Here is a 127,675-nt window from a genome sequence, read left to right on the forward strand (position 1 = left end):
ATTCAATCAAGCTATCGAACGGTCAAACGGTAAAACGATGTTTGCTCACGAATTAACTCAACGTCGCGTCGGCGTCGGCGTCGGCGTCGTCAATCTAAGGGTCGTTTTTTACGTTTTTTCCTTTATTTATTTTGGTTCACAAACAATAAACAATACATACGACATTGGTATAATAATCATAATTTATTACGTTTAGATATTTTTCATCAATTATATGTGAACGCGACATGTACAAAGCGTCGCGATCGTAGTATAACGACGACCATGCGACAAATGAGACATTGATTTTCTTTTATATTTGATCTCGAAAAGGTTTTATAAAGACTTTGTGACCCAGATTTAAAAAAAAAATATCTCATATATAACACCGAGTATGGTACTAAAATATACAAAACCTGCATCAGACCTTCTCTCGAATACGGGTTTCAGATATGGAATCTCCATTTTGTTAAGGACATCAACTCGTTGTAAAGAATCCAAAGACGAGCTACAAAGTTGTCGCCGAGCCTAAAACGGCTTCCATATGTGGAGAGACTGGAAACTCTCGGCCTCACAACGCTGCAGGAACGTCGAGAAAGGGGTGACCTGATAGAGACATACAAGATACTCAACAGTCACTATAGCTGCCCAAATTTGGATCCCATGTTCAAGCTTAAACAAGATGCTCGTTTTTGAGGCCACAGTCTCAGGCTGGAGAAAACGAGATTCAATCTAAATCCATTGAAGCATTTCCTGAGCAATAGGGTTGTTGATGGTTGGAATAAGCTGCCACAAGAGCTGATCCCAATGTGTAGTCTCAATGGGTTCAAAAATGGACTAGATTTGTTTCGGAAAAATCAATTATAAAAATAATCTATTACTAATCGAAGGATGTAATTTTGTACTTATCAAGTTGCGGAGATAAACTTTCAAAAAATATTTAAACCTTTCTCATGTCAAGTTAAAGAAAACTACATGCGTCCACGATCGTGATGAAATAAGTTTGAAATGTTTTAAATTGTTTTTTGAAATGGACAAACTTTATTAAATTCTATCAATATGATAAATGTATCTACTTATCAAAATAAATAAATTAACAAGTTTCTACAATTTTACCCAATTAACACAAGGGACCATAAAATAGTATAATTATTTTTTTCACCTCTATAATTCGTCGTTTCAGTACGTGTTTGTCCAACAGACTAAAACACAAATCTGCAGAAATATAACCTTAAAGGTTTTTTACGAAATAAACATAAATAATGACCACAACTTAATCCAAAATTCGTTAAAAAAAACCCCTCAGAGAATTTTAAAAAAATTGGCTTTCTCAGAACTCCGGTATTTCTTTTCTTTCTTTTTCTTCAGCCTTATTCTCTTCACTGCTGGATGGTGGCCTCTTCCAAGCGTCTCCATTCCTTCCTATCACCCGCTTTCATCATTTACGTTTCACCGGCAATAGAGGCAATGTCATCGGCCCATCTTTTCTGTGGCATTCTCTCCTTTCCTTTCATAAACAATCGTCTGTTGGATAAAAACGAACTTAAGCAACGAGTTATTACTTAAACTATCGTTAATAGCGTCAAAATCAGCACTGTTTTCTGCATAATAATACTATTTTAACATACGTAATAATATATTAAAGTCAGCCATATTATTATATTATTTAAATAAATAAAAAATAAGGATGGTAACGGTATTATAATTTTTTTTTAGTGCGATGTCTGAATTATTGTCTACAATTTAAAATGTTTTATAAAAGTGGTATTTTGCGCCTTTTGGGACAAATGACACGTATTTTGATTGATATGAGTATTAATACTCTGAAGGAGTTTTATTACAAGGTTCTCTTATTTTTTAACGTATTCTCAAAATATAATGTGTACCTACGTGTTTTTAAATATGTATAAATATATATTTATACCTTATTTTATTTTTATTATTTCTGTACGTGTGAATTAAGATGCTTTATTTTGTAATGGGCATTATATATATACAAATAAATAAATTGTCCACTCTTTCAATGTTCATCCTTTGGGAAAAATTTATATTATCACTCCTTAACACTATCTACATTTCTTTTATTTCAAAAACTAATAACTTATCTTTTATGTGTTTTTTTTTTATTTAACGTTTTAGAATTATGTTGAATTTACCGGTTTTCGCGAACCGGTTATGTTAACCTTGCGTCAATCTTCATCCCGCATAATCTCCAGGGAAGTTACATAATTAATCACACATTTTCTAGTGTTCGGTGAAGGCTTCATGGACGGGGTAGGGGGAGGGGGTGGGATAGGATGCCAGGAGTGGGAGGGAGGTACGAGAAGAGGAAGAAGAGGAGGGGTGTACATGTGTATTAAGAACTAATACAAAGCACGTTTGTCTTCAGGTTTATTAGGCAGAAAAACGGGATAATCGAGATCATTATTACTAAACTGACTGAAAGCGCGTCAATTATAAAAGCAAAACAAAAAATGTGCTTATTTCATAAATATAAACATTAACCCATCAGCATTTAGTTGTGCATAGAGCACTGAATTTTCACATCCTTTATAATGTATCGTTTTTATCACGTAATGAGCTTTTTGCTTTAAATGCAAATACGTTGAAACTTTGTTGATAATTGCAGTGAAAAACACAAATATATATTTTGTTAATGTTTTTTTTAAGCCAAACGTTATTTTTTTATGCTGATCAGCAAGCTTATAAAAGCTCTAATAGATTGACATTAATGATAAATAATACATCTAATTAACTATTCAAATGTACAATAGGTATGGTCATGGCATGATCTAGGCAGACAAAGCAAGTGTGTCATCGCGAGTCAGGGGTGATAACACCGCTTGCTTCTTGAATGCTTGCCTTTGCCGTAGAAACACTTTGACAGAACTGTTTAATTTTTCTGTTCTTTTCCTTTATGTTGTAATAATTAATAGATATTTAATGTTAAGGCCTGACAAAAAGTATGGAGATCATGTGATTTTGCCGTTTAAAACGTCGTCCTTACAAAACTGCGCGATTAAAAAATAATGTTAATTAACATTTGATAAAAACATTCATTGTCATGTACTCAAAAGTTTTATATAATTAATTACTTATCTACCGGCTGATACGGCTCCTTGTAATTAAGACTAAAATTGGGTACAATGGTACTCATATAAAAATAAAACTATTTATGTTTAATTTTTTTTTTTTGATTTGAAGATTATACGTTAAGTGATAAAACGATGAAAGAAAAATCTTATATTTTGGTTTAAAAAATAAATTAAAGCATTTTAAATCATGCAAACTTTTGTTTAGTTTTTTTAAATGCTAGATTAAATTTTACCTTCAATAAACATTTAAAAAACGAACATTTTAGTCTGTACCTTTTTAATGAAATTTCGTTTTATATGGTTTTTAAGCAAAAATTTTGGGTTGTAAATGTTTATTTTTACTTTATGTTTATTCACCCTTTTTTATGATTAGCATAACATACAATTTTTTTCCAGGCGTAAATAACTCTGCTAGATTCTGAAAATCTGTTTATTGTGGACTTTTCATGACTCTACCAAGGGACCACAATTTGGTTATTGTTTAGTGTCCAAGTAGAATTTACCTTGCAAAAAGTCATGCTGTTTTGAATATCTTCTAAGTACCTTAAGCGGGACTTATTTTTAGAATCTCTAAGAATTACACTGGCTACGTTTTCCACAGAGGGTGGACTACAAACTATGTTAGCTTCTGTATAAGTCAATGCACAACTCTGCTCCAGAATATCTAAGGAAACTCTGCATTCCAGATAAACTAGCTGACAGACGTTTTACGATAAGATCAGCTACACATACGTCGAAGGGAAAAGTTATTATACCTCTACGCAAACAGCGCACTAAATTCGGTGATCGCGCATTTGCGGTCGCAGGCCCTACGGCATGGAATGCGCTCTCAGCAGAGGTGCAAAACTGTGAGAGTGAAGTGATGTTTCGGAAAAAACTTAAAACCAACTTGTTCTTTAAATCATTTGAACAAATCCTTAGCATGTGGTTTCAAGGTAAATTGTTTTTCTTAAATTACAAATTTAAAGACAAAAACTAAATTTATATCATTTTATATTTAAATAATGTTCTTGGCAGTCCCGAACTTTTAAATTAGGTGAATTTTTATGTGGACGAGACAAAATACTTATTTTGCTGTTGTTTTGCATAGTTCAAACTATGCCAAATACTCACCTTTTCCACGGTTCCACGTGTTAGCAAACAAACATGGAAATTTAGATTTATTTCATTTATCTTTATACCAATTAAAATCGTCACTTTTTAATCTCTTCTTTTCTAAATTATAAAAATGTACTAAGTGTTATACTTGTTTTACTGTTTATGCTTTGATACGTCGCCTGTGTTACTTCAAAACTTTTTATTTATTAACATATTACAACAGAGATGAAGAACATTATAATTTTTTGTTAATTTGTTGCTCACCTATGTTATAATTTCTCATTTATTTTTTCTTTATTATTTCCTTATTTTCTGCTAATTTTATTTAATGTATCTATATTTTTCATACTGTCTTCAAGTATTTTGTTTTATTATATTTGTTTTTCAATATTATTTTATACTTTCTAAAGGCGTAAGCCGTCGAAAATAAATTATTTAAAAAATTTAATCACTTTGTAAAGCGCCCTTGAGGTATTATATTACAAAAATGGCACTTTATAAGTTATCCATAATTTTAATAAGGCCTTATTACAAATCGATCCAGTAAGGACGAATACTTGGGTAGCACTTTTTAAGATTTTTGCTCTATAACTCAAGACTTATGCGTTCAACAAAAAACATTTATTACTATTTTTCTAGAACACACATGTTTTGTTTGAACACACATGTTTTCACACATGTTTTGTAGAACACACAAGTCGTATACTTTATGATTTACAGAGATTTAATATTTATAAATTAAAAACCGTTCAGTGTTTAAGCGAAATTCCAATAAATCTAAGTTAACTCTTTAAAACTTTGTCAGAAAATAAAGGAATCAAGTGCAAGAACTCAAGTCTCCAGTCCTTCGTACACAGAGTGCAGCAATTGAAATGCAGTGACTGTACAAAATAAGATATTAGGAAGTGCAGTGAAGTTTAAGTCCTCAGCGATACTGTAAAATAAATTACTATCTTCAAGTCAGGAAAGCTACACTATATCATTCCCAGTAGGAATTCAACTTCTTTGTACCACCGCCTTCCGGACATGACTGCGACACGGTATCACATTTATTGATGTAGTTAGATGAAAAAAATACTGTATAGATTCAAATAAAACTTTAAAATTATTTCTTCAGAACGCGTGAGTTAAGGCGAGTTGCTTCGAAATAAAATTTGTAAAAAAACCTCTTTCGTTTTCGGAATGGACGAAAACGGTGGCAAGAAAAAGCATAAAAGTTAAAGCAACCTAAAATGTTTTACTACTACCATCACGCCATTTCCCCGTAGGGGTAGGCAGAGAGAATGGACCGTGACACACATCTATTCTTGCATATATTTCTAGCTTCTTCCACATTCATACATCTTGTCGTACATGCCCTTCGGTTTTGTCTGCTTTTGACATGACCAGACTTAAGATTTTGGTTTATCTGATCATGACACGTCTTCCTTGGTCATCCTCGTCTCACGTTATTGTTCATTTTCGCCACATATACTTGTTTTACCATTCTTTTGTCGTCCATTAATTCTACGTGACCAAACCATCTTAGAGACCCTTTCTTAATCTTATCAATTGTATTTGACTCCGAATTATACTCTCGCCTGATTTCATCATTCGTAACCCAGTCATACATTTATTTCCCACACATTCGTCTAAGAGATCGCTTTTTTCTTCTTCTTTTTTCTTCCTCTGCTAGTTCCTTGTTTCACTTCCAAACATAAGTGTTGGGACTAAAACTCCGTTGTACACTGCCAGTTTAGTGGGATTGACATATTTTTACTAGCAATTTTTATTTGCTCCGTTCATTTTGTTGCCCGCATTCACATTACTTTCAACATTTCTTTCTACTCTTCCATCTCTTGAAAACATGCTTCCCAGATACACAAATTCTTCTACTTTGTTTACATTTATTATGCTGTCAGTAACCTCACTTCCCCTTTCAAATACCATACCAATACCAATTTTTACTTACTTTAGTTCATCGCCAATTTGCTCTCCGGGCATACATCATACATTCTAGAGACTGCTGGTTGCTAACAGAACTGCATCATCAGCACACAACAAGCAGCTTACTAAAAAATTCCATTTCACCCATTTTTGCTCCAATACCCACACGTTCTATCTCTTCCATACAGTTGTCCACGTATAGATTAATGTTTTAACTACGTCCAAATGTTTGTAGACAGGCTGAACTTCCCTCCCTTGGTAGTTTTAAAGATTTCAATTTACTTTTTTTTATTTATATCCCTACAGAGATGAGGTAGAATTTTTTCAAATTCAGGGTTATGGATATTCGAGCGTTTACATAGCTTATGACCTGTCATTGGCTGGGTTAAGTGGCCACTTTAAGTACTACAACATTCCCCATTCCGCTTATTAGCGAATATCCACACAGGTAACATTTTTGATTTTTGTATTTATGTTACGAATTTGAGAAACCATCCACAAGCGAGTTGGAGCGCCATCTATGTATTGATATTGAAGTTAAGTATTTCAATTAAGCAGATTACTTTATTTTATGTAGTTAAGACTCTTCCGAGTTAAATTAAGTACTAGTAATCGCCTATACCTACTCCCCCTTGGGAGAAAATCCAGATTTGTACAAGTACGCGCACCAAAAATAATATTTCAATTTACTGCAACACCGTGAGGAAACAATTAAATGTATTTAATAATTCAGCCAGATGAATTTCACTCACATCTATAAATATTTTTTACACCACAACAGGTCAGAAGGCCCAATTACAGTGGTGAATTACAGCACAAAACACCCGGGATTGAGAAAAATCACTCTCATTGTTTGCATTTTCACCAACTCGGAGCCTTCTATGCGCGTTAGAGTCTTAGCCATTACGCCACGAAACCACCTTCACAAAGTCAAGAGATGGAAGGGTTGAGAAAAAGTCAATGGTTAAACATGGGCAGAATGTTGAGTGGTACAAAGCGTGTAAAGTGACCACTTAAACTAGCCAATGACAGATCGTAAGCCCGGTAAATGCCTAGACTTGCACGCTCCCTTCTCAAAAATGTTTCCCCCTCTGTTGCAATGAGTTTTGATCATCTAAACGTTGTTAATTAACTGTTATAAGAAGCAATATTTTGAGTTTGTCCAAATTTTTGTAGACAAGGACTGGATTCAACTCCCTGGGGAGCTGTTTATATTAACATATTACAACAGAGATGAAGAACATTTAAGAAAATGAATGGTGAATGTTACACAGTGTGTAAAGTGGCCACTTAAACCAGCCATTGACAGGTCATAAGCCCTGTAAATGCCTTGACTTCTATATTACCTTTTCTTCATTTCTGTTGTAATATGTTAATGTTATAAGAAGATTGAAAATATTATAAGGCCAGTTTTACTCAAATAAGATAAGATAAAATATTTTTTTCATGTTATCCATTATGAGAGAAAAAAATTTTTTTTTGCAAGGTCAAACATATTTTACAATAATAATAATCATAATAATAATAATAAGTGCTGAGACTAGTTTACTTGGGGCTAGTTGACCCAATTATTCAATATGGATTAAGAATATGGGGATTAAGTTTTAAATCTTATACGGATAGAGTCTTGAACTTACAGGTACAAATTGTAAAAATTATCGTACCTGTAAAAATAAAGAATGAGGCAAAAGACAACACAATATCAATATTATTTGATTTTGTTAACATTTTGCCAATTAACAAACAGTGTCAGTATAAGATAATGACAGATCATTTCCTCGATTGCAATTTTAAATCCAAAATAAACCACCAGATCATGACCCGACAAGTATCGGCACAGCAGCTGATGGTACCACGACAGAAAAACTACTATGGTGACAAAACAATGGGTAGTGTAGTGCCAAAACTGTACAATTTAATACCAGCTGAAAATCGTGAAGAAAAAAACCTAATTTCATTTTAAAAAATAGTCAAAAAATTATTAAACAGCAAGTGAAACTTAAGTGTATAAATATATTTTATTCTTTAATTATTATTAAACTATTTACTTAATTTACGAGTTTTAGGAAATGGTCTGAAAATTTAAATACACGAGTAAAAAGGACAAACTTAAGTGTTTCTCTTTGAAAAAAAATCTAAACTACTTTGTCCAAATGTTTATAGACAAAAGACTGGATTTCACCCCCAGGGAATTATTAAGAGAAACAAATTACAACAGTGACGGACACCATTTCAGAGAGGGAAATATCGAAGTCTAGGCATTAACAGGGCTTTTGACCTGTCGTTGGTTGATTAAAGTGGTCACTTTACCCACAGAGTAACATTCACAATTTTTTCTATATTTGAACATCCATATTTCTTCGACTCTTCCATTTGTTGATTTTAGTCAAGTTAACGAGCTGAGACTTTTATTTGTGTGATGATATTTATTCGATCGAATTATTTCATGAAATCAATATTGAAATAAAACTAACTGGTCCAAAAAGAAGTTTAAAATTTCGTAAATAGTTTTCAGGCGTTGCCTAGTATGTGAAATAATTCTATCAGATGCATCTCTTAGCAACAATAAAGGTTTCGGCCCTTTAACTATACTGAAATCAACAGATTGGAGAGTTTAAGAAATATGGATGTTCAAATATAGGCAAAATGGTGAATGCTGCACAGTGTGTAAAGTGGCTACTGAAACCAACCAATGACAGGTTATAAGCCCTGTAAATGCCAAGACTTCCATATTTCCTTTTTTGAAATGGTCTTCATCCCAGTTGTAATTTGTTCATACGAGTAAATGTACTCTTGAAACTTACATTTCGTCACAAAACTAAGGTGGTAATGACAGAGATTGCAGATGAGAAAATATTTACAATTTTAGAAAGAACCAGATGATTTATTAAAGGTAATTTAAATAAAAAACCGGAAAGGATTAATGATTTCGCGGTGCATTTGTGATTGATCTTCACCTGTTGTTGTGCTAAGAATAAAGTTAAAGATAAAAAAGGATAACTCAAATTGCCATCACTCTCCCCGTTTCTTTGAGTAGAGTTTGGGAATGTTCCCGCTCGGTCGTGAGTTTGTTGCCTGCCAAAGTTGGCTGGTACTTGATAACCAGAAAATTCTCGGCGAAAATTAACAAAGTTATAATTTCGGGCGAAATTCACATCGCCCGGCCCCCTGAACTTTGAACACGGAATCCGCAACCCAAAGAAGGACTTAAATCAATCTTTATTTCAACCGCAGAACATGCTTGAAATCTCATTTACAAATATAATAAAACAGACAGCTTTAGAGACGAAACGCACAAATACTAGTGGCACACGGCGGACGTATAACCGATGTGACGCACGGCTGTAAGCCGATTGACGAGACGTGCGACAAAAAATATGAATTACAGATAAATTCGCACACCAAAAATAATACTGGCATTAGCGAGTGTATGTGTAACTGCTTTGTCTGCGTGCTGTCAGTAAATTTACATTTATTCGCAAAAACAAAAGCACAATTTAAAGCTCACTTGTGCCATTTAATTTTTTAGGTTTTCAGAAATAAGAATGGAATTTTTTATTTTATTTAAACCAATTGACCGGTTTTTAAATAAACCCTTATGGATTGGTAAACGATTTTTCAGGGCCAGACTGCGAAATTTTAGAGGAAAATTCCTTACAACAAGCTTTAAAAAAAAATCGTAACAAAATTTTTCCTTAAGTCTTTTTTTTAAATATTTTAATTTATAATCTCAAAATGGAGTAAATCTTTGATTTCTTGGACATGCAACCCTTCCACAAACCCCTACTCCTCCTCAGCAAAAAAAATGGATAAAACGGTATTTAACCAACGAAACGATACGCACAGGATGCGGACAAGTGAAGCGGCTGGGTAGGAGAGGTAGGAGTTTGTGGAGGGACTGATTGTCTGAAAAATTAAAGATTTACTACATTTTCGAGATCATAATTATTATTTCATTCTTTTTATTACTTTAGTTTTTTTTATAGCTTACTATGAGGAATTTTCCTCTGAAGTTTTGCGGCCTGGCCTTGAAAAAGCGTGTTTAAATAGTTCATTGGATTAAGTATGATTAAAACAACAAAAGCTATGTATTGTAAACAAAATAATAAATGAAAAAAAAAACAAAGAAATAGTTATTATCTCAGAGAGGCAAAATATTATTGCCCTGTCTTCAAGTTTCATTTTTCAAAAAGTGAGCTAATTATTTATCTTTTGTTACATTTGAAACACAAATTTTATGGTTATTCATTCCAAAACAACTTTGTTTTTAACCATTTTTATTTTACCGACTGGTTTCAAAACTATACAAGCTTCTTTTTTTAGATTTACTGAACTAATTAATTCTATCTTTTTTATTCTATCAATATTGTGATTTACATGGAACTAATAAATCAAGTCTTACAAGAATGGTAAGCGTAATTTGAGATGGATACGCTCAAAACTAGACAGGAGTAGACTAAAGGAAATAGTGTTTATTTGGCTATGTATTATTTTTTCCTCATGTTTCCAAACTTCTGATCCAGTTTTACTTCAAATGCAGCGTATGTTGATCATCCGTCACACAAATAAATGTAAAGTGCTAAGTCTAGGTCTTCAGCTACCAGTCCAGATAAGTAAATTAAAAATAATTATTCCCGTCATGTAAAAGCCCTCTGGGCGTATATTGTGTTGATTCACACGCCTGATGTGACTGCTAAAATGTCGCTCGACCAAATTTCACTCGTGCGCGATATCTCTTTTAGTCTGAGAGTTTTCTGTTTGCGAAAACAGAGAGGGAGAAATTGATTAAATGTTGGTAAATATTTTCAATGCAAGACACGGAATTTATTGACGAACAAGCTCCATTTTACCTCACACTCCTCCGAGTAATCGTATTACAGATCGCTTCCCTCGTGAGCGGTGACGGTTCGGGAAGAGGGAAGGGATAACACAATCATTTCGGATCATTTATGATTATTTTTTAGATTTAATAAGGTTTTTTCGTTTATTTCTTCCGAACACGCAACGCGCTGATTTATTAATGAGACCAAGAAAATGAGCCAATTGAAAGAAGATAAATGAACAACGGAGTATCATTATCTTGAAGGACTGCCTATGAAGTGAAACTTTCCAAACTTTTTCATAAAACATGAATTTCTTCCTTTCAACTTATTTCTTTAAAGGTATCAAATTGATTTATTAATAATTTTATTTTTATATTTGAAGCAATAACTTTGTGAAATGGATAAAGAGCATAGTTTCAATTTTACCAAATAATAAAAACATATTTAATTTTTGTTTAACAATGTAGAGATAAGTTACAAAATAAGTATTGTATGTTAATAAAAATTTAAAAGATGAAAAATTCCTAAAAAATTTAAACCAAAGTACAGAACAAAAATTAATTTGAATAATCAACTTGTGGGGAAAGAAAGAAAAAAAAACAATAAAATAGCAATTGAATTATTTTTTGCAGAAATGAGAAAAAATATAATTAGTTTTATTTTATGTTTATTTTTTATAGTTGCAAATTTTTTGTACCTTGCTTTTGTTATATGCAAGGTTTTGTTAAATATATATATATTTTGAAGTTATATTCAGCTGAATTATTTTTTTCACCATAGATAACAATACTTAAAATAATAGCAGAATCAGAATAAACAAAATAACACTTGAAATATTATATTAACAAATATTTAAAAATTTATCCTTAAGGTTGGACACAAAAAAACAAAAGGAGCTGAATACCACCATTCAATACTTAGCCTGCTTGATTGTCCCTGTAATGAATCGAACAGTCTCTTTTCGTGTATCATTACAGTTCAGAAGCTCAGCTACGTTATTTATCGCAGCATTCTTAGTGTTTAGTTTGCATTCAAGCTCCCATCTCGGCCTATCGAATATTGGGCAGTATGTTAGAAGATGTTCTACAGTCTGCTCGGTGATGCCATCACATGGCGCTCAAACCAATGCAGATATTCCCTCATGCACCCATGCACCCATGCCCCGAGAGAGCCTTAGTTAGTTCATTAGTTATATTACGTCTCTACGGTGGTCTCAGCATTTCCAGCCATCGCTCGAACAGGGGTGAATGGATCCACCCTGCAGTGGCTTGGAAAAGCGTGTTATTGGAGCTTTTCAGGCCTTTCCATAGGCTTCAGGCTCTTCGAAGTAGGCGGGTGAAGGTATAACTCATAGCATCAATAACTCATAGCGTCTTCACCGTACGCTGCGCAAATATTGCGAGCAGCTTCTTCTTCTTCTTCGCGTGTCATGTCGGGTCCCCCCGACGTTGACGATCACTTCGTCAACCGACCGTAAAACAGAAATTAAACAACAAATCTCCTAGTTCGACGTGTAGACTGAGGACTAGGAGGGCTAACTCCAAGTAAATGGGGCATACAGCCAGGAGAACGAAAAAGAAGAAAAAAAAATAAACAACTTTTATTCATATTTAAAGCACCAACTTTGTAGTCAAACATTTTACTTAATGCTATTAAATATTCGTATTTAACCACTTACATACTGGTTACGCCACATTTACTATATGTGTACATAGCACATTTACTAGGAGGAGGCGTTCAAATTTATTTGCTACCTACTGGGCCCTGGTTGAGATGTTGCGACGCCTACCGTGGGTACCAATTATTGTCCCGGCCCTATTATAACACCTGAACTGATCGTATGTGCATGTGCTTTTGATATTGTCACCGCGATTGCAAATAAGTTACTTTTGCGATCAATGACTCATTTTATCCACTGTGTCGTGTAATTGTCAAGTGCCTGTCCGTCCTGACCAAAAGATCTAATGTGATCCTGACTGCCGCGACAGAAGTTCCAGACAATAAAGGTCCCAGAACCCAGTACAAGATGGGTTATTGCATTCATTGTATTTAGGGTTCGGTGGCAAAGTAAATAAGGATAACGCATCCCGCGAACCAGACCGTTTTGAGAGTTCATCTGTCAACAGGCAAGTGTCGCGATTAAAAACAAATAATAAAGGGTTAAAAAATGTTATTTTGATCGATAATCAAACAATCATTCAATATAGCCCGTTTTACGATGTTCCATCGATGGTCACCTTAAACCTATTAAACTCAAGCTCGTCCTTCCATTCCCTATCTTTTTTTTTCAACAATTTCGCAATCAACATAAAATATTTTTATAATCTAATCAGTGCATGTTTGTCCTAATCAGTTAATGTTCTTATTTAAATGCATGTCGTGTTGGTTTTATATTTTGTGCAACAACTATGGTAAAGGTGTGTAGTGGGTTTTGTATATTGGTTTGATCGGTGTCTTGACGAAGAGACGGGTAAGTCTCGAAACCGGTAGACGTAGAAAAGTCAGTAAGTGGTTAAATACAAATATTTAATCATATTGAGTACACATAACTTACCCAAATATCAAAGTATAAAGTTTTGTTCTAATCTAGTTGTAAGATAGTGTCGAAAAAAAATTAAGCCGCTTTCATGAAAAGCTGAATAAAATCACCGGCGTCGTTGTTCTACGATCATGACGACATATATATTATATTATACATTTTGTGAATGTGACAAGTGACAACAATCAAAGCTTTTATAAATATTGCCACAAAATACAATAATTTCAAAAATATATTCAAGGGTACACATGTTTAGAAAAAACAGACAAAAAATGCCTTTTTTAAAGCTTGGGGAAAATAAGAGATCTTAAATTTGTAGAAATAAAGTAAACAAATAAATTTGATTAATCTTCAAACACAAGAAGTGACTTTATGTTTTAGAATATCTTAACTTGACATATTCTGGAGAACGCGTTTTATAATAGATTTTTGTATCGTTTATTTATTCTTTTACAATATTCAGATGTTTTTTTAACAATAATCCTATGATTTTCTTGTTGATATTGTCTATAAAATGAATACTCTAGAATTGATTGATCGCATTTGTACCTTATACTCGCGCACAGGAATGTGGGTCTTATCATCGTGGTATCTACGCTAAATCAGGGTCATTTTTGTGTGTTGAAATTGTATGTCATCGCTGACTTATCGTTTTAAATTACATGTTATTCTCTTTTTATTTTTAATTGATTACTTACTAATATTTTAACGTACATATTAAATATTTCTGTAGATTTTGTGTAGTTTTGGTAGCATTATTTTGAGTAAGAGATTATTCTTTCTTACATTTGGATTACTCTGAACGAAAAATAAACGAGACCGAAAGAAACAACACTTGTTGAATTTTTTTTAAACTCTTTATTTATACAAATAGTGGTACAAATTTGGGCCGTCAAGGAATTGCTATTTAAAAAGATGATATATTTCCAAAACGATGTATTTATAAAAATTAATAAAAAAACCCGCATTATAATTAAACCACAAATATTTGAAAAATAAAAAACTTAGGTACCATCATAATTTAATACATTGAGGTTTGTAAAGGAGTAGTAATTTTAAACAATCAAACGGGTGTCAGTTCTATGCAAAACTCATTCTTATGAGTAATTTTTTGGAAACAATTACCTGAAAATAGCCTAAACTACATAAAATGTCTAAATATTTACCGTCAATAATTAATTATACCAAATGCATTCTCATATTAAATATATTTGAGTTATTTTACACCAGGGGTGGTATTCTGAGCAATTGAAGAAATGTGAATTTATGGATGTCCAAACACATTGATAGAATGTCGAAGGTTACATAATATGTCTATTGACTACATAAACCAGCCAATAATAGGTCATAAGCCCTAAAATGCTTGGAATTCCATATTTTCGTCTCAAACATACGACAATATTGCTAGGTATAAATCCTGAAAACAGAAATCAAGTGAAGATTGGTCGGTCTTGAAGTGTACGGATTAATGCATTTTTTGGCATACCTGAGGTTTTGGGGAGAAAACATATTTTAATACGCCAAAAATTACAATAACAATGTTATTATTTTTCGTGCGATTTCTGATAAATTTTCTACAAATGTTTAAAAAAAAACTTGTTTTGAATTACCAAAAAAGGAGACGTTTCACGTCCTGTGAATCAAACGGTACTTTTTTTTTTCTTTCTTTTTTTTTTTTTATTTGAAAATTTATTTACAAACTCTTACGGATTATTACATTCATTTTACATAGAATAATATATACATTTTTCATTCACACTCTGTTGTTCGAAATAATGTTTTTTGCGGCTTTTGAAAAGTTTGTCTGAGTCTTTTTTTTAGTTTTGTCTGGTAGTTTATTGTATAATTTCAGTCCCTGGTTCATTAGTCTTGATTGTCCTTGTCTTGTTTTAGAAAGTTGTATATGGTATTTGTCTGATATTCTCGTATTATGTCCATGTTGACTACAATTTTTTACAAGTTTTAGTTCTTCGTCTACAATTACATTAGTGGCTAATTTATGGATAAATTTTAATGATTCTAGTTAAAAGAGTTCAGTTATATTTAAGCTTAGTCTGTTTAAAAAGTTCTCTAGTTGCAGTTTAATAGAGAAGGTCATATATTAACTTTAATATTTTATTTTGTTGTCTTTGTAGTCTGTTTATGTCATTTTGATATCCTGCTCTCCATAGTAGTTGCGTACAACATATTTTAGTTTTTACATAGGCTTCATACATTAGAATTTTTTTCCGTTTTTGGAACAAAATTTTTGATTTATAAAAAAAGACTCGATAATGTCGCCACTTTGCTAATTAAATTGTTGATATGAATTGTCCATGTTAATTGTCTGTCTATTGCTAGTCCTAAGTATTTAACATGTTCAATTTCAGTAAGTCGTTCATTCTACTTTATGACATTTTTTTCTAGTTTCAAAATGGATAATATTGCATTTTTTTTCATTAAGTGTAAGTAAGTTTGTGTTTGTCCATTTAGTCAACATAGTTAGGTCTTTGTCATTGTTTGTTAATACGTCTGTTTGATTTTTATAAAATGGTCCAATGTCGTCGGCATACATAATAATTTTTCCCTTGAAATTGTACAAGGACAAATCATTAATATATAATATTGGACCCAAAATAGATCCTTAGGGTACTCCAAAATGTACTGTTTGCAAAAGGCTTTTTTTTTCATTTACATGTGTATACTGCTTCCGATTTGCTAAATATGATTTTAATAGTTTACTTTCTTGAAATTTTACTCCTATGTCGTTTAATTTTTTTATCATGGTCTCAACATGAACCGTATCGAAAGCTTTTTTAAAATCTAAGATTACTCCCGTGATTGGGATCATAAGTTCGATCGGTAAGTTACCGCATCATAATTGTACACATTGTTTGTTGGAATCGCTTTGGGCAGGCATGACGTGTGACGTCAAAGCGACACGACGTAACGCGAACAGCGAACCGCTTTATATGTGCTCGTTTTTAAACACGAAAACTATGATTTAAAATATTTTTTTTTACATTGACAGCTATATAATTAGATTCGTAAAAATCAGCTCTACATACAAAATATATTTTTAACGTTATTCCCGATTTTAAAACAAGGTTTTAATTATTTTTTTTAATATTTCTATTTCATGTTAGAAAACGTATAGAAAATTTGTGGTTGAGCGAGATTTGTACCTTGAACCCCTTATTTGTGAGTCCGCGACATTACCACAAGACCGTGACTCGGCTTAAAATTTATTTGATATCTGGTTTTTACTGGAGTATTTTCTGTCCCTGGCATCTGTACCATAAGACTAATGATCGTAACTTTATTTAACAAATGATCGAAATACGCTTCAAATTCAAACAAAAGCACTTCCGTCTTTGACGACTAATTATTTATTTAATTACCGGGCTGTTTCGGAGCTACACGTGCTATTTAATCGAGGCATGATTTTCCCTTACACCTTACCTCCACAAACACAAAATACTACTTAACAAGCCTTTATTTATTACTTACCTCCATATGTGTATAGGAATTGAGACACTGTTGAAATTAAATAAAATTCAATTGAATTCAATTCAATTCAATTTATTTATTTTAAATATAACATATACATTAAAAAAATACATTCTTTACGTACATTTTGTAAAAAAAAAAAAGAAATACACAAAAGAGACTCATGTCAAAGAAGTAGAAGAATCCTGCTCCGGAAAACCCCTTCGGATACATGGAACAGATCAATATCCAGAGCGATGTTGTTCAGCATAGCGGTAACCCTTCCAACAGGCATGACCAAAGGCAGATTGGTCCTGAATATCGGAATATGAAACAATCTTTGCTGACGCTGTCTTAGATAATTATCAGGAACATGCGAACCAATGCTTAGCATAATTTCAGAACTATCGATCATACCGTGCAACAATCGATAAAAATGTGTAGTCAAATACACATTCCTTCTAGTCTCTAAACTGTTGTAGCCAAGCATACCCTGGAGAAACTCGGTCGAGTAGAGCCAAGGATAATACCCGCACTCTCTCATGTAGAGATATCTCAGAAACTTCTTTTGGATTTTCTCTATCATAAGAGAGTACTTCAGTTCATGTGGCCCCCAAATCATCGAGCCACTCTCGAGTCTACTTCGCACCAAGGAGTTGTAAAGAGTTCTCAGTACGCGGGTATTTTCGAAAACCCTGGCAGTACGCAGAACAAATCCTAACATCTCATACATATTTCAACAACAAACCGTCACGCCGTTTCCCCGTAGGAGTAGGCAGAGAAGATAGAACGCCAAATCACTCTGTCCACATACAAACCTCGCTTCCTCTACATTCATACATCTTCTCATGCACGCACGCCGATTATTCCTACTCTTGACATGTCCATCTTCAAGTATTTGATGGACTTGATCGTACCATGTCTTTTTAGGTCTTCCTCGTTTTCTGCATCTATCAACGTTCGCATCGCTTTCGCTGTCCATCCGCTCTACATGTCCAATCCAACGCAGCATTCCTTTCTTGATTATGTCAATAATGCATGTCTCAGCCTTACACAGTTCACGGATCTCGACATTTGCGCACCTATCATACATCGTTTTACCACACATTCGGCTGAGGGATCGCATTTGGACAGCATTCAGCCGACTTTTATCATTATTTTTGTAATTCTATACTTCGCTCCAATACATTAGACTTTGCACTAGAGCTTCATTGTAAACTGCTAGTTTTCCCTGCTGCGATAAACATTTGTTTGCCAAAGTAGACAAATTAGTAAACATATTTAATTATCATTATACCTCGATAAAGGCGCACGTGTAGTTCCGATAGTGTTTAATTTTAATTTTAGTTGTGTAATTAATAATCAGACTACAATTTCTCGCTGAAATGGTCGCATGATATGGGTCTTATAATAAATGCAAAAAAGACTAAAATCATGCATGTCAGATGTACTAGCATTAAATCAAATTAATAAATTATCTCATTGTTTCAACTGTCTTGATAATAATATTGTCATATTATGTAACTGTGAAAAAAATGGTGTAGTTAATGAATATGTATATTTGCCATTTGGGCATTACTATTGGTAATTTTTTTGAATGGGATAAACATATTACCAAATTATAAAAAAAAATATTAAGGACAGTTACAGGCAGCATGTTAAGAATAAAATATTTTGTAGCAATAAAAACTTTTAGATTTATTTATCAATCATTAGCGGAATCAATTATTAGGTATGGTATTATCAGTTGGGGCTTTTCTTGTGAAACAAACATTTAAAAATTCAATCTTTACAAAACTCGGCTCTTAAATTAATTAACAGATCAGCTAGAATTAATAAGGAAGAGGTACCCAAACTTTTTAAAAAGCAAGGGTGCCTGTCCGTAAATGCTATTCTATGGCTCAATAAAGTTAATGCTTCAAATATGAATTTTGTGAAAATTCTTGATTTGGTGTAGCGATGCAGAACCCTATGCACCATAGGATGCGAAGAAAATCACTACAATTTTTTTATATATTTTTTTAAGGAATAACCCGCTAAGCCTCTATTTTGAGGCTTATCAGCAGGTGGGATAGAGGGGATATGGAAGGAGGTAATGAAAAATACAACACAACACCCAGACCAATTGAGAAATAAATATTTCTTGGATATTTTTCTTGCAACTGGCGGGAATCGAACCCGCGACGCCAGTTTCACAGTCGGCCGTCAAACCAACTGCGCCACGGCGCCATTATACGGGTATGTTTCTGAAACATTATTTTTAAACTGTGGAACTCACGTTAAATTTAAAACCCCTGTTAGTTATTAAAAATGAGAATACAGAATAAGCTAGATGTTTTGTACCAATTTGGAGGTAAATTGTAACGTCTTTTATGAAGATATTCGCATGCAAAAACAAAAGATATTTTGTGTTTCTGAATTCAAATGTATTCAAATAAAAACCTGTTTTACAAATTTCATCAGAATTCGGAATCGAATCAATCTTCATCAAAGGAAACTCAACCATATTTTGACGTCATTTTACGTTCAACAATTGGGGATATTTGAGTATTAATAATATCATTATTATGTTAATATTTCAACAGAGACGAACGCCGATAAGAAACCTACTTCCGCTGTCCATAACGACAATAATTAGTAAGTTCTCTCATAAAATTGTCATAATTCAAAAATGGATAATGAAGGTAGGTTGCATACGGATTGATGAGTGGATCGGGCCAAAGAGGTAAAACAACCTTGTTTTTAATCACTTTTTTTTTTCTACCGACCGGTTTCAAAGCTATACAAGCTTCTTTATCAAGGCATACTTAACTAATAAATTCTTTCCTTTTTTGTTCCAACAATATTATACTCGTATGGAACTAATAAATCAAGTTTCTTAGTCGTATTAGGAAGGGAAGCGTAATTTTAGATGGATGCGCTTAAAACCAGACAGGAGTGGACTAAAAGAAAGATTGTTTGTTTGGTTATTCATTTATTTTTTCGCGCTAGGAATCGCTTTTTTAATTTTAAAAATTCCAAGACGTCTAATTTGAATATTTTATTTTCAGCATGAAGAACTTTTATTTCAGTGTCTTTATTAAAATTATTATTCTTTTATATACGATGGTTTACGAATTCAGAAAAAGAAATATTATTTAGGCACCTTAAATGTTCTATTACTCTAATATTAAAGTTTCTCTTAGTTTTTCTGAAGTATATTAAGTCGCAATCATTACAATTTAGTTGGTATATGACAGATTTATTATATTTAGGGATTTTGTCTTTGTGGTTTTTTAACAATGTTCCTATATTATTAGTTGTGTAGAATGCAAGTTTAATATTTAATTGTAGGGAATAAGATAATTGTTCAGAAAAAATATCATTTATAAAAAGAATCCGCCTCCATTGTAGTTTTATTTATCATGGAAGTAAAATATAAATATTTTATATTTTATCAATTTAGTTCTCATCATATCCATTTTTATCCCTATGTATATGCGTTTATTTATTAATTTGAACTAATATCTTAAATGACCGCGTGCGAAATTAATCGCTAAGCGTGTCGAACCGCTACAGTATGGAATGGCTGAACGCATTTTAACAACATATCATGCGTATTCCTTCGAGTCAAGGTCACAATGTTCATCGGGTTGTTAGACTTTTGATTTATTACTCGGAAACTACCACCAGAATCTGATGACGCAGAGTAACGCAGTTCATCTCCATATTGTTTTGTGAGGAAAGTTTCGGTCTTGCGTTTTCAAGTAATGACATGGAAAAATATCATAAAAAACACGAGGTATTATGCGCAATTAGTGAAATCATTCTTCAGCCCATGATTGTCACGAGGAATCCACTTTCGTCCCTATAAATCAAGATGCAAGTTTTCTCACTAGGTATTGGCCCATCGCCAGTGCAAAATTCGATGCTTTATAAATGAATCTAAAAACTCGTATCATCGTAATTTAACACTGGTATTTTTAAAAATATACTATTCTTTCTAATGATTTTTTGTATAGTGAATTGAGAAAGTGCTGTATAAGATTTTTACTCTTATTGTAAAAATCTAAAAATATTTCAAATAGTATTGTAAATTAAACTGAGGAATCACTGTATAAGATTTTTACAATGTTTGTAAAAAAAATGACACAAATAATCTTGTAAATTGAATTAATTAATGTTTTTGTTAAAACCACCATATTTATATTCTACGTAAATTATTCGAATTATAAACATCTATTATATTAAAATGTCTGATTTGGTATCAAGGAAAATTTTGTTCCAGGGATATATATTCAAATGTTAGATCAAAGTATTTATCAAGAATATAAATTTATGTACTTTTGAATTTCATAAAACAATAAGCTCTATTTATTTATTTATTAATGAAATTATACAATCTTTATATTAAACAAGGTACAAAAGAACAATTAAAAAAAGTAATATCAATTACAGATTTCACACTTATTTATTATGAACGCAGGAAGAGAGGAGAAAAATAATTGAATTCTAAAAAAGTAAAAATATAAATATTAAATAAAAAGTACATAAAAAGGAGAAGACATTGTATAGCTACTCTACTTTCCTCCCTCTCTCTCTGCTTCCATGAGCATTTAAATCATGTAAAGCGCCCTTGAGGTATTTTATTACGAAAATGGCGCTATATAAGTATATACATAATAAATAAATAAAGTATAAATTAAGAGTTGAAATCAAAAGTTAAAATTAAAATCAAAAGTCAAAGTGAAAATTAAAATGAAAAGTTTGAATTAAAATTAAGTTAAATTAAAAGTTGAAATTAAGAATTAAAATTAAAAAGTTAAAATTTAAAGATAAATAAAATTTATCTGCTGTATCTATATTGTGACTCTTCATTAGAAGGCAGACATGGTTATGTAGTGTTCCTACGAGTATTATTCAAATAAAAAATGTATTAAGGCTTTTCAAATTTGGATAAAGCATTAAGTTATGTTGGTCTCGATCGGGATCTATATTTTGTGAATATTAGAATAAACAAGTTTGTATTTGAAAAATGTATTTCGATTCGAGGATTCGGGTGGTGCATAAGTCACTTGGAATGGAAGGAATTTGCCCTGGTAAAATGTGTTATTTGGCTCTGCTGGTCAGTGGATGAAGAAATTCAGGTGGGTGCTTCGCCCCCCGGAACTTATTCATCACAAGCTTTGAAACCGGTCAGTAAAAAAAATAAAAATTAAGTGGTTAAAAACAAATTGGTTTTATTTATTTTATTATTATGAATAACCACAAAGTCAATGTTTCAAATGTAACATTCATATATTATCAATTTACGACACTAGACAAAGACAAAAGACAGTAACTTTTAATTTGATTCTTAATTTTGTCTTTCAATTTTAACTTTTTAATTTTAATTCTTAATTTTAACTTTTAATTTAAACTTTTAACTTAATTTTATTTTAAACTTTTCATTTTAATTTTAACTTTTACTTTTAATTTTAATCATTTGATTTAAACTCTTAATTTATACTTACCTACATCTACTACCTGCATCGAATAATTTATTGTTAGTTGTGATTTTTTTTACAATTAAATTGAAATGTTCATGGAAGCAGAGGAGAGAGAGGAAAGTAGAGTAGCTTTACAATGTCTTCTCCTTTTTATGAACTAGTTATGTAATATTTTTATTTTTACTTTTTTAGAATTAAATTATTTTTCCCCTCTCCTCCTGCATTCATTAGTGTGAAATCTGTAATTGGTCTTACTTTTTGAAATTGTTCTTTTGTAACTTGTTTAATATAAAGACTGTATGATTTCATTAATAAATAAATAAATAAATACTTCTGCTCCCAAAGAAAAAAACAAATTACGGACAAAGGCATTATACTTTTCTGGCCCCTAAGCTATACAACTTTTTAAGCGAGGACATATTGGCGAACAAAATGAAAAACAATATTTTCAAAGCTAGAGTACATAAATGGATTGCTAAAAAGACTAAACAGGAAGCTGAGGAATATGTTTCATATATAAGAATATAATTTTAGTTTCTTGAAAATCCTTTTTCATTTTATTGATCTAGGTATGTTTTAATTTTTAAACTTTTTTTATTTCTTTAGAATATTTTCTCAATTGATGTGAAATTATGTACAATTATGTTTAAATAAATAATACACTGACACTCCGGAACGTGCCTGTGGGCCAGTGGAGTGGCTATATCCATAAAAAAATATATATATATTGAATTTTCCTTCCTATTGTATAAACATTTTGTTAATTATGTATTTGTATTTTATATTGGATTAAATAAATAAATAAATAAATATATAGGTACACAAGTGTTTTATATATAAAATATTTTTGTTTGCAAATTTCGGAAATGGAGAGGGCTGTGTGAGAGCAAATTTGTCAGCCACCCTTCTCATCCCCAAAACTTCACTTTAAAAATGCTGCACTGAACGTTGAGTCACTCCAGGTAGCTTCACAACCTATTTCATGGTTTGTCGTCGGTTTCTCAGGATGATTCGGCCAATTTTAGCGACATTTTTGTCAATCCGGACCGTTGAAAGACGTCCAGAGTGGGGTTCGATCGACATTTCACCGCTTTTAAAACGGAAAAACCACTCAAACACTTCAGTTTTCCCCAAAGCATCATGTTTTAGACCGTTGTAAGCGTTTCAAGAGTTTCTGTACCATTTTTCGAGCAAGATGCAAAACTTCACGGCCGCGCGCTCGATCATCCATCGAAAAAACGACGAACATTCAAAACAACTACAGTCACCCAAAAATTCATACCAGCTAAACAAAACCTTCTCTAGGGCCTCAATTATGAACGCTATCTTCACCTGAACATATCGAGACGGTATATTTTACTTCTGTACTATCTGTGTCTGCCTCGATATGTTCTACCTACCTATTTGTTATCTCGACACCATATGATCGAATAGAACCAATGAATGACTCCGAAAAATTCATATCAGCTAAACGAAACCTTCTCCAGAGCCTCAATTATGAACGCTATCTTCATCTGAACATATCAAAACGGTATATTTAATTTCTATACTATCTGTATCTGCCTCGGTATGTTCTACCTACTTGTCATCTCGACATCATTTGATCGAATAGAACCAATGAATGACCCCGAAAATTTAGTCCGCGTTCTTTACTTCGTTAACATTTAAAATAGTTCTCATTTATATTTTAAGTAGGTTTCTTTGATAAAAAGTGCCCACTTTAAAGCGATTATGAACTCCAATAAATCCCAATTCAAGCAAAATATGCTCGCTTGAACATAATTTTTATATTGCGGGTTGCGGGTGAGATTCATTTGATTTCTTATTTTAGTTATTTAATTATTATTTCACCTACATACTAGGCAACGCCTGAAAATATTTTTCAGTTTCTATTTTTCTTCTTGGACCAGGTGGATTCATAAAAAATAAAAATATTTTTTTTTAATTCATAAATTTCATAAAAAGGGTATGTTTTTGTAAAATTCTAAATATATCTACTTTTACACATCTAGTAAATGTTATCACTGAAACTCTCCAAAATAAGAGACCAACTCTTGTGCTTAGAGAGTGGCTTACACTGTTTTAGTTGTTTATTTATAAGAGTTTATATAATTTTAAATACGAGTACATTAGAAAGAAAAATAAAAACATAGGATATAAGAAGAAAAAACATAAAACAATAATACATTCGTACTAATTAAAATTTAATGCTGTTTTTACACGTGTTCAAAAAATTTCTTTAGATTAACTTTTTTTATTTTTTGTTTATTGATTGATATATTATTTTTAATAGTTTTTAGTTCATTGGGAAGATTATTATAATTTCTTACACCTTTGAAGACCAAGCTATTTGAACAATTAAATATTGTTTTCAGGCGTTGCCTAGATTTGTAAATATTGTTGAAATAAAATAGGATACGATTCATTACTAAATTATGACTTGATAAAAAAAAATAGAATCAGTAGAAAAAAAATATACCAACTTTATAAAGGAACATATTTATATTTAAAAAAATATTTTTTTTGTTATTAATACAGGAATCATCATGTCAATTTATATGGCTTGTCGGTAAAGATATTTTTTTTATTAATTATATTTTTTTCTTTGCTTTTAAAAATAGGTTTTATTAGTTACAAATATTTTTAAAAACTATTATATTAGCACAAAAAAATACATTAAGACATATGATTGCAATATTTGTTAAATAATAATTACCACTAACTTAACTATAAGGTTTGAGAAAATATGTGTTTTTTAAGAATAATATTTCGATTTCTTTTTGAAAAAACATGAAATAATTACACGATATCGCAATTATAAGATCAAAAATAAATACAAAACAGGAATACTAAAATTTAAAATAGAAATGTGTACATAAAAGGCATAAAGCCTTTTTAAAAAACATTGTTTCTTTATAAATCTATATATTTAGCCATATCTTTATCAATATCTATATATGCATCCATATCTTTTTATGCATCTACATATATATGTATATATATATCGGTATCTTTTATCTATATTTGTAATTCCATTATATTATTTTTATATAAAAATAACTGGTAAAATCAAATTTGTTTTATATTTATTTTTATACTAACGTATTTCTTTATTTTTTCTCATGATATTTTTCAAAAGATTTTTAGACGTTTTTATTTATAATAAACAAAAAAGAAAAACATTATTCGTATAAAATTATGAGACAAATAAGTTTTGACATAAAAAATTTTTAAAATGCGTTCAAAGATAATCATAATAATCATAATTTCCCTATCCGTGACTAGTAGTGGCTAGGGCACTACATTGGCACTACTTGAAGGTAAGACGATCAGTCTTACGCTTTAGGTGCCAGTCCTGGAAATTTTAAATATTGCATTGTAGAAAAACAAAAAATGAAACTCATACTTTTGAAACCTATATTTTACGTCTACCTTCCCAGGACCTCAAAAATGGTAGGCGAACGCCCCAACCACTAAGCAAATATAGATAATAGAACTGAAAAAAAATGCATCGTAAAATGTCCTAAATTCTATTTTTTGTCGCTTTAGCGTCCTGGTCTAATGGTCTGGTATATGATGTCGCAGCAGTCCATCGCAGTGAGGAAGTCTAGCAACAGCAAACATCCCACTCGCGCTACAATGTCGGGAAAGCTTGCGTAGGGCTCTATATCACTATAACCGTTGTAGAAGAAAACGTTCATACCGCTTAATCAATAGTATTATAATATATACAAGTTAGGAGCTTGTACATATGTAATAAAATATTAATACCTCCGAAATAAATTAGTGCGTGCCGTACGAATGAAACACCTTAATTAACTAATTAATTCTGAATAATAGCTCCGCTATCAAAATGCGAAAAGCGTAACAGTTATATTGAAATGTGACAACACATTAATCCCTATAATATTTGTGCACATTGTCCTTCAAACTGAAATTCAAATATGAAATTAATTATTTTAATGTTTGATGTTTTTTTTAATAGAGATTCAAATTCGTTTATATTGTACCAAAATAACATTACAATTAAAACAAAGTATTTAAACCGTTTAATTTAGACAGCATATCAGGCCAGGGCCCCTATTACAATAAGAAGTACACCTTAAGTATCTTCTACTGTCTAAAAAAAACGATATTCTTGTACGAAAATTAGTATATTTATTTTTACTTTAACGGCATAAATTGCCTTTAACATATATTGAACATAAATATGAAAAAAAAACATATTTAAATACATTAAAATTATAAAATTGCATAACTATAAGAAGAGTAACAAGTAGGTAAATACACATAAACAACCAAAAATATTAACGAAATAAATACATAAATATGAAAAAACAGAAAAAGGAAAAACATTTTTAAATATAAAGAAAAGGTTAAGAATAATATTGCGAGAGAAAAAAAGAAATCAGACTCGTTTTATAACTATCAAATCCAGAACCTAATATATCAGCCTTGTCCTCATACTGATTGCCATATCTATGGAGCCTAGGGATAGGCGAGTGCATGTGATAGTTGGTCCTAGAACTTGCAGAACAAAAAGCAGATATGTGGCGGGTAAGTCGACCAGGTACACAGAAACACACCAACTCCAGCAAATTAGGATAGTCAATTAATGAATTGATCACTTTATAAAGTAATATTAGGTCAGTTAGGATTTTTCTATTAGAAAATTTTAAAAGATTTGCTGAAGATAACAATTGATTATAATTAAACGAATTTTAAAATTAATATATTTTAGAAATTTCTTCTGGACGCGCTCTTCTGTATTTGCATGGACATTTAAGTATTTTCTTCGGTTTAACATTTTTACAAGAAAAAATCGTATGCATATTCTTCTTTTCATACATAAAACTTAATTTTACTTTGTAGATAAATGTTAACTTTCCATTACACTCGGGGCCCAGAAGGCGAGTGGAATCGTGTTTGCATACATCGTAATGTCCAAAAGTCTGACATCCCGCGGGCCCTGGGCCCCGATTTCAGTGAGAAACTAACATTTATCTTAAATTTTATCTACAAAGTAAAATTTAGTTTTCTGTATGAAAAACATAATATTCATACAAGTTTTTCTTCTACACATGTTCAATTATAAGTTATTCACGAAGATACTTTCAATGTTCATGCAAATAGACTCATTTTCATGCACAAATATCGGACAGAGGAAGAAATTTTGTTTCTTCCAATTGTGATCGGGGCCCAGAAACCCTTGAGCAATGGCTTGATATTATAAAGGCAAAATACTCTCTGATCGCAAGAGTATTTACCTCAACAAACACAGTAATGAAATTATTAATTAAATATTTTTCTGCACGTTCCTCATACCTACCTCAGACAAAGGCTTGACGCTTTCTTTGGTAGTTTTAGACCTTTTCCTTTTTCAATTTTGTTATTTATAGCTGTAAAATGATGACATATTTTTCTTCATGTTTTCAAACTTTTTACACTAAAAACTAATATTGGTTCAAATTTGTAGCGTCTGAGACTTCCTATATAAAAAGTGGGTGTTTTTTCCAGCACGATATATTTACATAAATAAATTAAAAACCCGCATCAAACCACAAAAATATTTGAAAAAAAAGGAATTTGCTAGCTTTCCTAAAAATTATGATGTTGAGGTTTGTAAGGGAGTAATAATTTTACACAGCCAAACGGGAGACAGTTCTGCGCAAAATAAATCCCCAAGAGTAATTTTTTGGAACGAACTACTTTAAAATGGCCGAAACTACTAAAAAATATCCAAATAAGTTCCAATAATTTAAATAAAAGTTTATGAAAAATACTACAATGAGTTTAGTAAATATAATTATTCCCATTACGATTAAAATATCAACAGGCCAATTTGTTCTAGAAATGAATAACGCCAAAAACAACCTCGTTGAGCGCCGCATGTTCTTTCATATGTTTCCAGAGAAGTAATGGTGGTCATATGTCAACAGTGGCATTTAAAAGAAAAATAGCCCATAGGAAATAATATTTGAGTACCGTTTTCCAAATCAGGAATCATCTAATAATTTGTGAAATCTGCAAGCTTACTCTAGGTGAAAAAAACCGCACAAAGGTTTTAAATGTTCAAAATATAGTAAACTAATTTGCATGAAGAATAATCAGGACAATCGGCTAGTTTCTTGGCTCACTGCTGGCAATGAGCGCGTTTTATCAATGTTTTTATTTATTTTTAAATGAAAATACAAACAGTGACAATGATTTATAAGAAATAATAATTGTTTTTTTGTAAATTAAGTTACCATAAAACAGTATTGTGCATAGTCAAATATAATGGGAAGCTGCACGTAATCGCTTATATGGACGATTCACCCCTGCTACGTACAAAGTACTTGCGGTGACCTCTTCTTCATAATGACAAATAATAATAAAAACAAAAAAACATATTATTCAACAAAATAATAAATTAATAAAATAAAAACCTAAGAAAAGAAAAAATAATATATTTGGTTTAATTCTTACATCATATAATTAAATATTAATTTACAAATAAAGCCTTTTATACATTTTCAAATGAATGTTAAGGCAACAAATATACCATTTTTTTTAAATGCAATTATTGCTTATTGAATATAATATAATATTATGATTTTTCATTCACTCTTCAAGAAATGGTTGAACTTAACCATTCAACCTTTTTTAATGAGTCCGATCACCTTAACATTTAACATCGCTAGCAACGACTCGAAGATTCTTTTCCAAATCGGACCCCAACCCCAAAGTGTCTATTCCGCCCGTCTAGTAAGTAATCCTCATAATCTACTTTCTTCCACACCTCGTTCTAAGGGGAGGAGACTACGTTACCTTACTTCAAAAAGGTTCTACCAACTTTCTGAATATGTTTTTAGAATGTCCAAACAATGAAATATTTTAGAAGGAAGCAAGGACCAAACCTATTTTCAAGAGAGGGGTTCAGGGCTGGATTTTACTTGGTCAGAGGGATTTTAGTAAGAAATTCCTTGGTGATTTTTCAAATATTTGTGTTTGTTTCATGATAATCAAATATTTGTCTTTTTGTTCTTTTTATATTTAAGTACCGATGATGATGATTAATGTTACTGCATTTTTTTTTTTATTTCTTATTTTGTATATGTTTTGTGCTATGTTGTTTAATTTTGTTATTCGCCCCAACTTAACACAGGAGTTTCGTCTTGTGTGGTTGGAATTTTTGTTTTAATTTTTTTGATTAAATACCTGTCTTCAATCCGTACCTCATGTCTGAGGATGGTGATTAGTCAGTCAGTGGACAGTCTCCCTCCATCTGGAACGTTCTTGTGCTCTTCTTTAGGCTGTCGTCAGTGATGATTCTGATTATTCAGTGGATATGCCGCTCCATCTTGTCGGCTGACGTCCACGCGACCTTGTCCTTTCGACACTTCCCAGGAGAATAGTTTTTTCCAAACTATCAGAGTTCCCCCTGGAAATATGTCCAAAGGACTGCGGGATTCTTTTCTCTCACATAGAAATTAGTCCTAGATAAATACCTTTATCGGCCTCGTGATGCAGTGGTCAGAGCGTTTGTCTACCATGCAAGAGGTCTCGGGTTTGATTGCCGACATGGTTGACATGAAATATTTATTTAAAAATGGTGTTTTTACACTAGAATATTTCATAGTCCGTGGACTGGTATCTGAAGCATAAGACTGATCATCTTATCTTCATCTAACAAAAATGATCAAGATACACTGCGATTGATGTACTAATGCAGTGCCCTATGCACCAATAGGTGCGAAAGGGAATTATTATTATTATTAAATACCTACATAGCTGTAAATAAATAAATAAATTTCCCTTTAAATATCCAAGTTCATTTCTCGTTTAATTACCTACACTTTTCTTGTGTTCATTCCAGAACTTTCTATTTTATTTCTGTAATAGTTTTCTTTTACTCATTTAATATTTTTCCCACAAATATTTCTACAGTTTTTTTATAGTTCAAATATTTCTATAGTTGTAAAATGGTATATCATATGAGTCTTTTCTAACCTTTTTGTGTAGATTGTCCCTTTTCAAATTCTTGTAATTATACTTTTTGTGATCCAAGTCTTTATAGGTTTTTTTTAAATATGAATTATTAATAACAGATGTTTTAGAACATTTTTTTATTGAAATAGGTGCAAAGGTTTTCACGGTCACTGTTAAATATGTTTCTTTTTTGGGTGGTACCGTGTGTGTTGGATTTGTTCCGATGTTTCGGCTACTATTGCAGGTGCCATCTTCAGGGAAAACTGAGTGCTTTGTACAAAAAAGTATGTGTTTGAGCACTAGTAATTTGTACCATGTCGCAGTCGGCAGTAGGCACATTTTTTTTCATTTTTCTAGTATGCAGTGCTGGGAATCATGTTGAGTTTAATTTATCTTTTTATCTCTTATCTTTAAAAAATACATTCCAAGCTTCATTAGTTTCGTTGTCATTTAATATTTCAATCCAATTGTATTTGTTTAAAAATATTTTCATTTAACAATAATTCAAACTTGTTTTGTATAATGTTTTTGGCTGTTTACGTCTAAGTTTGTTTCCATTTATGTAACTGTTCATATATGACCCATACACAATAGCTGTGTAAGCATTTTTTGTTTGAACCATTACATGTTCCATGCATGATTGACTGTTTTCAGTTCAATTGCTAGTGAAAATATAAAAGCTATTTTTCTCAAGCCTGGGTGTTTTGTGCTATATTGAGGAAGTTGGGTGTTTTTTTATTATTTGTTTTCATACGTTTTTTTATTTTATTTAATAGACTATCAAACTAAGGCACAAACACTAAGGCACTGACCCGCACATCTTAGAATAAGGCACAAGAATATTTTTATGTTTTTATGTATCGTCTGATTTTTTTAAATTATGACATTTTAAAATTACGCCACCTATGACGGAACTAGTTCTCAACGGTGAGTTCTGCTGATCGGTGAATTGACTTCTCACTATCCGAAAATCTATCACAACATTATAATTGGTGGATTTATAAGAACCCGTGACTTCATACAAAAAAATTATTTTTTTTAAAACACTTTTAACTTTTTTTCATACATTTTCGAGGAACTTCGTCGCATAATTAAATGCTTTATTTTTTACCTTCCGTGAGAATTTTATTTTCATATTCAATCTTCTAAACAACTAAACTTACTCATTCACTACTTTAATTTGGCCTTTAATTTGGCCTGTTGGGGTGTAAAAAAAAATGGCAAACAAGATGAAAATTATTTTTTGAATGAATAATCCGTAGAACCTTTTCGCAGTAAGGAAGCAAATGGAAAAAGTAACGAGTCAACCATTACTGTGTGGAAGGCTAAAACAGTTTCAATTTCGGCTGACTAAGGCCGCGTGTCCTGTGTCCTGCGTCTTGTGTTCTGTCCTTATCTACATCCCATCGCAGGACTCTAAGGACCGCCGAGTTACTCCTTATACTGCCAAACTTTACAAAACACTCCCCCAGATACAAATCAACTGAAAAACCTAAGGACTTGTGAGTTTCGGAGATTTTAGCTTGAGATTACAGGACGGGAGGTGTCATCACCTTTATGAAAGTTTCACCTCGTATTACTTTGCTGAAACCCATATCAAAATACTTATCCATTAGTAATTTGTAATAAGTAATAACCCTCGGAGTAATAATGCGCCAGCTATAGCGGGGCCCTATCGTTATTTTGCATAGAAGGAAATCGTTACGTATTTTTGGTTACCGATAACTTCACTCCGCTGGCGGCCATTATGTTTTGTTTGGCAACAGACGCGTAACGGACGCTTTCTTTAATGTGCTTGTCTTTGTTTGTAAATAACTTGGGTATTTACTCGTTACAATAAATAAAAATCGACAATGGTGAATTGCAGTATATTTGGTTGCAGCAGTAGGAGCGTCAAAGGTGTACATATTTAAAAGTAATTATAATGAGTAAGTCCCATTGTTTTGCTGCAAACTATAGCTCATTTAATGCTTATTAGTCAACGAATGTTTTTTTTACATGTTTTACATTATATAGCATGCGCATTATTACTTTCTATTTCATCATGACCATAATATATCCAAAATCATTTTTTTTATTTGAAATGTTTCACATCTTTTAGATAACTGTATTTGTACAAGCTGGACCATTCGATCTATGATGGAATATCATTTCATATGTTTTGAATCACTTACCAATTTTTTTTTTTTAGTTTAAGTTATCATTTTTATTTTTTAAATTATAAAATCTTTAGAAATCAGCAACCAGCACGTACAACTTTTGCTCAGAGAATTTTCTGGCTCCAAGAGTGTTCAATGTCCAAACTAGCCTTCTTTTTTAATTGTTTTTTTTTTCTTTTTCGTGCGTCTTAATAATTCTTTCTTGCTAACTACTATCGAATAACGAAAGGATTCATATTTAGGCCACATATTTTACGAAGAAGAAATGCGCTCTTCTACAGCTCAAAATTAAAGGAGCAATAGAGTCTTGATGGAAAAAGGGTTTTATTTACTTTTTTTTTATATTTGCAATTATTTGTACTTTGCTTTTGTTAAATGCAAGGTTTTGTCGAATTTATTTATCTATAGGCTGTATTCAGTTGACCTCAACATTTTTCACCGTATATAACAGTAATAAAAATAAAAGCAGAATCAGAATAAACAAAATAATTTTAGAAATATTACATTAACAAATAATAAAATTAAAAAAAACGGTCGTAAACGTTGGACACAAAAAAACAGAAGGAGCTAAATACCACCATTAAATAACTTAGCCTGCTTTATCGTCCCTGCAATGAATCAAAAAGTCACTCTTCGTGTATTATTATCGTTTAGAAGCATAGCTACTCGTAGGTTATTTGTCGCAGCAATCCGAGTGAGTTTGTATTCAAGGTCCTATCTTGGTCTATCGAACATTGGACAGTATATTAGAAGATGTTCTACAGTCTGCTCAGTGATGTCATCACATGGGCTGCAACTATCGTCTCGCAGCTCAAAGCGATGCAGATAATGCCTCATGCATCCATGCCCCGAGAGTTCCTGAGTTAGTTCATATGAAGACGTTTCATGCTTCCAAAATGTTTTGATCCACTTGATCTTGAAAACTTGATCCACTAATTAGCAGTTTATTCTTCATCTTTTTTTTTTTTTTTTTTTTTGGACCACAACAGGCCAGGAGGCCTAATTACAGTGGTGAATTACATTACAGAACAACCAGGCTTGAGAAAAATCACATTTAAATTTTTGTGTTCTCACCGGGAATCGAACCCGGAACCTTCCGTGCATGAGTCAAGCGTCTTGACCACTACACCACGGAGGCCGCCGTACCAAAGTATCATGAGATAAGGGTTATAAAGTAACGTAATGGGTCAGAAATCTTTGGCAGTGGTTTGCAATACCAGATGCAGCAATACTCATCAGATTAATCCAGGATCAAGAGGAGTTTAGAGTGATGGTATTCAAGCTCCAATGGGGATAGCGCGAAAAGAAGTAAATAATAATTCTTTGTTTTCAATTCCGAGTTTCAGGCACATTTCAAAAGCTTCAGTTATCTTTGTACTAGCTTGGATCGGAGTCAAGCTTTGAAAGCCATATAGATGTACTGAAACATCGCACAATTTACAAAGGCAGATTGAGGTTGAAGTCTCTATAACTAAAGAGGTCACGCATTTTGAAAAGGCAGTCCTTGCCTTCTCTATCCTAACTTTCATCTCCTGAGAATGATCCCACTGATCATTGAGCCAGCATTCTAAATATTTGTATTGCTTCACTCTTTTTATTTCCTTCATTCTTATTTTCATAGGCATATTTGTCACATGTTCAATTCGGGACATACACACACAAGTATTTAGTTGTTATCGAATATTTTATATCAAACGAACACGTTTTTTCACGCAGGTACGAGTAATATCATATCGCACCTTTAGGACGAAAACAAATTAACTCATAAAAAGCTTAAAATGAGTTAAGATCATAAAACGGCTTCAATGAACACAATCCATCTTTCTGCATTTTAAAAAACGCAATATTCGGGTGAGAATAGGATGAAACCGTTACATGAGTCTCTTTATTACTCAGAGAATTTAGATTCCGTGTCAGTATGGAAGCGACGTAATTAATGTTGTGTTCACATTACTGTGTGAAGGACGCAACGCAGACAAATATATAGTTACCGAAAGCCGGTCGAGTCGTTTTCGTTTTTCTAAAACAAATGGCATGTTTCCTTTTTTTTTTAAAAATTAAAATGACTAATTTTGCTTTGTGATTGTTTCGTTCCGACTTACCGATAATCTTAGTGACTTATTTAAGTAAATGTAGTTTTATTATTTAAATTATCGATAATCTGAGTGACTTATTTACGTTTATGTCTTTTCGTGAATAAATAAAAACATGTGTTTGGTAACCTGATCTGACCTAATATAAATTATGTCATTTTCTTAATTATCAAAGTGCTTTTTTGTTTACTTTTAATCTAATAATGACTCATTTAATAAACGACTTGTTTAAAGTTAAAATAATTAAGTTTTATTACGTTTTTTTTTAAGATTTCTAGCTGAAAGCCTTTGGTATAATTTTTAATTCAAAATTTGGTGCTTACTTCGAAAAATGGTATATTTTATAAATACTGATTTGTTTTTGTTTTTTATATAACTAATGTGCATGTGTTAACCAGCAAAAAACACATCAAAGGCCAAAACAAATATTTTTCTCTGATCTCTTATTTTTTATTATTGTATTTTACGTCTTTGATAAAAGTCTCGACTTAATTCGCCAAAACAGAATACTCATTCAAAGAAAATATTTTTTGTGTTTCTTTTGTGAGTTAATATGTGTACATGATTTTTGAGCAGAAATAACATTAGCTTTATGGACACGCGTAGATACAAAATAAATGTAATTCTACCGAACGTAATGCGAAAAGATTGATATTTGATTTAAGTTATTTATTGACAACTCTTGATGGAATTCCATTATTATGATGAAATAACTTTTATTTATATATAAGTTACTAATTAAAAATCTTTTTTATTTTACCTATTAGCGCTTTCACCCTGTAATGGGCATCCTTTACAGTGTAAGGATAATTAATAGAAAACTAAATATTATTCTAAGTGTACGTACTACATTTAAAAAATAAGTTGAAAGAGATACTAGTTGCGAATTATGTAGGTGTGCATGGGCCAAGTATTGTCACAATTTCTAAATCTTTTCACCCACAACCACTGTTCACTTCCCACATCAGTATCCTTTGATCACCCGCCACATTGAGACCTCGTGTCGTACATCGCGTGTTTATTTCGTTGAACGTGTGTGCCGCATTACAAAACTATGTTTCCACCAACCACCAGTGTTGAGCTCCGCATCAGGGCTTGCCCTCGTGTTATTGCCGCTGGCAGGTGTCACGTTGGATTCGACATGCCCATCAAGAACGAAGATAAAGTTAGTGGCATCCTTTCCTAATCCATTTCATTTGTTGGGGGACCGATTGACACTGCAAACCGCATATCGAGGATGCTCACTTATTTTCATTAAATTTAATTACAATCCACTCCTCTCTATAATATCGTAGAAGCCCTAGGGCTTCGCTCTTCGCTATTTCACGCCTTGCATCCGCGTGGAAATTCGTTTTCCCACCAGATACAATTCGTAATATTCCAATTAAACAAAGTGGGACAAATTATTGAAAACATGTGATGGCGGTAGATATTTGTTTAATATAACATTCTTTGATACGGAAAAAAACATTGTTACCTTAGAATAAAAACAAAAAATAATTTATTAAATAACTGATGATAAATTGTTTATCAATACGAATTTGAAGTTGAAGGAGAACCAAAACTCAAGTTTGAACCGCTCTACCACAACTCGATTCCCATTTTCTATGAGTGAGTTATTTACAACTCGTTGAAAATGGCCCGTCAAATCGAAATATTTGGGTAAGTCATGAAAAAACAAATACTTTTTTTTGAAATTATTTAATTAAGATGTAATTGAACGTAGTTATGCAGAAAGCAGCCAGCCAGAAGAGTGAAACTGAGATAATAGCGTCTTTGAAAGAGTGAGTCCAATTTTAATGATTTTTAAAGTGCCGTAAGATTTTTATAGTGCTGTGGGTGTTTTCTGCAAATTGAGAAATGCCGTTTTTATGATCGACACTATTTTCAGAAAGTGTTTTAATAAAAAAGAAATATTAGCGTTCTTATAATTTACCCAAATATTTCAATTTTGGTGACCATTTTCAACGAGTTGTAAATAACTCACTATTAGAGAATGGTAATCAAGTTGGAGTGTGGTTTGATTATTACAGCTTTTTGTAAGACTGTTTTAGCAGAACGTAGAATAGACCTTTTAGCACCCGATAACACTCATTTTTTCAAATTGTGGACTGGCTGCTTTCTGTACCACTTTTTTGCATTTTTAAAGTAATGACGATCTATGAAATACTGTCCAATAGGAAAAAAAATTGACAATTAATTAAATCATAAAAAATATTTTTTTATTTGTAATTTTGTATTTCCGCAAAAACGGTCACTCCATTGGCCACGCCCCTAACACTTCACCACTTATGTTTATTTGTTCCTGGCTATTGAAATTTGTTTACATTATCACGATTTTTAACGTCACAACACGTATTTTTATAGCAACTTATTTTTATTAAATTTATTTGTAACATTTATGTATGAAAACATTTCTCAACAATATCCATATTGATATTTTTATTTATTTATTTGCATGCATAAGTTTATTGTACGTTATTTTAGACATAAGTCTCAACTCCATGAGACTAAACGTCCTGTGTTGAGATGGGAAAAATTTTAATAGCACAATTCATAATTCTAGATCCATTTTATATATTTTTATCGGTATTTGTGGTTTGTGATATTTCCCTATTGTTGAATGTTTCTCTTGGTAAGCGCCGTGGTGAATTTGGTTGGACAGCCCCAGCTATGAAACTCAGATAAAAATCCAAGAAAGATTTTTTTCTCACTTGGTCTGGGTACCGTGGTGAATCTAGCATAAATTCCTTACAAACCCTCTCTTTTCCTTGAGAGCTTAATACGCTCTTCCAAAATATTCAACACTCACGGGCCGATAAAGGAGAGATTGGGTATGACATAATTCGTGGCAATCGTGCTCTGGGAAAACCTCGTACGCACGTTTCGCAGAGATTGAAGGACGCCGGAATATTATTCTCAATAACGATTTCTGTAAAATTGTGAGTACTTAATAAATATTGTGTCGTGTAACACACAAATTTGGTGAAATCTGTGGTCTAATTCAGAAAAATTAAAACATGTCCTATTTTTTTATAAATATGAACAACCAAGATTTGCAAGTGCTTTTAAAATCTGCGCGCACGTCCCTAACCTGTGAAAGAAATAACCATTTGCTTTTATTTAATTAGAGACATTTTGGACATGGACACTCTCAGAAATGTGTATTTTGCTCCGTTTCAATCCACTGCAACCTATAAAATAATTAGCTAGGGCAGTTGTGTGGCATGTATCTTAAAGTCTCTCATAATTTTAAAGAAATTATTATAGATAATAATGTTCCGGCGCCCTCCAATAAGGAGAGATCTCTGCGAAACTTTCGTACGAGGTTTTCCCAGAGCACGAATTATGTCATACATAATCTCTTCTTTATCAGCCCGTAAATGCTCAATATTTTGGAAGAGCGTATTAAGCTCTCAATGACAAAAACTGTTTTCAAGAGAGGAATTAATTAAGCATTACTAATACCCATTCTATATTACGCTGATGTTTCCATGACTGATTTCAGCTGTGAGCAACTCGATAAACTTAAACGACTTCAGAATACATGCATTAGGTATATTTTTGGTCTTAGGAAATATGACCGCATTTCTGACTATCGTAGGCAACTGAAATGGCCCAAAATTAGACAGTGGGAGGATATCACTCCCTCTTAATTTTGTTTGATGTACTTCATAGTCCTAACGCTCCTTTATACCTGCATGAAAAATTTCAGTGCTTATCAGTTCACGGTTAATCTCTTCGTTCTAATTCTCAAGGCACTCTCTTAATACCCATCCACATTTTTTTTTCTTCTCTTAACTCATATAATGTCCATGCGGCTCGACTGTGGAATCACCTCCCATCCACCATCAAAGATGTTACTACAGTATCTCTGTTTAAATCATGTCTGAAGAAACGTTTCCTTTCTCTTCCTTAATCTCTCCTCCTTTTCTCTTTCTTTCTTTTTCCCATTGAGTTTTAGTATTGATTTAGGGTAATTTACATACAAATACATTTATTTCTATTCTTATGTATTTTTAGTTATTTTTATCTTTGTTTTCTATTGAATATGTTTTAACTTGAATAAAAAAATAAAAGTTTTTTATTTTATTTTATGGAAGAAACATCCATTTGGCAATAAGCCAACCAATTTACAATTAAAATTATGAACGAAAAATTAAATAAATAAGTTGAGGACTGAATTTTTTTAAGTGGGAGGGATCTCAATGCGAAACTCCTTGAAGATTTTCCGAATGTTTGAGTTAGCTGTTTACCATATTGATGAGCCATATATTTAAATTAAACTGTCATTATGTTTCGGATCCTACAAAATATTTGTGGTGATATACTCGTTTGTCTGTGTAAACTAATTACTCATCGTGACTCAACATAGGACTTTGAGTCCCATGGAGTTGGAACTTATGCCTCAAAAATATGTAAAAACAAATAAAAAAAATCCTCACGTCTTTACGTCAAAAGCGCTTCTAATTCACCAGTACACAGCTCCGTACAAAACTCTAGAGATGTGAAATACGATGAATGCTCTGGGCCGCTTCCCACTTCCCACGCAGGGAGTACTGCGAGTTGCCGGTCCCACCATTTACTATCAACTTCAACTTCGTCCTCTTATCGGGGACTTAAAACTTCCACATTTCCACGCTAGAGGCGCGAGTAAACAAGTGTCAATTTCCACAAAGTATTTCCTTCTGAAAAGTCTCGGAAAATAGCGAAATGATATCCGGCCGAGAGAACATCTCGAACTTCTTTCCACAAACTAATTTCAGAACTAGGTTTTTATCTGAGGGAACATTCTTAAAGTTTCGTTGTCTCTTCTTCGCTTTTAAGAGCCCCAAAACATGTTTTATTCATACTAGTAGCTCTTCTGTAAAAGTAAGCTTTATTTCGCTTTTGCTAAATAAATATTTATTCACATACGATACATGTACACAGCGTGAACTTCAAAGGTGTCGGGCATAGAATTATAAAAGTCCAGAAACCGCGTACGCGCATCAACGCATAAACTACTCATAGATGAGTAGTTTTAAGTTTTGGCCATTATTTATTCTGTAGACGTCGCTAGTACGCAATTACCGATTTAAATTCAATTTCACTGTGTAGCGTCGTTTGTAAGTGTCAAAATACTGCTAGGATTAAAAGGGAATATGGTGGTTCACATTTCATGTGTAAGTAGCGAATTCACAAATATATAATATTATTTAAGAATTCAAATATTTTACCGGCTGTCAGATTGTGAAATAAAACAAGGTAGACATTTTGTTAGTATTTTATTTATTTTATTTTATTTAATTTTACAATACGCCCAAGGGGCATTTACAAAAAATATACAGTTAAGTACAAACATAGTGCGTAAAAATTAAAAAGATAAACAATGCTTTTTTGTATACATTTAGAAACAATAAGAAGCATACTGCCATGCAAAATAAAAAGTGAAACTTTACATAGTAAAAAAGAAAAAAATAATTCTATATGGATATAATAAAAGTAATTGAATTAAAAAGCAAATTGTAAATAATTTCTAAAGAATTCAAACAAAAAAATATATACATTTTCATATACTTATAAGTATAAAAAAAATGGGATCAACAAATTATTGTTAAAAACAAATAATGAAAGTATTGCCAGGGTATTCAATTTGTTTACCTGGCTTTCTATTAATAAACCTTAGTATTAAAGGGTATTAATTACCATAATTACCAAATGATTTTTTTTACATTTGCCTAATAAAAGTACCTGTTTTTAAAACATTGTACAAAATTATCTTCTATTTGTGTTATGATATAATATTATTCGCGGTCAGGTAATATTACGCGGCCACATCACGCATGCGCGCAGGCGGGATGTCAGACTTTTGGACACAGTGCAATATATATGTTATTCTTATTTAAAATAATAAAATCAATAATTGACAGCCCTGCTTTACTTGAACTAATTCAAATTCGAATACCTGGTAGGTGCACTAGAAGTAGAGAATTATTTTATTGTAACAATTCTCGCACCAACTTCAAAATGCATTCACTTATATCCAGAATATATAGGTATGGAAATAAGTTCGAAAAAATATTTGATATTTTTAATACAAACTCTGTAAATGCATTAAAATGTAATCTCCCCCTTTTTTTTAGAAAAGAAATTAATTTATTTAAAAATTTATTATTAAATTTATCTTCGTTTTTTTTTGGATACTTATTTTAGTTTATTTCTTTATATATAAAGTTTACATTTGTGGATTTATTGCCAAATTCCAACTTCTTCCAAACTACTGATAAAATAAAGGGGTTATTAAGATTATTTAAGCTTTCACATTGATCCAAAAAAGTATTATTTATAAAATCTGAGTGTAGCATTATTTTTCTTTTTCATTATAACCTAGCTCACTAGTCACTTTATGTTTATAATAAATTATTCTCAATTTTAATTTGCTTTATTTATATTTAGAACATAAGGTTTTCTCATTTCAATTTGTCATTTTTTATTGGTATGTTTTTTTTACTTTTTTGCAGTTTAAAAAAAAATTTACTCATTTGTTTAGTTTTAATTATTTAGTTGAATTAAATAGTTATATTCAATATTATATATTACATAATGAATTGTTCACTGCTGTGATTATTTCTGTAAAACATTTTATTGTAAAAGGTTCTTTGAACCGTTGATATATAAATAAATAAATATGCAAACATGATTCTACGCGCCTTCTGGTATATTATAATTCTGTGATGTTGGGATATGATCATCCATCAATCAAATGCAGATTTTATATAATATTTGCGTCTTTAAAATACTCAATGGTTTATGTGATGTCCCAACTATTTTTCTTTTTCCTTAACCTGGTGTTGAGTCTTCTCCCTTGTCGGCGATCAGCTCGCGCTATCGGGGAAACTGATGGTCAGGAAATCTCCATGCACACAATTGTCTGGATTCTGGAGGCGGTGCGGCGGATGATGAAGAATAGCGATGGATAATAAAATGTTTCCGGCGTTGTGCGAGTTAAAACGTTACGTTATATTAACTTTCACGGCGAAATAGCGAATAAATACTTTTCAACAATTAGAAAAGCGTGCGAACATAACTTGTTGAAAAATCGAAGAGTGGCGCGGAAGAAAAAGCAGTGTTGCCAACCAACAAAATGTCCCGTCAGGCGTGGCAACCTCACAAAATCAAAATTAGCCAGTATCTACTTACATGCGATTCTTCTGGCTAAAATACATTGAAACAAATTATCGGCTCAACCAAATACTATTTGCACTACTCAATGAATGATTAAAATGAGTCTACCTATACTACTGAGACCATCTTGTACTATTTGTGCTACTGAAAATATGACACAAACGTGCATACTTATTTTACTAAAACCAAATATAAATAATCACAATGTTGTTTATTTATGTTTTGAGTAGTCATAGACGTGTACTGTTAATACAATTGATGCAGGCATGTACAAAAGATCTTCGCATATAAATAACAAAATGAACAAAAATGCAGTTATACTTTTATTTTTTCATTTATTTATTTTGCAGAAACAAACAGTTGACAATGAAATAATAATATAAAAAAAGATACTGTTTAAGGACAGGCCAGCGAAGTTTTCAAATAAAAATAATACATTTTAAATCGTGGTACAACAAAATGGTGTGTTTATGTGTATTTGTATGAGAGTAAGTGTATAGGTGTATTTGTGTGTATGTGGGAGTAAGTGTTCAGGTGTGTGTTTGGAGAGGGTCAAAGAGTCTACTTCATTATTTAATCATTTATATAAATAGCATAATTCAGATATAGGGCGTCTATTTTCAAGGGTAAAAAATCTAGTTTGTTTGGCAGATTGACTCTAAGTGCAAAGCGTTTTATTGTTTTTATAATGTAGGTATTTTAAAAATTTTCGTTGAACATTTTCAATCCTTTCAATGTTTATTATGTATTGTGGGCCTTATGTCCGCCCATCAAAGAAATATGTTTTAAATGGTTTTTGTTCGTAAATATATAAAAATAAATAAATAAAATTTGTAGGTTTTTATGTTACATAACTATGTTCTCAAATTAATATATCAATGTGTATTAAATAACGTATTTGACTATACATTCCTCTATTAATCTTTAATACCCTTCGAGAGGTTGATCCAGCAATTTCCACGAGGGTTTGGAAACACTCAAAATATTGTTGATTATCAAAGTCGAATATAAATTGGAAAATGTAGATAATGCGCCGTCATCTCCAAAATTACAAGCCGGCTCGATAGATCATTGTGAAAACTTGATCACAATTCTTCCAGTCATTCCCAAATATTAAGTTATCATGTGAAATAGAGGAGCTGTCATCATTAGGATCATAAAATTTGCTCCGTGAAGCGCACCTAACCATTAAAGATGCGTACCCACTCACGCTAATTATGAAACTCGATTTCCATTAACAATATCGTATTTAAGAACCACCAGAACCCAGCCTAGTAAAAAAAAATTGCACGTATTCAAAATTATGTTTTTTGGGTATGTTCTGTTTCCTAAGACTAAGGAAGTTCGGTGTTTTTTTTGTTGTTAAACGACTTTCAAACCAAGTAAAATATATAATATATACATATTTATGTATCCTATTATCATCGCTATAAATTTTCTAAAATTTGTAATTTTGAAATTACTCCACCCGCGACGGCACGAGTTGCTATCGGTGAGTTGTGCTGACATTTTAAAGTAGAACCCCGTAACTGTCAAAATACCCTAAACGTTTAAGGAAAATAAGCTACCTGGAAACCGAAAATCTAAATCAACACATAACGCCATAATATATTGGTTATTTATTGTTCACATGTACCTACCTGTGACGTTTTAAAGTATTTTTTTAGTTAAAATCATTTTTTTACGCGTTTTCGAGAAACTTCGCCTTACAATTAAATGCTCTGGTTTTTAAAGGTATACGAAAACACTTTTTGTATACAATTTCCCGTAGCACTGAACTTCCTCGTTTATACGTTTCCGGTTAGATATCTATTTCTCTATGTTGAGATTAATTTAATAAAACCTCAAGTGCGTTGTGGTTACGCAGCTTAACAGAAAGCAAAATAAAAAGGTGTAAGCTTTCTTCCCAAAGTGTCAATTCATGCCAACTGACATCGGAATCCGTTCTGTTCCAAATTCAAACATTCGAAATAAGACCAAATTTAATGACGCGGAATTGGCGACGAGTGACTAAGGAACAAAACGCCATCCGTCTCTCTCTCCCACACCAGTTACAGAGGGCGGGGAAATGGCACAAAACGAAACGAAACAAAAGACGTCAATCATGGCGACACTTTGACAACCACTGGTTTTATTGAATGCCACATTTGGAAACCACTTCTCAGTGTTTAACAGAATTTTTAACACTGCAAATAAAACTCAATAAATATTTCTGCCTAATACTGTATTTTTCGGACCATAAAACGCACTTTTTTACCCTGAAAATTCACCCAAAAATTGGGGTGTGTCTTATAATCCATGCGACTTATCGTCCGCAAAATATGGTTAGTATAGTTTTAAAAAATTAAGCCCAGTAACGGGCTTGTGTAAGCCTTAAAAGATTGGCATTAATGAGTATATATTATATAATAACGCTTAATCTAAACAATCTTAAAATCTATTTACATTTACAAAGGTATAATTATGGCATAATCTAGGCGGACATAGCAAATGTGTCATCGCGAGTAAGGAGTGACAACACCGCCTAATTTTTGAATGCTTGTCTTTGCTGTAGGAACACATCGACAGTACCGTTTGATGAGATTTCGTTCACTGTTCTGAGGATCCTTGGCAGAGGGGAAAAGAATCCGATGTTGGTTTTATAATTTCCCACAGCAAAGACAGTATTGGTACGCAAGTTACGGTGAGGTAGATAAAGGTTAATCTGAGCAAGAATATCCATGAGCATCCATACAGTTAGATGTTAATTTGTGCAAGGATATCAAACCAGCCAAAATCCTTCTGAATTCTAAACTGAAGATATGAAAGTACTCAAGACAATCATAATAGTTAATGAGGAATTCCAGCCCAACCCGGAATTAAATTTTTAAAATGTTTTCGTGTACACGTGAATATTTTTAAAAATTTGGAGTAGGATGAAATATCTTAAAAACGCACGCAAAAATAAATAAAAAATGTTAGAAATAGTATCCATTTTAAAATCGTAAATAATGACATCACTCCTTATATCCACGTGTAGTATTTCCGATTTCCGCTTTAAAGCCCCCGCACCTTGTAAGGAACGTTTTGACCATAGAAAAAAAAGAGTATAATTTGTGATTTTGACATTTCAACCAGAGATTATGTCAACTTTCTAGGTTTTTCTAAATCAAAACGTTCGTAAAAACAACCATAACATAGAAATAAGCAAATTACGATCAACTAAATAAAGTAGTCAAAGCAATATTCCATAGATTCTTGTCAGTTTTGTTATTGGCTGGAGAAATACAACTTACCGCGGTCAGTGAAAGTAAGAACGCCAACCGTTTCATGACATCACTACTGAAAAGTGACAAACTGAATACAGTCATTTGGCGCGGTATTTGATAAATGTAACTTTAAAAAATCATATCTTTGTAAATAACCCACAAAAAAAATTAAAATATTTTTGCTTAGTTAAATAGTACGCTAATAGAAAAAAAAATAGAAAACAGTGGAATTCCTCATTATGAAAGTATTTGATCCAATTCTAAATATTAACGATTTTAAAAATTTACGTGGCATCGATTTAATCCGCGTTATATGAATATTATAATTAGGACAAAAAAACAAACAAACCATCACGCCGTTTCTCCGTAGGGATAGGCAGAGAGAATAGAATGCCGTATAACTCTACCTTGGCATACAGACCTCGTTTCCTCTACATTCACACATCTTCTCATGTACGCATGTATTTGTGGTTGAGCGAGATTTGTACCTTGAACCCCTTATTTGTGAGTCCGCGACATTACCACAAGACCGTGACTCGGCTTAAAATTTATTTGATATCTGGTTTTTACTGGAGTATTTTCTGTCCCTAGCATCTGTACCATAAGACTATTAATCGTAACTTTATTTAACAAATGATCGAAATACTCTTCAAATTCAAACAAAAGCACTTCCGTCTTTGACGACTAATTATTTATTTAATTACCGGGCTGTTTCGGAGCTACACGCGCTATTTAATCGAGGCATGATTCCCCCTTACACCTTACCTCCACAAACACAAAATACTACTTAACAAGCCTTTATTTATTATTTACCTCCATATTTGTATAGGAATTGAGACACTGTTGAAATTAAATAAAATTCAATTGAATTCAATTCAATTCAATTTATTTATTTTAAATATAACATATACATTTAAAAAATACATTCTATACGTACATTTTATAAAAAAAAAAAGAAATACACGAAAGAGACTCATGTCAAAGTACTAGAAGAATCTTGCTCCGGAAAACCCCTTCGGATACATGGAACAGATCTATATCCAGAGCGACGTTGTTCAGCATAGCGGTAACCCTTCCAACAGGCATAACCAAAGGCAGATTGGTCCTGAATATCGGAATATGAAACAATCTATGCTGACGCTGTCTTGGGTAATTATCAGGAACATACAAACCAATGCTCATCATAATTTCAGAATTATCGATCATACCGCGCAACAATCGATAAAAATGTGAAGTCAAATACGCATTTCTTCTAGTCTCTAAACTGTTGTAGACAAGCATGCCCTGGAGAAACTCGGTCGGGTAGAGCCGAGGATAATACCCGCACTCTCTCATGTAGAGATATCTAAGAAACTTCTTTTGAATTTTCTCTATCATAAGAGAGTACTTCAGTTCATGTGGCCCCCAAATCACCGAGCCACTCTCGAGTCTACTTCGCGCCAAGGAGTTGTACAGAGTTCTAAGTACGCGGGTATTTTCAAAAACCCTGGCAGTACGTAGAACGTATCCTAACATCTTCATTGTATTACCACTGATTGTCTCTATGTGTTCATAAAATGTCAGGGTGCTCACAAATCTAACGCCCAGATCCTTAATATTCGATGAGATGTGACTCACTACGACCTTACTGACAATTCGAACCCCATAATGCTAATGTTTAAAAAAATAAACAGTAGTTTGTAAAAGTATCCTAACTTTCGTATTGAATTAGAGTAAATATACCATACATTATGAAATACCAACTCATAATACATAACCTCACTTTTTAACATTTACACAAGCACTCAGGCAATATTAGAATGTTGGAATAAGGCATGGCCGTTATATAAAAAATAATGACGTCATTTATAAATCCGAGCGCTTCGGTACATTATCAAATAAGGGAAAAGTAAGTATGTTCAATGTACATACCTACGAAGGTACCTACTTGAGTGAATTTATAGGTACTTTAACCAAATTTGCATAACTGAATTGAATAATTTTATACCTAATAACTACGAACACATTCCCGTGTCCGGGCGGAATCAAAAAGTCGCACCAGACCAATAAGGAATTTCAGTGAATTAAAAAAATACAAATATTTGTTGTTGGTAGGAAAATGAATTCCCACGCGGACGCGGGGCGAGAAATAGCGGGGGGCGAAGCCCCAGGCCTTCTACGATATTATTTTTTGCAAGTGATATGATACGGAGTGGCTTAATACAGGTACGCTTTTTTTTAATTTTTTTACATTCTATTTAGTTTTTATATAGAAAACTATAATTGGCCTAAAATTTTGGTTTATTTGTATATACTGTATTTTTTGTTGTAATGGCTGTTGTTTTCTTTAAATAAATAAATAAAATAAAAAATAAATTATTTAGCGGAGTGGACTGTATTTTAATTTTAATGAAATAAGTTAATATCTTCGATATCCGGTAAGCAGTGTCAAACGGTCTCAACCCCAACGAATGAGATGGATTAGGAATGGATGCCACTAACTTGTTTTGTACTTGATGGAATTGCGGTGGTCTGACTGGTCAATTGCGAGCAGCACCAACACAAAGACAGGCCCCCGATCTGGAGCTGAACACTGGTGGCTGGTGGAAACAAAATCCATGATTCGGCACACGTTCAACTAAATAAACGCGCGATCCACTACATGAGGTCTTATTGTGGCGGATACTAAGGTGGGAGTGAGCAGTGGTTGTGGGTAAAAAAAGGATGTTGAAGTTGTGACAATAAACAGTTACAATGCATACCCACATAATTTGCAACCAGTTGTACTATCAAATAAAGCCGAATTTTTTAATTAAAAAATTTTCGCCATGATTTTTTTAAATGTTACAATATTTCAATTACTCCGCCTGTGACGTCACAAGTTCTCCTCGGTGAGCTCTACTGATTGGTGAATTGGCTTTCCGTGAGCCGGGAATCTATTACAATGCAATATCATTGGTTGATTTGGAAGAACTTGTGACGTAGTTCAAAGTAGTTCATTTGAATTATTTTTTAAATAAATTTTTGAGATAATTTGCCGAACAATGAAATGTTTTTTTTTACGGCGTGTAAAAAAACATTTTTTATGTCCGATTTCCTGTCGCAACGTCACTTCGTCATTGATTTTTTTTGTAAAGACAGGGAAAACATTTTTTAGAAGTCTACGCATTAATTAATATATTTATTTATACAGACAAAATTTTCAAAAGATATAAAAAATATTATTAACAACAAAAGAGTATGAACAAAAAATTATATGTTATATTATTTTTGTAAAATGAATGTAATAATCCGTAAAGGTTAGTAAATAAATTTCCAAATTCAAAACTTCAAGCACGATGTTGATATCCTTGTCATAAAATTCTATGTATTTATAAAAAGAACAGCAAGGGTTGAGAATTTAGAATTATGAAATAGTAATCTAAATAAATTATTTTTGTCTGAAGGACCTTTTCACAATGCTTTGTCTAGAAGATGTCGCGAAAGCGATTAAACCGGTCACTGGGTATTCCAAATTTGTGGATTTAAATCTCAATCGTCTTTTATTTCTATACTTATAGTAAGTAACCGTTTTTTCTCTTCTAGGTATTTTGATACTTGTATTTTATAATCCCAGTTAGGTGACTTGATTTTTATTATTAATTATTGTTTATAATGGGAAAAATATTAATAAATAAATTAAATTTCCATACTGATAATTTTGTTGCTATTTATTTCGCTTAGTTTTCTATTTTTAAACTAGCTTTGGTTTTATTTTTATTTTACGTTATTATTTTTTTTCAAAAGTACTTTATTTGAAAATTCTTTTTTCTATTACTCTGAGCATGTTTTTATATTTCAAATTTATTTTTTATTACTTTTAGAATCATACAAAACCATTCATACTACATATATTAAAATAAAAAATAAACGGGAAAGACGGGAGTGTTGTCAAGTTACGGAAGGTGTTGACCTCGCTCTTTCATGACATTGGTCGTAGGGAGTCAGAAAAGTTATGCATGCCACGGATTGGAGAACCTTACTGGATGTCAAAAATAAAATATAAAAAATAAATAATAATTTTAAAAAAATATATTTATAGATGACAACCATGAAGTTTCGCATAAATAAATTGTCTATGTTTTTATGAATGTATGTATGTGTATGCGCATGGGTGTATGTACGTGTGTGTGTATGTACATGTGTATATATGTGTATATTTATATATACATGTGTGTATATATGTGTATGTCTGTATGTATATGAATCAAAATGTGTATCCGAATAAGTTTATATTTTGTTTGTCTGTGCTCTATATTAATTTGTTAAGTATTATAATATATTAAAATGTAATTGCCTAGCTTGGAACGGGGTATGTACCCTTGTTAGCTGGGCAAAGTGAATATGGAATTGTATTTTGATAAAGAGTGTGAATAAATAAATAAATAAATAAATAAAAAAACCTAATTAATACAAAATAACGGCTTTTTTTTAATTGGGAGATAAAACTTGCAAATATTAACATTAATATAAAAATTAAAAAAATTATTATGTTATGAATATTAAATGATGAGGGATGTGGGATCAGATAATGAGTTTAGAAGGAGAGAGAAAGAGGAACCAAGGAAAGAAAAAGGATAAAAATATATTACAAAATTTGAGTTTGTCCAAATGTTTGTAGACAAAAGACTGGATTTCACCCCCTCGGGAGTCATTAAGATTAACAAATTTACTTCACTTAAATCAACAAATGGAAGAATTTAAGAAATGTGGATGTTTAAACTAGGAAAAATGGTGAATCTTACACTGTGTGTAAAGTGGCCACTTAAACCAGCAATGACAGGTCATAAGCCCTGTAAATGCCTAGACTTTCATATTCCCTTCTTGAAGGTATTCTCCATCCTTGTTGTAATTTTTTAATAAAAATATATATTTGAGAAGAAAAAAAAAGTATTAAAAATTCTGGGAGTTCAGGATTCTGGGAATATATAATAATGTTTCAGGCGTTCTTTGAAGGTGGCTAGAGAAGATGCATTTTTATATGAAGAGGTAGCTTATTCCAAAGTCTAGCAGCTTGAGCAGAAAAGAAATAGCTGAAAAATGATGTGCCATGTCGAGGAATGGAAAGTGTTCTCTCCTGAGAAAATCGAACTGAAAGACCATGATCAGAAATGTAAATGAAATTCTCAGCAAGATATTTTGAAGCGCAAGGGTTGTGAAAAATATTATAAAGTAGTGAGAGAGATTGAAAGTTTATGCGCTGATAAAAATGATGCCTTTTGAGTTCGGAGCGAAAGGATGATACATGGTCTTTCTTTTTGAGATTGAAAATAAAGCGGATGCATTGATTCTGCAAACGCTCTAGACGACCTATGAGTTCCGTTAGCATAGCACAGAGAAGACAATAAAATAGATCTGGACAGATTTTTTTTGGTTGTGGTTGGAAGAAAATTCTGCAGTCTTTTCAGTGAATGGAGGGTGCGATAAAACTTATTTCTTACCTCAGTAATCTGTTCTTGCCACATTAAGTGTTGGTCCATAATAACGCCAAGATTTCAAACTGTTTTTTGTAAAAACAATCCCATTTTGGTCTATCACTTAAGTAGGAAAAGTTGAAAAATTTAGAAGGGAGATTTGTCTATGGCTACCAATTATAATCGCCTGAGATTTTTTCGGATTGATCAGTAAACCGTTATCTTTGGACCAACAAAAAATCGAATTTTAATCTGAGTTTAGCGTTTTAATAGCATTATCGATTTTCCAACATTTTGATGTATGGTCTACAGGTGTTTTAATAATCATACATTAGTTTATAAACACATACTGTATTACGAAACTGTTTTTAAAATATGTAAGTTAGTAAGTGCTTTAAAACGTGAGAAATTAATTTCCATCATAATTTGAATGATTTAGCTTTTACATCAATATATTTACAGGATTTGAATAATTTAAAATTTACAAATTAAGTTTGAAGGGATTTAGGCCAAGCTTAAGTATGTTTTTTTGGCATTCCCGAAAATTTTCCTTTAAAACACTTGCTAAGTTTTAATATTTGACGGCAAAATAGTTCAATTTAAAGTTTATCGCACAGCAGTATTTTTGTCTGTTAGCGCTTGAAATATACTCGTAAATTTGACAGCCTTAAAGTTAATTAGACAAGCCTCATCTCCATAACTTTCATTACTAAGAAAAGCGAATAAACTTTCCAATCGCGAAAGATACCTTTATTCGATCTCTCCATGCTCCATTGTAGTGATTTTCAACCTTCCCTCGACAAAGGGCTTGGTAAAATATTTTTTAATGTTAAATCTAAAACATGTTGTATGCAACTACCATGGGGAAGAGGAAACCAAAATGATATAAAGTTCATTGTAAAGCTTTAATTGTCTTCCTTATTACCTAAAAAACTGTTTAAAAAACTAAACAAAAGTTCTGAGGTTTGCACTTTTATTTTTAAAAGCCTATAAAAAATATGAGAGAGAAATAAGTCAACTTTGAAGTCGAAGTAAATTCCAACATAACTGTCAGTTTGGAAAACGAACGCCTAGATGCAAAAAAAAATGTGGCTAGATTCTGCCCTATTAACATATATGAGTATCTAGGTGTAAAATATGTTGCCACTCTAAAAAAATTCATTAATATCATATTTTTTCCATCTGTTTTACTATCCTTCTGAGTACGTATCGAGATATTAAAGGGGCCGGCCTTGTAATCGCTCGGTAGATATATACAGACGATCTTTAATCATACCATCTTAGAAATTGTCAAAAAACATATAAATATCATGTTCAAGAGAACATATTTTACTTGGATTGTGATTTATTGAAGTTAGTAATCGCTTTGAAGTAGGCACTTTTTATCAAAGAAGCCTATTTAAAATGAGAACTATTTTAAATGTTAATGAAGTAAGGAACTCGGACTAAATTTTTGGGGTCATTTATTTGTTGGACTCGGTCATATGAGGTCAAGATGACAAGTCGGTAGAGTGCTGAGGTAGATAGAGATAGTACATAAGTTAATTGTACCGTCTCTATATGTACAGATGAAGATAGCGTTTATAATCGAGGCCCAGGGACTGAAATTATACAATAAATTACTGGTCAAAACCATATAAAAACTCCGACAATTTTTACAAAAGATGTTAAAAATATTATCATAAACAATATAGTATGAATTAGTAAAGAAAAAATATTTTTGCTGAATTAATATTATAATTCGTAAGGGTTTTTAAATTGGTTTCAAATAAAAAACGTTCCCGATAAAATAGGTCCTGTAAGTTAGAGTATTTTGTGCACTGGTCTTAAGTGTATTACATGTGTCAGAAAATGGTACAAGATCTTATGCCAGATTCAATTAAATTAATATCGTGTCATGTAATACACAAATTGGGTAAAATATGTGGTCAAATTCAAAAAAAAATTAATGGGTCCTATTTTTCGATAAGTATGAATGCGCGCACACATCCCCTGATTGTGATACTGTTACCTGTCAACTTCAACTGTCAACGCGTATTTGTTGATGCTTGTGTCACTTTATTTATCCTCGGTCTGACTTGTTTCACTACATTTTATCAGCATCTCAACCAAAATAAATAAAATTCCATCTCTAAGAATTTCTGTCTTAGATATGTCTATCTATTTAAAATATTATATTCTGGTTTGTTAGTGAAAATTATTGATGGAATTCATTGTAATTTTTCATAGAAAAAAAAGTCTATCTATTTAAAAATCAATATGCAATTATATTTCTTTTGTCTTGTTAGGTCACTCCAACGTTGACTATCACTCTGGAGCATGCATCTCTGTCCTAGAGTGCTATTCTAGGCCTCTATTTTCGGCAGAAAAAAATTGTCATAAGATCCTGTCCGTGCGTATTCACACGAGGACAATGCGGCCGCACGCGGTGGGAAGGGTAGTCATTGTTGGCCTGCCTGTCTATCTTCGTGACAATGCCTCGGAACAATGTTTTGTCTTACAAATTGCTGTATACACGTGGACGTCCACGTCTAAACGGCTTTTTAATCATTCGAACGCACTGCAGCTGTTGTGCTCAGTGTCCCGGTAACATTAATTTTACAGACAATCTTATAGTTGTTTTATAGCTACTACTACTACCAGCACGCCATTTCCCCCTAGGGGTATGCAGAGAGGATGGACCCCTACACACGTCTATCCTTGCATACATTCCTAGCTTCTTTCACATTCATAAATCATGTCATATTTGCCCTTCGTTCTGCCTGTTTTTGACATGACACGTCTTTCTTGGTCATCTTCGTCCCACGTTACCGTTCATTCTTTCGTCATCCATTCGTTCTATATCTATATATATATATATAGACCAACTAGACTCTTTGATATTTTCTATATTCGTAATATTAAAACTTATCATCGGAAACATTCTACAATCCCTCGTATATGTGAAGCATTTAACAAGAATTTTAATAGTCTTGATATATTAAACACTCCATGTAATAGAATAGGTATAGAAGATAACTAATAGGCTTGATTCAGAATAACAGAGAATAGACGTTTTGTCTCTTTTCTTGCTCCTAATCATTCAATCAAGTGCAATTTTCCACTCCTACTTTCCTCCAATCATCCTTTACCACTCCTTATGGATTTCCTTGCCACTTTCTCCTTGTGTGTCCATAAATTTTTCATTTTAATATAAGCCATTGACAGGTCATAAGCCCTGTAGATGCCTAGACTTCTATATTACCTTCTCTTAAATGTTCTTCATCTCTGTTGTAATATGTCAATATAAACAGCTCCCCAGGGAGTTGAATCCAGTCCTTGTCTACAGAAATTTTGACAAACTCAAAATATTGTTGATAAATTACCTGGTCCATGAAGTATAGAAATTGAAAAAATAATATTTTCAGGCGTCGCCTAGTATGTAGGTGAAATAATTCAATTAGATGAATCTCACCCGCATAAATAAAGGTTTCAGCTCTTAAACTTCACAAACATCAACAGATGAAAGAATTGAAGGAATATAGATGTTCAAATATAGACAAAATGGTGAATGTTACACAGTGTGTAAAGTGGCCACTTAAACCAGCCATTGGCAAGTCATAAGCCCTGTAGATGCCTAGAATTCTATATTACCTTCTCTTAAATGTTCTTCATCTCTGTTGTGATATGTTAATTTTAATATAAAGTATATTTATTATTTAAATAGTTTAAACTTTATACCGTCGTCGCTTTATTGCAGTATAATTTAGTGAATACATATTATTGGATGGCAGGCCCTACTATGTAAACATTTTTTATAGTTTTTCTTCATATTAATTTAAGCTGTAAATCTGTTTGTATTCTAAATAAATAAAATAAAATAAAATATGCAAAAACCATCTCGAAGACTCTTTATTAATCTCGTCAATTATATCTGACTCAGATTTACACTCTCGTATGATTCCATCATTCGTAACCCTGTCATACATTAATATATTTATTTGTTTACGAACTTATTTGGTCCATTTAACAATGGTAAATACATTTCTTTATAATACTTGTATATAAAGGTACAATTGAAAGAAAATTCAATCTAAGAAAATTATAGCTAGGATTAAAAATTAATAATTATTACCATTATAATAATAAAAATAGGGAGATAGTTTTATTCCACTTGAATTTAAAAAAAATTAATAAATTTTTACCAGTGACCGGGTTTCGTCGTGACCGACATCGTCAGACTGGTGGGAGACTAAACAAATTTATATGTTATTTACAAGTGCAAGCAGGGGTTGTAAATCATGATTTTATAGAATTATGGAAATAAAAGAGTTTAAATTAAATTTATTTAAGTATGAATATAAGTATAACTGAATATTTACGTATTTTTTTGGTATAATTTAAAATGCAGCTCCACCAAGAAATGTCAGTAGAAAAACTCGATTTATTAAAAATTACTATTTTCGATGTCCCACACATTTGTCTAAGAGTTCACATTTCGACCGCGTTTACATATTTTCCTATCACAGCGCGAATTCACCAGTAGTACGGATGCATGTACTTGCGAGCCAACATGCTAGCAACATCGACGTCTTTAATGTGAGTCTTGTAAATTTTAAAAATCAATGTACACAAGTATGTTCCATATCAAATAGAAGTTAATATTCTATTTATATTGCATGATAATATTATGTACCTAGCTCCCTTAAATCGATAAGCTGTATTTCTTTCATAATTATTCTTATTTTGAAATAGAGCAATCTCTTAATCTGTCTTCATTGGAGAGACGTAGAACTGAGATGGACCTTATATGCATTTTCAAAATACTTATGGATTTCCTTGCCACTTTCTCCTTGTGTGTCCATAAATTTTTCATTTTAATATAAGCCATTGACAGGTCATAAGCCCTGTAGATGCCTAGACTTCTATATTACCTTCTCTTAAATGTTCTTCATCTCTGTTGTAATATGTCAATATAAACAGCTCCCCAGGGAGTTGAATCCAGTCCTTGTCTACAGAAATTTTGACAAACTCAAAATATTGTTGATAAATTACCTGGTCCATGAAGTATAGAAATTGAAAAAATAATATTTTCAGGCGTCGCCTAGTATGTAGGTGAAATAATTCAATTAGATGAATCTCACCCGCATAAATAAAGGTTTCAGCTCTTAAACTTCACAAACATCAACAGATGAAAGAATTGAAGGAATATAGATGTTCAAATATAGACAAAATGGTGAATGTTACACAGTGTGTAAAGTGGCCACTTAAACCAGCCATTGGCAAGTCATAAGCCCTGTAGATGCCTAGAATTCTATATTACCTTCTCTTAAATGTTCTTCATCTCTGTTGTGATATGTTAATTTTAATATAAAGTATATTTATTATTTAAATAGTTTAAACTTTATACCGTCGTCGCTTTATTGCAGTATAATTTAGTGAATACATATTATTGGATGGCAGGCCCTACTATGTAAACATTTTTTATAGTTTTTCTTCATATTAATTTAAGCTGTAAATCTGTTTGTATTCTAAATAAATAAAATAAAATAAAATATGCAAAAACCATCTCGAAGACTCTTTATTAATCTCGTCAATTATATCTGACTCAGATTTACACTCTCGTATGATTCCATCATTCGTAACCCTGTCATACATTAATATATTTATTTGTTTACGAACTTATTTGGTCCATTTAACAATGGTAAATACATTTCTTTATAATACTTGTATATAAAGGTACAATTGAAAGAAAATTCAATCTAAGAAAATTATAGCTAGGATTAAAAATTAATAATTATTACCATTATAATAATAAAAATAGGGAGATAGTTTTATTCCACTTGAATTTAAAAAAAATTAATAAATTTTTACCAGTGACCGGGTTTCGTCGTGACCGACATCGTCAGACTGGTGGGAGACTAAACAAATTTATATGTTATTTACAAGTGCAAGCAGGGGTTGTAAATCATGATTTTATAGAATTATGGAAATAAAAGAGTTTAAATTAAATTTATTTAAGTATGAATATAAGTATAACTGAATATTTACGTATTTTTTTGGTATAATTTAAAATGCAGCTCCACCAAGAAATGTCAGTAGAAAAACTCGATTTATTAAAAATTACTATTTTCGATGTCCCACACATTTGTCTAAGAGTTCACATTTCGACCGCGTTTACATATTTTCCTATCACAGCGCGAATTCACCAGTAGTACGGATGCATGTACTTGCGAGCCAACATGCTAGCAACATCGACGTCTTTAATGTGAGTCTTGTAAATTTTAAAAATCAATGTACACAAGTATGTTCCATATCAAATAGAAGTTAATATTCTATTTATATTGCATGATAATATTATGTACCTAGCTCCCTTAAATCGATAAGCTGTATTTCTTTCATAATTATTCTTATTTTGAAATAGAGCAATCTCTTAATCTGTCTTCATTGGAGAGACGTAGAACTGAGATGGACCTTATATGCATTTTCAAAATACTTAATGCTATAAGTGATGTCCCATCTCTGTTGCGATCAATTTCTTTTCATGTTCCCAACCGTGTCACCAGAAGTCAAAATCTGCTATTTATAAAATCTTCTAAGAGCAACTTTGGTTTTTATGCCCCAATGTCCAGAATGTGTAGATTGTCAATTCATCACACGACTTGGAATTTTTTGGGATAGATCTTCCGGCTTTTCGTAGATCTCTTCGCGACTAAACAGCGTGGGATGAAGTTGGATTGGCATGGTTTAGCTCAAAGTTTTTAGTCTTTCGTTTTTTTTAATATATTGTATACTATTATTGTTTTGCCCTTGTTTGTCTTTGCTAAATAGTTTTATGTTCTTTTTGTTCAGTTTCTTGCATTTATGTTTCTTCATGTGACTGTTGTAATTGGCTTAGGTCGTATATATATAATAAATAAATAAATAAATATGTTTGTATTTTAAATTTATTTCAACAGAGGGGAAACATTTTTGAGAAGGGAATATGGAAGACTAGGCATTTACAGGGCTTATGACCTAACCAGCCAGTCTGCAAGCATTTGGACATACTCAAACATTGTTGTTTTGTATTTTATTTGTTCGTCTAATTATTTATTTTCTAATATCTCATACATTTTTTTCTCTCTTTAACTGGTCCTTTTTTATACCAACTATACTCTTGAATGCTGTTCTATCTTTTATTTCTTTATATTGTATTTTTAAATATTTATTTTGTTTATACATTCATGTTTTAAATGACTCCCATGTATGTAAAAGCCTTATGGGCGTGAAAAATTAATAAAATAATTTTATACATAAGTTGGACATCGCTGATCTATCCGAAGATTCTCTTCGTCTATCCTCTAGCCGCCACCTAAGCAGGGGTCACATCTTAAAAGTGTCGTAAATTTATAAATCCTCGTAAAGCATAAAGAATGGCGTCGTCGCCCTATAATAAAGAATGGCGGAGACTCCTTTCAATAAAAGAAAGGTTTATCTTGCCCCGTAAATATATTATTCTCCGTTTGCCCCTCTGATCCGCCAATCGAAATGAAATCGACTAAATCCTCGGCCTTGTAAAGCCGCCATTGTCGGGAGAAAATAATATAAACCATTGAGAATTATACTCGAAGTATCTGTAATGTTGGATGCAAGCTAAGATTCAACCATTTTAACTCTTAAAAGGCTGTGCTACAAAATTCCTTTACACGTGGTGATGTAGCATTGTGGTACCTCAAGCAAAATACAGAATATTCTGAATTTGAAAAAAAAACGTAGAGACGCAGGGTAACACACGGGGCTGAAAATTCCCGGGGTAGGTTGTTCCGATGAGAATAGGTACGAGAGAAAAAGGGATAGCGATACGTATGAAGCGCATCGTGAAAGAGTAAGATACTGCGCAGTGGTATCTGAAGCGTAAGACTGATAATCTTGCCTTCGTGTAACAAAAATGATCAAGATACGCTGCGATAGGTGTAACAATGCAGTGCCCTATGCACCATTGTCTGCGGAAAAGGAATGATGATGAAATAACATACTCGTACGTGCAATATTCACTAAGTAATTAAGAAAACAAAGGATAAATAAAAAATGAATCTCTTACCGAATTAATTATTGGTTTATAATCAAACGACGTGGAATCTTCGTTAGCATATGTGACCAATGCCTCCTAAACCAAATTTAAACCAGTATTTCCGGTTTCAGGGTTGAAATATTGTAAAGACGAATACCAGTGTCGTTTCGGCCATTTCATTACCTTACCCAGCTTATTTCTATGTTAGGACTGAACCAAACCAAACGATGAAAAGTATATCTCTAGAGCTGCTGTTGCTGCATGTTACTCCCCTGCTATCGATGAATCCCATTCCAATGCACAACGCACAACGCGTAACAAACGCGGCTTTATGGTGCCCGGGGAATCTCGGTAAAGTTAAACATTGAAGAACGCAGGAATGTCATGTCTCGTAAAAACAGACACCTCCTAAATTACCAATATTAATTTTACAACCCTTTTTGCATTATGCCTATACAATATTAAACAATAAAAGTAATGCGATTACTTTTATAGCACCATTTTCCATATAATATAAACCATCAAGAGCCGTTTACAAAGTGATAGAAAGTAAGACCAAATCTTTTAGCGTGTAGCAATCGGCGATAGCCGGCTTTTTCTCTCTAGTGCAAGTAATTTCTAAAAACGTTTTATTCGTTGTGATTTAAGTAAACCTTTATTGGCAAATGGTGTTGTATTTCTCAGATTTATAAAACTACAAATATATTATATTACATCCGTTTTAAGCGTCTTTAAATTCAAAATCGAATATATTGTTTTTAATACCAGGCGCGCCATCTTTATTCAGTTTTTGAAATATCTTCGCGTTTAGCCAATAACCAAACCTTAAATGAGACCATTATATTTTCTTTCGTGTATTTTTCAAAGCACATTATAAACAAAATAGTACGATAAATAATTATTATTTAACCTCTACAGTAGTAAAATATTATTGACATTATAAAATGACTGTAACTCGGTCGGTAAAATAAATATTTTAAAAAAGATTTATTTTTCTTTGTCGAATCGTCCATAGATGTCAAAAGTAATCAAATTTAAACAGTATCTAGGTTTTATCAGGTTTTATAAAAAAAATAAGGACTGGTCCCAACCACAGATATATTAAATTATCTATTCAGTGGTTCCAACAGTAGGACCATACGCTTTTTGAGCAGGATTTTTCCCGCCCCACACGTGGAGCGGTACGCGCCAAGAGGTTAAGTCGGCCACGAATACGAACGAAAAATATTGCATTTACATTATTGTATTATTTATCAATTTAGCTCATCTAGAAAAGTGTATTTTTTAAAACTTTTTCAACTTTATAATTATTGTAACTTTTTTTATTATTTAACATAATATACAGCATATTTGAGTTGTATAAAAATCATACTGTAAACATATTTGGTTTATATAATACAAAAAGCATGCATAACTTTTTACAATAAAAATATATATGTTAATAATATTTATTTATTTTACAGAAACGAACAGTCGACAATGATATAATAACATTTTTTAAAATCGGGGTTAAGGACAGATCAGCGAAGTCTCTAAATAAAAATCATATATATTAAATTATGGTATAACAAAAGGTGTGTTTATGTGTATTTGTATGAGAGTAAGTGTATAGGTGTGTTTGTGTGTATGTGGGAGTAAGTATTCAAGTGTGTGTAAATGTGAGCATCATTAATAATCAGTCTTAATTTATTTTTAAATAAATTAAGGGGCGTGTTAAATATATCAATTGATAAAAAAAAAAGCATTCTAGTTAGAGCAAGAACGATAAAGGAAAGAGTGTTGTACATAATTAGTGCTACAGACCGGCAGATGGAATAAATACTTATTTCTTGTCACGCGAAAGGGGACATAAAGATATAAAATATATTAAGACATACGATCATTTTTACTACATTTTTGTACATAATTGTTAAAAGTACAAGTATAAATATGTTGTATTGTCTTAATGGTACTGGAACTTGGCAGTCTTGTTAATCGAAATGTAAAAAAACACTTTTGATTAAACTTTCCTTTATTTCACTCACAAAATTTAAAAGTACAACAGAATCCAATAGGGTGTAGATGTCAATTGCAAAGATTGGGCGTATAAAATTAGAAGAAGCGAGGTCCTGATGCACAGACACAGTAATACGGCGTCCTATCCTCTCCGCCTACCTCCGCGGGGGAACGGCTTTAGTAACACTCTCCACTGATCAAACCAACGGTTTCACTGTCTCTTAATTCTGACTCTGATTTCAATACGTTCCCCTTTTTATATGGGAGAACAATTAGTTTTGTTATAAGGCCAGCGCCAAGACGCGCCAGTTGAAATTGAAGTCGCCTAAACAAACGACAGAGGCAGAGGCCTGGGTGAAGATCTATGCGACATTCCATCGGTGATAGGTAATAAAGAACTCACACGAGAGGTAGTATCATACATGATAAATATAGCGCAGGAAATTGGTAAAATAAACCAAAGTAAGGAACAAAATGCCGAACACTCCTCTAGTGGAACGGAAGGCCTGTTGACTACTGCCAACAAACCCGCTTCTCTTGAAGAGTTTTAAGTGGTTTCCTCTCCACGTGAGCAAATGCTGAGAAGTTCCTGATGAGCCCACATTAATACACCCCTCCTGATCCCAATAGTTTAGATAAATTTTAAGATATTTAATTGAAGAATAATCTACTTTTTGAAATACAAACCTTGTTTATTATAAAGCAAGGTAAATAATAAAGCAACTCTCATATTTAAAAAAATATTTTTTTTTAAAAATAAATATTAAAAAAAAACAAACGACCAAAACAAGAAATAAGTGGGTGTTTCCTTATAAGTAATATTCCAGCATTGCAAATCTAAATATTTAAGTGCTTTTTCTTATTCCTTACACAATAGTCTAAAAATAATAATTAGATAAAAGTACATCTTTACAACTTACAAATTAAAATACAAGTATAAAGAATATGTAAGTATTAATTATATTTTACAAAAAATATCCACGTGCATACGCAATGAGACATTATCAGAATATTCTAGTAGGCCAAATACAAAAAATAATATATTTCTAGAAATCGACACAAAAAAAGGTCTAAACACACGTTTTTATAAAATTGTTTTTATATGACGTTATACGAAAAGTCCTTGGGAATATAATAATTCGTTAAATTATATATAATACCCAAATCGGAATATATATATATATGTATATATTTAATTAGGAACTAACCAAGAAGAAAAAAAAATGACTGCACTATTAATTTAGTTTTTCTTTCCATATCTGTTATTCCTTTTCTATGCTTTTCCTTTTCCGTTTCTATTCTCTATGCCGACTCACAGATTACAGACACAGATTACAGATATCTTATTACAGATATCTTGCCGCACTCCCTGTCTCAGTTCGCCGTTTGTTTTGTTTGAATTTGTATAATGTCTAACAGGGATTTATTATCGGAACAGGGACTGCGAATAGATGGACGAAGACCCAAGGAGCTGCGTCGTATTAAATGCAAATTAGGAGTTTTCAATCAACCAGATGGCAGCGCCTATTTGGAGCAAGGAAACACTAAGGTCTTGGTCGCCGTGTACGGACCTCACCAGGTATTTTTTAGGTTATATTTTAAGGTTTTTCTGATTTAACTGTAAAATTCCTTGATTTGAATCATTAGCTTTTAAATTGATTGTGTGCTTTGTAGTTTTTCGTATTTCATTCATGTATTCACTAAGTTTTAAGAATGTGTTCCATTCGTTTTCCCGGTCTTTTCATACTGTAAAGCATGCAAATTTAATTGCGTATTTACCCCGAAAACCGTCAAACTTCTTTCGCTTTAACCGTTTTGTTTACAGATAACAGAATCACCGTCTCATTTGATACTTGCGTAAAATACAATTTGCTGTAAAAATAAAAATATATTTTACAAAACATCATCCTCAACGCAAAGACAACTCAAACAAATACAAACTAATACCACTTTCGGACAAAGGGATTTTGAGTATTATTCAATTAAAATCTATAACCTACTTCTACTCTCTATTAAAACAATTAGTAACGAGAGAATGTTTAAAAAAAGCTATAATAAAATGGATAGTGGAGCTAGGTAAAGTAAAATGGACTGTCTCATTCGCCCAAACCAATTTTGAACCAACCGCTCCACAAGTGAATAGCTTATGTTAGGTTTTTGTTATTTTCATTGTGCTTTTTGTAATATTAATAATATAGATGTATACCTAGTTTTTAAAACTGTTAATTATCTCTGTTTATCGAGTTAGTCTTCTTTGTTTATTCTCTAATGTGAAAACATTTCAAAAAAGTATATTGTTAAATGTCCTCGGCACGGGTAACACCAGTGAGGTCACCTTATTTTATTATTAATAATAGTTTGTAAGAGAAAAAGATGAATAAATAAACAAAACAAAAAATTGTGTTTTTGACGGAAATTTTCATGTAAAGAATTTGAATTTAATGATTTTTAGCAAACTCAAAATTTAGAATTCATGCTTTTATTTATTTTCAGTGTACTGGGAAGATAAAAGGATCCCAGGACGCAGTTATTGTGAATTGCCAATACAGCATGGCCACATTTTCAACAGGTAACTTAATCTAAATTCTAAAATGTGATGACCTGACTTCAAAGATGATAAAACTGTTATTCGTTTTTAAGAATAAATAATACTCCGTCAATCTTGTTCTGTATTTGCCCTTCAATAACATAATCAATATACAGCCCAACTTGGTTGTAACGCTCAAGTTAGAGGTGTTCAGAAAACTAGTAATTTGTTACATTGTATTCGTTACTCGGTACTACTCAAATCGGGGAATCAATTGAAGAATTACTTACTACTCGGTTTGAAATTCGGTTATATGGTATTTGTTATTCTCCAAATGCTGATACTATTGCTGAATTCAGTTTGCTAATATTATTACCCTTATAACTAACTTGGAGTTTGCATCAGTTGTGTGGAGCCCACGATACATAACAAACATTGAAAGGATTGAAAATGTTCAACAAATTTTTTTTAAATACCTAGATTATAAACACAATAAAACGCTTTGCACTTACAGCCAATCTGCTAAACAAAACGGAATTTTTACCCTTGAAAAAAGACACTGTATCCGAATTATGCTATTTATATAAATTATTAAAAAATAAAGTAGACTCTTTTAACTTACTCTCCAAAATTCATTTCAATGTCCCCTTTAAGAAATAAGTATTTATTCCATCTGCCAGTCTGTGGCACTAACTATGCACAACCCTCTTTCCTCTATCGTTCTTGCTCAAACTATAATATTTTTTTGCATCTATTGATATATTTAACATGCCCCTTAATTTATTTTAAAAAATAAAATTAAGACTCATTCTTTCTGACTGCGATAAACTCCCACTTGCCATTTAATGATGCTCACGCTTACACACACCTGAATACTTACTCCCACACAAATACACACCTCTATACTTACTCTCATACAAATACACACAAACACACCCTTTTGTTGTACCACAGTGTGATGTGTATGATTTTTATTTAGAAACTTCCCTGGTCTGTCTTTAAACCTTATCTTTATTATGTTATTTAATTAGTGTTGACTGTTTGTTTCTGTAAAATAATTAAATAAATTGCCTGTTTTCAAAATTGTTGGCAGACGATACTAGCATAGGTCTTAAATCTTTCAATTTTACAACCTAACTCAAAGTTTTTTTAAAGAAAACTCTACGTGACATTTAAAAATAAAATAAATAAATTAAACAAAAGCTGATTTAAAAGAAATATAAAGAGATTTCAAACTAAAAATAAAATTTTCTAAATGGATCGTAAAATATGTTTTTTTTTTTCCTTTATTATTAAGTTTAGTCCTTTAGCTCGAAGTCCTATATGTTTATTGTGTTCATAAATATATTGTATACCATTGCACTTATTTGTCTTTGCTACATATATATGTTGTAATTGGCTCAGGCTGTACATATAATAAATAAATACGGAGAAAATTCTACCGGTCACATCTTCCTCGTAATAACCAAGTTCGACTGGACTTACTTATACAGTTGTAACACATTTTTCGCTCTCTTCTATAAAACTGTTCAGTGGCTTGTACTGCATTATCTCCGATTATAAGTAGAATGTTGTAATGTGTAGCCGAGCGCAAGAACAGGCCCCGCGGAGATAAGAAATCCCAAGAGATGTCTCTTCACCTGCGCCAGGCTCTATCAGCCGCCATTAAGACTGAACTGTATCCATACTCGCAAATAGACATCTACGTTGAAGTTTTGCAGGTAAACTTTTCCTATTTTATTATTATAAAAAAAGAACACAGGTTGACGTTCTATACACGGATTTTTCGAAAGCATTCGACAAAGTTTGTCACTCAGTTCTTAAGGAAAAATTAAAACTAATTGGAATTCACGGTGATCTATATAGATGGTTTTGCTCTTATATAAATAAAAGACTTCAAGCCGTGGTTGTGAATGGGTTTGTATCTTTATATAAATGCGTCCCTTCTGGAGTTCCCCAGGGATCGATTTTAGGTCCACTTCTTTTTAATGTTTACATAAATGATATTTTTTACTGCTTTGAGTTTGCCTTTTTTTCCCTGTACGCCGATGATATGAAAATTTTTACAAAAATTGAATCCTTAAAAGATATTAACAATCTTCAAAAAGACCTAGATAGGGTCGTTAAATACTGCGATCATAACAAACTTTATTTAAATGTCTCCAAGTGCTACAAAGTGTCTTTTACAAGAAATAAAATTTTAAAACCATCCTTTTACAGTATTAATGGATGCACAATGGGCTCCATGCAGAATTTTTTTTTTTTATCTCAAAAAAAAGAGGGGAAAAAAAGAGAAACACGAGTGCGCTTTTTTTTTTTTTTTTTTACTTTTAAGCAAAGTACTACGGTTTTAAATTTAAAAAATTTGATTTCGCGCTAAAACGGCAACTTTTGCCGATTTTTGTTGTGTGACGTCATTTATCGCGTGTACGAATCTGTATCTGTCAAAACAGAACTAATTGCTTGCGAGTTGTTGAGTTTAGTCGAGTTGTTTTTATTTTAATTGCCGTGATATTAACATTAAAGCTTATTGTGTTGCAATTATCGAACGATGGCTGGGTACAAATACTGTTCAGTTCCTAGATGTGTTAATACGACACATACAACACCGGGAAAGAAGTTTGTCACTATTCCACGAGATGCTAAACTGAGAAAAAAATGGTTTGTGGCGATGAAGAGACAGTTTGACAAAATCAGCTGTAAATCCGGAATTTACTGTTGCGAGGATCATTTCAACGTAAGTTCAAATTTATATTTTACACATTCTATACTTCTATTTATTGATTGATAATACATTATATGTACATATTAAATATTATTTGTCAAATAAATACAATATATTGTAATAAAAGCATAAACTTATTTTGATGGTTAGCCATTTCGTGATGTAAGTATTCTAATTATGTTAAATGTTATTTTCACAGCTTGAAGAAGATGCTGATAATTTTACCAGATTCAAGCTTATGGGAGGAAGGGTGTCCTTAAAAAAAAATGTTGTTCCACACATTTTCGAGTGTCAAAAGAAAAACATCAAATTTTTACGACAAACGGGACACAGAAGAAGCCATTTAGGAACTCTTGAAAGAACAATGACGTCTGAAGTTCCGGAGGAAGAACAACCCTGTACATCTTCATCTATAAATGTTGCAACGGAGGCAGTTGAACTCGAATTCGCTTCTTCATCCCCCACAGTTGAAAAAGCTAGTAAAATGACTCAAGCAAGTTTAAGGTCAAATAAAGTCATTGTTCGCAGCAAGGGAACATCAACTGACGCCACGTTTCTAACGGTGACAAGAGCTACATCTCCTATTATTTTTCCTACACCTAAAGATCTTACCATAAGCTATGATTCAGTTATGCCAGATAATGATGATGAAATACTAGAATGGAAAAGTACTTCCGATGACCAGGACTTTGTACCTCATGACGATACTTCTGACGATAATGCTGATGCTTTTGAAATTCAAAAATATAATGTTATTTTACGACAGGCTACTGTAATGGGTATTGAAAGAAATTATCGACTTTGTCTTGGCATACCAGATGATATGGCATATATTTTAACACTTCTGTGCAAAAAAGTATGTGACTCGCGCCTGAATATTTTAATAACATTTAAAAAAATCAGATTGGATGAATCAAATGCAATTCTTGGAATGCAATTTGGATTGTCAGAACCAACTGTAAGCAGGATCTTCAGGAAGACGGTAAAGCTAGTAGCGATCTGTCTGCAGGAGCTAATATTTTGGCCAGACCAATATACCGTTCGGCTTCATTTGCCTTTGCCCTTTATTGCAAGATACAGTAAAGTCCAAGCTATCATTGATTGTTTGGAAATACAAATCGATAAGCCTTCAAACCCCATTAGACAAGCCACGACATGGTCAGATTACAAAAAATGCAATACCATCAAATACCTTGTCTCTTGTACACCGTGCGGACACATCAATTTTATTTCAAAAGGATATGGTGGACGAACCAGTGAAACAAAGATTTTCGAGGTTTGCAGATTTTTAGATAATTTGAAACCTGGTATGGATGTGATGGCAGACCGAGGTTTTAAAAACATTGCTCATTTACTCGAGTTAAAACAATGCAAGTTAATTCGTCCACCAAGTGTGAGCGCGGACATTCCTCTATCTTGTGACAAGGTCAAGGAGGCTAAAAGGGTGGCTGCGTTACGAATCAACGTTGAACGTGCAATCAGTCGGATAAGGGAATTTAAAATGTTGGCAATGCACGCATGCATCGATATTAATTATGTTGGCCTCTTAGATTATATTATTAATATTGCTTGTGGGTTAATAAACCTTCAGGAGCCACTGGTTAAAATTTAATAACTATGAAAATAACAATAATTACTTAATACTGACTTAAGCATTTTTTTATTTACAATTTTTTCGTTTACATTTAGTACATTTTTTATTACATAATATATTTGTAACTTTACAGCTTTACATGAAAACTAAAAAATCCCACATAGGCACAATAAGTGTAGAGGCACAATAAGTGTAGATGCATAATATGTAAATATATTTAAAAGAAAATAAAACATGAGTAATAATTTTATGTTACATTCAAGTTGTTTTTTTTAATTTTTAATTTGAGTAAGAGTAGAGAATCTGAAAACAAGAAATAGAACAAAAAAATATTAAATGAAAGTTGATAATTAAATTAGGAAAAAATACAAGAGAAAATTAAAAGTTTATCGGGAAAAGAAAACATTGACATTTATATTTTTGACCTAATTTATAAAGGAATCATTAGTAGAAGAGAGGCTTAAATTACCATTTTCTCTTGTGTCTAAAAAGTATGATTTATACAGTTTAAGGGCAAGGACATTTGCACGACTCTGTCCTAGTGTTGATTTACAAAACGGTATCTCCAGCACTTGATTCCTTCTGCATTCTCAGTAATCTTTTTAAAAATCATCAATGACTATGCTAAACCGGTTTCTATTTCTTTATTTTTTTTGGCCATCACTATTTTACAATATAAATGTAAAGATTATTTGAACATTAAAAGTTTTGTTAACCTAATATTACCCTCAACTTGTAAATAAATGCTTAACAAAACAAACAAATGTTTTTTATATCTCAACAGAGTTAAAGAAGCATGGAATGGAGTATTTATAGAAGGAAATGTGTGTTCGTGTGCACTTGACGTATTACAACGTGCAAGTGCTGTAAATAAAAACAATATGGCCATTTGTGTGTACAATATATATATTTTTTATTTATTCATAATTATAATACAGTAATGTATTATATTCCCAGGAGTTACAAACAACTCAATTTGGGACTTGAATAATATATAACATTTTTTTGGATAAAAAATATTTACAACCAAGAAACAAAGCAAGTTTAAACTTATAACTAAATATATCAAAACAAAATCTATCACTAAACATATCAACACATAATTGTAACTTAAATATCAACGTGCAATTATTATACTAAATATATCAACAATTATATTTTTTAAAAATCCAAGTAGAAAAAAAAAACAAAGTACTATACAGAATAAAACAAATAAATAAAAAAAACCCTTTCAAGAATAGAGGAAATGGTGAATCTAAGACTAAAGAGGTAAATTAGGTTCGTTAACAAGGCTACGAAGGTAATGCAACTATCAAAATCAACAATATGTATTTATAAAGTATAAAACAGAATAAGTAAGTAATAAAAAAACATGAATTTATTTGAGTTTATTATAAATTGCTAAATTCCAAAACACTGTACACTTTTCAATTAAATCTAAGCAATACTCCTTATTTATATTTATAAACAAATGTGTAACATTCTTAGATTCCTCGAAATCAGGATGTGCTACACAGTACAGAGCTTTTATTTTGTTAGAAAAAAACATTTCTAGCTGGACCTGAGCCATATACTTTTCAGAGGGATTTCCGTCTGTAAAATATGTTTGAAAAGTGGCATCAGATACAGGGCATTTCACCTCAACAATATACTCTTCGTACAGCGCATCTGGAGATGCTCCAAATATGGGGTATTCAGGAGACAAAAAAATGCCACACTTTCTAAACTTTACATTTAGTTTTCTTTGCATTTCTTTTAAAACTAAGGACTCTAAGGACCTGCCGCGTAATAACGCCGCAGTTGCTTTCAACTTGGCTCCCAACAATTTCTCACAGAGAGAACCATCACTTGTCTGGCACCTTGACACAGCATAAGCGTTGGAAGCAGTGATTCGAGCAAAACGCAGTCTATGCCACAAAGGTATATCGTTTTGCTCAACAGTTAAGCGTTCAGCAGCTCTGCAGATAGGCATCTTCATTTGACCCTGACAATATTTTAAAAAATCTTTTGGGAGAAAATTACTTTGTTCTTTTTGAAATTGACACATTAAAACATGCAAAGATAACCTATCTACATCAGTATGTTGGGTAAAAAGACGCATTCGTCTTGAAGTACCATCACCCAACTGGTTGCTGGCATCGACTACAGCTGCCAAAAACGAGCCATCTCCTGATGGCAAATCCTCGTGGTTTCCAAATTCCTTGGCCATAACGAAAGGAATCGTGGTGCCGATACCTGCCATTATCGGACGCTTCCAATAACAGGCTACTGAAGTAGGGCTGGGCTCAATGCTGCGTCGATATAGCCAATATATAAATGCTACTGAGTGTTTGCATCCTCCTGTAATATAAATGTTATTTTACAGTTATTTATAAACATGACATCGTCCTATCTAGCACTTGCTCAATACACACTAATAATTTGACAGATTAAAAAAATATGTGCGACGCGATTAATTTAACAATAAAATTTTTCTTCCTTCTGCAAATTTATACAAAAAGAACATGCAATGCAGTACGTTTTTTTCTTTTTTTTAAATAAATAAGACGCTTCCGATGTCAACTATTCATCGACAATAATGCGTCTACTACCATGCTTACCTTGAGAAGCCGCACAGTCTTCACATTGGCACGATATTATTTTATTATTTGCCTCATCAATGACGCTGATAACTGAGTATGCCTTCTTCCGAATTTTATGCTCTGGTGTAACCCGGCATTTTACAGTGCACACATTTTTATTTCTTTTGATCTGGACATATCCAATAGCGTTGTCCGCATATTCAGCTCTCGAAGACCTGCAAATAAATAGTGTATTTACAATTTTGTCCCTTCTGTGCTTGGTTACAGTTTTTAAGACAATAATTAATCAGACATAAAACAGTCAGTATTTTAATTCTAAAGTGTTTATTAAGAACTAATTAAGTCCATTAAAATACTCATGACAGAACAAAGGAGGTTATGTATGGAAAAAATAGTATCCAAGTATATTTACACCATTTCTGGCGATAAGTTGTATCACTGCTGAATATAAAATACGTCTTTAACATATTAAAAACTCAATATCAAAGAAAGGTGACAGTTTTAAGTAATATATTATAGTTAAACATTTTTGAAACTCACCTGTCAACTTTCACTCCCCTCATTTCGGCGCTGCAAAAGTTTGTATTTTCGGAAAAAAACAACATTAACATGGATTCATTTACATGAGGAATGTTATCCGATTGTCCTTTAATAAAATTATCTTCCGTCATTTCGTTAAAATTGCGAATAAAGCGTTAAACAAACCGTCGCCACCAAAAACACCAGCGGAAATGAATGACAGCGTTGTCGAACAAGATAAATGACGTCACAAACACGACAACCAATCACGATGCGTTCGAAATCCATTCGCCAGAAATCAATATTTAAAACGAAAATTTTAATTAAAAACGGCTAAAAAATAAAATTAGACTTGAAAATAAATAAATAGTTTTTAATTTTCTTCCAGGATCATCAATTACTTTCATCTTTTCTAACATATGCATGGAGCCCATTACCGAAGTTGATTGTATTCGTGATCTTGGTGTATATTTGGATAAAAAATTGTCTTATGAGAAGAAAGAGAAACATATAGAGAAGATGGTCAGCAAAGCTTACAAAACATTAGGCTTTATAATAAGAGTATGTAAACCATTTAACTATCCACAAACACTAAAAATATTATATTTTGCACATGTCCGCAGTATTCTTGAATATTGCTCTACAGTCTGGTCTCCTCAATACTCCAAATACATTTTAAGAATTGAAAGGATTCAAAAAAATTTTATGAAGCATCTAAACTATCGACAAAATGAACATTTTAATAACTATGAAGAAGCTGTACTATATCACAATATTGAAACCTTACAATCCAGAAGAACTATATCTGATACCGTCTTCCTTTACAAAATAGTAAATAACAAATTAGATTGTCCCCAACTTCTTGAGAAAATTAAAATTCGTATCCCTCAGCGCACAACTCGGCTGCAGCAATTGTTTCATGTTGGAAGATCAAGCACAAACAACAACAAGAATGCACCTTTTCCCAGAATCTTAAATAGTTATAACAAACATTTTTTTGAAATTGATATATATTTTCTAACTTTAATTAACTATAAGAAAAATGCCAAGGCTATAATTGCAGATAATAATAATTTAACTTAATCAGTACTATCTATTTAACATTTGTAATTTGTTATATACTTGTACATTTGTATTTATATCTAAGAGGAAAAGCTGATCTGAAGCTACTCCGTGGGGATCAGTAAAATGATTTTTTTTTTTTTTAATTATTTAAAAATTATAATAATAAATTAAATTTTGTTCTTTTAGTTATTATTAATTTTTTTATTTTTTGCAAATGATATGATACGGAGTGGCTTAATACAGGTACGCTTTTTTTTAAAATTTTTACATTCTATTTAGTTTTTATATAGAAAACTATAATTGGCCTAAAATTTTGGTTTATTTGTATATACTGTATTTTTTGTTGTAATGGCTGTTGTTTTCTTTAAATAAATAAAATTAAAAAAAATAAAAAATAAAAATTATTTTTACTTATTTATATGTAAAAAAAAAGAAATACATTGGAATCCACGTAATGCGATCACTGTGGGACCTGTAATTTTTGATAACATTAAGCAAAAGATAAAATAATAACGCAAATACATCAATTAATCAAATTCAATTATAAACACCTCTCTCCCGCTTCCACTTCAACCAAGTCTACTATATACCATTGTGTCTTTCTACTTTCCTTTATAATCATTTTCCATGCATAAAAATGCCCATTGGGCGTATATATAAAAAAATAAAAATAAGTATATTATAATGAATGATATATTGTTGAAATTAATTGGTTAGTATTGGTGAATGGTGATTCCGGGTTATTTCCAAATACATAATTTGGTATAATAAATCATGACCATAGAATTTCATGACATTATTGAAAAAATAATATATCTCTTTGCCTATTTGATCACTTTGATTACCTTTCATACAAAAAAATTGTAGAAATGGTTTTATCTCCAATTAATTATCACTATTTAAATTTAGTTGATCATTGCAACTCTCTGGATGTACAGTACTTCAGTAGTTAGCAGTTTTTATTAAGTTTTATGTCACATTAAAAAAAACTTAAATTAATTACTGGATGTCTGAAAATGATAGCCCTAACAGTTCTGGTGAAGGACCTAGTAGTAAAAAAATTAAGAAATACAATCAGTCTCACAAATCTGCATGGGAAAATGATCCCGAATTCAAATTTTAGTATTAATAAAAAAGTATTTTGCAGCTGATTGGCAGTTTTTGTTGCTGAGCATAATATTTCGTTCAACACTATGGCTCACTTAGTACCATTAGCAAAACGAATATGGCCGGATTTGGAAATAGCTAAAAAAATAACATGTGCAAGGACGAAAACCGAGCAATTATTACAAACATTACTGGAAGGGGGGAGTTTAAAAATTTATGTTGACCTGAAGGAATTTTTTTTTCCTTGATTGTCGACGAATCAGCGGACTGGACAGCACAGAAGCGTTTATGTTTAGTAGTAAGGTATTGTAAAAATTATAGAGTGAATGATAATTTTTTTTACATTAATTAAGCTTCACAATGCAAATGCCTCCGGGCTTCAAAATATATTTTTTAATTATGCTTTCAAATACTGTTTTTCAAATTACTTTAAGCTCCCATGTCTTTAATTTTGCATTTTGAACTGTACTGTTTAAAATTACTTTTATTTTTGAGATATTGACCTATTGAAATTATTATGATAATCAATCACCTTGTAATTTAGCATAATATATTATCATTATAAAGAAGCTTCACAAATCCATTAGAATTGAGTTAATTTTCTCGTATCAAGTTAATTTAATATGTATCATAAATTAAACAATTAAATAATCTTTTAATAACACAAAAATTAGCACCTAAGTACTAAGTATATAATAAAAATATTTGCTTACTTTTTTTTTTTTTAGGAAACATGTGTCTGGTCTAGTTAACTTTGACGTTCTGTATAATTCTTGACTTTATTTTAGTTACATGTAGGGCCTTTCTTATAAACCTGGTATAAAGTTATGCCTAGACATAGTGGTAGAAATTTCATACTGACTCATGGTTGTAAAAATGACCAGGACACAGAGAGACAGAGAAGAGCTATCAATGGCAGCGCCTCTATGCTGTAAGACGCTTTTTCCAGTACGATTTGAATTCAACTAGACCGTGTTGTGACGTTTTAAAGTTTAGAAATACTGCTGAGATCAAGAAGAAACAGGATGGGATCAAATAAATGGTAAAAATAATAAAAAAATTAAGTAACAAATGCGTTACTTAAAAATTTAACTATTGTTCCATCTGTCAGATTGTCAAAGAAAACAAAACGGACCTTTTTTTAGTGTTGCCAGGGTAGTAAAATTTTTAAGCTACCTTACTCATCAGCTATTATTTAACATGACATAAAAATATCCTCTTTATGTAAAATAAAATCTGTTACATTTTTTAAGTTCATTAATTCTATTATTCTTATGAAATGACCCTTTCCTTATCTACTCTGTTGTGTCAATCGATGTTTCCACGTGTACAATAAAATTTTAGAGAACTTTTAAAAATATAAATAATTATCTGACATTTATGTTATGATTACATTTTTCGCGATCTGGCAACACTACTCGGCGACTTTACGCATGCGCGCGGCGAAGGGGGGGTTTTAGGACACAGTCTGATGTATTCAAATATGTATCTACGCTCCTTCTGGACTATTCTTAATTCTACGATTTTATGGTAACATTTAGGCTTGCACCTGCAAAAAGATTAATTCGATACTATTGACAGGCTTCAATACACAATACTCGAATTTCCACAGAACGGGTATTAATATACATCATGAATATATTTTATGAAAATGCATTCAACTGCTATGTGCTTAAAAAAATGCATACCTACGTAATTTAGTGTACACTTATATAAAAATATTTATGCCTTTAACCCTTAAAGAGTTGTATTGTTAAACAAAATACAGTATTGTTGAAATAGAAATTAAAATATCAACAGAACCTCAAAGTAATATAATAAGATTTACCTGTATTCTGGGCCAGTTTTGCAAGCCGGAATCAATACATTTTCTTTGTTAATATTCATCTAAAAATGAACTTCATGTATGTATTAAATACTTGCATAAAAGGTGATCAATGACATTTTTATTTGAGTCAAAAACAAATAGAAGCGGCAAGCGTATTTGCCTCTGGCCATTTGCACGCATGACTGCGATGTTTCGTCAAGTTTGGACTTGCCTCCCGAATTTAGATTTTTTTCTTTATAGTTTATAAATTGCTAATAAATTACAAAAAAGTGTTTAATTTATAGTTGTTAATGTGAAGTTTATTTAAAATGTATATTAACAAAGAAAATTACCTTTATATCGCTGGGTAATTACTACAACTAGGTAACTTAGTGTGTTTGTCACTAAAACACATTGTTTTATCCTCCTCCATAAATGTTTCAAATAGACTTCAAATCATCTGGTAATATGATTCTAATGAATCGCGGCTTTTCTATTTGTAGCATTAATGGAGGAAGATACAAATTATGTGAGTTTAGTGGGTACTCAAAAGTGCCGATTTCCAAGTTACCTAGTTGTTGTAATTACCCTACGGTATAAAGCGGCATAAATATTTGCCACCGTCCCATAACCTCCGCAATACATCTCATACAAATAATATAATCACTAGATCCTCAACACATAGACACTCAAACAAATACAAACTAAAACCACTTACGGACATAGGGATTTTGAGTATTATTCAATTAAAATCTATATATAATAATATGAAATCGGGTTGTGGTCCTGTGGCTAGTGTCTCGGACTCACGGACCAAAGGTCCGTGGTTCGAATCCCACTCTACCCCTACTCGATTCCATTTTCTAATAGTGAGTTATTTACAACTCGATGAAAATGGCCCTCAAAATTAAATATTTGGGTAAATCATAAGAACGCAAATATTTATTTAAAAAAAAAAAAAAAAACGTACTTCCACTATCTATTAAAACAATTAGTAACGAGAAAATGTTTAAAAAGGCTATAAAAAAATGGATAGTGGAGCTAGGTAGAAGTAAAATGGATTCTCATTCGCCCATACCAATATTGAATCAACTGCTCCACAAGTGTAGGTATAGCTTATGTTAGGTTTTGTTATTTTCATTGTGTGGTTTGTAATATAAGTAATATAGATGTACATAAATACCTTGTTTTTAAAACTGTCTAAATATTTGTTGATTATCGTCGTTTTTTAAAGTTAGTCTTCTTTGTTTATTCTCAAATGTAATTTAAAAAAAGTATATTGTTAAGTGTCCTCGGCACGGGAAACCCCAGTGAGGTCACATTATTTTTATTATTAATTATAGTTTGTAAGCAAAAAATATGAACAAATAAATAAATAAGAAACCATCTCTCAATTGTGTTTTTATGTATATATTTTATTTTTCTATTGATTTCGATGATTCTATTATTTTGTATATTTGATTATGTATGAATCGAAATTTGTATAATTTATATTTGAATATTTATATCTGATTTTCTTTTTTATAGGGATTTAACGATACATAATTTTGCCGACACGATACCGATACCGATCATTAGAGTAAATAATCGGCGACACCGATGCCGATACCGATATCGGTGGCTTAGTAGAAATAGAAAAAAAAACAAATAAATAATGAATAATTGTCTTTATTCTGCATAAAAGTTATCTATATTTATTAGAGACTGAACCTTGAGAAGGTTGCAAACCAAAATGTTAAATTAACATTCGAAAAAAACATTCATTTGTATGGTATAATCAAGAATATTATCAAGCAATCAAAGCGCTAATTAAGAAAGTAATTATCATTCAATTACACAAAGTGGTAAAGTAAACTGATACAAAAGATAAAGTCAGTAATTAAATTTAAGTTTTGGTAGATTTTTGTTAAGAAAACAAAGTTTGTCTAAAGATCTGCAGTTGAAAACATACACTCTGAGGCAACTGAGCTCAGTTGATAAGACAGGTATTTTTGCGCAAGTGTTTTCAATTTTGGGTATTTTTTATCTTCATTGCGCCAATAGTTCTTTGGGTCTTGTTTAATTGGAATATTTGGACATCTTATATACGATTCCTCCTCATCTTGCTCAGGGTTAGCAGACATGTTTGATAAAGGCTCCTCTTCTTCTGCTTCTCTTCAAACTGTCACGAGCACTCCGGATACCTGTGAAAATCTTATTTCGATCTCTTTGTGACTCTACAGGCTACATTATTCCTGTTCATATTTGTAATTAATGAGATGAGTATTCTTTTCGCCTGAATGCCTGTAGATTGAAGAGTGAACGTCAGAGTGGCAATGTCGCGCGCACGTTTTTCGTTTCGCGCGATTTTCAAACTCAATATCGGTTGTATATAATCGGCGATGCCGATATATCGGCCTGCCAATTATATTGGCCAATATATCGGAATCGTTACATCCCTACTTTTTTACATTGTGTTCTTTGGAATTTTATTATTTACTACTTATACCTTGTTTTTCTGACATGTCATTTTTATTTAATCTAATTAATTTGACTATGTATTTTTAATCGTTAATTATTATGGCTTGACACGGGCACAGCCTAAAAAGCCCTAAAAAGTTTATTAATATTTAAACAAGTGTAATTTTAAATCAATGAATAAATAAAGGGTTAAATAATTAATAATTTTGTAAAATTTTCAGGCGTCGGGTGGCAACTACTGCGCATGTGTGAACGCTGCTACCCTGGCGCTAGTGGACGCGGGGGTCCCCCTGAGGGAGCTGGTGTGTGCCTGCACTGCCAGTCTGGCCCCCGGGGACGTGCCTCTGGTGGACGTGTCCCACCTGGAGGAGACCCTCGGGGGGGCCAACCTGACCGTGGCCTGCCTGCCCACCAGCGGTGAGACTCGTCTCTAGTAAATCTCAAACCTTTTTTTGTGTGGTAGATGCGTTCTGCGGAAAATCAGACAAAAATATCAATGACATACCTGTGAATTTAAAAACCGCATAACCTTGAAACAGCTAGTTAAAATATACCATTAAAAAAATATATATAATAATACGGCATCCAAAATTACTTTAAAATCTTTATATATATTATTAAATAATGACCTTTTTTGTTACATATTGTTTTAGTAACATTTTAAGGATGTCTGGGCAACCCTTAATGTCAGACACCAACTGCAGAAATAAAAATTATTCAAATTATGGTCAACTATCGTCGCTGTATGATAATCTTTGCTACGATTTGCAATATGGCTTGAAATCACTCTCTTCTTCAGGTGAAATAGTATGGGCAGTTGTAGATGGTTGTTCTTCATCACAATCAGCACCAATTTCACCTTCGTTCCGTGGTGATTTTCTTTTTCCAACAATACAATTAGTGATCAAAATTTATTTAGTTTATTTGTTTCTTTAAAACACCAGAGCATTGCCACACGTGCCAATATCACTCTGTAATAAATGAGTGAAGTGCTGGATTTTGCTCGTAAAGTATGCAAAAAACGGGTTGTTAATTGCAAAATCGCACAAAAAGAGGTTTGAGTGTACTACTACTACTACCATCACGCCATTTCCCCGTAGGGGTAGGCAGAGAGAATGGACCGCCACACACGTCTATCCTGGCATACAATCCTAGCCTCTTCCACATTCATACATCTTGTCATACATGTCCTTCGGTTCTGTCTGCTTTTGACATGACCAGACTTAAGATTTTGGTTTATCTGATCATGCCACGTCTTCCTTGGTCGTCCTCGTCTAACGTTGCCGTTCATTTTTGCCATATATACTTGTTTTACCATTCTCTCATCGTCCATTCGTTCTACGTGACCAAACCATCTCAGAGACCCTTTCTTAATCTTATCAATTATACTTGTCTCAGATTTACACTCTCGCCTGATTTCATCATTCGTAACCCTGTCATACATTGATTTCCCACACATTCGTCTAAGAGATCGCATTTCAACCGCATTCACTCGGCTTTCATCCTTCCTCTGCCAGTTCCATGTTTCACTTCCATACATAAGTGTTGGGACTAAAACTCCGTTGTGCAGGTTTGAGTGTAGTTATATTAAAGTCAATTATTTGCTTAGCATTTATTCAAACAGATGGCTTTTTATTTTTTCCGAAATATGTGACAGATTCGCACTTCTGCCGGGAGAGCATTCCACACCTACTCCACGGGATGATCATTATTAATACCTACTTTGAATTTAGTTTGAGACAACAATTTACACATTTTTTTATTTACCTTGATTTTATTCAGCGCGGCGGCAGGCCTCGGCGTCTTTTGCCAGATCGAAGAGTTTTGAAAAAAATTCATCATGATACCGGGGTTATTATGAAAATAATTTAATAAAATAAAAATATAAAAAACGAAAACATGGGACCTAAACATTACAGTGTAAAAAGCGGCAAAATGTAAAATTGAGGAACGTAAAAATGAGGTGTTCTGTATTCCAAAAATGGAAGAATTTATGATATGTGTCCGTATGAGTGGATTTTATGAGAAAAAAGTGTCCGCGAAGAGATTATAAATGCCATATTACTCGTTACTTTTCACAGCGACTACACATTACTACCTTCACATTTGTGTTTTGTGTTTTGTATGGTACATAACATAATAATTACTCCTGATCTTGTATCAGGCCTTTGGTTGAATACGCTTTCCAAGTATGGAATCCATATTTCAGAATGTAGATAGTGCAAAGACAATTTACCGAGATACCACACACTCTGTGTAGGCTTCCATATGTGGAAAGGATTCCTCGGAGACTCGATCTGACCACACTAGAATAGAGAATAGCGAGTGGCGATCTTATTGAAATGTAGAAAATGCCACATGGGTTTAATGAAATTTTCACATTTAGCCTGAATACGCAACTGAGGGGAAATTTTATGGAATTAGTGATGCCAAAGTTCAGCTTTAATCTATCTAAATATTTTATCAATGGTAGATCTGTGGATGCATGGAACGGTCTGCCTCATGAAATAGTCGAGTCATGTTCTGTTGATACATTCAAAAACAAATTTGATATACATATATAGGAAGTGAAATAAACTTACCAGAAACGCGAGATAGGGGCATATCAGCTGATGGCTGCCTACTCCTAATTTAATATTAATATACACATCTATCTTAAGTATGTACGTAGTGAATCATTATTAATCAAAATATCATTACATTTCAGGAAACATAGCTCTTCTGTCCATGTCGCAGAGATTTCACATAGACCACCTGCCTAAAGTACTAGAAACTGCCATTCAGGGCTGCAAAGACATTCAGGTCGGTGCTTAACGTATGCATATTATAATAATTAATCCCCTCCTCTATGCGAGTTCTCGGTGCTGACAGCGCCCCCGGTGGCAGAGTTTGCTTAGAGTGGCCACGGGAGAGCCTCCACTGCGAGCCAAACTGTCGTACGAAGAGATAAATCTTTTATCCTATGTAGATTCGAATGACATCGTAGCCACCTGAGAGTTCAAAGCCATAAATTGCTGTATAAATAACTGTTAATTTGTGTGAAAACTATTCCAGAGTATCTAAGAAAAGTTTTTGTAAATAATTATGCTCGAGAGGTGCTGTGTTCTTGATTGAAGGATACACGGCAAAAACGGACTCATTAACAAATAACACATTTTACGGAAAATAAAAACATTATTTGTGGAACACTGGGTTCGTGTATGAATATAAAATAAGTTTTCAATTCATTTCATATGGGCTATCCCCGGTGAGGTGTTCATACAGAAAAGGAAAAATTGTCATTTAAAATAAATAAATACATATATTATATTCATACATTCACACAATCGCAGGAAAAAAGTTACTAATATTTTTCTAAAAATGATAAAAACATGCTCTTTTTTTAATGGGATTAGCTTATTTTTTGCCTTGCCTTATGTACGAGGTTTATATGTACTGCAATAAGTATGTTCTTTCTCACTGCTCTGACTATTGTGTGAGGATCTTGCGGGATAGTCGGCGGTGGCCCTGTCAAGGAACTTCTCCGCATTTGCTTATTGAAGGACAAAATGGAATAGGGTTGTGGTCCCGTGGCTTGTGTTGCGGATTCACGGATCAGAGGTCTGAGGTTCGAACCCCAATTTGATTTCCATTTTCCAATAGTGAGTTATTTGCAACTTCTTAAAAATGGCCACCAAAATTGAAATATTTGGACAAATTAAAGGAACGCTAATATTTATTTTTAACTAAAACCCCATATTTATTTCCTACAATTAATAAGTGGGAGCCACATTTTATTAGTTTTAAATATTCCATTTTAATTGACTAATTTCAATCAAATAAATGGCATTCAGATCTTAAAAATAAAAGAAAATGCATTGAACCTGTTTTAGACATGTAGTTTTGTTCAATTAGTTTTGAAACTTGGTTAAAGGATAGGTATTTGATATTTGCTACAATATACATATGCTTAAATTAATTCTTTGTCATCGCCAAAAATATATCATGTCAACCTTCCCAGGAATTGAACCTGGGACCTCAAGCACGGTAGATGAATGTGCCAGCCACTATACCATGAGGCAGATATCTCCGCTCGATTTACCTGAGAGCAGCCATTGAGCCAAAAACATTCATCCACCATTCTGATTCTATTTCACATGCAGAAATTAATTACTATTTTTAATTTCTTTGTACTATGTAAATATGTGTGATTTTTGATAATGTGTATCATAAATACAAAATACTTATGACGTTTTACTAATGTCCAAATTTTGCGGATCTTAAGACAACTATTTTGTTTTCGACGCCGAGACCTTTAGTGCGGGTTTTGTTGTTTTAAACACAAAATAAGAGTCTTCCTTCCCGCTAAGATTTTATCGCGAAATGATGAATTATTACCTCTCATTACAGGCCATCTTGGATCGAGCGATCCGGCAGCATTTGGCGGAAGTTGGTTCCTCAGTCGGCTGGGGAGTCCAGTCCAAAATAGCCGTGGACTAGACACTAGATCGGACCGGCGAGGACCCGTACAGTAAGATGAAGGAACCTAGCATTAAAAAATCCACCATATCTCAGTCTAACAATACATAGGCACAATGAAATCATATTGTCTGGTTTCTGACAAAATTGTAACACAAATCTGTTTAAATTCGAGTAGTCAAATATCTGGTCCTGTACAATTTAAGTATGTCCAAATGTTTATTGATAAGTACACCGGGACCACTTTTTACACAGGGGATACGTTCCACAGTACTGTGTAAAAAAGTATACTAAAAAAGAACAATTGTGGATGTTTCCTTGTATAGAAATACTTTCAAAAATCGTGACAACGATTATTCATCTAGTAAGTAAAATAGCGATGTAGGGCGTTCAAAAACGAATAGTGTAATTATATTACTAATATGCATTGTTCAATCAACTGAAATAACACTTGTATTTTATTGGTCGGTTGGAATAAATTGCCATTTGGCAATAAGCCTGCCGATGTACAACTTAAATTATGTACAAAAAGTTAAATAAATAAAATCAATGAAAATGTGTATATTTAAAAAAGTATTATATTTGGTTTTTGTACCATGTAAAAAGAGGTTCCGGCGTACTGGATTTTATATTAAAACATGCAGATCACTTTTCGAGAAGATAATATGGATGTCTAGGCATTTACATGGCTTATGGTCTGTCACTGGCTGGTTCGAGTGATTACTTTACGCACTGTTTAACATTTACCACTCTGCCTATTGAAAATGAGAAAAATGTTCATATACGTTCTTTGAATTTGCAATATATTACAATGGTTTAAATGTTACTTTCCGTCTTCAGAATCTTGACTATATTTTCAAAATGTTTATGTATTATATACGCATAGAGGGCTTTTATATGACAGATACAAAATTGAAATTCAAGCGTTTCACGGTTTAACAAGTCAATATGTAGGTACTTACCCAATAAACATTTTTTTAAAGTATGAAATTAAATCATTTCAATTTTATTAATTTATACATATCGACGCTGGAAAGGAAAAGTTACTTAGTGACTTGTAACAACTTTACAGAAGAGCCAATTGAAGTTTTTTTTGTAATCAATAAAGAATCTCTTATTATACTACGTATCTTAAGATTTTTTTACTAGTTAAAAAAAAAAAAAACTTTAGTTCGCTCTTCTGTAAAGTTGCTACATTTCGCTTTGTAACTTTTTGCTTTCCAGTGTTGATATGTACATTAGAAAATATAAAATCTCAATTCATACATATGCAAATAATTTTTCGAAAAGTCAAAACACATAGGTATACATAATATTTTGAAAATTTGTTGAAAAAATGAGAGAATCTTGTAATTTTATTTATTTGGATAACCAACAGCTATAATTATCTTATATATATATAACAAAACAAATAACGTAATTAAAAACTCCTTCAGAGACATGAAAAATATCAATGGCCAAAGCAATATTGTTCAACATAGAGGTAGCCCTTCCAACAGACATACCCATTGGCAGGGTGATCCTGTATATTGGAATGTGGAACAATCTATGTTGACGCTGTCTAAGGTAATTATCCAGTACATAAAAGCTAATGCTCCGCATAATTTCAGGGTTGTCGACAGTACCCCGCAACAATGAAAAGAAATGCCTAGTTATATACACATCCATTCTGGACTTTTAATTGTTGTAACCGAGCACACCCTGGAGAAACTCACATGTTCCCCAAATTATCGAGCCACTCTCGAGTCTACTTCGCACCAACGAGTTGTAAGGAATTCTCAGTACGCGTGTACTACCGAAAACCCTGGCAGTACGCAGGACGAACCCTAACATCTTTAATGAACTACTACAGACTGTTTCGATACGATCGTGGAATGTCAAGGAACTCACAAATGTAATGCCCAGATCTTAAACCTTCGAAGCTCGCGTGAGATTCTGGCCATTCATTCTGTAGCGGAAAAAAAGCATTTTGTGGGCCCCGATCAAAGTCATAATTGAATATTTGGAAACATTGAACAGTAATTTATTTCATCTTCCCTATTCAGATACATTTATTATATCTGCCTGGAAAGTACGAAAATCATCCAAATCACCCTCAAAAATAGCTTTAAGTCATACGCGAATAATAGAAAATGTGAATTGACTATATTTAATCATTTCAATTAATTTATTTGAAATAATACATACATTCCAAACTAAACATCTAAGACGTGCATATTATATTTTATCATATTATATTTTATTTTTTTTTTTTTTAGTATTATTAATACACTAAATTTATTTGTCAATTTTTAAAATGTGTAAATGGGGGCTAAATTTCTAACTGTCTATGCGCTCTGTAGCTGCAAGACGTCCTGTAATCTAGCTCCTATCTGTTATAATTTTTTATTGATCTTAATTGAAAACGAGGAACTAGAATCCTAACCGTCCATGCGCTCTGTAGCTGCAAGACGTACTGGGATATTTATTAATTGTACAGCGCCCTTGAGGTGATTTTCACAAAAATGGCGCTATATAAATTATCCAACTATAACTATATATATAAAAAGACAAAAAATACATAAAGAGACTCTTGTCAAAATAGTAGGAGAATTCTGCTCCGGAAACCCCTTCAGATATATGGAACAGATAAACATCCAGAGCGATGTTGTTCAGCATAGCGGTAGCCCTTCCAACAGGCATAACCATAAAACACTTAATATCATAATTAAAAATAGAGAACAGCAATGGGCCCGGGTTGCATCCTTGCGGGACACCTGCAGTGGCGGCGCAGGATTGGTTTGCGCAGTAGACGTCGTTTCACAGTCTACAAGTGCCACCGTATCAGGACGGAGCGGACAGGCGGGTCGCGGTTGGTTGACGCGGATATTGATATAATAATTGTGATCTATCGTTGTCTTCACACAAGTCAGTAGAACTCTGCTTCGGCAGAGAAATTTAATGGCATCCGAAATTTTGACAAATCTGACGTTTACCTTTTTTTCAATCGATGATACGCACTCAAGTAACAGAGCAATTCATTTACTCTGCTCTGCAATCATTCTACAGAGATTCTTCGACATAGTTAATACTTGATATAATAACAGCTCACGGGTCTCTCACTGTGAAAGAACCTCTCCAATAGACGGCTAGCGCTTTCCTCAGCCGAAGCTAAGTATTCGCTGCCATCCTTTAGCGTCGCTAATGGAGTGGTCTTTTTCCGGTTGACCAGCACCCTGTGAATTGCAGACCAGGCGGTTTCTCTGCTCCGAGAGCCGCAGTAATTCTTCCCGGATTCCGTTTCTGCTTTCTCAATGGCGATTTTGTAGGCTTGTTTAGCCTCGAGATACTCAGGAAGTGTCTTAGTCCCTCTACGGAGAGAACCTGAGTTCTGAGGCCTGTGCCTGCATTTCCTAGCTGCTTTCTTTAGTTTATCGAGCTCAGTGTTCCACCAAGCACAGGGTTGCCTTTTGAAGGGTTTCCTGGTTGGTATACTTGCTTTGCATGATTCGTCTAAAATTCTCATTAACAAAACGATTTTCTTCTCCAAATCCAGCGAGTTGCTTACTTCGGAGAAGGAATTCTGTGATACTTAACATTCCTTTAATTTACGTTGAACTTCTTTCGAAAATTTCTCCCAGTTGGCCTTTTTGTTGTTATAGATGACCGTTTTGGTTTCCGTGGGGTTCCATATTCTGGCTGAAATTTCAAAGTAAATGGGATTATGATCACTTAGATGGTTATTGTTAGACTCTACTCTCCATCTGTCGACGGTGTCTATCAGACTTGAAGAGCAGAATGTTATATTGATAACGCTCTTGAGGTGGAGGCGACCGCAAAAGGCTTCGAAAGTGGGCCGATTACCTTCATTTAAGATGTGCAGATTTAGTTCAGATAAGAAATCTGAAACTTTTTCGCCCCTTGGGTCCGGGAACATTTCCCAAGTGTCTGAGTTTATCCAGAGCCAGATCAACGTCCGAGCCTGGTTCCACATATATGGATCCAATAACCATGGGTCCAGTGTCAGTTGTAATTTGAACCAGTGTTGTATTAGAGTCACTGTATTTGCTCAACAGAATTCCATTTAAATTGGGTTTGCAGATTATAACCGCTGCTTTACAAACATGCTCCGATGATGTAACCGATTGATAAACAGTAACTCCCGATGTCTTAATTTTGCCCGTGTTGCCTGTGTAAGGCTCCTGAAGCAGCAGTATATCCGCCCCCCGTCTGTTGGCCAGTGCTTCTTCTTGTGCCACTGCAGCCGCCCAGGTTCCACTATATAACTTTAGTCGCGCAGTAGTAACTTTAGTGTGAATGGATCCCGGTTGTGGTAGTCAGAATGGAGCTAGCCATAATTGACTCTCTCCATAGTCCTCATCATCATTTTGATTCGATAGGGACATTCCCTATCGTTGGCCCTGTGCTTAGATGCCTCGGTTTTACCCTTAGCCATCTTGATATAGTTCCAGCATCAATGATCTGCTTTTTTGTCCTTCTTGGTGCAGGTCATGGATTTATGGTCACCCGCACAGTGCAGGCGACGGTTTCCAATAACATTCAGTCGATGTCTTCGGAGGTTTTTCGGTGCGTCTATGAGCCATGACAGGAAAGCAAGTTCGTGTTTACAACCGCCTGAAATAATAAAAATGAAATAATTAGTTTGCATTGTAGGATTTAATTCTTCCACATTCACACATCTTGTCATACATACCCTTAGGTTGTCTCTACTTTTGACATGACCACACATTGAATATTTATTTATCTAATCATGCCACGGCATTCTTGGTCGTCCTACTTACAATTATCGAAAACTGATGGTTTTAAAGCAATACCTAACCTTGAGAAGCTGGGCATTCTTCACATTTACATTCTTCTATTTCTTCCAGAGCTTCGTTACAAATCAGGACTACTGAGCAGGCTTTGGTTCTAACATTACGCTCCGGTGTAACTCTAGCTTTGACTATGCATATATCAGCAGTCCTCCTTACTTGAACATAACCTATGGCGTTGTCTCCGTAATTCTGCTTCGCTGATCTAGAGTTTAATATGAAACATGCCATCATAGAAATATTTTAACAACAAATATTAGATACAATGTTTAAGAAGTCTATAAGAAAATGATAGTTTGTATTATGTTATTTTCAATATTGGGTGTCTTATACTGTCAACAAACAGGTCGCAAAAGATGTGTGTATCGAATAACAAACTTGATATACCTGCAAGGTGTACCGAAAATTCCTAGTAATATCCATATAATTTAGTAAACAAAGAGTTATGAATATGATCCATAGTTCTACCCAGTGGCGGCTGAAGGGGTTGAGAATGGGGGGTAATTTTTAAAAATTATGTGCATAAATATTTCGCAATAATTTTCACCCTGAAAACACTAATAAAAATATTTTAATATAGAGGCAGTTACTTACCTATGTCTTTATAGATATTTCCAATATGATACACAAATTTACAAAATATCACTTAACAATTTAACAGAAATTTTGGTTTTAATACTGTAAGAGTTCTACCCTTATTTTGGTTATAACCGATCGAGTGAGGGCCCAAATCTCTCCACACTCGATGAGTAGAGGTACTTCGGCTAATCAGCGTTGAAAAAAACAGGGCTCTATGGTCACAGGGTTGGTAGGTGGGTAGTTAAGGCTGTCCCCAAGTTTATATTATAACAAGTTAATACCCACGACCTTCCAATATCAACAATAAAAAGACTTAGGGGGTATTTCACCATCTCCTTGTAAATCCTGATTAACTTAAATGTCCTACTAAATCGCAGTTAACTTCAAAAACCGATTTCACAATCTCTGATTATCGCAAAAAAATTGTAAATTGCGTTTAAATCATCGCTAAAGTTAACTGAAGGAATATCCTCTGTTTAAAACACATTTAAAAATGGCGTCGTGTTAGTTGTCGTTTTGACTGTTCTACTCGAATTTTTATGGCGTTGAAAACCGTTTATAATCGAAATAATAAGGTGAGAATCCAAGATTTTGTGTTCAATTAGCTTGGTATCCTTTCAACAAAATACAATTAAAGTCGATTACAGCGTGTATAAGGAAACATTATCTTCGTACGATTTCATAACCTAGCTGACTTGTGTTTCGAATTTTGACAGTTAGCCGTTATCGCAGTTAAAGGCACAGTTGCCGGTGTTTCACTGAGTTTTCTTGCATAGTTTTATTTTGTTTAAAATAAGTCAATATGGAGCTGATCCGAGATGTGGAGGAGGAGATTTTAGAGGCAATGGAAATATTACGAAGGTAATGAAAATTCAGACACAGAGTTAATTACGTGGAGATTCTCGATGATGTTGACTTTCGGTCAAGATTTCGTTTGACCAAGGAAGCCGTCAAACGTCTTCATGATTTAATCAAAGGTGGAATTACTCCTCGAACTACACGGTACGTACATTCTCTATAATATAAAATGATACAATAAATAGTTTGATAAAGTGGCGGCTTCCGTAATGTAACACTTGGTCTCACTTGTAACTTTGAGGAGATTGTGGTTCGATTAAAAATAAAATATATACCTTGTTTTTCAGAAATCGAGCCGTTCCAACGATGAGCAAATTGCTTTTGACATTGAGATATTTTGCTACCGGCTCCTACCTCATGTCAGCAGGCGATTTCAGTGGCGTTAGCAGGTTGTCTGCTTGTCGGTTCATCAGAGAAGTTACTAATGCCATAGCTTCGTTAGCTCCAAGGTTCATTGGATGGCCCCGTGATCTTGGTCCTATAAAGCAAGGATTTTACAATTTGGCTCGCTTCCCAAGGGTCATCGGAGCTATAGACTGCACGCACGTTGCAATGACTCCAAGTTAATATGCAAATAAAAATTATTATTATATTTATTGATTCCTTCAAAGAACGGGAAAAATATGTATGCCTAGGCACATAAAATCTCTTAAGAGTATTTATTTGAATGTACCTTCTGTTTCAGAAGCAGAAGATGCTGAGGTTTATCGCAACCGGAAAGGGGTCTACTCCATGAATGTCCAGGCTATCTGCGATGCCCGCCTCATTATAAGAGATATTGTTGCCCGCTGGCCTGGTTCCAGCCACGACCAAACAATATTTAACAATTCAGTTATAAAGGAGAAGTTTGAGGTTGGACAGTTCGCAAACTGTATTTTGTTAGGTGACCATGGCTACCAAAGCCAAACATATTTATTCGCACCGCTAGCCCGAGTTAACAGTCAAGCTGAAAATCTATACAACGAGGCACAGATTCGTAGTAGGAATGTGATAGAAAGGTGTTTCGGTGTGCTAAAGAGCAGGTTTCCAGTTCTACGAAGGCGCATCACGCTGTCAAGTGCACGCGTTCAGTCCATCGTGGTGTCATGTGCGGTGTTGCACAACATGGCTGTGATGATGAACGACCCACACTTTGCATATGAAAGAGACGAAGAGTTTGAAATGGTTGATGAATTACAAAATAATTATCCGGACAATAACAATGATACGAAGCGAAACCTAATTTTAGAATATTTCACTCCTCTCTTAACACATTGTAGTCGAGCGCTTCGAACAATAGACTCTAGCCTATAGCGGGTGTTTTTCGCGATTAGCGCAAAAATATATCGCTTTCTTAAAATTACAAAACACTCGCATCAAGGCCATGGAGAAAATTAAATTTAGAACATTTTAAATCCGAACTTCTGACATCGTTGATTGGTCCGGACATTGACCGTCGCTCAAACGACGTCGATCAATTGGTTGGGTTGTACAATGAGGTACTATCTAACCTGATAGACAAACATGCACCATTTACTACGAAAACTATTCGAAAAAGGAAATCTGATGCATGGTTTGACGAAAATTGTCGACTCAAAAAGAAAGAGCTGAGACGTCTAGAACGCAAATACAGAAACACACTGTCAACTTCGGACCGATCAATATGGTTAGATATGCAAGCCTCTTATAGGACATTTATAAAAGAAATAAAATCTAGTTTCTGGTGTACAAAAATCACTGAACAGAAAAAGTCTCCAAAACAACTCTGGCGAAGCCTTCAATCTGTTCGTGGTGACTGTATAGCAGAGACATCTAACACAAGCGCTACTGCCACTGATTTTGCCGACTTTTTTACAAATAAAGTCGAAAAAATCAGACTGGCGTGTAGTTCAGCGAAAAAACCTGTAATTTTAGATAATGCCCTTCAAAAATTCAGTAAATTTGAACCAACGTCTATAAATGAGGTTAAAAGGATTGTTGCGGCATTACCCAACAAACAATGTATATTAGATCCGATGCCAACATGGCTTTTGAAAAAATGCATTAACGTATTAGCTCCATTTTTAACAGATTTATTTAATACATCCATGGAGCGCAGCATTGTTCCGAGAGCCATAAAAAAAGCAAATGTAACTCCACTTGTAAAAAATTCTCAACTAGATGTGGAAGATCTTTCCAGTTTTCGCCCTATTTCAAATCTTCCCATCGTATCAAAAATACTAGAAAAAATAGTTTCTCACAGGCTCGTTAACTATATCGAGCGGAATTCTTTATTTTCGGTAAGGCAATCGGCATACCGACGTTTTCATTCCACGGAGACGGGAGTGATAAGAGTACTGTCTGACATTATAACGTCGGTGGACTCTGGTAATCTGGTGTTGATGGCTCTTCTGGACATGAGCGCTGCATTTGATACTGTTGACCATAATATTTTGCTTGAACGTCTGGAGAAAACTTATGGTATCCGTGATCAGGCACATATGTGGTTCAGTTCATATCTTAATAAAAGAGAATATGCAGTCGTGTTCCAGGGTAAAAGCTCAACCAACTTTCGGGTGTCTACAGGAGTGCCTCAAGGGTCAGTACTCGGACCACTTCTCTATCTCCTTTACACTAAAGATATAGAGAACATCATCAAAGAATGTGGATTGTGGTCGCACTGCTATGCAGATGATACGCAGATTTATTTTTATTGCAAACCAGGCGAGAGAAGTGTGCTTGTCAATTTAATTGATGGATGCATCAAGAAAATAGGAAACTGGATGGCTGAAAACAGACTAACCCATCAAACCCATCAAAAACTGAACAACTGTGGGTGGCTTCAGCCAGACGACAGAATTTGATCCAAGATACGGCTCTACCCAATGTAGGGAGTGCCGTTTTACCCACCGTTAAACTACTGGGAGTTTTACTCAATTCTGACCTATCTCTTGACGCTCAAATAAGTAGAACGATAAGTTCATGCTTCTACCAGCTGAGACAAATTAAATGCATACGCAAAAATTTGCCGGTTGATGCCGCCCGTCAATTAATAAATGCGTTTGTAGTGTCTAGAGTCGATTATTGTAATGGTATCTATGCAGGTCTACCAATGAACAAAATGACTCGCCTACAATCTGTATTGAATGCCGCAGCGAGACTTATTTTCGGAATCTCTAAGTTCAGTCATATCACTCCACTACTTCGGGAACTGCACTGGCTACGTTTTCCACAGAGGGTCGAATACAAACTCTGTTGGCTTATGTATAAGTCACTGCACAACTCGGCTCCGGAATATCTAAGGGAACTATGCATTCCAGATGAACTAGCTGACAGGCGTCTCACGCTTAGATCAGCTACGTCTACGGCGAGAGGAAAAGTTATTATACCTCTACGCAAACAGCGCACTAAATTTGGTGAGCGCGCATTTGCGGTCGCAGGCCCTATGGCATGAAATGCTCTCCCAGCAGAGGTGCGAGGCTGTGAAAGTGAAGTGATGTTTCGGAAAAAACTTAAAACCCACTTGTTCTCTAAATCATTTGAATAAATCCGTAGCACGTGACAACAAAATAAATTATTTTAATTAAATTACAAATTTAAAAGCTTCAATTAAATTAACTTAACAATAGAATCATAATGTAAAGCGCCCTTGAGGTATTTTATTACAAAAATGGCGCTATATAAGTTATCCACAATAAATAAATAAATAAATAAAGACACAATTTCTAAACCAAATAATATTTTCGATCGAAATTTTCAAAGAAATCATATTTGACATTTGATCATCAAAAATAAATTATAATTGCTTTGATTACATCATAATTTCAGCACATTTCAAAACTGAATATAAAAACCTGAAATTAATTTAGTAAATAGCATTCAATATTTAATATTTGAAAATTCCATGTAAAAGATAACATGTTTATTCATATCATATAGTTATATGATAAATAATAATATTTATTTGCCATGCCCGCAGTTTTACAATCGCTGGATGTGTGAAATCTGATCGCGTTAATATTGAACAGTGTCGCCTAAGGCCAAGGCGAACCCTCAATAACTCATAAGTTTAATTTGCCTCGTCTAATTGAAGAGCCCATTCCACTTATGAATCATAGTATTTATTCTTTCAAGGAATCAGTACACTTCATATGTTGACAATCCATCACACACTATAAGTGCATGTATCACATAAATTCCTCCAAGTATATGCTTGTATAAAACAACAATGACAATTGAGTAAACAAAAAAAAAAATACATGTAAAAAGCAGTGGATGATTGGTAAGTACTTACGAAAAACTGGCATTGCAAAGGATTACAGTACAATCATTGCATTCTGCAAACAACTGGTCTATCTGTGTGGAATGAAAGGGTTTGATTTTATTTCTCCTTGGTAGATAAAATAGGGTGAAATATTTAACGGAACACTTGATTCACTGTGGCACAGTCGGTTGTCACTTTTCCTTACAAAACTTTGGCAACATGATATAACTATACATAATAAAATAAAATACAAAAAAAAAACGAAATGTAATGTTTATTTTATTAACTAATAATGTTTTACGGTGTGGTAACGTTCGAAACATTTTCCAGGGTGAAGTGGTACACAGCAAAATTGGCAAATAAAACACGTTTCACTTCGCTTTTGATGGGCTGCGCATACCCGACATTGTCTTAGGGGATTTTTTCTCTTACCCTTACCTACAATTTTACCTAATTTATGTTGTTTCATGTCCTTTGACAATCTTCCGGGAGGATCGAATTTTGGTGTTCGCTTCGTAGGTTGTGTCGATGGTCCCGGATCCGGGTTATCTAATTCATCATCAGAAGGTATTCGGTCGGTTATCCAATGCAATGCTACTTCATGCAGAAATTTTTTATATTTCATCTTTGGTTGATGAACCGAATTAAATATGACGAATGAATTAAAAAGTGCGCAGTTTATCAGGTACATCGTTACCCTCTTTGTCCATTTTGTAGTTTTACGCAATATCGAATAATATGAGAGGTATTAATCAGCACGGTCAACACCTTTCATGTGCTTATTGTATTCGATTATAGATGTTGGTTTTATGATTTTATTGCGCGTTTTCCAATCCATGTTCTGGCTTTCTTTCATTTCAGCAGAATGAATGGTGGAAATCATTCGAACTTCTTTTTTAGATTGCCAAACTTGCAATAGTATATCGCCTTTTCTTTTGAAAATTGATTCACCTTTCTTCTGTTTAATCATTTGCAATGATTTGGGTAGACCTCTGTTTTTTCTTATGGTACCACAAACTCTTATTTTATTTAGTAATAAAGCCTTGCAATTTTCGACACTGTTGTAGTAATTGTCCATATAAAGATGATGCCATAAATTAGTATACTCAGATACAACTTTTTTTACAGTTTCTAGTAATTTAAGTCCTTGTGCACAATACATCTCAAAATTGCAAATGTAGCCGGTATCACTTTCACATAAAATTCGCACAAGTATTCCGTATTTCACAATTTTAGAAGCATTGTAAACTCTAAAAAATAGTCTTCCCCTCCAAGGTATCATTCCCTCATCTAAACTTAATTCTTAGTGGGGTTTGTAAATGTTTTTAAATTTAGGTAAAAAGTGGTCAATAATTGGTTTTACTTTGCATAATCGGTCGGAACTATCTATGATTTCTTCATTGTTAGAAAAATGCCACGCTTTCTATATCTGCCGAAACCGGTCTCTGGACATCGTTTTAGCAAAATAAGGAGTTTCGGTTGTTGGTTCAGTAGACCAGTACTCGTCCCTTATATCCTTTCGAACTTGTCCCATCAAAATAATCAGCCCCAAAAACTTTTTCATTTCTTTCAAAGTAATATTTTTCCACTTTCCCGATTTTTTATATAATTTGTAATTATGTGAGTTTTGGTGGTAATATCTATTAGATTCGTTTATGAAATATTCAAACAAATCATCACCGATAAATAACTATCGCATCACTTACAGTTTGAGGACAATGGACATTTGAATTCAAACCGCGGTGGCCTAAAAACGATTCCAGAACTGGAGGACTATCAAACGATGACCACTCGTCCACATCCTCATCTGAGCTCGTCTCCGAATCAGAATCACTTTCAATAGTGCGACGGTGAAACGTTCTAGGTCTTGGTATTTGTTCATCATCACTCGGTTCTTTGTCTGACAACTCTTCAATGTCATCATTCCATGAACAATTAGATAAATTGTCTGCATACACTTCATCGTCACTATCATTGGCTTGTAAAGACATTTTTGTAGGGGTAACGTCCTATACAATGCTAATATATTCAAATAAGAAAATACCAAACAGTAAACAAAACAGTGCGAGCGGTATGAAAAATAGTCCAATACGTGAAATGACTCAAACTAAACTGGAGATTGAGATCGCATAAAACTCTAGATTTCTGGCGACGCCTTTACAAGTGGCACACTAGCCAATCCGGACAAGGCATCTCAAATAACATCGACAGACTGTCGCCTAGCACCCCAGGTAGCAAATCACCCTTCAAGGCGTTTTATTTCACGCTGATAACAAACCCGTTTAATGCCGTTTCCCGCCAACAACCGACAGTCGACAAAAACGGCATTTGCCGTGTCCCGCGGTTGACCGACAGTCCGCGAAAAACGGCAAATGCCGTGTCCCGACGACAATGTGTTAAATAATTATCTTGATTACCAATAATGTTCATTTCAATTAGGTAAGCATTTAGTAGTGTCTCGGTGAATATATGTCATATATTTTTTAATATTATTTATCTATGTGGATATAATTATAAATATGTATTATTTTATGTATATTTTTTAGACACTATAAGTTTATATTAAATCATTTAAATGAATGCCTCGACACGGGTTTTGCCCAGTGAGGTATTCATATTTAAAAACAAAAGTGTTATGCAAAACGTGAAATAAAAAATAGAAGCAAAATATCATGCTAGTTAAGTGAGGTCAGCTTAGATTTTTACTCTTCACCTCTTTCATATGCATGTTGTGGTTATTGAAAATCTAATCTGTTTTAAAGCAACCTTTAATTATTTTTTTTAAATAACACGGTAAACGTAACTAATGTATGAAAAACTAGTTAATTTATTAATACTCTCCACTGCAGCTCCATAAAAACTCGTGCTCTAATTTGTACTCGTATACACCACACTACTAGTAATAACACTATGCAAGTTATCAGTTCTAAGAATTTTTATCATAATTGTGATAGTGTCAAAAAACCTTTATATATATTTTTTTTTGTTAATGGTTTAAAATATTAAATTATAAAGTATATAATTTAATATTTTAAACCAGATTGAATTGAATTGAACTAGAAGTTGTATTCATTTAAGACAGGGGTGCTCAAACTTGAACTGCTGGCGATCTACCTCAATATTTTTAGACTACTTACCATCGACTTGAGAGGCTGCAAGTATGTGTGATGCAGGGTTGTCGTACATACACGATACACCCTACCTACCTAGGTAGGGTGTACCGTAGCATATATAGATATTAGCTTTCCGCACAATTTACATTATCTTAGTCAAGGTTTGGGTTAGGTTTACTTAAGTTCTTCTCTACAATATCAATGAAAAAACTCCTAGTTATTCAAAATTGCGAGTTTATTCGTTGTTACAAAACAAAAGAGTTACATATGGTGTTAAACTCAACTAAGGAGTGACTTTGGATGTTGAAGCGTGGCACTGCATGTCCTCAGCATACTTTTCATAAGATGGTGCGTAACCACTGAGTGCCAATCGCAAGCATGATGACATATGATCGTCAGTTAGTCGATTGCGATATTTTGACTTCATTATCTTCATTTCAGAAAATGCAGACTCGCACAAGTAAGTTGACCCAAACATTGCCGTCAGTTGAAGGGCGATTTGCCTTAGATTCGGATATTTATCTTCAGATATAAAACACCAGAAATTTGTATCAGATGCTGTAGCTTTGAGATGTATATCTGATATAATCTGCACCAACTCATTTTCAACAGAACATGAGTTCATATTAAACTGACTTGCTACTTCAGTAGCTAATTCCTCAATGTTTTTACATGAAAAAGGATAACTCATAAATGATGCTACATTTGCCAATTTACTGCAATCATAAAAACGCATTTCGAATTGTCCCAAAATATTTGATAATTCAGCCTCATACGTATCATAATTCAACTGAGGAATCCTTGCTTTTAAAGACGGAAAATGTTTCAGATCATTTCTTTTCAGTTGATCTATCATAAGTTGCAATTTACTTTTGAATGCGTTTACTGCGCTAATCATCTCAATAATAGTTTTTCCTTTACCTTGAAGCTCCAAGTTAATGGTGTTTAAGTGCATTGTGATGTCAGTCAAAAATGCCAAATCAGTCTGCCATTTTTCGTTTTTCAACATCTCAGTGTCATCACCTCTTTCGTCTAGAAAAGCTGTTATTTCGGGCAATAATTCTTGAAACCTTTCTAAGAATTTTCCGCGACTCAACCACCTGACGTCCGTGTGAAGAACTAAATCAGTGTGTTCAGCTGACTCCCTATCTTCCAACTGCAACTTAAAAAGCCGCCGTTGCAAGCTACGTGCACGGATGGAATTCACAATTTTTGTTGCAATGCCCATAATTTCCTCCGTGTTTAAAACTTTTGAACACAAAACTTGTTGATGTATAATGCAATGGAATGAAAAAAATGAAGGGAATTCTTCATTAGCTCGAGACAATGCCACAAAACCGTTCTTCTTTCCAGTCATTGCTGGTGCTCCATCGGTTGTAATGCACACTAATTTATATATTGGTAGCTTGTAGTTTTTTACAAAATTGATGAAAACGTCATATATATCTCCGCCACGGGTCTTCCCCTTCAGAGGAATGATTGTCAAAAATTCTTCCTTAGCCAACATGTCATTGAATACCATCCGAATAAAAATACACAGCTGGGCAGTGTCTGTCATATCGGTGGATTCGTCGAACTGTAAAGAAAAGTATGTACATTCCATGATATCATATTTTAGTTTATCTGCGATGTCCTGACTCATGACTTCAATACGCCTTGTGACAGTCGGACGAGATAACTGAAGTTCTCTAATAGCAGACATGATTTCTGTTTTATTTTTAAAATCTCCAAATAAAGTCTCACCTGCTTCAATAAATGCTTCCTTCACAACCAATCCATCTTCGAATGGTTTCTTGTGTTTCGCCAATATATGAGATATTTTAAATGACGCGATCGTAGCAGCTTTTGATTGTTTGGCTGGGCTTGTGAACATGGTTTGTTCTTTTTTCAAACAAGATATCAAATGACTTACTTTTCGTTTTCTTAATTCACTCTGTGGCGGAAAATCCTTTTCATAGTTTTTATGAACCGTTTTATGATGCCTCTCTAAGTTACCACGCTTAGGTATTGCAACTGACGCACGACAAATAACACAAATGCACTTATCCTTCACCATACAAAAGAAAAATTCTTCCTCTCAATCGTTATTAAAATGATACATTTTAGATTTCTTCATTGCACTCATTTCGCACTATTTAATAATAAACTTTGTATCGACGTAGTATCGCCTTCAAGTTACAATTCAGAATGACTACAATTCCTGCAGGCGCAACATTTATATCGGCGTGAACGAAAGTCTCGAATGTTCCCGTCAAACGCGCCGCCCGAAATGGTCTAGTACAGTCTAGTCTAGAAACAACGCGGCTTTTCTTTGACAAGTACCGCGCGTTCCTTTGATAAAGCCGCCTTTTGCCGTAAGCAGTGTTATTACGTAATAAATTTTTGTAGTTTAGTTACCTACTTATTAAAAATTTTTTTCTTCTCAAGATCTACTCAAAAAGCACTCGCGATCGACTGGTCGATCGCGATCGACCGTTTGAGCACCCCTGATTTAAGACATGTTTACAAAAAGTGTAAAATCGTAGAATGAATATGGAACTATAATTTGATATGTAAAATGTTTCCCTCAACACTCATTTATATAATATATGTATGTATATGTCATTTAAAACAAACAATCAAACATTGGTTTTAAATTTTGATATTTTAAAATAAATTTGATGACTTGAAATTTGACTGCTTTATAAATATAAGTTGATTTTTGAGATGTAACCTTTTTTAATGGGGGATTCATTATAAAGGAAACAATAAAAATATAAACAATAAGTGAAAATAAATGTGTTTTTATTCCTTTTATTGAGCCAAATTTTAAAAATAAGTATTCAAACATTTTATATTCCTAAAATGTATAATCTAAGAACTAACTTTGTGGTTATTCATTATAATCAAATAAATATAAAGCAACTTGTTTTCAACCACTCATTTTTTATTTTTTCTACCAACCGGTTTTAAAGCTACAAAAGCTTTATTATCAAGGTATAATTAACTAACTAGTTAATTTAACCCTTATAAAGAAGCTTTGAAACTGATTGGTAAGTGGTTGAAAACATAAGTTGTTTCATATTTATTTTCTTATTCGTTCATTTTTTGATTTTCAAAAAATGCAATCTTTCTTTATAATATATCCGATTAGCTTCTAGCTTTTCTTCTAATATTTTTGTCTTCAAAGAACGCTGAATTTCCTTTGCAGCTAATTCTTTCTTTCTCTCCTCCTTTTCTGCTTCACGTTCCTGTGTCTTATACATCCATTCCTCTTCCAAAATTTTTTTTTGAAGCAAGATCAAATCTTTTCTCGCATCTATAACGCGCCCTCCTTTCTTCAAAGCTGGGTGCTTCGGTGTGCGCAGCTGCGGGACACTCCAGGTATCCCACTGCTGCGCTGTAGTAATGGCTGCCTGCCGGCTAGGGACTACCGGTGATGTAACCGCTGGTGGCGAAAGAGCTGCCGGCGGCTTAGCGGCGAATACCGGTATCGGTTCATCCCGCGGCTGAGTGGTATATACCGGTATCGGTTCATCCCGCGGCTGAGTGGTGAATACCGGTATCGGTTCAGCCCGTGATGTAGACGGCAGGCTGATACGATCGTCCTCTTCTTCGACAAAATTTATGTCCTCAACGTAGGACGAAGAATCTGAAATAAATGATAATATTGGTAATGAAGTGCGGAACTTTTGCTGAGATGACTTTTTATTGTTGATTTAATAAATATTTACATAAACAAGGCAAAGAATTTAGCTCTAATAATATCTTTTGGTGTTCAATATTGATATTTAAAAAATACTTTTATTGATGATAGAAAAAAATATTGGATTGGCCTCATCGTGCAAGTATTTCATAGTCCCTGGACTGGCACCTGAAGTGTATTTTTTATTTTCCAAAATGTGAAAACCCGCTAGGGCATTTAAAATAAAATAAATATTTAAGATATTTACTTACACAGCGGTGTGGCATCACTGTCAAACACCATCGGTTCGCCCTCACTACTCAGGGATATCATTTCCATAATCTTCATTTCCATCTGGTCAAGAGGAGGCACCGTACTGCTACCCCCACCAGTCTTCATGAGGTCCTTACGGATATCCGTAGACCTCTTCCGCACGGCCCGCTTGATGGCGTCATATTTTTGCCGGAGATTTTTCCTGGTGCGGAATGCAGACGCTTCAGCACTGCAGTTAAATTCTGCCTCTATTGAGGTCCACTCAGCGTCTTTATCTCGCCACTGCACGGAATCACTTTTCTTACATTCAACAGCACTTCTACGACTATATACCAATTTAATAAGCTTATCACATTCGCTCCTAGTAAAATTCGTTCCTCTCTTATTCATCCTGACTGATTTAACTAAAATAAACTAAACTTAAGAAAAACTATGATTATTAATTATTATATAAACTATTAAAAAACTGAAAAAGCTAAAGAGGAAAAACTAAAACGAACTAAACTTAAGAAAAACTAGGGTTTTTATTATATAAACTATTAAAAAGTTAAAGAGAAAAACAAACAAACTAAACTTAAGAAAAACTATGATTAATATTATGTAAAGTATTAAAAATAAACTGAACTACAAGAATTACTATGGATAAATCAAACTAAACGCTATAAAAAGTTAACTTAATTATTGATTCTAATCTTAAATAACGAATAAAATACTGAGATATATCTAAAACTTATAAAAACTAACCGAATAACTGAAGAATTGACGAAGTTGCTGAGAATTGAATAGTTTTACGCGTGTTTTGACAGATAAGCGATTGATTTTTGTCCATAGATTTTTGCATTCCGGCATTTCGCGCTGTGTTGCCAGACGAATGTCTTGATTAACTAGTCGGAAGATTGATTTAGCATTATTTCGATGATGAAATCGGTTCGTTGCAAAAATCGTTTAAATCGGGTAGCAAATTTTAACTTACATTTAGTTAATCAGGATTTACAAGTAGATGGTGAAATACCCCCTTATTCTAATAAACTTAAATATAAAATTAACCTAGCCTTATAATTAACTTTTATTAATAATCGGCGCGCGTGCACGAGAAGATGTATGAAGGTAGAGGAAGCGAAATCTATATGCAGAGATAAAGTTACGTGGCGTTCCATCCTCTCTGCCTACTCTTACGGGAAAACGGCGTCATGGTTGCCGTTGTATTTGTCATAAAAAGGTGGGAATATAAAAATAGGTTTTTGATGTAAATAAAGTGAATTGAATGTAGTGGATTTTAAAATATAAATATTATTTTAAACTTATTATTACTCGCGTTTTTAACTGTTCTGAGCTTCACAAATATCAACATGTGGCCGGTTCTTGGAGGCACCTTCTCGGTAAGAACAATAGGCTCTCAATTCCCTAAGCGGACGGACATTTATTACTCAGCTTCAACGACCCTTGCGAAAGGCGCATTTCAGGTCCTTGTTACTGACTAATAAAATCTAACGGTACTTTTTTTAAGATAGACGCGTTTACAGAAATTATTTTTATAAAAGAAATGACAGAATTGATGGATTTTGCACAGCGGTACTTTCGGTCTATATCAACCTTTCCAAATATGGATAAAAGACTGATTGGCCTGTATGAAGCTACGTGTCTGTAATCTTCCTTTCCAGGTTTTAGTATTACTTCAATTCTGGCAATTTTCCATTGGGCTGGGAAACAACCAAGTCTCAGACTCTCATTAAATATGCTATGGAGAATGTTCGGAATGCATTCGAACGATTTTTGACAAATGTCTGCAGTGAAGTGATCGCTGCCTGTAACTTTACTGGAATTTAAGCTAAATAATATATTTCTTATTTCTAATAGTGTAAAAAGAATGTCATTGTCGGCCAATAGATTTCGAACTCCATTTTGCCTAATTTCAAGTTGCTCGTTTGTTTTTCCATTCATGCTGTCATCCGGAAAGAAATGCTTAAGAAGTTCAGTTGCCGACTCCTGCGCTGAGGAAGTTTGAACGCTGTTGAATTTAAGCGTCTCTGGAGGTCGTGATTGCGAGTTTCTCAATATTTTTTGTACCGTAGACCAAACCGTATCTTTATTTTGTCCCGTGCAAAAATCTTTCCAGCTTTTAGTCTCAGCTAACGAAATCGCATCTGTATATTTTTGCTTGATCTCAATGTACGCTGGTAATGTTATGAGATTTCTTCTACCCGCAGCCAAGTTGACCAATTTCCTCTTTAGTCTAATGACTTCTTTTTTAAGTTCGTTTAGTTCTCCAGGGATATTTTTTAGATTTTAACGTTTTAACGTTGGGGATGGACGAGCGACAGGCTTCTGAAATTGCATCTGTAATAGTACCTACCTCTCTGTTTAGGACACTCGGTTCATATTACTGTCTATTTTTATTAAATTTAGTTCTTTTTCTGTAATTATTTTCTTTAAGGTGTCTTTGAATTTTTTCCAGTTTGCTTTGCTGGTTTTATATAAAAACGTCGTAACTTCATTTTCAATAGTATTAGAGTCGGTTTCTAATTTGATATTAAATGTGATTGCATTGTGCTCTGAAAGTGCAGCTAGCTGTCGGTGGATTCGCCATTTCTCGACTAGACCAATCAAATTTGCAGAGCATGCCGTGATGTCTATAATGCTTGTGAGCAAATCATTGCCTCGAAATGTTTCAAATGTGGGTACGTTTCCCTCGTTTATAAAGTGAAGCTGATTTTGAGACAAAAAATCATTGACTTATCTCCTCTTTTGTCTGACCTGTTGCTGCCCCCCCAGATGCTCTTAGAATTTGCATCTGCCCCGATAAGAATTCGATTTTAGATCTTATAGTTTAGCAGGGCGCTGATTTTACTCAGGCAGGAGTCGACGTCTTCACTTGGAGTAGAATATTGAGAACCAAATATAAGTGGTCGTGATGTTAATTTAGTTTCAATGAAAATGTTCGTATTATCACTGTATTTATCTAAAAGTATGCAGATATGAGATATCTCATTGTCTAAAATTATTACGGCTGCTTTTACTGGAAAATTACGATTACATTTTTCCAAATATTTTGCCACTGTATGTTGATTTATTGATCTTTCCGGTGTTACCTGTATACGGTTCTTGTATGAGTGCTATATCATATTTTTGCTGTATAGCTTGTTGAAAAAATGACAATGTGGCAGCTTCGCATTTTTGAAGGTTTTCCTGAACAATTATGATATTTTTTCTGGATTTACTGTCCATAGTCGACCATATTTCGATATCTAATAAATTGTCTTTGGTGTGCCGGACACTCTGGACTTAAAGCTTGACAACCTCGAAAAAGTCATTTACAATAAAAAATATATAAAATTTAAAAAAACAAAAAGGGAAATAAAAACTAGGATTAATAAAATTATTAATGAAGAGAGTGAGAGATGGTTGGTTTTTGTCGGGCTCTCTGTTGATGGTCCAACCAAGGGATTGTAAGAATTTCAAGGCTTCTAGAGTCTGCAGCCGGAGAGTTTCTCGGCTCTGATGTGCCAGGAGAAAGTCGTCCAGATAAACAATAACTCGAATGCCCTTTCTTCGAAGGACCTCTGCGATCCAATTGGTTATTGCTGCAAAAATTTGAGGGGAACTGCTCAAACCCTGGGGCAAGCATGTCATCTGCAGACATTGACCTCTGTACACGACACGTAGAAAACGACGATGGGTCTTTGCAACTTGTATATGAAAATACGCATTCGACAGATCTACTTTTGTCAAGTAGTCTCCGGGTTGCAAGAATTCGGGCACTTTGAGTGGGAGATCAGGGAAAACTTTTTCACTCGCACAAAATTGTTTAGCGCTTTCAGATTGATGATGGGACGATGAGTCCCGACGCTCTTCTGCACTAGAAACATCTGGGACAGGAAACCCCGATTCATGGGTGCTAGTTCTAATACTCCCATTTCTAGCAACTCCTTTATCTGTATGTCCATTTCCGCCGTGTATTTTGTGGCAAAATTGTGCAGTCTTATCCGAGTGGGCCGGGATAGCGGTGGTTTTATCCAAAATGGTATCCGATAGCCATTGAGAATTTTTAGGGCGAAGTCGGGGGCATTTGCGGTACGCCATTGTTCTAAAGAACCTTGCAATTGCCCTCCCTGAAATCGCCCGGGCTGGTTGTCAATTGTTTTGGGGGCGACGGTGCGAGGTCTGCCCACGCCCCGTCTGCCTCCGAAATTTCCGTCCTCTGCTGGCAGAGGAGGAAAGGCCAGAATGGTGACCGGGGTCTGCCCGCCGGTACTGAAACAGAAATTGGGTGGGACCCAGATTTCCCGCAGGAGCACATTGAGTCTGTTTGACTGTTTGTGCTCCGCTCTTTGGCCTTGACACTCTTTTCCTAACCCTGGGGGTCTGCGGAAACTGAGCCCTAAAGACTTTGCTTGCCCCACCCAGTCTCTGCAACCGGGTGACAAGTTTGTCCTCATTGAACAGATGAGTCACCGTGGGAGGAATCTTTTCCAGTGTTGCCTTATCCCCTGGAGTTCTACAGGTCCTTAGAATACGGTCCCGTCTAAATTCAATTATTTCTGCCCGCTTCCTGCAAGCTATCTGGAGTATGTCATCGTTCTTGGCAATGCTTCCCCCAAAAACATCCTGAAATCTTTCTGCCAGGGCCTCTGGCGAAAGTTCAGTATCTGGCTGACAGCTCCAGGTCAAGACATTTTGAATAGATTCCTGGAGGGCCTGCCGTTGTTGGAGCGCTACGTAGGAGATGGCAGCAAAAGCCCTCTCCATACCTGTGAGTTGGACACATGCAGGCGTGATAACCTCACAGTTTACCTCCAACTCTTTGAATCCCGGGTCAGCAGCATACTCCTTCAGCACCTTGGCGTAACGGACATTACACCAACCGGGGGTGTCGAAATTCTGTAGGCGTTCCACTGTCTTTAACATGGCATCGGTCGGTGCTCCTATTAGTGGTTCCTTTAGTGCCACTGCGGGGTCCGGTACATGAAATACCCGAGCCGTGGATGTGCTGCAGGCACTGACACTAGGCCCTGACACATTTGGAGTCTCCACCGGGCCTAAGGGAGACTCTTCGTCTTCGAAACCCTCAAATTCACTGCCAACTGCGCCAGATACGCCGCCGGCATCTCGCTTAAAAACGAACTTCTGGAGATCGCTTAACTGGCGCGTCAGCTTTTTGAGCATTTTATTTTGAGACTTTTTACGCGTCGCGAGCCATCCGAACTCGAATCAGAATCCATGGTCTCATAACGACGCTTGCGCGTACTTGAGTCCGTGTTCTCACTTCGGTGTTTTTTGGTAGTTTTCGCCAGAGTCGGCGGTTCCACAAATGACATTACGGCGCGCGAGGGTTATGTGATGATAAAGATATGTAAATAATATTTGAAGCGCAACGACGCACGTTGTTTTTAAAAAATAAAAACCGGTAAACAAGATGGCGTCCACAAAACAATGCGCGTCACTAATACGAAATTACACGAAAAAACAGTGAATAAACGCAACACTCCTAGTCAATTATATCATATAGTTTTCTTTAAACAACGGAAGCTTTTAAATAAACAATTGAGTTATCTCTAGCACTTAATGTATCACAAAAAACTTAGCGCGAGATAATTTGTGACCACATAGAAAGAATTTCTATGTCAATTGACAAAAAAATTTGCATGACGCCAACTGCCGGTGACAAAACAAACGACCTATCACAGAGCATATAGATGATGTCATCCCAGTGTTGACAATATAAGGAGAATGGAAGCTAATTTAGACCACTATAGACAAGAATCGAAATGTTGTCTCTCACATATATAAAATATGTTCTGGATGACGAACGGCACTACATAATAAAGTCAAGAATAAAACCCGCTGTAACATCGCACAAAACAAACATTTTTATGCCGAACCGGTGACATTTCGAAGGGATGTATTGTTTAAATAACAGACGACCTTTGAAAACAATAATGCTTTTGTCGATAAATAGATTTTCGTGAGGCATCATAGTTGCTTCAAAAATTGTTCTGGTATGGTCAAGAAGAAATCTAATTTTATGAAGTTTATCAGTCGGTATTTGTACATTACTATCACTAAAGTGGAGCATTTGCAACAATAGTTGGTACCTGTCTCTGGGCACCGTCGTTCCGAAAAACGGAGTGTGAAGTATAATGTTTGTACTCCAATACTCTTCTATTGTCAAACGCTTAGTCCTCGTCATTGCGAAAGTTATATACATTTCCGAAACTGTTGTGTCCACCCATTATATGGATCTCGCCTTTTCCTTAAAATCGACAGTGCTCATTTTGTACTGATAAAATTTGTTTCAGCATTAAAAGAATTGTTATACAAGTAAAGTAGTTTAATGGATGTTCTTGACCTTGGAATGTTACTACCACTGATCTTTAAGGCTTCCACACTACGTTTTCCTTGGTTTTGTCTTTATAGTTAAGTCTCAGTACTTTTAGTACGCGACCAATATGAGGGTTGGCATATGATGACTGAAACAAGATCTTCGTCAGGAATGTCAGCAGAAATTCCTCTGACTAACCCCATTCGAGAAACATTATGCGTTGGGATAAAGGCCATTAGACATTGCAAAAATATTTCTGATGAAAGAGTTCGCTGCAGTTGCATTATTAAATTCCATCTTTATTCTGTACTTTCCCTCGGCCTTAATAGACCCGTTAATTATATTGGGTACCTTTCTGGAAAACAAAAATTTGCCTAACTCCACGGTTAAGATAGGTTTGCTCTGTTCACAACGCTGTATAGTCATATTGAAAGGACCGCAAGATCTAAGGGGATTAAAATATTCCTTAAGACCGGAAGACGGAGGGTTAGAGGATTGCCCTGGCGGAGGAGTAGTTTCATTTTATTTATTTTCAAACAATCGCGGAATATCAGTAACCTTGGCGTGGTCCATTTTCCTTTTTTTATATAAATGTATCTCGTCTGTTGGTACGACTTGCACCCCGCCGATAACAAATGTTATGGCTTTGAGTCTTCGTCTTCGTCTCCCGCTGAGTATTATAGCAACTCGGGGATATGAGAAATCTTATCCTGAAGCTACCGAGCCATTGTAAAATAAATTGTCTTAACTTACGTCAAAATGGACGCCTTTCACTTTTTACTGACTACATATTGTATAATCGGTTCGTCTCGCACAAATTTATTTGACAAATGGTCGAATCTTTTCGATTCTCTCGCTAGGTGGCCGTAATATTGCCATATGTGAAAAAATGGCTGGTTAATTAACCAGCCAAATTCACCGTACCGGCTCGAATTATGTGTTAAAATATAATTTTTTTTTTAATATTTTCAATTTTTTTCTGTAGTTCTAAAACTTCATATTTAAGAAGTGGACCCAGCTTCGTTGCTGCGGTTTCAATTATTCTGCCACCAAGAATAGCTTCAGTAAGTGTCCCATCTGCTGTACCGCAATTTACAACCTTATACAATTTGGATGCAGTTATTCTGCCAAATCTTAGGCTATCCATAGAGCACAGTTTGCTCGGTGTTGGGGTGGCATTGTCTGCCATTTTGAATGATTTTTCTTTCATATTTAACTGGCAGCAGTTTATAAATTGTCTGCAGACCAAATATCTCTTGTTTTAATAAATTGATACACAAGGTAGGTAATTAATAGATTAATTCTATTTCAGTTGATTGGCTGTTGATGACTCCCAGTCCTATCGTTTTATTTATATATTAACCTTTAACATACTATGTGAAAAAACTTCCATAAGTTCCTGTGTGGTAACCCGAGGTTACCCAAACTAAATTCGTTTTTTCTAGCCTTTAAAGTAAAATAATTGTGAAATAACCTTCACATACTCTTAGATTAAGAGTAATGACATTATTGTTTATGTTTACAAAACACAACACTACAGAATATCAAAACTACTTGAGTGACGATTGATTTACTCTCCCAATGGAATCCCACAAGAAAAATTCCTGCTTGAAATTCATTAAGGATAATAATACTCAGTTCATTGGTAATATTCACGTGTTAATATAAACTAACTTTTAACTAATGTTTTTTGAAATAAGCATTTATTTCAAGGTTTAAAAATTCGGTTATAAGCGTAGACTATACCCTGTCTGCGTAATCTATAAGTGCGAAAGAACTACAATTAATAATATGAATCATAACACGTATAAAACATATGAGTCGAGGTCCTGTAAAAAATAAGATGGTGAGATGTTCTTCAAACGAATTAAAATATTCAGCTTAATCTTATTTTTCAATGAAATACAGAATATATATTTTTAGTACCTATACGATTTCGATTTTACTATTTCATTCCTTGGAAAATAAAACCAAAAAAGGTACATGAGTACACCACATCATATTTTTGTAAATGCCAGTATTCAACAAATACACCTTTTTAAATAACATATTACAACAGAGATGAAGAACATTTTAGAGAAGGTAATATAGAAGTCTAGGCATCTATAGGGCTTATGACCTGTCATTGGCTGGTTTAAGTGGCCACTTAACACACTGAGTATCATTCACCATTCTGCCCATATTTAAGCATATATATCCCTTCAATTCTTTCATCTGTTGATGTTTAGGAAGTTAAAGAGCTAAAACCTTACCTTTTCTAAAATGTTCTTCATCTCTGTTGTAATATATTAATATTAACAGCTCCCCAGGGAGTTATATCCTGTCCTTGTCTACAAAAATTTGTAAAAACTCAAAATATTGTTAATAAGTCCACCTGGTCCATGAAATACACCGCAAGACAAATAAATTTACGAGTTCTCAAAAAAAACTAAAATTGACATATAATGAATTATTCTTGATATTTAATTAGTTTTTTTTATATTGTTTGACATATGTGATGACTACTCGTTATTTCAAGGTTAAAATAAAAAATCTTACTCATGAATTGTACTTAGAAATTGCCATTATATATCAGGTATCAGATTACCCGAACCTTAGAGACCCATAACGGTTCATTTATGGTCGAGTGTTTGTGATGGAATAATAAAAGACATGTTATTTTTTAATTCATATTTAAGAAGTAGGTTCTTATCGCTTTATTTTAAATTAAAGTATTTTACATTTAAACATATTTATAACATTTAAAAATATTTAGTACTTAGTGAATTCACCTTTATTTTTTATAACATGTAAAATTCTATTATTTAGAGAAGCGTAAAGCGAATCTAAAATTTCTGATGTTATTTCTTCTTCCCAAACTTGAATTAAGTTTTTTTTTAATTCCTCAATGTTTTTTGATTTTTTTTTCCCAACTTTTTTTTTCATAATCGCCCATAAATTTTCTATCGGGTTCAAATCAGGGCTATTCCCGGGCCACGTCAACGATTTTAAGCCAATTTTCTCCTTGAATTCATTGATCTATAAAAAAACAATAAATTATTTATCATGTGGTCACAAAATGCATTTAAAAATATATATATTTGTACTCACAGTGCGGGCTCTATGGCACGGCGCAGAATCGTCCTGAAAAATTGGGTCCGCGGTATACTGCGTAATGTCCTCGATTGTTGGAATAATATGTTTTTTTAACACTTTTTTGTACTGAATGGCATTCATCGTACCCTGTACAAAATTTAGAGGTCCTAAACCGTATGCTGTCATGCACCCCCAAATCATCACGTAGGGTGAATGTTTAACGGTTCGAGTGACGCACGACGGATGATATCTTTCCCCACGTTTTCGTCGAACTATCTTTCTGCCGTCTGGACCAAAAAGGTTGAATTTTGATTCATCAGAGAAAACAACATTTTGCCAATCCTCCAAGGTCCAATTCTGGTGCTCTTTCGCCCAATCCAGTCTAGCCTTCTTCATTTTGTCCGTGAGTAATGGTTTCTTTGCGGGACTCCGTGCTTGGAAACCATGCTCCAACAGCCGCCTGGACACTGTTTTTACTGAAAATGTTGATGTGCTGGTAGACTGCACCTCTGCGTGTATTTCAGGTGCCGTTAAAAATCGATCGCGCATAACAATTTTTTTTATTAAGCGATCATCTCGGGCAGATGTCACGCGCCCCCGTCCGCTTCCTTTTTTCCGTTCTATGGATCCAGTTTCTTGGATTTTTTTTAATAAAAACCTCACTGCACCTTCTGAATACCCAACTCGACGAGATATTTCACAATTAGATATGTTTTCTTGCGACAATGTGATTATTTTGGATTTTATCGCAATCGACATTTGCTTTGCACTTTCCATGATTGTTGTGTTATGTTCACTCAAACGCGGGTAAAACAAGACTGTTGAGACATTTTAAAATGTAAATATTGTAGAAAGGTGACACATAGTGTCCTTAATTTATTAAACAAAAGAAAGAGGTATCGATAAAGGATTTCTTAGAAAAAGGGTTCAGTAAAGTCAAGGGGCGCGGTAGCAGGTAAACTCGTAATTTTTTTTGTCTTGCGGTGTAGAATAGAATTTGAAAAAAGAAAAAAATTTCGGCGTTGCCTAGTATGTAGGTGAAATAATTCAATTACACGAATCTCACCCGCATAATTAAAAGTTTCAGTTCTTTAACTTCGCAAACATTAACAGATAAAAGAATTGAAGAAATATAAATGTTTAAATATGAGTAGAATGGTAAATGTTACACTGTGTGTAAAGTGGCCACTTAAACCAGCCAATGACAGGTCATAAGCCCTGTAGATGCCTAGACTTCTTCATTACTTTATCTAAAATGTTCTTCATCTCTATTGTAATATGTCAAGATTAACAGCTCCCCAGGGAGTCGAATCCAGTCCTTGTCTACAAAAATTTGGACAAACTCAAAATATTATATTTTATGTACTTACATTTTTCCTTCTTTGCACGACTGTTTGAATGCACTTCATTAAATGTTGAATATTTATATTAAATGTCGAGTAACATTAATTTGAAAATTGCTTTTTTTTTTAGTTCTTAACACATAAAATCACCACCATTTACAGAAATCAAAAAAATTAACCATACAAAAAACATTTAATTTACAATTCGGAGATACAGCACACATTTTTTTAGTAAAGAGCTTCGACTTTCGGTTCATTGGTATAAAGTTCCGAGGTCAACTGATTTAGTATTAAATTACTGTCTCTTTTCATCTTATTAAAATTATATGTGTGTCTTGCTCAGTTATCTCATTAGATTATATCTCTTTCCCTCAAATGAATGTTTTATATATTTGTCTCAAGAATACTCGACGTTTTGTCATTTTCTGAGATCATTGTGGACAAAATATTCCATTTAAAATTATCTAATAAACCTAAAAATATGATATAATTTTTTTCTGGTGCGTAAAAGATCACTTTAAGATTACAAAAAATTTCGTTGTGATATTCAAAGGAGTTGACGAGATATTGATGAATTAAGTGCAATTTGCAACGCCGGTTACATCATAGGAACGGGCGGGTTAAATAAAAAACCAAAGCAAATAAATTGAGGTGTGGGTATTTTCCCATTTCTCTGGCTGTAATGAATTTTTTTGAGGTTCTAACCGCAGCCATCTTGGATTTTCTCAAATAGCACTCTGTTATCCTCCTTGATGGTTCCTTAGAATGTCTCCATTCATGCTAAAGATTTTATCTTTATTCAATGTTTACGCTTTTGGAGGTGGGTGATGTACGGTTGCGTGTACTAATGTAGGTAGGGGAGGGGTATGCATTGTCCGCCATATCTCTTCTCCCTAGTGTTCGAGTTAACAATAATTAATATAAATAGATAAAGGTGTGATTAGAGGGGGCGCCTTACCTGAAACATCCCTCCCCCTTTGTGAAAAAACTGCTACTAAGTTAATGAAACATCTAAAATAAAATTTGCCAAAGAAAAATCATCGAAATTGTTAAAAATGAAAATTGTTAATGTTTTTTCAAAAAATCGTTAAAATTGTTCAAAATGCACTCGAAAATGTTTGTTAAAATTATTTTTCATCCTTATGAAACTCAGTTAAAGAGAAAAAAACTGAATAATATTGTCTTTTGTAACGCTTAATAATAAAAATGGCTGTGATTGTTTGTTCGACACTTAATAAATATACATATAAAAATACATAATTTTTTTGTAACAAAACATTACTACTTAAGTACCGAGTGTCCTTTTTTCACATTAAACTGGAAGCCTCGATGGGTGCGGCGCTGGTTTAGCTGCCGTCTCTCGTCATCCTGATGTGCTTCATGTCGTGGTCAGTTATCCTCATATTGAAGAAACGCCACACCCCGATGACGAGTGCGATGATAATGCAGACCAATACTAGCGCTGTGAGTGATATGTGGTCAGGTGCTGGTCTCATGACACTCGCACCTGACTGCGCTATCACTGCGTCTTCTTTTGATGATGTAGAACCCATGGTAGTAGCGATAGGGTAGATACTTTTGTCTTGTTACTTTTATGAACGACTCTGGCTCACTGAATCTGACAGGTTTTCTTCTCGCACGGCCTAAACGTGTTGTCATTTGTGCTGCGTTCGGCAAATTTTTTAATGGTCATGACGGTGTATCCTCGTTGCAGTTCAGATGTTAATTCGCAACCAAGCCGTTACCATTTCTGGCAAGTCATCGTTTCGGAGTTTGTAAGTAGGATTTAGGCGGTCTATGGAAATGGTTTTCTTTCTCCTTGATTTTTATTTTAATCATCTTATCCCGTCTTTTTAAAACAAATTTTCCGGGATTTTCCAAAAAACAATTTGTGTTTAAGGTTTTCGGATTTTTTCGAGATTTTTCCTGGGTTTTCCAAAAAATATTTGTGTGTGAGGTTATCCGAATTTTAGAAAAAGAAGAGAAAACTATTTGTGTTCGAGTTTTTCCGAATTTTTCCTGGGTTTTCCGAAAGACTTTGTGTTTGAGTTTTTCCAAATTTTCCAAGATTTTATAAAAAGAAGAAGAGAAAACTATTTGGTTTTCTGATTTTTTTGAGATTTTTCCTGTGTTTTCCGAAAAATTATTTGTGTGAGGTTTTCCGAATTTTCCGAAAAGCTATGTGAGGGCTCTCATTACCTCGTTTTTTTACAAAAATATGGGTACAAGACTTAAAATCGGGAACGATCGCGCCACTTGCCCGTTAGTAGATGCACGCTCGGAATTGCTGGTTCGCGGGATGCGTTATCCTTTATTAACTTTGCTACAGAAGCCTAAATACAATGACTGCAATCACCTACCTTATTTTGGATTCTGGCACCTTTATTGTCTGGAACTTCTGTCGCGTGGCAGTCAGGATCAGATCCGATCTTGTTGTCAGGAAGGAGGGGCACTTTGGAATTACACAACACAGTGGATTTAATAGTTATTGATTGTAAAATATCTTATTTGCGATCGCGGTGAGAATATAAGAAATCACATGTACACACGCCCAGTTCAGTTGTTGTTCTTCTGACTCCGAAACAATATAATAACAACAACCCACGGTAGGCAAATGTAACATCTTAACAAGGGCCCTGTAGGTAGCAAATAAATCCGAACGCCTCATCCTAGCAAATGTGCTATATATATATATATATATAGAGATGTGTGCACATAGAGTTAATGTGGCGTAACCAGTGATGTTGGTAGATTTGTCGCCTGTCCCGTGGTGTTCGTGGCGATGGGAACGTTGCGGCCATTATTTTATCAAGTTTCTGGTGTAGTCTGTGTTGCTGATTTTCGGCTTCGATGCGGATTGCGGAATCTTAACACTTTATTTTTGGGCTCTTACGCTTAGGCTAGACCAGGGGTTATATCGAATCACTTTTTAATTAGGCTGTTACTTTATTTACTATAAGTTACAATAGTTAGGAACAAAGTTATTAGTTATGCCTCGTGGCAGTGTTGGAACCGACTCGCTTTGGCGAGGCGGCGCACGGGTGCGTACTCGTGTACACACGTGCTAGCCTCCTCGCGCAAACCACCAGACTGTCGCTCCCTGCGCGACGTTCGTCTCTCTTATCTTCTGCCCCACATATTGATTGTAACAAATACCATAACAATATAATTTAGATCCGTTTCACAAAATGGTGTACAAAACCAAAAATAACTTATTTTTTGTTTTGCAAACTTGGTTTGCATAAACCAAGTTTTGTAAAGTTTCCATTTAAAATAAATATAAAAATGGCATTTTTCAATAAAAAATTATAAAAGCGCCATCTATGAATAATTAGTTTCATATTTTTGTTTAGAATCACTTTGTTGACATACTGGATTTAAACCAGCCAACGACAGGTCGTAAGTCCTGTAAATGCATAGACTTCCATATTCCCTTAAAAATGTATTTCCTTCTCTGTTGCAATAAATTTAACTATTTTTTTGTGTATAATTGTTTTTTGTACTTTTTAATATGTTAGTTTTATTTATTATAAATGGATTTTGCGGGATCGTAAAACAACAACGAATGTGCAAAAGACAGTGACATTGACATTATTTTATATTTGATTTTGACAAAGTCATACAAAGACTTTTTTTCCATGTTAAAAAAAAATATATTTCCAAACCAATTATTATCAAATGGTACACTTTTGTGCTTATCAAGTTATGACATAAATTGTCAAAAAAAAAAAATTTACCGCTGTCGTCATGTAAAGTTAAAGAAAATCACATGCGTTGTTGTTCTACGAACTGTGTTATAAAAATCCGTCTTCCTTTCCTTCACTTTATTTCCTTTTTCTCACCTTCTTTTGTTCATTTTTTGATATTTTATATTTTCTCCCTTGTCTGTAACGTGTTCTGCTATTATATTTGTGAAAAACTTTAACTGGATGCGTGTACTTATTTGTTTAAATAATTTATGTTTTTTTCCCGAATAAAATATTTAAAAAATAAATAAAAACCCTTATTTTCACTGCAAGCTGTCAGTGCACGTCGGCTCCTTATTGCTCCTTATTGTTGTATCCCGAATTGTGTGACGCAGAAATCCCCTTGTTTAAGTCCATTATGGCATCTAACTTTGGAGCTGTATAATATATGAATCCACTAAATTCTTTAAAAGTAGGAATATCATTGAACACTTTCTTGCCATCTCACAAACCCTTTGTACTGCAATCTAATTTTACAAGAATTAAATTGATAATTAGTACATCCCAGTGACTGGAAGGTACTCCTCACTTATGTTATGCTCTTAAGTTAAATAACATCTGCATTTTTAATTGATTTTAAATTAAGCTACTCCTTGACAATTAACAATTAATTTATTATTATGTTTAAAAATATAGAACTTATAGTCCTTAAAATATTGCATGACTAAAATGACAGCTGTCAAACTAATGTCACTAGTGATGGGAAATTACTGATCACTGATCAAATCGATTTTAACAGTTTTTTCATGCAAACATGAATCTCTGTTTCCGAAAATTGATATAAAAACGCAAAAACAAGCCTATTGCAAAAAAGACGACAAGACAATTATTCACCAAAAAATAAGACATTTATACTTTTTTTCATGAACAACATCACATGAATTATTTTTTTATTCGATCAATTTGTCCCATCTCTAACATTTTTGCAAAATGATGTAACCTTGTAAGAACGTCATCAATAAATAGGTTTATTTTAGTTTGAAAGCTGATTTTATAAAATTATGTTGATTTATATGTCAAGCATTGTATAAAAAAATAAATTAACACGCCAGATACTAATGATTGTTTGTGTGTCAATATAAATCACTCCTTAGACGTTACCACAAAGTTATGTCATCACTTTTGCTGACAACTGTCATTCTAATCGAGCTTTATTTTAAGGACTATAGTGACATAAACTTTGTACGACATAAAATCATCATCGACTATAAAAAACCTAAATTTTGTAAATGGGGTCTAGAATTCCAACCGTCCAGTATTTAATTCCAAGTCAGTAGCTGCAAGACGTGTTGTAATCTTACTCCTTTATTTTAAAATTTCATTTATACACTAAACTTCATTGTCAATTAAAAAAAGTGTAAATGGGGGCTAGCTTTCTTACCGTCCATGCGCTGTGTAGCTGCAAAAAGTGCTGTAATCAAGCCCCTATCTGTTATGTTATGATTGAAATAGATCTTAATTGGAAACGAGGAACTAGTGCTGGGATATTTATTTACTGTACAGCGCCCATTAGGTGATTTTCACAAAAAAGTCACTCCACCATAAGTCTGTACTTAATAAGTTTTACCTGTCAACCGAGGATACTTATGTAACCTCAAAATGGACAAGATGATAGTATTTGGAAATTGGGAGCGGATGGACCAGCCGTTATTCTGATTGTAAAAGGCTGGTTTTGGATTTTTTTGTTAAAGATTAATGTGCTTCCTTGAATAAATCGTAAAATAAAAAATGCTCATGGTTAATTTTTGATAAAAACAGGACAAGATGAATTTTGGAAGTAGGTGACTCAATTAAAAATGGATAATTTAGTGTATACACAAATTAATGCATTTATGTATAAATCTTATCAAATTAATTACTTTATGTAGATTAATAAAATGGTTAATTTTATATTATGTTTGTCATGTGTCACTATATCAAATTTCTTTACTTCTTCAATTATTCAATCCACTATTCTATCCAATGAATGGCATATCACCTCAATTCTCCGAGTCTTTTTAATGTGTTTTTCCTTTTGTTTCAATTCTTATTTACTTTCTTTCCTTCTTTTGTTTACAATTACATGCTTTGCAATAGTTTAAATTATTATTATAATCAGTGCTCGATTTCTAAAAATTGAGGTACCGGAACTCTGTTAAGGGCGGACACACCGGGGGGTCTGGGGGGTATTCCATACCCCCCCAGCTAAAGGGGGGTCCGGGGGCCCTCGGAAAATTTTCAAAATTTCAGTTTAAAATTACGCATTTTTAGGCTGTTTTTACTTCTCAGTTAATAAACATACATGTTTATGTATGTAACATGTTAATAAACATAATGAAAAGCAGTAAAACAATACAACATAACTGTTTCAAAAATTGTTCTTAAAATATACTCCAAAACTTCATCATGTTTTCTTCGTATTTGCCTTCTCTTGATCTTTCCTTACTCTTGACAGCTAGCGCCGAGTGGTGTCCAGAAACCAGCCAAGAGTTAACATACTTCTCTGGATCAAACAGTCTAAGAGGAGGTCCATTAATTTTCAAAAACATCAGGCCAGAAACCGTTCTTATGTTGAGTGAAGATCGCAGCGGTGTAATTATTAAGTTCATCTGAGAGAATCCTCTTTCACATTCACTTGATGAAATGGCAACCGAGTCAATTGATTGTTTTACAGGATTGAGGCTTTCTGGTAACTCTCTGGAGTAGATATATTCGCGTAAACCTGTAATTAACTGTCTTTCGTTAAGTTTGAACCTGGAAGCAAGTTTCCTCATTTCATTTTCCCCAAAACTTATTGGGAGTTTCGTCGGCCAGGTTTTGGTATCCATAACTTCAAGAGTTGTAGCTAACTCAACATCTTTGTCATCAAGTAGTCTCGTTTCAATAGAAGTTTTAAGGGCCTCGTAAAATATTTTGGGGTTCAACGGCTGATTGTCTGATCTCCCTTCTTTTGTGTGGAGAGGAACCTCGAAAAAAGACAAGTTGTTTACTGCTTCTTGAGCCATTGTTGAGTAGGACCCTGGAACTGTTTTTCTTTCTTCAAATAAACCAACTGTGATTAGCAATTTTCTGTTCGCATAGTTCAAATCTGCATTCCGATGTTGTAAAGCTTCACTTAGTTCTGAAAGTTCTTGCAAAGCATCTGCCATCAATCCCAGGTCTAGAATGAAATTAGTTTCTGTGATTTTGTTAAGAAGTCCGGAAAAAGTACTTTTATCTTTGCTGTCTCTAGACGGGTCATTTGAAGCTTCTTTAAAGTGTTGGACTAATGCTTCATATGACTTCCAAACAGCTGACACAGATCTAAAACTAGATGCCACCCAACGGGTGCTCAAGACTCTTCCAATTTTTAAAATTTCTGTATCCAAAAGAGTTGCACAGCTTTGAAGTTCCCTGCTGTTCTTTGGTGAAGCATGATAGACAACATAGAGTTTGTCAATAAAAGATTTAAACCTATTAACTCCTGAAACAGATTTAATAACGTCTGACACTGACAGCTCAAGTCTATGGTTTGCACAGTGCCAAACAATAACAGAAGGAAATTTCTCACGAAATAATGTTGCAACGCCTTTGTGCTTACCGATCATAGTAGCAGCACCATCACAAGTTAAGCTTGTTAAATTATTACTTAAAAATACGTCAGATATTCCATTAGACCGAAGACAGTTCATCAAAGAGTCAAAAACAGCTGTAGCAGTAACGCCATCTAGTTCTATTAGATCCAAAAAGACGTTAGTGGAGCCACTCATACCAGTTTTAGGCAAAGAACACCGAACGTATACTATTAAACTTGACTTATTACTTAAGGACGTGGATTCATCAATTATCAAACCAAGTTTTGTATCATTCTTAATGATTTCATCTACAAAGGTTTTCTTCATTTCCTTACTGATATGCAAAGCAATTTTAGCACAGGCTTTGTCTGAGTGTAAAATGCGACCTATGTTAATCCCATTTAGTTCTTGCAAATCAATTTCCGTTTCAAAATTGTTAAAAGACTGATTTTCTTTAACAACCTTGTACGCCGTTCGGAAAATTTTCCCCGTTATTTCTTTTTCATGAGATTTCTGTCTCAAAATAGTTTTCTCCAGTTTTCCGTCTTTACTTTTGGTTAGGATTTCAGCAGCTGCTTTATGACCAGCACTCTCTTTGTGGTCAAAAATCTTTTTCCTTAAAGACGTTTGCTTTTTCTGTTTAGTGTCACCATAACTGTCTATTTCAACATTTGCCCATTCTTTTGAAATTTTCATACCTGTTTTTTTCTTAACAGATAAGATCCCTACTTTTTTACAAGTACTGCATCCTAACTTTCCATTTTTAATTAACAACCAGTGATATTTTTCGCAAAATTCAGTTTTTTGAAAATTAGTCCAACAATCTGGCAAGGCATTGTCGTTACACTCAACCTTTTGTCCTTGTTCTTTAGAGTGATGTTCGTCAGAATCTGAACTGGTTACCTTTTCAGTGCTAGTTGACAGTTGTAAGGTCGTTGAAGATGGTTGCGTGAGGTTGTCTTCACAATCAATGGTTCGCTTAAGTCTCTTAGTATCACCCGAGGGTAAAAAAAAATCGGTTAACTTTTTGTTCATCTTATTTCACAACAATAACACGTAACAGTAACGTAACAGAGATAAATAAAAGAAGACCGTGTGTGCAAGTGGGTAGCGCGTAGTAGAGTACAGTACAGGACAACACGGACTCCCGACTACGGGACTACGACTGAGCAACTGAGCATCTAGTGATGAACGAAGTGGGGAGTAGACGCCAGACGGACGAGTCTATCTCTAACCTGGAGGGGAGGAAGCTATACTGCACGTGCGCGGCGGCGGATGAGTCTATCTGTTTATCTGTTAGCTTCGAGCTACAATTATATGCTTTATTAATAAATTGCGAGTTAATTTACCGTAATAGATAATAGATAATAACATAAGTTTAATAAATCAGTTAAATTTAACTGTTTTCAAATAATTTAGTTTTTTTACAGAGAGAGGTTCCGGAACGCCGTTCCGCCGCGTTCCGCCTGAAATCGAGCACTGATTATAATATGTTTTAAATAACTATTGCTTTATACACTTCATGTATATTTAAATTGTTTCCCTCTCAGCGTTTAATAAATAAATAATTAAAAACTAGCTTAATGCACACTTCGGCATTGCCTGAAAATAAAATATGTATCGAAGTGTTATTTTGGGAGATAAATTTTAATTTCAAAATGAATATTTTTGTGTAAATATGTAATAAATATTATGTACAATACCTTTTATTGTGTCTTATTTCTGCCTATGTGTGAAAATAGTGAATAAATAATAAGTTTCACTTGATAAATAAGTTTATTAATCACAAACTAAGATGATACAATAAAATATTTATACGCAGGTTTACAATGCAACACTCATTTGGAAATCCGTATCAATGTCGCAGCCGGATTGTCATTCTAGCTGGAAAACATATTTGCTAGCCAAATTACAAATGGAATGGTTTCATTGGGACTGACTATAATGACGACGATCAGCTTTAATGTTTATTATGCAAAATGAGCTGTGGGCATGGTTTCAGGTGAAAAACAGATATCCATTCAATACTACCGGGGGAAGAAATATGATGATGAATAAAGCCAGTGGGTATTACCTTATTATTAAGACGTAAATACCCGAAGACCCAATGGGGCCAAATATTTTGATGTGTCGGGTGAAGTTTGGTTAGGTTAGAATTAGTTAGAAAGTATCCTGCTGATTTTAATAAAATTTTAATATACAATTCAACTACAAACTAAAAAATATTTCCCTTTTAATGGTTTCGTCAATGAAGGATCTTTGCATTACTTTAGATAGTAAAATCTCCTATCATGAACACATTAATAATTTTGTAAACAAATCTCTCAAACTTCTCGGTTTTATCAATAGAATGGACTTCAAAAATATTAATACCATCAAAACTCTTTACTGCTCACTAGTTCGACCCCATCTAGAATACGCTTCTCCTATTTGGTCACCATTCTACAGGACTCATATTGACCATATCGAGTCTGTCCAACGCCGTTTTCTAAGAAAAGTGGCACGGGTGCTTGGATTATAAAGGGGTGATTATACCTATAGTCCTTCAAATATAGCTTGATTAGAATGACAGTTGTCAGCAAAAGTGATGACATAACTTCGTAGTTACGTCTAAGGAGTGATTTATATTGACACACGAAAAATCATTGGTATCTGGCGTGTTAATTAATTTTTTTAATTCAATGCTTGACATATAAATCAACAAAAATTATATAAAATCAGCTTTAAAACTAAAATAAACCTAATTATTAATGACGTTCTTACAAGGTTACATCATTTTGCAAAAATGTTAGAGATGTGACAAATCAAATGTAAAAATAATTCATTTGATGTTGTTCATGGAAAAAAGTATAAAAGGTAATTTTTTGGTGAATACTTGTCTTTAACACACTATAATAGGCATTTTTTTGCGTTTTTATATCAATTTTCGGACACAGAGCTTCATGCTTGCATGAAAAAACATCGATTCGATCGGTACATGATCAGTGATCGGTACTTTCCCACCACAAGTCACATTAGTTTGGCAGCTGTCATTTTAATCAAGTTATATTTTAAGGACTATAGATTCTTAATTTACACATACACAAGTAAAACTATGTAATATTGTATTACTGCCTATCCTAAAAAATCCACGCCTTCTCAATTTGTTTATATTACATTCATACCTTCTAATTCGTCATCATTTCCCTATCCACATCCAGTAGCGCATAGGGCACAACGATGAGGAAGTTCAGTGCCATGGGAAATCGGATATATTTTTTGTATTCTTGCATGCGGAAAAAATTAGAGCATTTAATTGTACGGCGAAGTTTCTCAAAAATACATGAAAAAGTCAATAAAATTAGTTTTAACAAAAATTTAACAAACTACTTTGAAACATCACGGATTCGGGTGAACAATAACTAAAAGATTTCTGGTTTCGGGATAGCCATGTTTTTCAACCTTTAGCGTATTTTAACAGGTTCTCCTTTTAAATGTCAGGAAAACTCACCGACTTGAACTGGTGACGTCACGGGTGGAGTAATTTTAAAATTACAAAGCATTCAAAATTCATAGTGATGATAATACGATTGCCTCAGTTTGTAGTCTTAACAATTTTTTTAAATTCCAAACTTTCTCATTGAAGCTGCTCTCGATCATTTAATAAACCTAGACAATAATATATGATCAGTCTTATGCCCTAGACCCAGTACCAGGGACCATAAAATATTCCCATAAAAATATTAGTTCTTCTTTTCCTCATCCGCTTCTATGTGGAGCATGTGGACATCACCAGACGCCTCCGGGAGACCTAATCGCGAGCCGGCACTCTCACCTCCTTCCACCTCAATCCCGTGTCCCTTAGTTTCACCGAAGGATCGTCGTCGACGGTCTTCCAGGACGGGGAGAGCCCGCAGGTGTGAAGGGACAATTTGAGTTAAGGCTCTCTTGAGGCGGCAGCTAGGTCCACCGCAGCATCCTCAAAACTCTCATTATAGAAGGTTTCTGCATCCATTCTCGGACTTCAATGGTAGTAATGAATACATACCACCTTGTACCTAATATTCTCCTTAAGCACTTACTCTAAAAATTGAGAAGTTCAGTGTTTTGAGTTTTAGTTAGGTGTCAGGATTGGCACCCATATAGGATTACATGCTGGCATTATACAAGAGTTGAATAATCGGCATTTCGTTTTGACTGAGTACCGACAAGAGTCACTGTTTAAAATAAACAATTCATTAATGGATTAACCTGCTTTAAATTGAATTTGATACTGCTTTAAATTGCTGGCAAACGCAGCATGCATTGAGGCGGGTTTATCTCCATTTGATATCCTTTCTTCAGTATTTTTACCTAAGAGTAGGCATCGAGTCAAAAGCATTCAAGCAAGCTATTTCACTCAGAGAACTACATTTTTTATTCCGCCCAGGCACGGAAAGTACCATCTAATCATAATGTTTCGTACAATACATATAAAGATGCAAAAATGGCTGCCTCAGGATTCAAATAATGTCACTCTTAAGAGTTTGTTAACAAACACAAATACAAAATCTGCGCTATCATATTTCCTTCCAAATGTGTTTTTAAGTTTGCATATAATTAGTGTTTTGTGAGCAAACAATGAAAACTGGCCAAGTCAGGATTCTTGTTTGTCGGCAAATCGAGGTTGAAGTTTTTACGTAGACACACTCACAGTTTTGCTATTTAGTACACTTTTGATTTCAGGTGTCTTTTGCTTTACATAGTACAAAGCATTATCAATGCATTTTGTTAGTATAGAAGCGTTTTGATTTTGTCAGTATTTTCTGTAGCAGTTAAACTGACTCGATCAATATTCAATCATCAACTTTGTAAAAAAACTTTGATATATAAATAAGTAAACTTAGTTTTTTTTTTCAGTTAAAGATTCCATCCAGCAATAAAACTTGGTAAAAAAATCCCAAAATTCGACTTGGCCGCTTTTCCATCTACAGGATTCGTTCGGACTACCGTTCCAGGAGCTATTTTCCAGCCATATTAATTCACCGTGTCCGAGACGCGTTCGCCTTCCATGCTTGAGGTCCTGGTTTCAGTTCTTGGGAGGGACAACACGAAATATTGATTAAAAAAGTGGTTTTACACTGCAATATTGAATTGTTCCTGGGTAGGTACCTGAAGCGTAAGACTGATCACATTACCTTCCTGCAACAGATGACCGAGATACACTGCATTTATTTTACCAAGAGCAGAGCCCTATGCGCCATCAGGTGTGGATAAGGGTTTGATGATAATATTTACAAAATGCGGGTACATCTTTAAGCTGATAAGTAAATATTTACTTTTTTCATAAAAAATCGTCTTAAATTCTTACATAGTCAATAAAAAACTCATTTCTTCGAGCCTAAAATTACAGTATTTTATTTAAATATAACAACTTTGTATAATACTGATGCAATAACTTCTAGTCTTATGATAGATTAATACACAATATTATGGAAGCATGTTTATTTTACCATTCTAATCGTCATTCACTCGAATAATATTCAAACTACATACAAAAACTAATTCAACCCATATATTTCATTCCTCTGCCTCTCAATCTGCGTAATTTTAGGCCTAATAAAGTATTGTCAGCATAGTATTCATGTTGAACTCGATAAAAAGAACACACCTATGGATATTACAAATTAAAAGGTACACGGCTAATATAGGCTAAATGCATTTCTTCAATTTTCACGATATTATTGCCATTTTTTTCTCCTGAATGAGTTCAACAAAATAATAACAAAATGTTAAGTAAAAAAAGACTCCCTGTCTTAAGAATTGTAGGAAATAAATATGGGGGGTCACGGCTGGCAAAAAAAGATTCAAAATGTGACAATTGCGTAGTAGACGTTTTTGTTTCTTTATTCCTGTGATATGTATAAATATAGACAGATAATCCGGCACTTCGCCTCTCCGGCTCTGCCAGTAATCCGGCGTTTTTATACTGCCAAGTGGTAGTGTGAATTGGAAACCAGTGACTTCTTGTGGCGTGGTCAATGACCGCTGCGCAAGATGTATGTTTACCTGTCTGCCTTACACTCGTCTGTTCCGTGTGGTGCTCACTGATGTAGTATATAATACAGTATTACATACGTATACAGCAGGGCCTCGCTAGTTCGAACACCCAAAATTTATTCCCTGTTTGGATGTAAGAAACATTCGGATACAGATATTTTGAAAGACATTTTTCGAAATAAAACAAAATTTTTTGTTACTGAAAGTTTGTTTTGATCATGCAAAATGTAAAATTATTAAAGTGTAATGCTATTAATCACACTTTTTTAAGAATCCTAATATGTATAGTGCTTTGTCGAGTGTTATTTAGCGACATAAAAACGCTTCAACACCCCATTCCAAGTAAGTATTAAAGGCAGACACAGCTTGAGTATGTGGAATCCTTCCAACTAGTTTCTATGCCTCCAATTCTTTTTAGTTTTCGCTGTCATGCTTATTTCTTAGTTTTCTTAGAATGTCTTCATCAGTTAAAGGCTCCAGATAATCAATATAAGCATTGTTTATCGAGTGATTGTTAATCCCTACTTCTGAAAAGCCTCTGTTTCGAAAGAGGTTAAATGGTAGGTCATCTTCAAGGTCGCATCTTGGCCGAAAATGTCATCTAATTCAAATAACAAGGCCCACAGAGGCTTCACAAAGGTAGGGGGGTCGTTCGGACTATAGAGGCGTTCGGATTAGCTGGAGTTTGGACTATCGAGGCCCTGCTGTATATATATATATATATGTACAATAAAACATAGTTTCTGTCGTTTAAATGTGTCACAGTGTCCCACAAAAAAGGTTTTTATTTTTCTTTTTGCTCTCCTGAAAAATTCCATATTTGGGAATAAGCCCGTTCTTGCCGCGTACCCTTCAATTATTTGTATTCAGTCGTGTCAATAACTCGGGATATATGAAATTTTATGCCAAAAGCAATTTGCATCATATCTAAAAGCATGATTTAACTATTGACGGAAGTGTCAGGTTACTATTTGTGGATATTTATCCACAAACGAAATATGTACCTCACGGTTGACATTTTTTCAATTAGATATCAATTATCAATGCTAGAACTAATTTAAACTATGCAGTTAATTATAACTTATAATTTATTCAATCTGTTTAGCTAGATTAGTTACCAAATGAAAGTATAGTTCTGAAATAATGGTCGGTTCAAATGTATACAAATCATACAGCCATTTTAACTCAGAATTGCCATTTTCAAGATAATATTCTACTGTTGTATTGATATGTGATACTATAATAAATATATACACAACTTAAATAAATCTGATAAATTTGGTATTACCCATTGGACGAGAGAGCCTCTTCAAAACTAAAAAATTAATAATGTTTCTATTTTGATGACTCTAATTCCTGAAATCTTACTCAAACTTAGATCTATGAGTTATATAACAAATATTTATCTATTGTTAAAAATAATAATACTTTAATTAAGTCTTTCATTTCATTAAGTATTTTCATATAAATGTATATTTTGAGCGATCAAACTTAAGATAAAAGCGAATCGCTTTGGTGAATGTGTATTTGTTTGCATATTTTACCATTTCTGAAATAAATTGAGTCATTACATACCAGTTTTATAGTGCTAGCTTCTTTTCATATGGGCACCAAAGAATCTGATGACTCAATAGTATTAAGTCGACGCGATATCCTTATTCAAAGTTATGTGTTGATTTAAATCAATAGCTCTTGAAAAGTAGGCAAATTTATTATTCCATTTTCAATATATCGATAACAAAACCAAATATTTACAAAAACATTTTAAATAAGTACCTATAGTAATAAATTACTTATGCTTTTATATTCAATCATATAGTTAGCATAATATAGACAAACCTCAAAATGGACGAGTACACAAATCTTTATTTAATAAAACTAAAAATAACCAAAAAATGTTATACATACATAACTCAAATAATTATTTTGTATCAGTCTACTACTTTTAAAAATATAATATTAAACATGAAATGGATTGAAAAGCGCAGGTATTTTTTCTCTCCTAGCGAGGATATTATTCCAGAACATTAAATACAAAATAATAACCGTTTTTACTACTTATTTATTATAAATATAGTTTTAAAGCAAATTTATTACATCGAACATCATTATTCTCTCGAAACTTTGTAAAATATGAAATAAAATACCAAATATTTAAATTAACAATGAATTATTTCACATGTTACACATTTCTCAATATGTGTTATTCCAATAATTTACCATCAATTTACAGTTTGTGGGAGAAAATATGTCATAATCGTAATATTTAAGTAAAGCTTAAATCAATTTTTATTTTATATTACACAGTTATAAAACCTTCTGGTTTCTCAGTGGAAATTCATTGTAATTAATTATAGAAATAATTGACGAGTGATTTGGACCAACCAGGGCTGAAGATGTCGCGAAGGCGATGAAACCCATTACTGGTTATTCCAAAATTGAGAATTTGAGTATTACTTGTCTTTTATTTATATGATAAATAGTTGTTATACATAGTTTTAATTGTGTCTTATCAAACATTTTATCAATATTTTAGAACCGATTATAATTCATTGGTAATTATTTGATTTAAAACACTATATACAACCAGCAACAAGTGATAACAGTTATAAAGCAGGGGTGATATCACTTCTGCCTTCTGTATTTGGCAACAGGCTCTGGGTATAAGCTTCTAGATGCCTATTGCAGTTCATGTCTATGTGGAATGAAGTGTTTATAACAATGATTTCACTGTATGCAAGCTATGTAAATAAATTATTAAAGCACTTAGATTTGCTCTTTTCACCAGAACTGTTGATATATGTTTATTTTAAATGTTGAAAAAATCATCCGCTTAGCTTAGGTGAAAACGCCTGTTGGCCATTGAGAAGTAAAAATAAACTACGGCATTTCATTGATACATTGACTATGATGTTTAAAGATCAAGAAATATCTACAGACTTGATATTCGAGATGCCACAAATCGGTTGGTTTCTTTATCGAGAAGGGATGTGCGTTCCCTTCACTTGCACATATGCACATCCACAGTTAGTAGGCAGGTTTTACATTCCACGAAACAGCACCAGTGAAACTTGCAGTGACAACGCTCCTTAAAGCTCTTCTTCAGGGTATTGTATCCTCGACCGCAACACATCAGGTCACACCCGTCCATTCCTTGGGAAGTTCGATTGCAGACTCTACCGGTTGTACCGAAGGAACCCTGCGAAAACAAATAAATTAATACATGTGATTGAAATTTAATGTGAAATTATTATAGAGGGAAAACATTTTTGGAAAGGAAATATGGAAGTCGTTGGTGTTGATCAAACTAGCTGGCATAAAAATTGAAAAGTGCTTTCAGGCATTGCCCGACAGGTAAAATAATTCAGCCAGATGAATCTCGCCCGCATCAAAAAAGGTTTCCGCTCTTTTACTTCACAAAAGTCAACCTATGGAAGAGCAGAGGGAATATGGATGTTCAAACATAGATACAGAATGGTGAATGTTAATGCTTATACTTCGATATTCCCTTCTCAAAAAAAAAATTTCCTCTTTTTTGCGATAAATTTCAATCTCTTAATAACTCCCTAGGAAGTGAAATCCAGCCTTTTCTATAAACTTTTGGACTTGCAGTAGAACTCCATTTATCCGAACTAGAGTTATCCGGATCGTTATCAAGCGTATGCGGGACTTCGCTGCTCGTAAGTGAGTTTCTTCGACAGAGCAATTAACTTTGCTGGACATGTTTAAGTAGGTTTTGAATGTGATACCAATTCACTGTATTATTTCAAAAGCAATAAAAAAGTTATCGTAGAGTAAGTTTTACATTTTCTTTTAAAACATTGCCTTAATTTAATGGTTAATTAATAAAAGTTAAAGTAGCATGGATGATCGGCCTCGACAGGGTAGACTACACTTACGAAGGCGGCCTCCGTGGTGTAATGGCCAAGACGCTTGACTCAAAAGGTTCCGGATTTGATTCCCGGTCAGAACACAAAAATTAAATGTGATTTTTCTCAAGCCTGGGTGTTCTGCAATGTAATTCACCATTGTAATTGGGCCTCCGGGCCTGTTATGGTGCAAAAAAATGGAGTAAATGCTAAAAATCTCATGTGCACAAAAACAGATATAACGTTGGCTCCATATTTAGTTTCATTTACTAAATGGCTTAATTGATGTATCATCGTAACTGGAACAAGTGGCATTCAATGTTCTGATCTACCAGTTGCGAAATAATGATGCGCTGTTCCTTGATCAGCATAGCACAAACTAATTGCTCGCATGCACCAATGTCCCGACTGTCGCATTGTAAACTCGAGACAAGATCTGTACTTTTTTGGTGTAAGTCTTTCAAGATTTAAACAATCAATAAAATAGACCAGATATTGTCTTGAGGTAGTAATTATTATTCCATTTTATCCTTGCTATAATTTTCGTAAGTTGTATTTTGTTTTAATTGTACTTGAATATATTATTAAGAAATGTATTTACTATTGTTAAATGGACTTAATTAGTCCGTAAATAAATAATAAATTATCCGGATCTCTGTATTTCCGATGACGCCGGGCACTAATTAATCCGGAGTTTTACTGTACTCAAAATATTTTTTATTGATTCTTCTGCATCAAAATAAACAGATTTTTTACTATAGATTAAACAAGGGAATTCTAGAGCAAGATCTCAATGAGGATGAGAATTTGTTTGAGAACGGAAAATGTGAGGCTAGGCATATTCAGGACCAACTTGTCAGGTGTGGTTTAATTTATCAGTTCATGCACTGCATAGTATTCGCCAATCTGTCTTTA

The 127,675-nt window shown here is 33.5% G+C and overlaps 2 protein-coding genes and 1 long non-coding RNA gene across 6 annotated transcripts; 2 read left to right on the forward strand and 1 right to left on the reverse strand.

Annotated features, from left to right (window-relative positions):
- Positions 1 to 61,857: 61,857 nt before the first annotated feature.
- On the forward strand, positions 61,858 to 119,984 carry Ski6 (exosome complex component Ski6). Of its 3 annotated transcripts, XM_088240442.1 has the most exons (7): positions 61,858 to 62,072; positions 62,987 to 63,062; positions 64,605 to 64,741; positions 77,101 to 77,296; positions 79,587 to 79,681; positions 81,269 to 81,389; positions 118,696 to 119,984. In XM_088240442.1, the coding sequence occupies exons 1-6, from the start codon at positions 61,902 to 61,904 to the stop codon at positions 81,356 to 81,358; spliced, it is 765 nt and encodes a 254-aa protein (XP_088096568.1). In that variant the 5' UTR covers positions 61,858 to 61,901; the 3' UTR covers positions 81,359 to 81,389; positions 118,696 to 119,984. The 3 variants fall into 3 exon arrangements, with proteins under 3 accessions (XP_088096568.1, XP_088096569.1, XP_088096570.1); XM_088240443.1 differs by lacking the exons at positions 77,101 to 77,296; positions 79,587 to 79,681; positions 81,269 to 81,389; positions 118,696 to 119,984 and adding an exon at positions 72,653 to 72,988; XM_088240444.1 differs by lacking the exons at positions 77,101 to 77,296; positions 79,587 to 79,681; positions 81,269 to 81,389; positions 118,696 to 119,984 and adding an exon at positions 65,241 to 65,258.
- On the forward strand, positions 65,275 to 67,881 carry LOC148272161 (uncharacterized). Its single transcript, XM_088240440.1, has 3 exons — positions 65,275 to 65,757; positions 65,945 to 67,021; positions 67,846 to 67,881. The coding sequence occupies exons 1-3, from the start codon at positions 65,572 to 65,574 to the stop codon at positions 67,879 to 67,881; spliced, it is 1,299 nt and encodes a 432-aa protein (XP_088096566.1). The 5' UTR covers positions 65,275 to 65,571.
- On the reverse strand, positions 69,089 to 72,128 carry LOC148272162 (uncharacterized). 2 transcript variants are annotated; one of them, XR_015824915.1, is made up of 3 exons: positions 70,462 to 70,890; positions 69,940 to 70,136; positions 69,089 to 69,679 (listed from the first exon to the last, which is right to left on the reverse strand). It is a non-coding gene; the product is annotated as an uncharacterized LOC148272162 (long non-coding RNA). The 2 variants fall into 2 exon arrangements; XR_015824914.1 differs by having other exon boundaries at positions 69,940 to 72,128.
- Positions 119,985 to 127,675: the final 7,691 nt, after the last annotated feature.

This window comes from Micrasema longulum, unplaced genomic scaffold (genome assembly GCF_059751315.1).
Source record: "Micrasema longulum isolate JH-2025_06_02 unplaced genomic scaffold, ASM5975131v1 h1tg002453l, whole genome shotgun sequence".
Taxonomy (NCBI): domain Eukaryota; kingdom Metazoa; phylum Arthropoda; class Insecta; order Trichoptera; family Brachycentridae; genus Micrasema; species Micrasema longulum.

Bases quoted from the DNA above. Each gene is read 5' to 3' on its own strand.
- Ski6 (XM_088240442.1), top strand. From the start codon at position 61,902: ATGTCTAACAGGGATTTATTATCGGAACAGGGACTGCGAATAGATGGA. The intron at 64,742-77,100 runs GTAAACTTTTCC...TAAAATTTTCAG, and splicing joins TCTACGTTGAAGTTTTGCAG to GCGTCGGGTGGCAACTACTG. The intron at 77,297-79,586 runs GTGAGACTCGTC...ATTACATTTCAG, and splicing joins GGCCTGCCTGCCCACCAGCG to GAAACATAGCTCTTCTGTCC.
- LOC148272161 (XM_088240440.1), top strand. From the start codon at position 65,572: ATGGCTGGGTACAAATACTGTTCAGTTCCTAGATGTGTTAATACGACA. The intron at 65,758-65,944 runs GTAAGTTCAAAT...TTATTTTCACAG, and splicing joins GTTGCGAGGATCATTTCAAC to CTTGAAGAAGATGCTGATAA. The intron at 67,022-67,845 runs GTTTGCAGATTT...TGATTTATACAG, and splicing joins GTGAAACAAAGATTTTCGAG to TTTAAGGGCAAGGACATTTG.